This window comes from Elephas maximus, chromosome 4 (assembly GCF_024166365.1).
Source record: "Elephas maximus indicus isolate mEleMax1 chromosome 4, mEleMax1 primary haplotype, whole genome shotgun sequence".
Lineage (NCBI taxonomy): Eukaryota > Metazoa > Chordata > Mammalia > Proboscidea > Elephantidae > Elephas > Elephas maximus.
In genome coordinates this window covers 3841900-3979485 of record NC_064822.1, presented here as the reverse complement: position 1 = coordinate 3979485, position 137586 = coordinate 3841900, and positions in this window count along the sequence as shown.

The following is a 137586-nucleotide window of genomic DNA, read 5'->3' as shown; positions in this document are numbered from 1 at the left end:
GCAGGCAGAGGGAGAGAAACTTTCTTTCCTTCCTCTTTCCTGCCACGAATTCCTCATTTGCTCTTGCAAACGCAGGGCTTCTTCGGAAAAACTACGCCGCGGTGCAGGGATCCTTCCAGAGGAGCAACGACATAGTTTGAGCTGGAAGGGCTTGGCAGAGCAGCCGGGGAGAAAAGGCCTCTTGCTATTCTCTTTTCTTTCTGCCTGAATGCGGTCAATTCGCACTTGCCAAAGCAAGGTTTCCCAGCACAAACTACAAAGCAGCAGCTCTCTCCTGGCAGAGGAAGTGCCATGCAGTGTTGCCCTGGCGAGATAGTGTTGCTACAGTGAGGCCCAGGGAAAACACACTGCCTAGAGAAATCCTAGCAAAGCCCTGTGTTTCCCCACAGGAATGTATGTCACTTTCAGTTCTTTGCCAGCAACGGAGCTCAGAGGCAACGTCAGATTGTGTGTATCTCAGGGAGAGAAAGAACACTGTGACTTCCCCCGTTCCTCTGACGAAAGCGGTTAGAGGGAGAAAAGCGTCCTTTGCTTTCGCTTTCCCGCAATGAGCTCGGCAGATCTGCCCTTCGCGAAGGGCCGTTTTCCCCCGGAGAACTGCCTCGCCGCAGCCCGGTTCTGGAAGTGGAACGAGTATGCAGTGTTAGCGTTCCGCTATTGTGAAGGCTCGCTTTGGCCCAGGGCAAACGAAGCGCCGGGGGAAATCTTAGCAGAGCCCGGCGCCTTTCCACGGTTCAAAGCGTGGAACTGCAGACTCTTTTGCAAAGAAGAGAGCGCCCAGGCAACAGCAGCCCGCACGTTTCTCAGTGAAAGGGAGAACTCCCTGACTTCATCCGGTCCTCTGAGCAAAGCAGGCAGAGGGAGAGAAACTTTCTTTCCTTCCTCTTTCCTGCCACGAATTCCTCATTTGCTCTTGCAAACGCAGGGCTTCTTCGGAAAAACTACGCCGCGGTGCAGGGATCCTTCCAGAGGAGCAACGACATAGTTTGAGCTGGAAGGGCTTGGCAGAGCAGCCGGGGAGAAAAGGCCTCTTGCTATTCTCTTTTCTTTCTGCCTGAATGCGGTCAATTCGCACTTGCCAAAGCAAGGTTTCCCAGCACAAACTCCAAAGCAGCAGCTCTCTCCTGGCAGAGGAAGTGCCATGCAGTGTTGCCCTGGCGAGATAGTGTTGCTACAGTGAGGCCCAGGGAAAACACACTGCCTAGAGAAATCCTAGCAAAGCCCTGTGTTTCCCCACAGGAATGTATGTCACTTTCAGTTCTTTGCCAGCAACGGAGCTCAGAGGCAACGTCAGACTGTGTGTATCTCAGGGAGAGAAAGAACACTGTGACTTCCCCCGTTCCTCTGACGAAAGCGGTTAGAGGGAGAAAAGCGTCCTTTGCTTTCGCTTTCCCGCAATGAGCTCGGCAGATCTGCCCTTCGCGAAGGGCCGTTTTCCCCCGGAGAACTGCCTCGCCGTAGCCCGGTTCTGGAAGTGGAACGAGTATGCAGTGTTAGCGTTCCGCTATTGTGAAGGCTCGCTTTGGCCCAGGGCAAACGAAGCGCCGGGGGAAATCTTAGCAGAGCCCGGCGCCTTTCCACGGTTCAAAGCGTGGAACTGCAGACTCTTTTGCAAAGAAGAGAGCGCCAGGCAACAGCAGCCCGCACGTTTCTCAGTGAAAGGGAGAACTCCCTGACTTCATCCAGGCCTCTGAGCAAAGCAGGCAGAGGGAGAGAAACTTTCTTTCCTTCCTCTTTCCTGCCACGAATTCCTCATTTGCTCTTGCAAACGCAGGGCTTCTTCGGAAAAACTACGTCGCGGTGCAGGGATCCTTCCAGAGGAGCAACGACATAGTTTGAGCTGGAAGGGCTTGGCAGAGCAGCCGGGGAGAAAAGGCCTCTTGCTATTCTCTTTTCTTTCTGCCTGAATGCGGTCAATTCGCACTTGCCAAAGCAAGGTTTCCCAGCACAAACTACAAAGCAGCAGCTCTCTCCTGGCAGAGGAAGTGCCATGCAGTGTTGCCCTGGCGAGATAGTGTTGCTACAGTGAGGCCCAGGGAAAACACACTGCCTAGAGAAATCCTAGCAAAGCCCTGTGTTTCCCCACAGGAATGTATGTCACTTTCAGTTCTTTGCCAGCAACGGAGCTCAGAGGCAACGTCAGATTGTGTGTATCTCAGGGAGAGAAAGAACACTGTGACTTCCCCCGTTCCTCTGACGAAAGCGGTTAGAGGGAGAAAAGCGTCCTTTGCTTTCGCTTTCCCGCAGTGAGCTCGGCAGATCTGCCCTTCGCGAAGGGCCGTTTTCCCCCGGAGAACTGCCTCGCCGTAGCCCGGTTCTGGAAGTGGAACGAGTATGCAGTGTTAGCGTTCAGCTATTGTGAAGGCTCGCTTTGGCCCAGGGCAAACGAAGCGCCCGGGGGAAATCTTAGCAGAGCCCGGCGCCTTTCCACAGTTCAAAGCGTGGAACTGCAGACTCTTTTGCAAAGAAGAGAGCGCCCAGGCAACAGCAGCCCGCACGTTTCTCAGTGAAAGGGAGAACTCCCTGACTTCATCCGGTCCTCTGAGCAAAGCAGGCAGAGGGAGAGAAACTTTCTTTCCTTCCTCTTTCCTGCCACGAATTCCTCATTTGCTCTTGCAAACGCAGGGCTTCTTCGGAAAAACTACGCCGCGGTGCAGGGATCCTTCCAGAGGAGCAACGACATAGTTTGAGCTGGAAGGGCTTGGCAGAGCAGCCGGGGAGAAAAGGCCTCTTGCTATTCTCTTTTCTTTCTGCCTGAATGCGGTCAATTCGCACTTGCCAAAGCAAGGTTTCCCAGCACAAACTCCAAAGCAGCAGCTCTCTCCTGGCAGAGGAAGTGCCATGCAGTGTTGCCCTGGCGAGATCGTGTTGCTACAGTGAGGCCCAGGGAAAACACACTGCCTAGAGAAATCCTAGCAAAGCCCTGTGTTTCCCCACAGGAATGTATGTCACTTTCAGTTCTTTGCCAGCAACGGAGCTCAGAGGCAACGTCAGATTGTGTGTATCTCAGGGAGAGAAAGAACACTGTGACTTCCCCCGTTCCTCTGACGAAAGCGGTTAGAGGGAGAAAAGCGTCCTTTGCTTTCGCTTTCCCGCAGTGAGCTCGGCAGATCTGCCCTTCGCGAAGGGCCGTTTTCCCCCGGAGAACTGCCTCGCCGTAGCCCGGTTCTGGAAGTGGAACGAGTATGCAGTGTTAGCGTTCAGCTATTGTGAAGGCTCGCTTTGGCCCAGGGCAAACGAAGCGCCGGGGGAAATCTTAGCAGAGCCCGGCGCCTTTCCACGGTTCAAAGCGTGGAACTGCAGACTCTTTTGCAAAGAAGAGAGCGCCCAGGCAACAGCAGCCCGCACGTTTCTCAGTGAAAGGGAGAACTCCCTGACTTCATCCGGTCCTCTGAGCAAAGCAGGCAGAGGGAGAGAAACTTTCTTTCCTTCCTCTTTCCTGCCACGAATTCCTCATTTGCTCTTGCAAACGCAGGGCTTCTTCGGAAAAACTACGCCGCGGTGCAGGGATCCTTCCAGAGGAGCAACGACATAGTTTGAGCTGGAAGGGCTTGGCAGAGCAGCCGGGGAGAAAAGGCCTCTTGCTATTCTCTTTTCTTTCTGCCTGAATGCGGTCAATTCGCACTTGCCAAAGCAAGGTTTCCCAGCACAAACTACAAAGCAGCAGCTCTCTCCTGGCAGAGGAAGTGCCATGCAGTGTTGCCCTGGCGAGATAGTGTTGCTACAGTGAGGCCCAGGGAAAACACACTGCCTAGAGAAATCCTAGCAAAGCCCTGTGTTTCCCCACAGGAATGTATGTCACTTTCAGTTCTTTGCCAGCAACGGAGCTCAGAGGCAACGTCAGACTGTGTGTATCTCAGGGAGAGAAAGAACACTGTGACTTCCCCCGTTCCTCTGACGAAAGCGGTTAGAGGGAGAAAAGCGTCCTTTGCTTTCGCTTTCCCGCAATGAGCTCGGCAGATCTGCCCTTCGCGAAGGGCCGTTTTCCCCCGGAGAACTGCCTCGCCGTAGCCCGGTTCTGGAAGTGGAACGAGTATGCAGTGTTAGCGTTCAGCTATTGTGAAGGCTCGCTTTGGCCCAGGGCAAACGAAGCGCCGGGGGAAATCTTAGCAGAGCCCGGCGCCTTTCCACGGTTCAAAGCGTGGAACTGCAGACTCTTTTGCAAAGAAGAGAGCGCCCAGGCAACAGCAGCCCGCACGTTTCTCAGTGAAAGGGAGAACTCCCTGACTTCATCCAGGCCTCTGAGCAAAGCAGGCAGAGGGAGAGAAACTTTCTTTCCTTCCTCTTTCCTGCCACGAATTCCTCATTTGCTCTTGCAAACGCAGGGCTTCTTCGGAAAAACTACGCCGCGGTGCAGGGATCCTTCCAGAGGAGCAACGACATAGTTTGAGCTGGAAGGGCTTGGCAGAGCAGCCGGGGAGAAAAGGCCTCTTGCTATTCTCTTTTCTTTCTGCCTGAATGCGGTCAATTCGCACTTGCCAAAGCAAGGTTTCCCAGCACAAACTACAAAGCAGCAGCTCTCTCCTGGCAGAGGAAGTGCCATGCAGTGTTGCCCTGGCGAGATAGTGTTGCTACAGTGAGGCCCAGGGAAAACACACTGCCTAGAGAAATCCTAGCAAAGCCCTGTGTTTCCCCACAGGAATGTATGTCACTTTCAGTTCTTTGCCAGCAACGGAGCTCAGAGGCAACGTCAGACTGTGTGTATCTCAGGGAGAGAAAGAACACTGTGACTTCCCCCGTTCCTCTGACGAAAGCGGTTAGAGGGAGAAAAGCGTCCTTTGCTTTCGCTTTCCCGCAATGAGCTCGGCAGATCTGCCCTTCGCGAAGGGCCGTTTTCCCCCGGAGAACTGCCTCGCCGTAGCCCGGTTCTGGAAGTGGAACGAGTATGCAGTGTTAGCGTTCAGCTATTGTGAAGGCTCGCTTTGGCCCAGGGCAAACGAAGCGCCGGGGGAAATCTTAGCAGAGCCCGGCGCCTTTCCACGGTTCAAAGCGTGGAACTGCAGACTCTTTTGCAAAGAAGAGAGCGCCCAGGCAACAGCAGCCCGCACGTTTCTCAGTGAAAGGGAGAACTCCCTGACTTCATCCAGGCCTCTGAGCAAAGCAGGCAGAGGGAGAGAAACTTTCTTTCCTTCCTCTTTCCTGCCACGAATTCCTCATTTGCTCTTGCAAACGCAGGGCTTCTTCGGAAAAACTACGTCGCGGTGCAGGGATCCTTCCAGAGGAGCAACGACATAGTTTGAGCTGGAAGGGCTTGGCAGAGCAGCCGGGGAGAAAAGGCCTCTTGCTATTCTCTTTTCTTTCTGCCTGAATGCGGTCAATTCGCACTTGCCAAAGCAAGGTTTCCCAGCACAAACTACAAAGCAGCAGCTCTCTCCTGGCAGAGGAAGTGCCATGCAGTGTTGCCCTGGCGAGATAGTGTTGCTACAGTGAGGCCCAGGGAAAACACACTGCCTAGAGAAATCCTAGCAAAGCCCTGTGTTTCCCCACAGGAATGTATGTCACTTTCAGTTCTTTGCCAGCAACGGAGCTCAGAGGCAACGTCAGATTGTGTGTATCTCAGGGAGAGAAAGAACACTGTGACTTCCCCCGTTCCTCTGACGAAAGCGGTTAGAGGGAGAAAAGCGTCCTTTGCTTTCGCTTTCCCGCAATGAGCTCGGCAGATCTGCCCTTCGCGAAGGGCCGTTTTCCCCCGGAGAACTGCCTCGCCGTAGCCCGGTTCTGGAAGTGGAACGAGTATGCAGTGTTAGCGTTCCGCTATTGTGAAGGCTCGCTTTGGCCCAGGGCAAACGAAGCGCCGGGGGAAATCTTAGCAGAGCCCGGCGCCTTTCCACGGTTCAAAGCGTGGAACTGCAGACTCTTTTGCAAAGAAGAGAGCGCCCAGGCAACAGCAGCCCGCACGTTTCTCAGTGAAAGGGAGAACTCCCTGACTTCATCCGGTCCTCTGAGCAAAGCAGGCAGAGGGAGAGAAACTTTCTTTCCTTCCTCTTTCCTGCCACGAATTCCTCATTTGCTCTTGCAAACGCAGGGCTTCTTCGGAAAAACTACGCCGCGGTGCAGGGATCCTTCCAGAGGAGCAACGACATAGTTTGAGCTGGAAGGGCTTGGCAGAGCAGCCGGGGAGAAAAGGCCTCTTGCTATTCTCTTTTCTTTCTGCCTGAATGCGGTCAATTCGCACTTGCCAAAGCAAGGTTTCCCAGCACAAACTACAAAGCAGCAGCTCTCTCCTGGCGGAGGAAATCCCATGCAGTTCTGCCCTTGCGAGATAGTGCTGCTACAGTGAGGCCCAGGGAAAACACACTGCCTAGAGAAATCCTAGCAAAGCCCTGTGTTTCCCCACAGGAATGTATGTCACTTTCAGTTCTTTGCCAGCAACGGAGCTCAGAGGCAACGTCAGACTGTGTGTATCTCAGGGAGAGAAAGAACACTGTGACTTCCCCCGTTCCTCTGACGAAAGCGGTTAGAGGGAGAAAAGCGTCCTTTGCTTTCGCTTTCCCGCAATGAGCTCGGCAGATCTGCCCTTCGCGAAGGGCCGTTTTCCCCCGGAGAACTGCCTCGCCGTAGCCCGGTTCTGGAAGTGGAACGAGTATGCAGTGTTAGCGTTCAGCTATTGTGAAGGCTCGCTTTGGCCCAGGGCAAACGAAGCGCCGGGGGAAATCTTAGCAGAGCCCGGCGCCTTTCCACGGTTCAAAGCGTGGAACTGCAGACTCTTTTGCAAAGAAGAGAGCGCCCAGGCAACAGCAGCCCGCACGTTTCTCAGTGAAAGGGAGAACTCCCTGACTTCATCCAGGCCTCTGAGCAAAGCAGGCAGAGGGAGAGAAACTTTCTTTCCTTCCTCTTTCCTGCCACGAATTCCTCATTTGCTCTTGCAAACGCAGGGCTTCTTCGGAAAAACTACGTCGCGGTGCAGGGATCCTTCCAGAGGAGCAACGACATAGTTTGAGCTGGAAGGGCTTGGCAGAGCAGCCGGGGAGAAAAGGCCTCTTGCTATTCTCTTTTCTTTCTGCCTGAATGCGGTCAATTCGCACTTGCCAAAGCAAGGTTTCCCAGCACAAACTACAAAGCAGCAGCTCTCTCCTGGCAGAGGAAGTGCCATGCAGTGTTGCCCTGGCGAGATAGTGTTGCTACAGTGAGGCCCAGGGAAAACACACTGCCTAGAGAAATCCTAGCAAAGCCCTGTGTTTCCCCACAGGAATGTATGTCACTTTCAGTTCTTTGCCAGCAACGGAGCTCAGAGGCAACGTCAGATTGTGTGTATCTCAGGGAGAGAAAGAACACTGTGACTTCCCCCGTTCCTCTGACGAAAGCGGTTAGAGGGAGAAAAGCGTCCTTTGCTTTCGCTTTCCCGCAATGAGCTCGGCAGATCTGCCCTTCGCGAAGGGCCGTTTTCCCCCGGAGAACTGCCTCGCCGTAGCCCGGTTCTGGAAGTGGAACGAGTATGCAGTGTTAGCGTTCCGCTATTGTGAAGGCTCGCTTTGGCCCAGGGCAAACGAAGCGCCGGGGGAAATCTTAGCAGAGCCCGGCGCCTTTCCACGGTTCAAAGCGTGGAACTGCAGACTCTTTTGCAAAGAAGAGAGCGCCCAGGCAACAGCAGCCCGCACGTTTCTCAGTGAAAGGGAGAACTCCCTGACTTCATCCAGGCCTCTGAGCAAAGCAGGCAGAGGGAGAGAAACTTTCTTTCCTTCCTCTTTCCTGCCACGAATTCCTCATTTGCTCTTGCAAACGCAGGGCTTCTTCGGAAAAACTACGTCGCGGTGCAGGGATCCTTCCAGAGGAGCAACGACATAGTTTGAGCTGGAAGGGCTTGGCAGAGCAGCCGGGGAGAAAAGGCCTCTTGCTATTCTCTTTTCTTTCTGCCTGAATGCGGTCAATTCGCACTTGCCAAAGCAAGGTTTCCCAGCACAAACTACAAAGCAGCAGCTCTCTCCTGGCAGAGGAAGTGCCATGCAGTGTTGCCCTGGCGAGATAGTGTTGCTACAGTGAGGCCCAGGGAAAACACACTGCCTAGAGAAATCCTAGCAAAGCCCTGTGTTTCCCCACAGGAATGTATGTCACTTTCAGTTCTTTGCCAGCAACGGAGCTCAGAGGCAACGTCAGATTGTGTGTATCTCAGGGAGAGAAAGAACACTGTGACTTCCCCCGTTCCTCTGACGAAAGCGGTTAGAGGGAGAAAAGCGTCCTTTGCTTTCGCTTTCCCGCAGTGAGCTCGGCAGATCTGCCCTTCGCGAAGGGCCGTTTTCCCCCGGAGAACTGCCTCGCCGTAGCCCGGTTCTGGAAGTGGAACGAGTATGCAGTGTTAGCGTTCAGCTATTGTGAAGGCTCGCTTTGGCCCAGGGCAAACGAAGCGCCGGGGGAAATCTTAGCAGAGCCCGGCGCCTTTCCACGGTTCAAAGCGTGGAACTGCAGACTCTTTTGCAAAGAAGAGAGCGCCCAGGCAACAGCAGCCCGCACGTTTCTCAGTGAAAGGGAGAACTCCCTGACTTCATCCGGTCCTCTGAGCAAAGCAGGCAGAGGGAGAGAAACTTTCTTTCCTTCCTCTTTCCTGCCACGAATTCCTCATTTGCTCTTGCAAACGCAGGGCTTCTTCGGAAAAACTACGCCGCGGTGCAGGGATCCTTCCAGAGGAGCAACGACATAGTTTGAGCTGGAAGGGCTTGGCAGAGCAGCCGGGGAGAAAAGGCCTCTTGCTATTCTCTTTTCTTTCTGCCTGAATGCGGTCAATTCGCACTTGCCAAAGCAAGGTTTCCCAGCACAAACTACAAAGCAGCAGCTCTCTCCTGGCAGAGGAAGTGCCATGCAGTGTTGCCCTGGCGAGATAGTGTTGCTACAGTGAGGCCCAGGGAAAACACACTGCCTAGAGAAATCCTAGCAAAGCCCTGTGTTTCCCCACAGGAATGTATGTCACTTTCAGTTCTTTGCCAGCAACGGAGCTCAGAGGCAACGTCAGACTGTGTGTATCTCAGGGAGAGAAAGAACACTGTGACTTCCCCCGTTCCTCTGACGAAAGCGGTTAGAGGGAGAAAAGCGTCCTTTGCTTTCGCTTTCCCGCAATGAGCTCGGCAGATCTGCCCTTCGCGAAGGGCCGTTTTCCCCCGGAGAACTGCCTCGCCGTAGCCCGGTTCTGGAAGTGGAACGAGTATGCAGTGTTAGCGTTCAGCTATTGTGAAGGCTCGCTTTGGCCCAGGGCAAACGAAGCGCCGGGGGAAATCTTAGCAGAGCCCGGCGCCTTTCCACGGTTCAAAGCGTGGAACTGCAGACTCTTTTGCAAAGAAGAGAGCGCCCAGGCAACAGCAGCCCGCACGTTTCTCAGTGAAAGGGAGAACTCCCTGACTTCATCCAGGCCTCTGAGCAAAGCAGGCAGAGGGAGAGAAACTTTCTTTCCTTCCTCTTTCCTGCCACGAATTCCTCATTTGCTCTTGCAAACGCAGGGCTTCTTCGGAAAAACTACGTCGCGGTGCAGGGATCCTTCCAGAGGAGCAACGACATAGTTTGAGCTGGAAGGGCTTGGCAGAGCAGCCGGGGAGAAAAGGCCTCTTGCTATTCTCTTTTCTTTCTGCCTGAATGCGGTCAATTCGCACTTGCCAAAGCAAGGTTTCCCAGCACAAACTACAAAGCAGCAGCTCTCTCCTGGCAGAGGAAGTGCCATGCAGTGTTGCCCTGGCGAGATAGTGTTGCTACAGTGAGGCCCAGGGAAAACACACTGCCTAGAGAAATCCTAGCAAAGCCCTGTGTTTCCCCACAGGAATGTATGTCACTTTCAGTTCTTTGCCAGCAACGGAGCTCAGAGGCAACGTCAGATTGTGTGTATCTCAGGGAGAGAAAGAACACTGTGACTTCCCCCGTTCCTCTGACGAAAGCGGTTAGAGGGAGAAAAGCGTCCTTTGCTTTCGCTTTCCCGCAATGAGCTCGGCAGATCTGCCCTTCGCGAAGGGCCGTTTTCCCCCGGAGAACTGCCTCGCCGTAGCCCGGTTCTGGAAGTGGAACGAGTATGCAGTGTTAGCGTTCCGCTATTGTGAAGGCTCGCTTTGGCCCAGGGCAAACGAAGCGCCGGGGGAAATCTTAGCAGAGCCCGGCGCCTTTCCACGGTTCAAAGCGTGGAACTGCAGACTCTTTTGCAAAGAAGAGAGCGCCCAGGCAACAGCAGCCCGCACGTTTCTCAGTGAAAGGGAGAACTCCCTGACTTCATCCGGTCCTCTGAGCAAAGCAGGCAGAGGGAGAGAAACTTTCTTTCCTTCCTCTTTCCTGCCACGAATTCCTCATTTGCTCTTGCAAACGCAGGGCTTCTTCGGAAAAACTACGCCGCGGTGCAGGGATCCTTCCAGAGGAGCAACGACATAGTTTGAGCTGGAAGGGCTTGGCAGAGCAGCCGGGGAGAAAAGGCCTCTTGCTATTCTCTTTTCTTTCTGCCTGAATGCGGTCAATTCGCACTTGCCAAAGCAAGGTTTCCCAGCACAAACTACAAAGCAGCAGCTCTCTCCTGGCGGAGGAAATCCCATGCAGTTCTGCCCTTGCGAGATAGTGCTGCTACAGTGAGGCCCAGGGAAAACACACTGCCTAGAGAAATCCTAGCAAAGCCCTGTGTTTCCCCACAGGAATGTATGTCACTTTCAGTTCTTTGCCAGCAACGGAGCTCAGAGGCAACGTCAGACTGTGTGTATCTCAGGGAGAGAAAGAACACTGTGACTTCCCCCGTTCCTCTGACGAAAGCGGTTAGAGGGAGAAAAGCGTCCTTTGCTTTCGCTTTCCCGCAATGAGCTCGGCAGATCTGCCCTTCGCGAAGGGCCGTTTTCCCCCGGAGAACTGCCTCGCCGTAGCCCGGTTCTGGAAGTGGAACGAGTATGCAGTGTTAGCGTTCAGCTATTGTGAAGGCTCGCTTTGGCCCAGGGCAAACGAAGCGCCGGGGGAAATCTTAGCAGAGCCCGGCGCCTTTCCACAGTTCAAAGCGTGGAACTGCAGACTCTTTTGCAAAGAAGAGAGCGCCCAGGCAACAGCAGCCCGCACGTTTCTCAGTGAAAGGGAGAACTCCCTGACTTCATCCAGGCCTCTGAGCAAAGCAGGCAGAGGGAGAGAAACTTTCTTTCCTTCCTCTTTCCTGCCACGAATTCCTCATTTGCTCTTGCAAACGCAGGGCTTCTTCGGAAAAACTACGTCGCGGTGCAGGGATCCTTCCAGAGGAGCAACGACATAGTTTGAGCTGGAAGGGCTTGGCAGAGCAGCCGGGGAGAAAAGGCCTCTTGCTATTCTCTTTTCTTTCTGCCTGAATGCGGTCAATTCGCACTTGCCAAAGCAAGGTTTCCCAGCACAAACTACAAAGCAGCAGCTCTCTCCTGGCAGAGGAAGTGCCATGCAGTGTTGCCCTGGCGAGATAGTGTTGCTACAGTGAGGCCCAGGGAAAACACACTGCCTAGAGAAATCCTAGCAAAGCCCTGTGTTTCCCCACAGGAATGTATGTCACTTTCAGTTCTTTGCCAGCAACGGAGCTCAGAGGCAACGTCAGATTGTGTGTATCTCAGGGAGAGAAAGAACACTGTGACTTCCCCCGTTCCTCTGACGAAAGCGGTTAGAGGGAGAAAAGCGTCCTTTGCTTTCGCTTTCCCGCAATGAGCTCGGCAGATCTGCCCTTCGCGAAGGGCCGTTTTCCCCCGGAGAACTGCCTCGCCGTAGCCCGGTTCTGGAAGTGGAACGAGTATGCAGTGTTAGCGTTCCGCTATTGTGAAGGCTCGCTTTGGCCCAGGGCAAACGAAGCGCCGGGGGAAATCTTAGCAGAGCCCGGCGCCTTTCCACGGTTCAAAGCGTGGAACTGCAGACTCTTTTGCAAAGAAGAGAGCGCCCAGGCAACAGCAGCCCGCACGTTTCTCAGTGAAAGGGAGAACTCCCTGACTTCATCCAGGCCTCTGAGCAAAGCAGGCAGAGGGAGAGAAACTTTCTTTCCTTCCTCTTTCCTGCCACGAATTCCTCATTTGCTCTTGCAAACGCAGGGCTTCTTCGGAAAAACTACGTCGCGGTGCAGGGATCCTTCCAGAGGAGCAACGACATAGTTTGAGCTGGAAGGGCTTGGCAGAGCAGCCGGGGAGAAAAGGCCTCTTGCTATTCTCTTTTCTTTCTGCCTGAATGCGGTCAATTCGCACTTGCCAAAGCAAGGTTTCCCAGCACAAACTACAAAGCAGCAGCTCTCTCCTGGCAGAGGAAGTGCCATGCAGTGTTGCCCTGGCGAGATAGTGTTGCTACAGTGAGGCCCAGGGAAAACACACTGCCTAGAGAAATCCTAGCAAAGCCCTGTGTTTCCCCACAGGAATGTATGTCACTTTCAGTTCTTTGCCAGCAACGGAGCTCAGAGGCAACGTCAGATTGTGTGTATCTCAGGGAGAGAAAGAACACTGTGACTTCCCCCGTTCCTCTGACGAAAGCGGTTAGAGGGAGAAAAGCGTCCTTTGCTTTCGCTTTCCCGCAGTGAGCTCGGCAGATCTGCCCTTCGCGAAGGGCCGTTTTCCCCCGGAGAACTGCCTCGCCGTAGCCCGGTTCTGGAAGTGGAACGAGTATGCAGTGTTAGCGTTCAGCTATTGTGAAGGCTCGCTTTGGCCCAGGGCAAACGAAGCGCCGGGGGAAATCTTAGCAGAGCCCGGCGCCTTTCCACGGTTCAAAGCGTGGAACTGCAGACTCTTTTGCAAAGAAGAGAGCGCCCAGGCAACAGCAGCCCGCACGTTTCTCAGTGAAAGGGAGAACTCCCTGACTTCATCCGGTCCTCTGAGCAAAGCAGGCAGAGGGAGAGAAACTTTCTTTCCTTCCTCTTTCCTGCCACGAATTCCTCATTTGCTCTTGCAAACGCAGGGCTTCTTCGGAAAAACTACGCCGCGGTGCAGGGATCCTTCCAGAGGAGCAACGACATAGTTTGAGCTGGAAGGGCTTGGCAGAGCAGCCGGGGAGAAAAGGCCTCTTGCTATTCTCTTTTCTTTCTGCCTGAATGCGGTCAATTCGCACTTGCCAAAGCAAGGTTTCCCAGCACAAACTACAAAGCAGCAGCTCTCTCCTGGCAGAGGAAGTGCCATGCAGTGTTGCCCTGGCGAGATAGTGTTGCTACAGTGAGGCCCAGGGAAAACACACTGCCTAGAGAAATCCTAGCAAAGCCCTGTGTTTCCCCACAGGAATGTATGTCACTTTCAGTTCTTTGCCAGCAACGGAGCTCAGAGGCAACGTCAGACTGTGTGTATCTCAGGGAGAGAAAGAACACTGTGACTTCCCCCGTTCCTCTGACGAAAGCGGTTAGAGGGAGAAAAGCGTCCTTTGCTTTCGCTTTCCCGCAATGAGCTCGGCAGATCTGCCCTTCGCGAAGGGCCGTTTTCCCCCGGAGAACTGCCTCGCCGTAGCCCGGTTCTGGAAGTGGAACGAGTATGCAGTGTTAGCGTTCAGCTATTGTGAAGGCTCGCTTTGGCCCAGGGCAAACGAAGCGCCGGGGGAAATCTTAGCAGAGCCCGGCGCCTTTCCACGGTTCAAAGCGTGGAACTGCAGACTCTTTTGCAAAGAAGAGAGCGCCCAGGCAACAGCAGCCCGCACGTTTCTCAGTGAAAGGGAGAACTCCCTGACTTCATCCAGGCCTCTGAGCAAAGCAGGCAGAGGGAGAGAAACTTTCTTTCCTTCCTCTTTCCTGCCACGAATTCCTCATTTGCTCTTGCAAACGCAGGGCTTCTTCGGAAAAACTACGTCGCGGTGCAGGGATCCTTCCAGAGGAGCAACGACATAGTTTGAGCTGGAAGGGCTTGGCAGAGCAGCCGGGGAGAAAAGGCCTCTTGCTATTCTCTTTTCTTTCTGCCTGAATGCGGTCAATTCGCACTTGCCAAAGCAAGGTTTCCCAGCACAAACTCCAAAGCAGCAGCTCTCTCCTGGCAGAGGAAGTGCCATGCAGTGTTGCCCTGGCGAGATAGTGTTGCTACAGTGAGGCCCAGGGAAAACACACTGCCTAGAGAAATCCTAGCAAAGCCCTGTGTTTCCCCACAGGAATGTATGTCACTTTCAGTTCTTTGCCAGCAACGGAGCTCAGAGGCAACGTCAGATTGTGTGTATCTCAGGGAGAGAAAGAACACTGTGACTTCCCCCGTTCCTCTGACGAAAGCGGTTAGAGGGAGAAAAGCGTCCTTTGCTTTCGCTTTCCCGCAATGAGCTCGGCAGATCTGCCCTTCGCGAAGGGCCGTTTTCCCCCGGAGAACTGCCTCGCCGTAGCCCGGTTCTGGAAGTGGAACGAGTATGCAGTGTTAGCGTTCCGCTATTGTGAAGGCTCGCTTTGGCCCAGGGCAAACGAAGCGCCGGGGGAAATCTTAGCAGAGCCCGGCGCCTTTCCACGGTTCAAAGCGTGGAACTGCAGACTCTTTTGCAAAGAAGAGAGCGCCCAGGCAACAGCAGCCCGCACGTTTCTCAGTGAAAGGGAGAACTCCCTGACTTCATCCAGGCCTCTGAGCAAAGCAGGCAGAGGGAGAGAAACTTTCTTTCCTTCCTCTTTCCTGCCACGAATTCCTCATTTGCTCTTGCAAACGCAGGGCTTCTTCGGAAAAACTACGTCGCGGTGCAGGGATCCTTCCAGAGGAGCAACGACATAGTTTGAGCTGGAAGGGCTTGGCAGAGCAGCCGGGGAGAAAAGGCCTCTTGCTATTCTCTTTTCTTTCTGCGTGAATGCGGTCAATTCGCACTTGCCAAAGCAAGGTTTCCCAGCACAAACTACAAAGCAGCAGCTCTCTCCTGGCAGAGGAAGTGCCATGCAGTGTTGCCCTGGCGAGATCGTGTTGCTACAGTGAGGCCCAGGGAAAACACACTGCCTAGAGAAATCCTAGCAAAGCCCTGTGTTTCCCCACAGGAATGTATGTCACTTTCAGTTCTTTGCCAGCAACGGAGCTCAGAGGCAACGTCAGACTGTGTGTATCTCAGGGAGAGAAAGAACACTGTGACTTCCCCCGTTCCTCTGACGAAAGCGGTTAGAGGGAGAAAAGCGTCCTTTGCTTTCGCTTTCCCGCAGTGAGCTCGGCAGATCTGCCCTTCGCGAAGGGCCGTTTTCCCCCGGAGAACTGCCTCGCCGTAGCCCGGTTCTGGAAGTGGAACGAGTATGCAGTGTTAGCGTTCAGCTATTGTGAAGGCTCGCTTTGGCCCAGGGCAAACGAAGCGCCGGGGGAAATCTTAGCAGAGCCCGGCGCCTTTCCACAGTTCAAAGCGTGGAACTGCAGACTCTTTTGCAAAGAAGAGAGCGCCCAGGCAACAGCAGCCCGCACGTTTCTCAGTGAAAGGGAGAACTCCCTGACTTCATCCGGTCCTCTGAGCAAAGCAGGCAGAGGGAGAGAAACTTTCTTTCCTTCCTCTTTCCTGCCACGAATTCCTCATTTGCTCTTGCAAACGCAGGGCTTCTTCGGAAAAACTACGCCGCGGTGCAGGGATCCTTCCAGAGGAGCAACGACATAGTTTGAGCTGGAAGGGCTTGGCAGAGCAGCCGGGGAGAAAAGGCCTCTTGCTATTCTCTTTTCTTTCTGCCTGAATGCGGTCAATTCGCACTTGCCAAAGCAAGGTTTCCCAGCACAAACTACAAAGCAGCAGCTCTCTCCTGGCAGAGGAAGTGCCATGCAGTGTTGCCCTGGCGAGATAGTGTTGCTACAGTGAGGCCCAGGGAAAACACACTGCCTAGAGAAATCCTAGCAAAGCCCTGTGTTTCCCCACAGGAATGTATGTCACTTTCAGTTCTTTGCCAGCAACGGAGCTCAGAGGCAACGTCAGATTGTGTGTATCTCAGGGAGAGAAAGAACACTGTGACTTCCCCCGTTCCTCTGACGAAAGCGGTTAGAGGGAGAAAAGCGTCCTTTGCTTTCGCTTTCCCGCAATGAGCTCGGCAGATCTGCCCTTCGCGAAGGGCCGTTTTCCCCCGGAGAACTGCCTCGCCGTAGCCCGGTTCTGGAAGTGGAACGAGTATGCAGTGTTAGCGTTCCGCTATTGTGAAGGCTCGCTTTGGCCCAGGGCAAACGAAGCGCCGGGGGAAATCTTAGCAGAGCCCGGCGCCTTTCCACGGTTCAAAGCGTGGAACTGCAGACTCTTTTGCAAAGAAGAGAGCGCCCAGGCAACAGCAGCCCGCACGTTTCTCAGTGAAAGGGAGAACTCCCTGACTTCATCCGGTCCTCTGAGCAAAGCAGGCAGAGGGAGAGAAACTTTCTTTCCTTCCTCTTTCCTGCCACGAATTCCTCATTTGCTCTTGCAAACGCAGGGCTTCTTCGGAAAAACTACGCCGCGGTGCAGGGATCCTTCCAGAGGAGCAACGACATAGTTTGAGCTGGAAGGGCTTGGCAGAGCAGCCGGGGAGAAAAGGCCTCTTGCTATTCTCTTTTCTTTCTGCCTGAATGCGGTCAATTCGCACTTGCCAAAGCAAGGTTTCCCAGCACAAACTACAAAGCAGCAGCTCTCTCCTGGCGGAGGAAATCCCATGCAGTTCTGCCCTTGCGAGATAGTGCTGCTACAGTGAGGCCCAGGGAAAACACACTGCCTAGAGAAATCCTAGCAAAGCCCTGTGTTTCCCCACAGGAATGTATGTCACTTTCAGTTCTTTGCCAGCAACGGAGCTCAGAGGCAACGTCAGACTGTGTGTATCTCAGGGAGAGAAAGAACACTGTGACTTCCCCCGTTCCTCTGACGAAAGCGGTTAGAGGGAGAAAAGCGTCCTTTGCTTTCGCTTTCCCGCAATGAGCTCGGCAGATCTGCCCTTCGCGAAGGGCCGTTTTCCCCCGGAGAACTGCCTCGCCGTAGCCCGGTTCTGGAAGTGGAACGAGTATGCAGTGTTAGCGTTCAGCTATTGTGAAGGCTCGCTTTGGCCCAGGGCAAACGAAGCGCCGGGGGAAATCTTAGCAGAGCCCGGCGCCTTTCCACGGTTCAAAGCGTGGAACTGCAGACTCTTTTGCAAAGAAGAGAGCGCCCAGGCAACAGCAGCCCGCACGTTTCTCAGTGAAAGGGAGAACTCCCTGACTTCATCCAGGCCTCTGAGCAAAGCAGGCAGAGGGAGAGAAACTTTCTTTCCTTCCTCTTTCCTGCCACGAATTCCTCATTTGCTCTTGCAAACGCAGGGCTTCTTCGGAAAAACTACGTCGCGGTGCAGGGATCCTTCCAGAGGAGCAACGACATAGTTTGAGCTGGAAGGGCTTGGCAGAGCAGCCGGGGAGAAAAGGCCTCTTGCTATTCTCTTTTCTTTCTGCCTGAATGCGGTCAATTCGCACTTGCCAAAGCAAGGTTTCCCAGCACAAACTACAAAGCAGCAGCTCTCTCCTGGCAGAGGAAGTGCCATGCAGTGTTGCCCTGGCGAGATAGTGTTGCTACAGTGAGGCCCAGGGAAAACACACTGCCTAGAGAAATCCTAGCAAAGCCCTGTGTTTCCCCACAGGAATGTATGTCACTTTCAGTTCTTTGCCAGCAACGGAGCTCAGAGGCAACGTCAGATTGTGTGTATCTCAGGGAGAGAAAGAACACTGTGACTTCCCCCGTTCCTCTGACGAAAGCGGTTAGAGGGAGAAAAGCGTCCTTTGCTTTCGCTTTCCCGCAATGAGCTCGGCAGATCTGCCCTTCGCGAAGGGCCGTTTTCCCCCGGAGAACTGCCTCGCCGTAGCCCGGTTCTGGAAGTGGAACGAGTATGCAGTGTTAGCGTTCCGCTATTGTGAAGGCTCGCTTTGGCCCAGGGCAAACGAAGCGCCGGGGGAAATCTTAGCAGAGCCCGGCGCCTTTCCACGGTTCAAAGCGTGGAACTGCAGACTCTTTTGCAAAGAAGAGAGCGCCCAGGCAACAGCAGCCCGCACGTTTCTCAGTGAAAGGGAGAACTCCCTGACTTCATCCAGGCCTCTGAGCAAAGCAGGCAGAGGGAGAGAAACTTTCTTTCCTTCCTCTTTCCTGCCACGAATTCCTCATTTGCTCTTGCAAACGCAGGGCTTCTTCGGAAAAACTACGTCGCGGTGCAGGGATCCTTCCAGAGGAGCAACGACATAGTTTGAGCTGGAAGGGCTTGGCAGAGCAGCCGGGGAGAAAAGGCCTCTTGCTATTCTCTTTTCTTTCTGCCTGAATGCGGTCAATTCGCACTTGCCAAAGCAAGGTTTCCCAGCACAAACTACAAAGCAGCAGCTCTCTCCTGGCAGAGGAAGTGCCATGCAGTGTTGCCCTGGCGAGATAGTGTTGCTACAGTGAGGCCCAGGGAAAACACACTGCCTAGAGAAATCCTAGCAAAGCCCTGTGTTTCCCCACAGGAATGTATGTCACTTTCAGTTCTTTGCCAGCAACGGAGCTCAGAGGCAACGTCAGATTGTGTGTATCTCAGGGAGAGAAAGAACACTGTGACTTCCCCCGTTCCTCTGACGAAAGCGGTTAGAGGGAGAAAAGCGTCCTTTGCTTTCGCTTTCCCGCAGTGAGCTCGGCAGATCTGCCCTTCGCGAAGGGCCGTTTTCCCCGGAGAACTGCCTCGCCGTAGCCCGGTTCTGGAAGTGGAACGAGTATGCAGTGTTAGCGTTCAGCTATTGTGAAGGCTCGCTTTGGCCCAGGGCAAACGAAGCGCCGGGGGAAATCTTAGCAGAGCCCGGCGCCTTTCCACAGTTCAAAGCGTGGAACTGCAGACTCTTTTGCAAAGAAGAGAGCGCCCAGGCAACAGCAGCCCGCACGTTTCTCAGTGAAAGGGAGAACTCCCTGACTTCATCCGGTCCTCTGAGCAAAGCAGGCAGAGGGAGAGAAACTTTCTTTCCTTCCTCTTTCCTGCCACGAATTCCTCATTTGCTCTTGCAAACGCAGGGCTTCTTCGGAAAAACTACGCCGCGGTGCAGGGATCCTTCCAGAGGAGCAACGACATAGTTTGAGCTGGAAGGGCTTGGCAGAGCAGCCGGGGAGAAAAGGCCTCTTGCTATTCTCTTTTCTTTCTGCCTGAATGCGGTCAATTCGCACTTGCCAAAGCAAGGTTTCCCAGCACAAACTCCAAAGCAGCAGCTCTCTCCTGGCAGAGGAAGTGCCATGCAGTGTTGCCCTGGCGAGATCGTGTTGCTACAGTGAGGCCCAGGGAAAACACACTGCCTAGAGAAATCCTAGCAAAGCCCTGTGTTTCCCCACAGGAATGTATGTCACTTTCAGTTCTTTGCCAGCAACGGAGCTCAGAGGCAACGTCAGATTGTGTGTATCTCAGGGAGAGAAAGAACACTGTGACTTCCCCCGTTCCTCTGACGAAAGCGGTTAGAGGGAGAAAAGCGTCCTTTGCTTTCGCTTTCCCGCAGTGAGCTCGGCAGATCTGCCCTTCGCGAAGGGCCGTTTTCCCCCGGAGAACTGCCTCGCCGTAGCCCGGTTCTGGAAGTGGAACGAGTATGCAGTGTTAGCGTTCAGCTATTGTGAAGGCTCGCTTTGGCCCAGGGCAAACGAAGCGCCGGGGGAAATCTTAGCAGAGCCCGGCGCCTTTCCACGGTTCAAAGCGTGGAACTGCAGACTCTTTTGCAAAGAAGAGAGCGCCCAGGCAACAGCAGCCCGCACGTTTCTCAGTGAAAGGGAGAACTCCCTGACTTCATCCGGTCCTCTGAGCAAAGCAGGCAGAGGGAGAGAAACTTTCTTTCCTTCCTCTTTCCTGCCACGAATTCCTCATTTGCTCTTGCAAACGCAGGGCTTCTTCGGAAAAACTACGCCGCGGTGCAGGGATCCTTCCAGAGGAGCAACGACATAGTTTGAGCTGGAAGGGCTTGGCAGAGCAGCCGGGGAGAAAAGGCCTCTTGCTATTCTCTTTTCTTTCTGCCTGAATGCGGTCAATTCGCACTTGCCAAAGCAAGGTTTCCCAGCACAAACTACAAAGCAGCAGCTCTCTCCTGGCAGAGGAAGTGCCATGCAGTGTTGCCCTGGCGAGATAGTGTTGCTACAGTGAGGCCCAGGGAAAACACACTGCCTAGAGAAATCCTAGCAAAGCCCTGTGTTTCCCCACAGGAATGTATGTCACTTTCAGTTCTTTGCCAGCAACGGAGCTCAGAGGCAACGTCAGATTGTGTGTATCTCAGGGAGAGAAAGAACACTGTGACTTCCCCCGTTCCTCTGACGAAAGCGGTTAGAGGGAGAAAAGCGTCCTTTGCTTTCGCTTTCCCGCAGTGAGCTCGGCAGATCTGCCCTTCGCGAAGGGCCGTTTTCCCCCGGAGAACTGCCTCGCCGTAGCCCGGTTCTGGAAGTGGAACGAGTATGCAGTGTTAGCGTTCAGCTATTGTGAAGGCTCGCTTTGGCCCAGGGCAAACGAAGCGCCGGGGGAAATCTTAGCAGAGCCCGGCGCCTTTCCACAGTTCAAAGCGTGGAACTGCAGACTCTTTTGCAAAGAAGAGAGCGCCCAGGCAACAGCAGCCCGCACGTTTCTCAGTGAAAGGGAGAACTCCCTGACTTCATCCGGTCCTCTGAGCAAAGCAGGCAGAGGGAGAGAAACTTTCTTTCCTTCCTCTTTCCTGCCACGAATTCCTCATTTGCTCTTGCAAACGCAGGGCTTCTTCGGAAAAACTACGCCGCGGTGCAGGGATCCTTCCAGAGGAGCAACGACATAGTTTGAGCTGGAAGGGCTTGGCAGAGCAGCCGGGGAGAAAAGGCCTCTTGCTATTCTCTTTTCTTTCTGCCTGAATGCGGTCAATTCGCACTTGCCAAAGCAAGGTTTCCCAGCACAAACTCCAAAGCAGCAGCTCTCTCCTGGCAGAGGAAGTGCCATGCAGTGTTGCCCTGGCGAGATCGTGTTGCTACAGTGAGGCCCAGGGAAAACACACTGCCTAGAGAAATCCTAGCAAAGCCCTGTGTTTCCCCACAGGAATGTATGTCACTTTCAGTTCTTTGCCAGCAACGGAGCTCAGAGGCAACGTCAGATTGTGTGTATCTCAGGGAGAGAAAGAACACTGTGACTTCCCCCGTTCCTCTGACGAAAGCGGTTAGAGGGAGAAAAGCGTCCTTTGCTTTCGCTTTCCCGCAGTGAGCTCGGCAGATCTGCCCTTCGCGAAGGGCCGTTTTCCCCCGGAGAACTGCCTCGCCGTAGCCCGGTTCTGGAAGTGGAACGAGTATGCAGTGTTAGCGTTCAGCTATTGTGAAGGCTCGCTTTGGCCCAGGGCAAACGAAGCGCCGGGGGAAATCTTAGCAGAGCCCGGCGCCTTTCCACGGTTCAAAGCGTGGAACTGCAGACTCTTTTGCAAAGAAGAGAGCGCCCAGGCAACAGCAGCCCGCACGTTTCTCAGTGAAAGGGAGAACTCCCTGACTTCATCCGGTCCTCTGAGCAAAGCAGGCAGAGGGAGAGAAACTTTCTTTCCTTCCTCTTTCCTGCCACGAATTCCTCATTTGCTCTTGCAAACGCAGGGCTTCTTCGGAAAAACTACGCCGCGGTGCAGGGATCCTTCCAGAGGAGCAACGACATAGTTTGAGCTGGAAGGGCTTGGCAGAGCAGCCGGGGAGAAAAGGCCTCTTGCTATTCTCTTTTCTTTCTGCCTGAATGCGGTCAATTCGCACTTGCCAAAGCAAGGTTTCCCAGCACAAACTACAAAGCAGCAGCTCTCTCCTGGCAGAGGAAGTGCCATGCAGTGTTGCCCTGGCGAGATAGTGTTGCTACAGTGAGGCCCAGGGAAAACACACTGCCTAGAGAAATCCTAGCAAAGCCCTGTGTTTCCCCACAGGAATGTATGTCACTTTCAGTTCTTTGCCAGCAACGGAGCTCAGAGGCAACGTCAGACTGTGTGTATCTCAGGGAGAGAAAGAACACTGTGACTTCCCCCGTTCCTCTGACGAAAGCGGTTAGAGGGAGAAAAGCGTCCTTTGCTTTCGCTTTCCCGCAATGAGCTCGGCAGATCTGCCCTTCGCGAAGGGCCGTTTTCCCCCGGAGAACTGCCTCGCCGTAGCCCGGTTCTGGAAGTGGAACGAGTATGCAGTGTTAGCGTTCAGCTATTGTGAAGGCTCGCTTTGGCCCAGGGCAAACGAAGCGCCGGGGGAAATCTTAGCAGAGCCCGGCGCCTTTCCACGGTTCAAAGCGTGGAACTGCAGACTCTTTTGCAAAGAAGAGAGCGCCCAGGCAACAGCAGCCCGCACGTTTCTCAGTGAAAGGGAGAACTCCCTGACTTCATCCAGGCCTCTGAGCAAAGCAGGCAGAGGGAGAGAAACTTTCTTTCCTTCCTCTTTCCTGCCACGAATTCCTCATTTGCTCTTGCAAACGCAGGGCTTCTTCGGAAAAACTACGTCGCGGTGCAGGGATCCTTCCAGAGGAGCAACGACATAGTTTGAGCTGGAAGGGCTTGGCAGAGCAGCCGGGGAGAAAAGGCCTCTTGCTATTCTCTTTTCTTTCTGCCTGAATGCGGTCAATTCGCACTTGCCAAAGCAAGGTTTCCCAGCACAAACTACAAAGCAGCAGCTCTCTCCTGGCAGAGGAAGTGCCATGCAGTGTTGCCCTGGCGAGATAGTGTTGCTACAGTGAGGCCCAGGGAAAACACACTGCCTAGAGAAATCCTAGCAAAGCCCTGTGTTTCCCCACAGGAATGTATGTCACTTTCAGTTCTTTGCCAGCAACGGAGCTCAGAGGCAACGTCAGATTGTGTGTATCTCAGGGAGAGAAAGAACACTGTGACTTCCCCCGTTCCTCTGACGAAAGCGGTTAGAGGGAGAAAAGCGTCCTTTGCTTTCGCTTTCCCGCAATGAGCTCGGCAGATCTGCCCTTCGCGAAGGGCCGTTTTCCCCCGGAGAACTGCCTCGCCGTAGCCCGGTTCTGGAAGTGGAACGAGTATGCAGTGTTAGCGTTCCGCTATTGTGAAGGCTCGCTTTGGCCCAGGGCAAACGAAGCGCCGGGGGAAATCTTAGCAGAGCCCGGCGCCTTTCCACGGTTCAAAGCGTGGAACTGCAGACTCTTTTGCAAAGAAGAGAGCGCCCAGGCAACAGCAGCCCGCACGTTTCTCAGTGAAAGGGAGAACTCCCTGACTTCATCCGGTCCTCTGAGCAAAGCAGGCAGAGGGAGAGAAACTTTCTTTCCTTCCTCTTTCCTGCCACGAATTCCTCATTTGCTCTTGCAAACGCAGGGCTTCTTCGGAAAAACTACGCCGCGGTGCAGGGATCCTTCCAGAGGAGCAACGACATAGTTTGAGCTGGAAGGGCTTGGCAGAGCAGCCGGGGAGAAAAGGCCTCTTGCTATTCTCTTTTCTTTCTGCCTGAATGCGGTCAATTCGCACTTGCCAAAGCAAGGTTTCCCAGCACAAACTACAAAGCAGCAGCTCTCTCCTGGCGGAGGAAATCCCATGCAGTTCTGCCCTTGCGAGATAGTGCTGCTACAGTGAGGCCCAGGGAAAACACACTGCCTAGAGAAATCCTAGCAAAGCCCTGTGTTTCCCCACAGGAATGTATGTCACTTTCAGTTCTTTGCCAGCAACGGAGCTCAGAGGCAACGTCAGACTGTGTGTATCTCAGGGAGAGAAAGAACACTGTGACTTCCCCCGTTCCTCTGACGAAAGCGGTTAGAGGGAGAAAAGCGTCCTTTGCTTTCGCTTTCCCGCAATGAGCTCGGCAGATCTGCCCTTCGCGAAGGGCCGTTTTCCCCCGGAGAACTGCCTCGCCGTAGCCCGGTTCTGGAAGTGGAACGAGTATGCAGTGTTAGCGTTCAGCTATTGTGAAGGCTCGCTTTGGCCCAGGGCAAACGAAGCGCCGGGGGAAATCTTAGCAGAGCCCGGCGCCTTTCCACGGTTCAAAGCGTGGAACTGCAGACTCTTTTGCAAAGAAGAGAGCGCCCAGGCAACAGCAGCCCGCACGTTTCTCAGTGAAAGGGAGAACTCCCTGACTTCATCCAGGCCTCTGAGCAAAGCAGGCAGAGGGAGAGAAACTTTCTTTCCTTCCTCTTTCCTGCCACGAATTCCTCATTTGCTCTTGCAAACGCAGGGCTTCTTCGGAAAAACTACGTCGCGGTGCAGGGATCCTTCCAGAGGAGCAACGACATAGTTTGAGCTGGAAGGGCTTGGCAGAGCAGCCGGGGAGAAAAGGCCTCTTGCTATTCTCTTTTCTTTCTGCCTGAATGCGGTCAATTCGCACTTGCCAAAGCAAGGTTTCCCAGCACAAACTACAAAGCAGCAGCTCTCTCCTGGCAGAGGAAGTGCCATGCAGTGTTGCCCTGGCGAGATAGTGTTGCTACAGTGAGGCCCAGGGAAAACACACTGCCTAGAGAAATCCTAGCAAAGCCCTGTGTTTCCCCACAGGAATGTATGTCACTTTCAGTTCTTTGCCAGCAACGGAGCTCAGAGGCAACGTCAGATTGTGTGTATCTCAGGGAGAGAAAGAACACTGTGACTTCCCCCGTTCCTCTGACGAAAGCGGTTAGAGGGAGAAAAGCGTCCTTTGCTTTCGCTTTCCCGCAATGAGCTCGGCAGATCTGCCCTTCGCGAAGGGCCGTTTTCCCCCGGAGAACTGCCTCGCCGTAGCCCGGTTCTGGAAGTGGAACGAGTATGCAGTGTTAGCGTTCCGCTATTGTGAAGGCTCGCTTTGGCCCAGGGCAAACGAAGCGCCGGGGGAAATCTTAGCAGAGCCCGGCGCCTTTCCACGGTTCAAAGCGTGGAACTGCAGACTCTTTTGCAAAGAAGAGAGCGCCCAGGCAACAGCAGCCCGCACGTTTCTCAGTGAAAGGGAGAACTCCCTGACTTCATCCAGGCCTCTGAGCAAAGCAGGCAGAGGGAGAGAAACTTTCTTTCCTTCCTCTTTCCTGCCACGAATTCCTCATTTGCTCTTGCAAACGCAGGGCTTCTTCGGAAAAACTACGTCGCGGTGCAGGGATCCTTCCAGAGGAGCAACGACATAGTTTGAGCTGGAAGGGCTTGGCAGAGCAGCCGGGGAGAAAAGGCCTCTTGCTATTCTCTTTTCTTTCTGCCTGAATGCGGTCAATTCGCACTTGCCAAAGCAAGGTTTCCCAGCACAAACTACAAAGCAGCAGCTCTCTCCTGGCAGAGGAAGTGCCATGCAGTGTTGCCCTGGCGAGATAGTGTTGCTACAGTGAGGCCCAGGGAAAACACACTGCCTAGAGAAATCCTAGCAAAGCCCTGTGTTTCCCCACAGGAATGTATGTCACTTTCAGTTCTTTGCCAGCAACGGAGCTCAGAGGCAACGTCAGATTGTGTGTATCTCAGGGAGAGAAAGAACACTGTGACTTCCCCCGTTCCTCTGACGAAAGCGGTTAGAGGGAGAAAAGCGTCCTTTGCTTTCGCTTTCCCGCAGTGAGCTCGGCAGATCTGCCCTTCGCGAAGGGCCGTTTTCCCCCGGAGAACTGCCTCGCCGTAGCCCGGTTCTGGAAGTGGAACGAGTATGCAGTGTTAGCGTTCAGCTATTGTGAAGGCTCGCTTTGGCCCAGGGCAAACGAAGCGCCGGGGGAAATCTTAGCAGAGCCCGGCGCCTTTCCACAGTTCAAAGCGTGGAACTGCAGACTCTTTTGCAAAGAAGAGAGCGCCCAGGCAACAGCAGCCCGCACGTTTCTCAGTGAAAGGGAGAACTCCCTGACTTCATCCGGTCCTCTGAGCAAAGCAGGCAGAGGGAGAGAAACTTTCTTTCCTTCCTCTTTCCTGCCACGAATTCCTCATTTGCTCTTGCAAACGCAGGGCTTCTTCGGAAAAACTACGCCGCGGTGCAGGGATCCTTCCAGAGGAGCAACGACATAGTTTGAGCTGGAAGGGCTTGGCAGAGCAGCCGGGGAGAAAAGGCCTCTTGCTATTCTCTTTTCTTTCTGCCTGAATGCGGTCAATTCGCACTTGCCAAAGCAAGGTTTCCCAGCACAAACTCCAAAGCAGCAGCTCTCTCCTGGCAGAGGAAGTGCCATGCAGTGTTGCCCTGGCGAGATCGTGTTGCTACAGTGAGGCCCAGGGAAAACACACTGCCTAGAGAAATCCTAGCAAAGCCCTGTGTTTCCCCACAGGAATGTATGTCACTTTCAGTTCTTTGCCAGCAACGGAGCTCAGAGGCAACGTCAGATTGTGTGTATCTCAGGGAGAGAAAGAACACTGTGACTTCCCCCGTTCCTCTGACGAAAGCGGTTAGAGGGAGAAAAGCGTCCTTTGCTTTCGCTTTCCCGCAGTGAGCTCGGCAGATCTGCCCTTCGCGAAGGGCCGTTTTCCCCCGGAGAACTGCCTCGCCGTAGCCCGGTTCTGGAAGTGGAACGAGTATGCAGTGTTAGCGTTCAGCTATTGTGAAGGCTCGCTTTGGCCCAGGGCAAACGAAGCGCCGGGGGAAATCTTAGCAGAGCCCGGCGCCTTTCCACGGTTCAAAGCGTGGAACTGCAGACTCTTTTGCAAAGAAGAGAGCGCCCAGGCAACAGCAGCCCGCACGTTTCTCAGTGAAAGGGAGAACTCCCTGACTTCATCCGGTCCTCTGAGCAAAGCAGGCAGAGGGAGAGAAACTTTCTTTCCTTCCTCTTTCCTGCCACGAATTCCTCATTTGCTCTTGCAAACGCAGGGCTTCTTCGGAAAAACTACGCCGCGGTGCAGGGATCCTTCCAGAGGAGCAACGACATAGTTTGAGCTGGAAGGGCTTGGCAGAGCAGCCGGGGAGAAAAGGCCTCTTGCTATTCTCTTTTCTTTCTGCCTGAATGCGGTCAATTCGCACTTGCCAAAGCAAGGTTTCCCAGCACAAACTACAAAGCAGCAGCTCTCTCCTGGCAGAGGAAGTGCCATGCAGTGTTGCCCTGGCGAGATAGTGTTGCTACAGTGAGGCCCAGGGAAAACACACTGCCTAGAGAAATCCTAGCAAAGCCCTGTGTTTCCCCACAGGAATGTATGTCACTTTCAGTTCTTTGCCAGCAACGGAGCTCAGAGGCAACGTCAGACTGTGTGTATCTCAGGGAGAGAAAGAACACTGTGACTTCCCCCGTTCCTCTGACGAAAGCGGTTAGAGGGAGAAAAGCGTCCTTTGCTTTCGCTTTCCCGCAATGAGCTCGGCAGATCTGCCCTTCGCGAAGGGCCGTTTTCCCCCGGAGAACTGCCTCGCCGTAGCCCGGTTCTGGAAGTGGAACGAGTATGCAGTGTTAGCGTTCAGCTATTGTGAAGGCTCGCTTTGGCCCAGGGCAAACGAAGCGCCGGGGGAAATCTTAGCAGAGCCCGGCGCCTTTCCACGGTTCAAAGCGTGGAACTGCAGACTCTTTTGCAAAGAAGAGAGCGCCCAGGCAACAGCAGCCCGCACGTTTCTCAGTGAAAGGGAGAACTCCCTGACTTCATCCAGGCCTCTGAGCAAAGCAGGCAGAGGGAGAGAAACTTTCTTTCCTTCCTCTTTCCTGCCACGAATTCCTCATTTGCTCTTGCAAACGCAGGGCTTCTTCGGAAAAACTACGTCGCGGTGCAGGGATCCTTCCAGAGGAGCAACGACATAGTTTGAGCTGGAAGGGCTTGGCAGAGCAGCCGGGGAGAAAAGGCCTCTTGCTATTCTCTTTTCTTTCTGCCTGAATGCGGTCAATTCGCACTTGCCAAAGCAAGGTTTCCCAGCACAAACTACAAAGCAGCAGCTCTCTCCTGGCAGAGGAAGTGCCATGCAGTGTTGCCCTGGCGAGATAGTGTTGCTACAGTGAGGCCCAGGGAAAACACACTGCCTAGAGAAATCCTAGCAAAGCCCTGTGTTTCCCCACAGGAATGTATGTCACTTTCAGTTCTTTGCCAGCAACGGAGCTCAGAGGCAACGTCAGATTGTGTGTATCTCAGGGAGAGAAAGAACACTGTGACTTCCCCCGTTCCTCTGACGAAAGCGGTTAGAGGGAGAAAAGCGTCCTTTGCTTTCGCTTTCCCGCAATGAGCTCGGCAGATCTGCCCTTCGCGAAGGGCCGTTTTCCCCCGGAGAACTGCCTCGCCGTAGCCCGGTTCTGGAAGTGGAACGAGTATGCAGTGTTAGCGTTCCGCTATTGTGAAGGCTCGCTTTGGCCCAGGGCAAACGAAGCGCCGGGGGAAATCTTAGCAGAGCCCGGCGCCTTTCCACGGTTCAAAGCGTGGAACTGCAGACTCTTTTGCAAAGAAGAGAGCGCCCAGGCAACAGCAGCCCGCACGTTTCTCAGTGAAAGGGAGAACTCCCTGACTTCATCCAGGCCTCTGAGCAAAGCAGGCAGAGGGAGAGAAACTTTCTTTCCTTCCTCTTTCCTGCCACGAATTCCTCATTTGCTCTTGCAAACGCAGGGCTTCTTCGGAAAAACTACGTCGCGGTGCAGGGATCCTTCCAGAGGAGCAACGACATAGTTTGAGCTGGAAGGGCTTGGCAGAGCAGCCGGGGAGAAAAGGCCTCTTGCTATTCTCTTTTCTTTCTGCCTGAATGCGGTCAATTCGCACTTGCCAAAGCAAGGTTTCCCAGCACAAACTACAAAGCAGCAGCTCTCTCCTGGCAGAGGAAGTGCCATGCAGTGTTGCCCTGGCGAGATAGTGTTGCTACAGTGAGGCCCAGGGAAAACACACTGCCTAGAGAAATCCTAGCAAAGCCCTGTGTTTCCCCACAGGAATGTATGTCACTTTCAGTTCTTTGCCAGCAACGGAGCTCAGAGGCAACGTCAGATTGTGTGTATCTCAGGGAGAGAAAGAACACTGTGACTTCCCCCGTTCCTCTGACGAAAGCGGTTAGAGGGAGAAAAGCGTCCTTTGCTTTCGCTTTCCCGCAATGAGCTCGGCAGATCTGCCCTTCGCGAAGGGCCGTTTTCCCCCGGAGAACTGCCTCGCCGTAGCCCGGTTCTGGAAGTGGAACGAGTATGCAGTGTTAGCGTTCCGCTATTGTGAAGGCTCGCTTTGGCCCAGGGCAAACGAAGCGCCGGGGGAAATCTTAGCAGAGCCCGGCGCCTTTCCACGGTTCAAAGCGTGGAACTGCAGACTCTTTTGCAAAGAAGAGAGCGCCCAGGCAGCAGCAGGCCGCACCTTGCTCAGTGAAAGGGAGAACACCGTTACTTCATCCAGTCCTCTGAGCAAAGAAGGCAGAGGGAGAGAAACTTTCTCTCCTTCCTTTTTCCTGCAACGAATTCCTCCTTTGCTCTTGCAAATGCAGGGCTTCTTCTGAAAAACTACATCGCGGTGCAGGGATCCTTCCAGAGGAGCAACGACATAGTTTGAGCTGGAAGGGCTTGGCAGAGCAGCCGGGGAGAAAAGGCCTCTTGCTATTCTCTTTTCTTTCTGCCTGAATGCGGTCAATTCGCACTTGCCAAAGCAAGGTTTCCCAGCATAAACTACAAAGCAGCAGCTCTCTCCTGGCGGAGGAAATCCCATGCAGTTCTGCCCTTGCGAGATAGTGCTGCTACAGTGAGGCCCAGGGAAAACACACTGCCTAGAGAAATCCTAGCAAAGCCCTGTGTTTCCCCACAGGAATGTATGTCACTTTCAGTTCTTTGCCAGCAACGGAGCTCAGAGGCAACGTCAGATTGTGTGTATCTCAGGGAGAGAAAGAACACTGTGACTTCCCCCGTTCCTCTGACGAAAGCGGTTAGAGGGAGAAAAGCGTCCTTTGCTTTCGCTTTCCCGCAATGAGCTCGGCAGATCTGCCCTTCGCGAAGGGCCGTTTTCCCCCGGAGAACTGCCTCGCCGTAGCCCGGTTCTGGAAGTGGAACGAGTATGCAGTGTTAGCGTTCAGCTATTGTGAAGGCTCGCTTTGGCCCAGGGCAAACGAAGCGCCGGGGGAAATCTTAGCAGAGCCCGGCGCCTTTCCACGGTTCAAAGCGTGGAACTGCAGACTCTTTTGCAAAGAAGAGAGCGCCCAGGCAACAGCAGCCCGCACGTTTCTCAGTGAAAGGGAGAACTCCCTGACTTCATCCAGGCCTCTGAGCAAAGCAGGCAGAGGGAGAGAAACTTTCTTTCCTTCCTCTTTCCTGCCACGAATTCCTCATTTGCTCTTGCAAACGCAGGGCTTCTTCGGAAAAACTACGTCGCGGTGCAGGGATCCTTCCAGAGGAGCAACGACATAGTTTGAGCTGGAAGGGCTTGGCAGAGCAGCCGGGGAGAAAAGGCCTCTTGCTATTCTCTTTTCTTTCTGCCTGAATGCGGTCAATTCGCACTTGCCAAAGCAAGGTTTCCCAGCACAAACTACAAAGCAGCAGCTCTCTCCTGGCAGAGGAAGTGCCATGCAGTGTTGCCCTGGCGAGATAGTGTTGCTACAGTGAGGCCCAGGGAAAACACACTGCCTAGAGAAATCCTAGCAAAGCCCTGTGTTTCCCCACAGGAATGTATGTCACTTTCAGTTCTTTGCCAGCAACGGAGCTCAGAGGCAACGTCAGATTGTGTGTATCTCAGGGAGAGAAAGAACACTGTGACTTCCCCCGTTCCTCTGACGAAAGCGGTTAGAGGGAGAAAAGCGTCCTTTGCTTTCGCTTTCCCGCAATGAGCTCGGCAGATCTGCCCTTCGCGAAGGGCCGTTTTCCCCCGGAGAACTGCCTCGCCGTAGCCCGGTTCTGGAAGTGGAACGAGTATGCAGTGTTAGCGTTCCGCTATTGTGAAGGCTCGCTTTGGCCCAGGGCAAACGAAGCGCCGGGGGAAATCTTAGCAGAGCCCGGCGCCTTTCCACGGTTCAAAGCGTGGAACTGCAGACTCTTTTGCAAAGAAGAGAGCGCCCAGGCAACAGCAGCCCGCACGTTTCTCAGTGAAAGGGAGAACTCCCTGACTTCATCCAGGCCTCTGAGCAAAGCAGGCAGAGGGAGAGAAACTTTCTTTCCTTCCTCTTTCCTGCCACGAATTCCTCATTTGCTCTTGCAAACGCAGGGCTTCTTCGGAAAAACTACGTCGCGGTGCAGGGATCCTTCCAGAGGAGCAACGACATAGTTTGAGCTGGAAGGGCTTGGCAGAGCAGCCGGGGAGAAAAGGCCTCTTGCTATTCTCTTTTCTTTCTGCCTGAATGCGGTCAATTCGCACTTGCCAAAGCAAGGTTTCCCAGCACAAACTACAAAGCAGCAGCTCTCTCCTGGCAGAGGAAGTGCCATGCAGTGTTGCCCTGGCGAGATAGTGTTGCTACAGTGAGGCCCAGGGAAAACACACTGCCTAGAGAAATCCTAGCAAAGCCCTGTGTTTCCCCACAGGAATGTATGTCACTTTCAGTTCTTTGCCAGCAACGGAGCTCAGAGGCAACGTCAGATTGTGTGTATCTCAGGGAGAGAAAGAACACTGTGACTTCCCCCGTTCCTCTGACGAAAGCGGTTAGAGGGAGAAAAGCGTCCTTTGCTTTCGCTTTCCCGCAGTGAGCTCGGCAGATCTGCCCTTCGCGAAGGGCCGTTTTCCCCCGGAGAACTGCCTCGCCGTAGCCCGGTTCTGGAAGTGGAACGAGTATGCAGTGTTAGCGTTCAGCTATTGTGAAGGCTCGCTTTGGCCCAGGGCAAACGAAGCGCCGGGGGAAATCTTAGCAGAGCCCGGCGCCTTTCCACAGTTCAAAGCGTGGAACTGCAGACTCTTTTGCAAAGAAGAGAGCGCCCAGGCAACAGCAGCCCGCACGTTTCTCAGTGAAAGGGAGAACTCCCTGACTTCATCCGGTCCTCTGAGCAAAGCAGGCAGAGGGAGAGAAACTTTCTTTCCTTCCTCTTTCCTGCCACGAATTCCTCATTTGCTCTTGCAAACGCAGGGCTTCTTCGGAAAAACTACGCCGCGGTGCAGGGATCCTTCCAGAGGAGCAACGACATAGTTTGAGCTGGAAGGGCTTGGCAGAGCAGCCGGGGAGAAAAGGCCTCTTGCTATTCTCTTTTCTTTCTGCCTGAATGCGGTCAATTCGCACTTGCCAAAGCAAGGTTTCCCAGCACAAACTCCAAAGCAGCAGCTCTCTCCTGGCAGAGGAAGTGCCATGCAGTGTTGCCCTGGCGAGATCGTGTTGCTACAGTGAGGCCCAGGGAAAACACACTGCCTAGAGAAATCCTAGCAAAGCCCTGTGTTTCCCCACAGGAATGTATGTCACTTTCAGTTCTTTGCCAGCAACGGAGCTCAGAGGCAACGTCAGATTGTGTGTATCTCAGGGAGAGAAAGAACACTGTGACTTCCCCCGTTCCTCTGACGAAAGCGGTTAGAGGGAGAAAAGCGTCCTTTGCTTTCGCTTTCCCGCAGTGAGCTCGGCAGATCTGCCCTTCGCGAAGGGCCGTTTTCCCCCGGAGAACTGCCTCGCCGTAGCCCGGTTCTGGAAGTGGAACGAGTATGCAGTGTTAGCGTTCAGCTATTGTGAAGGCTCGCTTTGGCCCAGGGCAAACGAAGCGCCGGGGGAAATCTTAGCAGAGCCCGGCGCCTTTCCACGGTTCAAAGCGTGGAACTGCAGACTCTTTTGCAAAGAAGAGAGCGCCCAGGCAACAGCAGCCCGCACGTTTCTCAGTGAAAGGGAGAACTCCCTGACTTCATCCGGTCCTCTGAGCAAAGCAGGCAGAGGGAGAGAAACTTTCTTTCCTTCCTCTTTCCTGCCACGAATTCCTCATTTGCTCTTGCAAACGCAGGGCTTCTTCGGAAAAACTACGCCGCGGTGCAGGGATCCTTCCAGAGGAGCAACGACATAGTTTGAGCTGGAAGGGCTTGGCAGAGCAGCCGGGGAGAAAAGGCCTCTTGCTATTCTCTTTTCTTTCTGCCTGAATGCGGTCAATTCGCACTTGCCAAAGCAAGGTTTCCCAGCACAAACTACAAAGCAGCAGCTCTCTCCTGGCAGAGGAAGTGCCATGCAGTGTTGCCCTGGCGAGATAGTGTTGCTACAGTGAGGCCCAGGGAAAACACACTGCCTAGAGAAATCCTAGCAAAGCCCTGTGTTTCCCCACAGGAATGTATGTCACTTTCAGTTCTTTGCCAGCAACGGAGCTCAGAGGCAACGTCAGACTGTGTGTATCTCAGGGAGAGAAAGAACACTGTGACTTCCCCCGTTCCTCTGACGAAAGCGGTTAGAGGGAGAAAAGCGTCCTTTGCTTTCGCTTTCCCGCAATGAGCTCGGCAGATCTGCCCTTCGCGAAGGGCCGTTTTCCCCCGGAGAACTGCCTCGCCGTAGCCCGGTTCTGGAAGTGGAACGAGTATGCAGTGTTAGCGTTCCGCTATTGTGAAGGCTCGCTTTGGCCCAGGGCAAACGAAGCGCCGGGGGAAATCTTAGCAGAGCCCGGCGCCTTTCCACGGTTCAAAGCGTGGAACTGCAGACTCTTTTGCAAAGAAGAGAGCGCCCAGGCAACAGCAGGCCGCACCTTGCTCAGTGAAAGGGAGAACACCGTTACTTCATCCAGTCCTCTGAGCAAAGAAGGCAGAGGGAGAGAAACTTTCTCTCCTTCCTTTTTCCTGCAACGAATTCCTCCTTTGCTCTTGCAAATGCAGGGCTTCTTCTGAAAAACTACATCGCGGTGCAGGGATCCTTCCAGAGGAGCAACGACATAGTTTGAGCTGGAATGGCTTGGCAGAGCAGCCGGGGAGAAAAGGCCTCTTGCTATTCTCTTTTCTTTCTGCCTGAATGCGGTCAATTCGCACTTGCCAAAGCAAGGTTTCCCAGCACAAACTACAAAGCAGCAGCTCTCTCCTGGCGGAGGAAATCCCATGCAGTTCTGCCCTTGCGAGATAGTGCTGCTACAGTGAGGCCCAGGGAAAACACACTGCCTAGAGAAATCCTAGCAAAGCCCTGTGTTTCCCCACAGGAATGTATGTCACTTTCAGTTCTTTGCCAGCAACGGAGCTCAGAGGCAACGTCAGATTGTGTGTATCTCAGGGAGAGAAAGAACACTGTGACTTCCCCTGTTCCTCTGACGAAAGCGGTTAGAGGGAGAAAAGCGTCCTTTGCTTTCGCTTTCCCGCAATGAGCTCGGCAGATCTGCCCTTCGCGAAGGGCCGTTTTCCCCCGGAGAACTGCCTCGCCGTAGCCCGGTTCTGGAAGTGGAACGAGTATGCAGTGTTAGCGTTCAGCTATTGTGAAGGCTCGCTTTGGCCCAGGGCAAACGAAGCGCCGGGGGAAATCTTAGCAGAGCCCGGCGCCTTTCCACGGTTCAAAGCGTGGAACTGCAGACTCTTTTGCAAAGAAGAGAGCGCCCAGGCAACAGCAGCCCGCACGTTTCTCAGTGAAAGGGAGAACTCCCTGACTTCATCCAGGCCTCTGAGCAAAGCAGGCAGAGGGAGAGAAACTTTCTTTCCTTCCTCTTTCCTGCCACGAATTCCTCATTTGCTCTTGCAAACGCAGGGCTTCTTCGGAAAAACTACGTCGCTGTGCAGGGATCCTTCCAGAGGAGCAACGACATAGTTTGAGCTGGAAGGGCTTGGCAGAGCAGCCGGGGAGAAAAGGCCTCTTGCTATTCTCTTTTCTTTCTGCCTGAATGCGGTCAATTCGCACTTGCCAAAGCAAGGTTTCTCAGCACAAACTACAAAGCAGCAGCTCTCTCCTGGCAGAGGAAGTGCCATGCAGTGTTGCCCTGGCGAGATAGTGTTGCTACAGTGAGGCCCAGGGAAAACACACTGCCTAGAGAAATCCTAGCAAAGCCCTGTGTTTCCCCACAGGAATGTATGTCACTTTCAGTTCTTTGCCAGCAACGGAGCTCAGAGGCAACGTCAGATTGTGTGTATCTCAGGGAGAGAAAGAACACTGTGACTTCCCCCGTTCCTCTGACGAAAGCGGTTAGAGGGAGAAAAGCGTCCTTTGCTTTCGCTTTCCCGCAATGAGCTCGGCAGATCTGCCCTTCGCGAAGGGCCGTTTTCCCCCGGAGAACTGCCTCGCCGTAGCCCGGTTCTGGAAGTGGAACGAGTATGCAGTGTTAGCGTTCCGCTATTGTGAAGGCTCGCTTTGGCCCAGGGCAAACGAAGCGCCGGGGGAAATCTTAGCAGAGCCCGGCGCCTTTCCACGGTTCAAAGCGTGGAACTGCAGACTCTTTTGCAAAGAAGAGAGCGCCCAGGCAACAGCAGCCCGCACGTTTCTCAGTGAAAGGGAGAACTCCCTGACTTCATCCGGTCCTCTGAGCAAAGCAGGCAGAGGGAGAGAAACTTTCTTTCCTTCCTCTTTCCTGCCACGAATTCCTCATTTGCTCTTGCAAACGCAGGGCTTCTTCGGAAAAACTACGCCGCGGTGCAGGGATCCTTCCAGAGGAGCAACGACATAGTTTGAGCTGGAAGGGCTTGGCAGAGCAGCCGGGGAGAAAAGGCCTCTTGCTATTCTCTTTTCTTTCTGCCTGAATGCGGTCAATTCGCACTTGCCAAAGCAAGGTTTCCCAGCACAAACTACAAAGCAGCAGCTCTCTCCTGGCGGAGGAAATCCCATGCAGTTCTGCCCTTGCGAGATAGTGCTGCTACAGTGAGGCCCAGGGAAAACACACTGCCTAGAGAAATCCTAGCAAAGCCCTGTGTTTCCCCACAGGAATGTATGTCACTTTCAGTTCTTTGCCAGCAACGGAGCTCAGAGGCAACGTCAGACTGTGTGTATCTCAGGGAGAGAAAGAACACTGTGACTTCCCCCGTTCCTCTGACGAAAGCGGTTAGAGGGAGAAAAGCGTCCTTTGCTTTCGCTTTCCCGCAATGAGCTCGGCAGATCTGCCCTTCGCGAAGGGCCGTTTTCCCCCGGAGAACTGCCTCGCCGTAGCCCGGTTCTGGAAGTGGAACGAGTATGCAGTGTTAGCGTTCAGCTATTGTGAAGGCTCGCTTTGGCCCAGGGCAAACGAAGCGCCGGGGGAAATCTTAGCAGAGCCCGGCGCCTTTCCACGGTTCAAAGCGTGGAACTGCAGACTCTTTTGCAAAGAAGAGAGCGCCCAGGCAACAGCAGCCCGCACGTTTCTCAGTGAAAGGGAGAACTCCCTGACTTCATCCAGGCCTCTGAGCAAAGCAGGCAGAGGGAGAGAAACTTTCTTTCCTTCCTCTTTCCTGCCACGAATTCCTCATTTGCTCTTGCAAACGCAGGGCTTCTTCGGAAAAACTACGTCGCGGTGCAGGGATCCTTCCAGAGGAGCAACGACATAGTTTGAGCTGGAAGGGCTTGGCAGAGCAGCCGGGGAGAAAAGGCCTCTTGCTATTCTCTTTTCTTTCTGCCTGAATGCGGTCAATTCGCACTTGCCAAAGCAAGGTTTCCCAGCACAAACTACAAAGCAGCAGCTCTATCCTGGCAGAGGAAGTGCCATGCAGTGTTGCCCTGGCGAGATAGTGTTGCTACAGTGAGGCCCAGGGAAAACACACTGCCTAGAGAAATCCTAGCAAAGCCCTGTGTTTCCCCACAGGAATGTATGTCACTTTCAGTTCTTTGCCAGCAACGGAGCTCAGAGGCAACGTCAGATTGTGTGTATCTCAGGGAGAGAAAGAACACTGTGACTTCCCCCGTTCCTCTGACGAAAGCGGTTAGAGGGAGAAAAGCGTCCTTTGCTTTCGCTTTCCCGCAATGAGCTCGGCAGATCTGCCCTTCGCGAAGGGCCGTTTTCCCCCGGAGAACTGCCTCGCCGTAGCCCGGTTCTGGAAGTGGAACGAGTATGCAGTGTTAGCGTTCCGCTATTGTGAAGGCTCGCTTTGGCCCAGGGCAAACGAAGCGCCGGGGGAAATCTTAGCAGAGCCCGGCGCCTTTCCACGGTTCAAAGCGTGGAACTGCAGACTCTTTTGCAAAGAAGAGAGCGCCCAGGCAACAGCAGCCCGCACGTTTCTCAGTGAAAGGGAGAACTCCCTGACTTCATCCAGGCCTCTGAGCAAAGCAGGCAGAGGGAGAGAAACTTTCTTTCCTTCCTCTTTCCTGCCACGAATTCCTCATTTGCTCTTGCAAACGCAGGGCTTCTTCGGAAAAACTACGTCGCGGTGCAGGGATCCTTCCAGAGGAGCAACGACATAGTTTGAGCTGGAAGGGCTTGGCAGAGCAGCCGGGGAGAAAAGGCCTCTTGCTATTCTCTTTTCTTTCTGCGTGAATGCGGTCAATTCGCACTTGCCAAAGCAAGGTTTCCCAGCACAAACTACAAAGCAGCAGCTCTCTCCTGGCAGAGGAAGTGCCATGCAGTGTTGCCCTGGCGAGATCGTGTTGCTACAGTGAGGCCCAGGGAAAACACACTGCCTAGAGAAATCCTAGCAAAGCCCTGTGTTTCCCCACAGGAATGTATGTCACTTTCAGTTCTTTGCCAGCAACGGAGCTCAGAGGCAACGTCAGACTGTGTGTATCTCAGGGAGAGAAAGAACACTGTGACTTCCCCCGTTCCTCTGACGAAAGCGGTTAGAGGGAGAAAAGCGTCCTTTGCTTTCGCTTTCCCGCAGTGAGCTCGGCAGATCTGCCCTTCGCGAAGGGCCGTTTTCCCCCGGAGAACTGCCTCGCCGTAGCCCGGTTCTGGAAGTGGAACGAGTATGCAGTGTTAGCGTTCAGCTATTGTGAAGGCTCGCTTTGGCCCAGGGCAAACGAAGCGCCGGGGGAAATCTTAGCAGAGCCCGGCGCCTTTCCACAGTTCAAAGCGTGGAACTGCAGACTCTTTTGCAAAGAAGAGAGCGCCCAGGCAACAGCAGCCCGCACGTTTCTCAGTGAAAGGGAGAACTCCCTGACTTCATCCGGTCCTCTGAGCAAAGCAGGCAGAGGGAGAGAAACTTTCTTTCCTTCCTCTTTCCTGCCACGAATTCCTCATTTGCTCTTGCAAACGCAGGGCTTCTTCGGAAAAACTACGCCGCGGTGCAGGGATCCTTCCAGAGGAGCAACGACATAGTTTGAGCTGGAAGGGCTTGGCAGAGCAGCCGGGGAGAAAAGGCCTCTTGCTATTCTCTTTTCTTTCTGCCTGAATGCGGTCAATTCGCACTTGCCAAAGCAAGGTTTCCCAGCACAAACTACAAAGCAGCAGCTCTCTCCTGGCAGAGGAAGTGCCATGCAGTGTTGCCCTGGCGAGATAGTGTTGCTACAGTGAGGCCCAGGGAAAACACACTGCCTAGAGAAATCCTAGCAAAGCCCTGTGTTTCCCCACAGGAATGTATGTCACTTTCAGTTCTTTGCCAGCAACGGAGCTCAGAGGCAACGTCAGATTGTGTGTATCTCAGGGAGAGAAAGAACACTGTGACTTCCCCCGTTCCTCTGACGAAAGCGGTTAGAGGGAGAAAAGCGTCCTTTGCTTTCGCTTTCCCGCAATGAGCTCGGCAGATCTGCCCTTCGCGAAGGGCCGTTTTCCCCCGGAGAACTGCCTCGCCGTAGCCCGGTTCTGGAAGTGGAACGAGTATGCAGTGTTAGCGTTCCGCTATTGTGAAGGCTCGCTTTGGCCCAGGGCAAACGAAGCGCCGGGGGAAATCTTAGCAGAGCCCGGCGCCTTTCCACGGTTCAAAGCGTGGAACTGCAGACTCTTTTGCAAAGAAGAGAGCGCCCAGGCAACAGCAGGCCGCACCTTGCTCAGTGAAAGGGAGAACACCGTTACTTCATCCAGTCCTCTGAGCAAAGAAGGCAGAGGGAGAGAAACTTTCTCTCCTTCCTTTTTCCTGCAACGAATTCCTCCTTTGCTCTTGCAAATGCAGGGCTTCTTCTGAAAAACTACATCGCGGTGCAGGGATCCTTCCAGAGGAGCAACGACATAGTTTGAGCTGGAATGGCTTGGCAGAGCAGCCGGGGAGAAAAGGCCTCTTGCTATTCTCTTTTCTTTCTGCCTGAATGCGGTCAATTCGCACTTGCCAAAGCAAGGTTTCCCAGCACAAACTACAAAGCAGCAGCTCTCTCCTGGCGGAGGAAATCCCATGCAGTTCTGCCCTTGCGAGATAGTGCTGCTACAGTGAGGCCCAGGGAAAACACACTGCCTAGAGAAATCCTAGCAAAGCCCTGTGTTTCCCCACAGGAATGTATGTCACTTTCAGTTCTTTGCCAGCAACGGAGCTCAGAGGCAACGTCAGATTGTGTGTATCTCAGGGAGAGAAAGAACACTGTGACTTCCCCTGTTCCTCTGACGAAAGCGGTTAGAGGGAGAAAAGCGTCCTTTGCTTTCGCTTTCCCGCAATGAGCTCGGCAGATCTGCCCTTCGCGAAGGGCCGTTTTCCCCCGGAGAACTGCCTCGCCGTAGCCCGGTTCTGGAAGTGGAACGAGTATGCAGTGTTAGCGTTCAGCTATTGTGAAGGCTCGCTTTGGCCCAGGGCAAACGAAGCGCCGGGGGAAATCTTAGCAGAGCCCGGCGCCTTTCCACGGTTCAAAGCGTGGAACTGCAGACTCTTTTGCAAAGAAGAGAGCGCCCAGGCAACAGCAGCCCGCACGTTTCTCAGTGAAAGGGAGAACTCCCTGACTTCATCCAGGCCTCTGAGCAAAGCAGGCAGAGGGAGAGAAACTTTCTTTCCTTCCTCTTTCCTGCCACGAATTCCTCATTTGCTCTTGCAAACGCAGGGCTTCTTCGGAAAAACTACGTCGCTGTGCAGGGATCCTTCCAGAGGAGCAACGACATAGTTTGAGCTGGAAGGGCTTGGCAGAGCAGCCGGGGAGAAAAGGCCTCTTGCTATTCTCTTTTCTTTCTGCCTGAATGCGGTCAATTCGCACTTGCCAAAGCAAGGTTTCCCAGCACAAACTACAAAGCAGCAGCTCTCTCCTGGCAGAGGAAGTGCCATGCAGTGTTGCCCTGGCGAGATAGTGTTGCTACAGTGAGGCCCAGGGAAAACACACTGCCTAGAGAAATCCTAGCAAAGCCCTGTGTTTCCCCACAGGAATGTATGTCACTTTCAGTTCTTTGCCAGCAACGGAGCTCAGAGGCAACGTCAGATTGTGTGTATCTCAGGGAGAGAAAGAACACTGTGACTTCCCCCGTTCCTCTGACGAAAGCGGTTAGAGGGAGAAAAGCGTCCTTTGCTTTCGCTTTCCCGCAATGAGCTCGGCAGATCTGCCCTTCGCGAAGGGCCGTTTTCCCCCGGAGAACTGCCTCGCCGTAGCCCGGTTCTGGAAGTGGAACGAGTATGCAGTGTTAGCGTTCCGCTATTGTGAAGGCTCGCTTTGGCCCAGGGCAAACGAAGCGCCGGGGGAAATCTTAGCAGAGCCCGGCGCCTTTCCACGGTTCAAAGCGTGGAACTGCAGACTCTTTTGCAAAGAAGAGAGCGCCCAGGCAACAGCAGCCCGCACGTTTCTCAGTGAAAGGGAGAACTCCCTGACTTCATCCGGTCCTCTGAGCAAAGCAGGCAGAGGGAGAGAAACTTTCTTTCCTTCCTCTTTCCTGCCACGAATTCCTCATTTGCTCTTGCAAACGCAGGGCTTCTTCGGAAAAACTACGCCGCGGTGCAGGGATCCTTCCAGAGGAGCAACGACATAGTTTGAGCTGGAAGGGCTTGGCAGAGCAGCCGGGGAGAAAAGGCCTCTTGCTATTCTCTTTTCTTTCTGCCTGAATGCGGTCAATTCGCACTTGCCAAAGCAAGGTTTCCCAGCACAAACTACAAAGCAGCAGCTCTCTCCTGGCGGAGGAAATCCCATGCAGTTCTGCCCTTGCGAGATAGTGCTGCTACAGTGAGGCCCAGGGAAAACACACTGCCTAGAGAAATCCTAGCAAAGCCCTGTGTTTCCCCACAGGAATGTATGTCACTTTCAGTTCTTTGCCAGCAACGGAGCTCAGAGGCAACGTCAGACTGTGTGTATCTCAGGGAGAGAAAGAACACTGTGACTTCCCCCGTTCCTCTGACGAAAGCGGTTAGAGGGAGAAAAGCGTCCTTTGCTTTCGCTTTCCCGCAATGAGCTCGGCAGATCTGCCCTTCGCGAAGGGCCGTTTTCCCCCGGAGAACTGCCTCGCCGTAGCCCGGTTCTGGAAGTGGAACGAGTATGCAGTGTTAGCGTTCAGCTATTGTGAAGGCTCGCTTTGGCCCAGGGCAAACGAAGCGCCGGGGGAAATCTTAGCAGAGCCCGGCGCCTTTCCACGGTTCAAAGCGTGGAACTGCAGACTCTTTTGCAAAGAAGAGAGCGCCCAGGCAACAGCAGCCCGCACGTTTCTCAGTGAAAGGGAGAACTCCCTGACTTCATCCAGGCCTCTGAGCAAAGCAGGCAGAGGGAGAGAAACTTTCTTTCCTTCCTCTTTCCTGCCACGAATTCCTCATTTGCTCTTGCAAACGCAGGGCTTCTTCGGAAAAACTACGTCGCGGTGCAGGGATCCTTCCAGAGGAGCAACGACATAGTTTGAGCTGGAAGGGCTTGGCAGAGCAGCCGGGGAGAAAAGGCCTCTTGCTATTCTCTTTTCTTTCTGCCTGAATGCGGTCAATTCGCACTTGCCAAAGCAAGGTTTCCCAGCACAAACTACAAAGCAGCAGCTCTATCCTGGCAGAGGAAGTGCCATGCAGTGTTGCCCTGGCGAGATAGTGTTGCTACAGTGAGGCCCAGGGAAAACACACTGCCTAGAGAAATCCTAGCAAAGCCCTGTGTTTCCCCACAGGAATGTATGTCACTTTCAGTTCTTTGCCAGCAACGGAGCTCAGAGGCAACGTCAGATTGTGTGTATCTCAGGGAGAGAAAGAACACTGTGACTTCCCCCGTTCCTCTGACGAAAGCGGTTAGAGGGAGAAAAGCGTCCTTTGCTTTCGCTTTCCCGCAATGAGCTCGGCAGATCTGCCCTTCGCGAAGGGCCGTTTTCCCCCGGAGAACTGCCTCGCCGTAGCCCGGTTCTGGAAGTGGAACGAGTATGCAGTGTTAGCGTTCCGCTATTGTGAAGGCTCGCTTTGGCCCAGGGCAAACGAAGCGCCGGGGGAAATCTTAGCAGAGCCCGGCGCCTTTCCACGGTTCAAAGCGTGGAACTGCAGACTCTTTTGCAAAGAAGAGAGCGCCCAGGCAACAGCAGCCCGCACGTTTCTCAGTGAAAGGGAGAACTCCCTGACTTCATCCAGGCCTCTGAGCAAAGCAGGCAGAGGGAGAGAAACTTTCTTTCCTTCCTCTTTCCTGCCACGAATTCCTCATTTGCTCTTGCAAACGCAGGGCTTCTTCGGAAAAACTACGCCGCGGTGCAGGGATCCTTCCAGAGGAGCAACGACATAGTTTGAGCTGGAAGGGCTTGGCAGAGCAGCCGGGGAGAAAAGGCCTCTTGCTATTCTCTTTTCTTTCTGCCTGAATGCGGTCAATTCGCACTTGCCAAAGCAAGGTTTCCCAGCACAAACTACAAAGCAGCAGCTCTCTCCTGGCAGAGGAAGTGCCATGCAGTGTTGCCCTGGCGAGATAGTGTTGCTACAGTGAGGCCCAGGGAAAACACACTGCCTAGAGAAATCCTAGCAAAGCCCTGTGTTTCCCCACAGGAATGTATGTCACTTTCAGTTCTTTGCCAGCAACGGAGCTCAGAGGCAACGTCAGATTGTGTGTATCTCAGGGAGAGAAAGAACACTGTGACTTCCCCCGTTCCTCTGACGAAAGCGGTTAGAGGGAGAAAAGCGTCCTTTGCTTTCGCTTTCCCGCAGTGAGCTCGGCAGATCTGCCCTTCGCGAAGGGCCGTTTTCCCCCGGAGAACTGCCTCGCCGTAGCCCGGTTCTGGAAGTGGAACGAGTATGCAGTGTTAGCGTTCAGCTATTGTGAAGGCTCGCTTTGGCCCAGGGCAAACGAAGCGCCGGGGGAAATCTTAGCAGAGCCCGGCGCCTTTCCACAGTTCAAAGCGTGGAACTGCAGACTCTTTTGCAAAGAAGAGAGCGCCCAGGCAACAGCAGCCCGCACGTTTCTCAGTGAAAGGGAGAACTCCCTGACTTCATCCGGTCCTCTGAGCAAAGCAGGCAGAGGGAGAGAAACTTTCTTTCCTTCCTCTTTCCTGCCACGAATTCCTCATTTGCTCTTGCAAACGCAGGGCTTCTTCGGAAAAACTACGCCGCGGTGCAGGGATCCTTCCAGAGGAGCAACGACATAGTTTGAGCTGGAAGGGCTTGGCAGAGCAGCCGGGGAGAAAAGGCCTCTTGCTATTCTCTTTTCTTTCTGCCTGAATGCGGTCAATTCGCACTTGCCAAAGCAAGGTTTCCCAGCACAAACTCCAAAGCAGCAGCTCTCTCCTGGCAGAGGAAGTGCCATGCAGTGTTGCCCTGGCGAGATCGTGTTGCTACAGTGAGGCCCAGGGAAAACACACTGCCTAGAGAAATCCTAGCAAAGCCCTGTGTTTCCCCACAGGAATGTATGTCACTTTCAGTTCTTTGCCAGCAACGGAGCTCAGAGGCAACGTCAGATTGTGTGTATCTCAGGGAGAGAAAGAACACTGTGACTTCCCCCGTTCCTCTGACGAAAGCGGTTAGAGGGAGAAAAGCGTCCTTTGCTTTCGCTTTCCCGCAGTGAGCTCGGCAGATCTGCCCTTCGCGAAGGGCCGTTTTCCCCCGGAGAACTGCCTCGCCGTAGCCCGGTTCTGGAAGTGGAACGAGTATGCAGTGTTAGCGTTCCGCTATTGTGAAGGCTCGCTTTGGCCCAGGGCAAACGAAGCGCCGGGGGAAATCTTAGCAGAGCCCGGCGCCTTTCCACGGTTCAAAGCGTGGAACTGCAGACTCTTTTGCAAAGAAGAGAGCGCCCAGGCAACAGCAGCCCGCACGTTTCTCAGTGAAAGGGAGAACTCCCTGACTTCATCCGGTCCTCTGAGCAAAGCAGGCAGAGGGAGAGAAACTTTCTTTCCTTCCTCTTTCCTGCCACGAATTCCTCATTTGCTCTTGCAAACGCAGGGCTTCTTCGGAAAAACTACGCCGCGGTGCAGGGATCCTTCCAGAGGAGCAACGACATAGTTTGAGCTGGAAGGGCTTGGCAGAGCAGCCGGGGAGAAAAGGCCTCTTGCTATTCTCTTTTCTTTCTGCCTGAATGCGGTCAATTCGCACTTGCCAAAGCAAGGTTTCCCAGCACAAACTACAAAGCAGCAGCTCTCTCCTGGCGGAGGAAATCCCATGCAGTTCTGCCCTTGCGAGATAGTGCTGCTACAGTGAGGCCCAGGGAAAACACACTGCCTAGAGAAATCCTAGCAAAGCCCTGTGTTTCCCCACAGGAATGTATGTCACTTTCAGTTCTTTGCCAGCAACGGAGCTCAGAGGCAACGTCAGACTGTGTGTATCTCAGGGAGAGAAAGAACACTGTGACTTCCCCCGTTCCTCTGACGAAAGCGGTTAGAGGGAGAAAAGCGTCCTTTGCTTTCGCTTTCCCGCAATGAGCTCGGCAGATCTGCCCTTCGCGAAGGGCCGTTTTCCCCCGGAGAACTGCCTCGCCGTAGCCCGGTTCTGGAAGTGGAACGAGTATGCAGTGTTAGCGTTCAGCTATTGTGAAGGCTCGCTTTGGCCCAGGGCAAACGAAGCGCCGGGGGAAATCTTAGCAGAGCCCGGCGCCTTTCCACGGTTCAAAGCGTGGAACTGCAGACTCTTTTGCAAAGAAGAGAGCGCCCAGGCAACAGCAGCCCGCACGTTTCTCAGTGAAAGGGAGAACTCCCTGACTTCATCCAGGCCTCTGAGCAAAGCAGGCAGAGGGAGAGAAACTTTCTTTCCTTCCTCTTTCCTGCCACGAATTCCTCATTTGCTCTTGCAAACGCAGGGCTTCTTCGGAAAAACTACGTCGCGGTGCAGGGATCCTTCCAGAGGAGCAACGACATAGTTTGAGCTGGAAGGGCTTGGCAGAGCAGCCGGGGAGAAAAGGCCTCTTGCTATTCTCTTTTCTTTCTGCCTGAATGCGGTCAATTCGCACTTGCCAAAGCAAGGTTTCCCAGCACAAACTACAAAGCAGCAGCTCTATCCTGGCAGAGGAAGTGCCATGCAGTGTTGCCCTGGCGAGATAGTGTTGCTACAGTGAGGCCCAGGGAAAACACACTGCCTAGAGAAATCCTAGCAAAGCCCTGTGTTTCCCCACAGGAATGTATGTCACTTTCAGTTCTTTGCCAGCAACGGAGCTCAGAGGCAACGTCAGATTGTGTGTATCTCAGGGAGAGAAAGAACACTGTGACTTCCCCCGTTCCTCTGACGAAAGCGGTTAGAGGGAGAAAAGCGTCCTTTGCTTTCGCTTTCCCGCAATGAGCTCGGCAGATCTGCCCTTCGCGAAGGGCCGTTTTCCCCCGGAGAACTGCCTCGCCGTAGCCCGGTTCTGGAAGTGGAACGAGTATGCAGTGTTAGCGTTCCGCTATTGTGAAGGCTCGCTTTGGCCCAGGGCAAACGAAGCGCCGGGGGAAATCTTAGCAGAGCCCGGCGCCTTTCCACGGTTCAAAGCGTGGAACTGCAGACTCTTTTGCAAAGAAGAGAGCGCCCAGGCAACAGCAGCCCGCACGTTTCTCAGTGAAAGGGAGAACTCCCTGACTTCATCCAGGCCTCTGAGCAAAGCAGGCAGAGGGAGAGAAACTTTCTTTCCTTCCTCTTTCCTGCCACGAATTCCTCATTTGCTCTTGCAAACGCAGGGCTTCTTCGGAAAAACTACGCCGCGGTGCAGGGATCCTTCCAGAGGAGCAACGACATAGTTTGAGCTGGAAGGGCTTGGCAGAGCAGCCGGGGAGAAAAGGCCTCTTGCTATTCTCTTTTCTTTCTGCCTGAATGCGGTCAATTCGCACTTGCCAAAGCAAGGTTTCCCAGCACAAACTACAAAGCAGCAGCTCTCTCCTGGCAGAGGAAGTGCCATGCAGTGTTGCCCTGGCGAGATAGTGTTGCTACAGTGAGGCCCAGGGAAAACACACTGCCTAGAGAAATCCTAGCAAAGCCCTGTGTTTCCCCACAGGAATGTATGTCACTTTCAGTTCTTTGCCAGCAACGGAGCTCAGAGGCAACGTCAGATTGTGTGTATCTCAGGGAGAGAAAGAACACTGTGACTTCCCCCGTTCCTCTGACGAAAGCGGTTAGAGGGAGAAAAGCGTCCTTTGCTTTCGCTTTCCCGCAGTGAGCTCGGCAGATCTGCCCTTCGCGAAGGGCCGTTTTCCCCCGGAGAACTGCCTCGCCGTAGCCCGGTTCTGGAAGTGGAACGAGTATGCAGTGTTAGCGTTCAGCTATTGTGAAGGCTCGCTTTGGCCCAGGGCAAACGAAGCGCCGGGGGAAATCTTAGCAGAGCCCGGCGCCTTTCCACAGTTCAAAGCGTGGAACTGCAGACTCTTTTGCAAAGAAGAGAGCGCCCAGGCAACAGCAGCCCGCACGTTTCTCAGTGAAAGGGAGAACTCCCTGACTTCATCCGGTCCTCTGAGCAAAGCAGGCAGAGGGAGAGAAACTTTCTTTCCTTCCTCTTTCCTGCCACGAATTCCTCATTTGCTCTTGCAAACGCAGGGCTTCTTCGGAAAAACTACGCCGCGGTGCAGGGATCCTTCCAGAGGAGCAACGACATAGTTTGAGCTGGAAGGGCTTGGCAGAGCAGCCGGGGAGAAAAGGCCTCTTGCTATTCTCTTTTCTTTCTGCCTGAATGCGGTCAATTCGCACTTGCCAAAGCAAGGTTTCCCAGCACAAACTACAAAGCAGCAGCTCTCTCCTGGCGGAGGAAATCCCATGCAGTTCTGCCCTTGCGAGATAGTGCTGCTACAGTGAGGCCCAGGGAAAACACACTGCCTAGAGAAATCCTAGCAAAGCCCTGTGTTTCCCCACAGGAATGTATGTCACTTTCAGTTCTTTGCCAGCAACGGAGCTCAGAGGCAACGTCAGACTGTGTGTATCTCAGGGAGAGAAAGAACACTGTGACTTCCCCCGTTCCTCTGACGAAAGCGGTTAGAGGGAGAAAAGCGTCCTTTGCTTTCGCTTTCCCGCAATGAGCTCGGCAGATCTGCCCTTCGCGAAGGGCCGTTTTCCCCCGGAGAACTGCCTCGCCGTAGCCCGGTTCTGGAAGTGGAACGAGTATGCAGTGTTAGCGTTCAGCTATTGTGAAGGCTCGCTTTGGCCCAGGGCAAACGAAGCGCCGGGGGAAATCTTAGCAGAGCCCGGCGCCTTTCCACGGTTCAAAGCGTGGAACTGCAGACTCTTTTGCAAAGAAGAGAGCGCCCAGGCAACAGCAGCCCGCACGTTTCTCAGTGAAAGGGAGAACTCCCTGACTTCATCCAGGCCTCTGAGCAAAGCAGGCAGAGGGAGAGAAACTTTCTTTCCTTCCTCTTTCCTGCCACGAATTCCTCATTTGCTCTTGCAAACGCAGGGCTTCTTCGGAAAAACTACGTCGCGGTGCAGGGATCCTTCCAGAGGAGCAACGACATAGTTTGAGCTGGAAGGGCTTGGCAGAGCAGCCGGGGAGAAAAGGCCTCTTGCTATTCTCTTTTCTTTCTGCCTGAATGCGGTCAATTCGCACTTGCCAAAGCAAGGTTTCCCAGCACAAACTACAAAGCAGCAGCTCTATCCTGGCAGAGGAAGTGCCATGCAGTGTTGCCCTGGCGAGATAGTGTTGCTACAGTGAGGCCCAGGGAAAACACACTGCCTAGAGAAATCCTAGCAAAGCCCTGTGTTTCCCCACAGGAATGTATGTCACTTTCAGTTCTTTGCCAGCAACGGAGCTCAGAGGCAACGTCAGATTGTGTGTATCTCAGGGAGAGAAAGAACACTGTGACTTCCCCCGTTCCTCTGACGAAAGCGGTTAGAGGGAGAAAAGCGTCCTTTGCTTTCGCTTTCCCGCAATGAGCTCGGCAGATCTGCCCTTCGCGAAGGGCCGTTTTCCCCCGGAGAACTGCCTCGCCGTAGCCCGGTTCTGGAAGTGGAACGAGTATGCAGTGTTAGCGTTCCGCTATTGTGAAGGCTCGCTTTGGCCCAGGGCAAACGAAGCGCCGGGGGAAATCTTAGCAGAGCCCGGCGCCTTTCCACGGTTCAAAGCGTGGAACTGCAGACTCTTTTGCAAAGAAGAGAGCGCCCAGGCAACAGCAGCCCGCACGTTTCTCAGTGAAAGGGAGAACTCCCTGACTTCATCCAGGCCTCTGAGCAAAGCAGGCAGAGGGAGAGAAACTTTCTTTCCTTCCTCTTTCCTGCCACGAATTCCTCATTTGCTCTTGCAAACGCAGGGCTTCTTCGGAAAAACTACGCCGCGGTGCAGGGATCCTTCCAGAGGAGCAACGACATAGTTTGAGCTGGAAGGGCTTGGCAGAGCAGCCGGGGAGAAAAGGCCTCTTGCTATTCTCTTTTCTTTCTGCCTGAATGCGGTCAATTCGCACTTGCCAAAGCAAGGTTTCCCAGCACAAACTACAAAGCAGCAGCTCTCTCCTGGCAGAGGAAGTGCCATGCAGTGTTGCCCTGGCGAGATAGTGTTGCTACAGTGAGGCCCAGGGAAAACACACTGCCTAGAGAAATCCTAGCAAAGCCCTGTGTTTCCCCACAGGAATGTATGTCACTTTCAGTTCTTTGCCAGCAACGGAGCTCAGAGGCAACGTCAGATTGTGTGTATCTCAGGGAGAGAAAGAACACTGTGACTTCCCCCGTTCCTCTGACGAAAGCGGTTAGAGGGAGAAAAGCGTCCTTTGCTTTCGCTTTCCCGCAGTGAGCTCGGCAGATCTGCCCTTCGCGAAGGGCCGTTTTCCCCCGGAGAACTGCCTCGCCGTAGCCCGGTTCTGGAAGTGGAACGAGTATGCAGTGTTAGCGTTCAGCTATTGTGAAGGCTCGCTTTGGCCCAGGGCAAACGAAGCGCCGGGGGAAATCTTAGCAGAGCCCGGCGCCTTTCCACAGTTCAAAGCGTGGAACTGCAGACTCTTTTGCAAAGAAGAGAGCGCCCAGGCAACAGCAGCCCGCACGTTTCTCAGTGAAAGGGAGAACTCCCTGACTTCATCCGGTCCTCTGAGCAAAGCAGGCAGAGGGAGAGAAACTTTCTTTCCTTCCTCTTTCCTGCCACGAATTCCTCATTTGCTCTTGCAAACGCAGGGCTTCTTCGGAAAAACTACGCCGCGGTGCAGGGATCCTTCCAGAGGAGCAACGACATAGTTTGAGCTGGAAGGGCTTGGCAGAGCAGCCGGGGAGAAAAGGCCTCTTGCTATTCTCTTTTCTTTCTGCCTGAATGCGGTCAATTCGCACTTGCCAAAGCAAGGTTTCCCAGCACAAACTACAAAGCAGCAGCTCTCTCCTGGCGGAGGAAATCCCATGCAGTTCTGCCCTTGCGAGATAGTGCTGCTACAGTGAGGCCCAGGGAAAACACACTGCCTAGAGAAATCCTAGCAAAGCCCTGTGTTTCCCCACAGGAATGTATGTCACTTTCAGTTCTTTGCCAGCAACGGAGCTCAGAGGCAACGTCAGACTGTGTGTATCTCAGGGAGAGAAAGAACACTGTGACTTCCCCCGTTCCTCTGACGAAAGCGGTTAGAGGGAGAAAAGCGTCCTTTGCTTTCGCTTTCCCGCAATGAGCTCGGCAGATCTGCCCTTCGCGAAGGGCCGTTTTCCCCCGGAGAACTGCCTCGCCGTAGCCCGGTTCTGGAAGTGGAACGAGTATGCAGTGTTAGCGTTCAGCTATTGTGAAGGCTCGCTTTGGCCCAGGGCAAACGAAGCGCCGGGGGAAATCTTAGCAGAGCCCGGCGCCTTTCCACGGTTCAAAGCGTGGAACTGCAGACTCTTTTGCAAAGAAGAGAGCGCCCAGGCAACAGCAGCCCGCACGTTTCTCAGTGAAAGGGAGAACTCCCTGACTTCATCCAGGCCTCTGAGCAAAGCAGGCAGAGGGAGAGAAACTTTCTTTCCTTCCTCTTTCCTGCCACGAATTCCTCATTTGCTCTTGCAAACGCAGGGCTTCTTCGGAAAAACTACGTCGCGGTGCAGGGATCCTTCCAGAGGAGCAACGACATAGTTTGAGCTGGAAGGGCTTGGCAGAGCAGCCGGGGAGAAAAGGCCTCTTGCTATTCTCTTTTCTTTCTGCCTGAATGCGGTCAATTCGCACTTGCCAAAGCAAGGTTTCCCAGCACAAACTACAAAGCAGCAGCTCTATCCTGGCAGAGGAAGTGCCATGCAGTGTTGCCCTGGCGAGATAGTGTTGCTACAGTGAGGCCCAGGGAAAACACACTGCCTAGAGAAATCCTAGCAAAGCCCTGTGTTTCCCCACAGGAATGTATGTCACTTTCAGTTCTTTGCCAGCAACGGAGCTCAGAGGCAACGTCAGATTGTGTGTATCTCAGGGAGAGAAAGAACACTGTGACTTCCCCCGTTCCTCTGACGAAAGCGGTTAGAGGGAGAAAAGCGTCCTTTGCTTTCGCTTTCCCGCAATGAGCTCGGCAGATCTGCCCTTCGCGAAGGGCCGTTTTCCCCCGGAGAACTGCCTCGCCGTAGCCCGGTTCTGGAAGTGGAACGAGTATGCAGTGTTAGCGTTCCGCTATTGTGAAGGCTCGCTTTGGCCCAGGGCAAACGAAGCGCCGGGGGAAATCTTAGCAGAGCCCGGCGCCTTTCCACGGTTCAAAGCGTGGAACTGCAGACTCTTTTGCAAAGAAGAGAGCGCCCAGGCAACAGCAGCCCGCACGTTTCTCAGTGAAAGGGAGAACTCCCTGACTTCATCCAGGCCTCTGAGCAAAGCAGGCAGAGGGAGAGAAACTTTCTTTCCTTCCTCTTTCCTGCCACGAATTCCTCATTTGCTCTTGCAAACGCAGGGCTTCTTCGGAAAAACTACGCCGCGGTGCAGGGATCCTTCCAGAGGAGCAACGACATAGTTTGAGCTGGAAGGGCTTGGCAGAGCAGCCGGGGAGAAAAGGCCTCTTGCTATTCTCTTTTCTTTCTGCCTGAATGCGGTCAATTCGCACTTGCCAAAGCAAGGTTTCCCAGCACAAACTACAAAGCAGCAGCTCTCTCCTGGCAGAGGAAGTGCCATGCAGTGTTGCCCTGGCGAGATAGTGTTGCTACAGTGAGGCCCAGGGAAAACACACTGCCTAGAGAAATCCTAGCAAAGCCCTGTGTTTCCCCACAGGAATGTATGTCACTTTCAGTTCTTTGCCAGCAACGGAGCTCAGAGGCAACGTCAGATTGTGTGTATCTCAGGGAGAGAAAGAACACTGTGACTTCCCCCGTTCCTCTGACGAAAGCGGTTAGAGGGAGAAAAGCGTCCTTTGCTTTCGCTTTCCCGCAGTGAGCTCGGCAGATCTGCCCTTCGCGAAGGGCCGTTTTCCCCCGGAGAACTGCCTCGCCGTAGCCCGGTTCTGGAAGTGGAACGAGTATGCAGTGTTAGCGTTCAGCTATTGTGAAGGCTCGCTTTGGCCCAGGGCAAACGAAGCGCCGGGGGAAATCTTAGCAGAGCCCGGCGCCTTTCCACAGTTCAAAGCGTGGAACTGCAGACTCTTTTGCAAAGAAGAGAGCGCCCAGGCAACAGCAGCCCGCACGTTTCTCAGTGAAAGGGAGAACTCCCTGACTTCATCCGGTCCTCTGAGCAAAGCAGGCAGAGGGAGAGAAACTTTCTTTCCTTCCTCTTTCCTGCCACGAATTCCTCATTTGCTCTTGCAAACGCAGGGCTTCTTCGGAAAAACTACGCCGCGGTGCAGGGATCCTTCCAGAGGAGCAACGACATAGTTTGAGCTGGAAGGGCTTGGCAGAGCAGCCGGGGAGAAAAGGCCTCTTGCTATTCTCTTTTCTTTCTGCCTGAATGCGGTCAATTCGCACTTGCCAAAGCAAGGTTTCCCAGCACAAACTCCAAAGCAGCAGCTCTCTCCTGGCAGAGGAAGTGCCATGCAGTGTTGCCCTGGCGAGATCGTGTTGCTACAGTGAGGCCCAGGGAAAACACACTGCCTAGAGAAATCCTAGCAAAGCCCTGTGTTTCCCCACAGGAATGTATGTCACTTTCAGTTCTTTGCCAGCAACGGAGCTCAGAGGCAACGTCAGATTGTGTGTATCTCAGGGAGAGAAAGAACACTGTGACTTCCCCCGTTCCTCTGACGAAAGCGGTTAGAGGGAGAAAAGCGTCCTTTGCTTTCGCTTTCCCGCAGTGAGCTCGGCAGATCTGCCCTTCGCGAAGGGCCGTTTTCCCCCGGAGAACTGCCTCGCCGTAGCCCGGTTCTGGAAGTGGAACGAGTATGCAGTGTTAGCGTTCAGCTATTGTGAAGGCTCGCTTTGGCCCAGGGCAAACGAAGCGCCGGGGGAAATCTTAGCAGAGCCCGGCGCCTTTCCACGGTTCAAAGCGTGGAACTGCAGACTCTTTTGCAAAGAAGAGAGCGCCCAGGCAACAGCAGCCCGCACGTTTCTCAGTGAAAGGGAGAACTCCCTGACTTCATCCGGTCCTCTGAGCAAAGCAGGCAGAGGGAGAGAAACTTTCTTTCCTTCCTCTTTCCTGCCACGAATTCCTCATTTGCTCTTGCAAACGCAGGGCTTCTTCGGAAAAACTACGCCGCGGTGCAGGGATCCTTCCAGAGGAGCAACGACATAGTTTGAGCTGGAAGGGCTTGGCAGAGCAGCCGGGGAGAAAAGGCCTCTTGCTATTCTCTTTTCTTTCTGCCTGAATGCGGTCAATTCGCACTTGCCAAAGCAAGGTTTCCCAGCACAAACTCCAAAGCAGCAGCTCTCTCCTGGCAGAGGAAGTGCCATGCAGTGTTGCCCTGGCGAGATCGTGTTGCTACAGTGAGGCCCAGGGAAAACACACTGCCTAGAGAAATCCTAGCAAAGCCCTGTGTTTCCCCACAGGAATGTATGTCACTTTCAGTTCTTTGCCAGCAACGGAGCTCAGAGGCAACGTCAGACTGTGTGTATCTCAGGGAGAGAAAGAACACTGTGACTTCCCCCGTTCCTCTGACGAAAGCGGTTAGAGGGAGAAAAGCGTCCTTTGCTTTCGCTTTCCCGCAATGAGCTCGGCAGATCTGCCCTTCGCGAAGGGCCGTTTTCCCCCGGAGAACTGCCTCGCCGTAGCCCGGTTCTGGAAGTGGAACGAGTATGCAGTGTTAGCGTTCAGCTATTGTGAAGGCTCGCTTTGGCCCAGGGCAAACGAAGCGCCGGGGGAAATCTTAGCAGAGCCCGGCGCCTTTCCACGGTTCAAAGCGTGGAACTGCAGACTCTTTTGCAAAGAAGAGAGCGCCCAGGCAACAGCAGCCCGCACGTTTCTCAGTGAAAGGGAGAACTCCCTGACTTCATCCGGTCCTCTGAGCAAAGCAGGCAGAGGGAGAGAAACTTTCTTTCCTTCCTCTTTCCTGCCACGAATTCCTCATTTGCTCTTGCAAACGCAGGGCTTCTTCGGAAAAACTACGCCGCGGTGCAGGGATCCTTCCAGAGGAGCAACGACATAGTTTGAGCTGGAAGGGCTTGGCAGAGCAGCCGGGGAGAAAAGGCCTCTTGCTATTCTCTTTTCTTTCTGCCTGAATGCGGTCAATTCGCACTTGCCAAAGCAAGGTTTCCCAGCACAAACTACAAAGCAGCAGCTCTCTCCTGGCAGAGGAAGTGCCATGCAGTGTTGCCCTGGCGAGATAGTGTTGCTACAGTGAGGCCCAGGGAAAACACACTGCCTAGAGAAATCCTAGCAAAGCCCTGTGTTTCCCCACAGGAATGTATGTCACTTTCAGTTCTTTGCCAGCAACGGAGCTCAGAGGCAACGTCAGATTGTGTGTATCTCAGGGAGAGAAAGAACACTGTGACTTCCCCCGTTCCTCTGACGAAAGCGGTTAGAGGGAGAAAAGCGTCCTTTGCTTTCGCTTTCCCGCAGTGAGCTCGGCAGATCTGCCCTTCGCGAAGGGCCGTTTTCCCCCGGAGAACTGCCTCGCCGTAGCCCGGTTCTGGAAGTGGAACGAGTATGCAGTGTTAGCGTTCAGCTATTGTGAAGGCTCGCTTTGGCCCAGGGCAAACGAAGCGCCGGGGGAAATCTTAGCAGAGCCCGGCGCCTTTCCACAGTTCAAAGCGTGGAACTGCAGACTCTTTTGCAAAGAAGAGAGCGCCCAGGCAACAGCAGCCCGCACGTTTCTCAGTGAAAGGGAGAACTCCCTGACTTCATCCGGTCCTCTGAGCAAAGCAGGCAGAGGGAGAGAAACTTTCTTTCCTTCCTCTTTCCTGCCACGAATTCCTCATTTGCTCTTGCAAACGCAGGGCTTCTTCGGAAAAACTACGCCGCGGTGCAGGGATCCTTCCAGAGGAGCAACGACATAGTTTGAGCTGGAAGGGCTTGGCAGAGCAGCCGGGGAGAAAAGGCCTCTTGCTATTCTCTTTTCTTTCTGCCTGAATGCGGTCAATTCGCACTTGCCAAAGCAAGGTTTCCCAGCACAAACTCCAAAGCAGCAGCTCTCTCCTGGCAGAGGAAGTGCCATGCAGTGTTGCCCTGGCGAGATCGTGTTGCTACAGTGAGGCCCAGGGAAAACACACTGCCTAGAGAAATCCTAGCAAAGCCCTGTGTTTCCCCACAGGAATGTATGTCACTTTCAGTTCTTTGCCAGCAACGGAGCTCAGAGGCAACGTCAGATTGTGTGTATCTCAGGGAGAGAAAGAACACTGTGACTTCCCCCGTTCCTCTGACGAAAGCGGTTAGAGGGAGAAAAGCGTCCTTTGCTTTCGCTTTCCCGCAGTGAGCTCGGCAGATCTGCCCTTCGCGAAGGGCCGTTTTCCCCCGGAGAACTGCCTCGCCGTAGCCCGGTTCTGGAAGTGGAACGAGTATGCAGTGTTAGCGTTCAGCTATTGTGAAGGCTCGCTTTGGCCCAGGGCAAACGAAGCGCCGGGGGAAATCTTAGCAGAGCCCGGCGCCTTTCCACGGTTCAAAGCGTGGAACTGCAGACTCTTTTGCAAAGAAGAGAGCGCCCAGGCAACAGCAGCCCGCACGTTTCTCAGTGAAAGGGAGAACTCCCTGACTTCATCCGGTCCTCTGAGCAAAGCAGGCAGAGGGAGAGAAACTTTCTTTCCTTCCTCTTTCCTGCCACGAATTCCTCATTTGCTCTTGCAAACGCAGGGCTTCTTCGGAAAAACTACGCCGCGGTGCAGGGATCCTTCCAGAGGAGCAACGACATAGTTTGAGCTGGAAGGGCTTGGCAGAGCAGCCGGGGAGAAAAGGCCTCTTGCTATTCTCTTTTCTTTCTGCCTGAATGCGGTCAATTCGCACTTGCCAAAGCAAGGTTTCCCAGCACAAACTCCAAAGCAGCAGCTCTCTCCTGGCAGAGGAAGTGCCATGCAGTGTTGCCCTGGCGAGATCGTGTTGCTACAGTGAGGCCCAGGGAAAACACACTGCCTAGAGAAATCCTAGCAAAGCCCTGTGTTTCCCCACAGGAATGTATGTCACTTTCAGTTCTTTGCCAGCAACGGAGCTCAGAGGCAACGTCAGACTGTGTGTATCTCAGGGAGAGAAAGAACACTGTGACTTCCCCCGTTCCTCTGACGAAAGCGGTTAGAGGGAGAAAAGCGTCCTTTGCTTTCGCTTTCCCGCAATGAGCTCGGCAGATCTGCCCTTCGCGAAGGGCCGTTTTCCCCCGGAGAACTGCCTCGCCGTAGCCCGGTTCTGGAAGTGGAACGAGTATGCAGTGTTAGCGTTCAGCTATTGTGAAGGCTCGCTTTGGCCCAGGGCAAACGAAGCGCCGGGGGAAATCTTAGCAGAGCCCGGCGCCTTTCCACGGTTCAAAGCGTGGAACTGCAGACTCTTTTGCAAAGAAGAGAGCGCCCAGGCAACAGCAGCCCGCACGTTTCTCAGTGAAAGGGAGAACTCCCTGACTTCATCCGGTCCTCTGAGCAAAGCAGGCAGAGGGAGAGAAACTTTCTTTCCTTCCTCTTTCCTGCCACGAATTCCTCATTTGCTCTTGCAAACGCAGGGCTTCTTCGGAAAAACTACGCCGCGGTGCAGGGATCCTTCCAGAGGAGCAACGACATAGTTTGAGCTGGAAGGGCTTGGCAGAGCAGCCGGGGAGAAAAGGCCTCTTGCTATTCTCTTTTCTTTCTGCCTGAATGCGGTCAATTCGCACTTGCCAAAGCAAGGTTTCCCAGCACAAACTACAAAGCAGCAGCTCTCTCCTGGCAGAGGAAGTGCCATGCAGTGTTGCCCTGGCGAGATAGTGTTGCTACAGTGAGGCCCAGGGAAAACACACTGCCTAGAGAAATCCTAGCAAAGCCCTGTGTTTCCCCACAGGAATGTATGTCACTTTCAGTTCTTTGCCAGCAACGGAGCTCAGAGGCAACGTCAGACTGTGTGTATCTCAGGGAGAGAAAGAACACTGTGACTTCCCCCGTTCCTCTGACGAAAGCGGTTAGAGGGAGAAAAGCGTCCTTTGCTTTCGCTTTCCCGCAATGAGCTCGGCAGATCTGCCCTTCGCGAAGGGCCGTTTTCCCCCGGAGAACTGCCTCGCCGTAGCCCGGTTCTGGAAGTGGAACGAGTATGCAGTGTTAGCGTTCAGCTATTGTGAAGGCTCGCTTTGGCCCAGGGCAAACGAAGCGCCGGGGGAAATCTTAGCAGAGCCCGGCGCCTTTCCACGGTTCAAAGCGTGGAACTGCAGACTCTTTTGCAAAGAAGAGAGCGCCCAGGCAACAGCAGCCCGCACGTTTCTCAGTGAAAGGGAGAACTCCCTGACTTCATCCAGGCCTCTGAGCAAAGCAGGCAGAGGGAGAGAAACTTTCTTTCCTTCCTCTTTCCTGCCACGAATTCCTCATTTGCTCTTGCAAACGCAGGGCTTCTTCGGAAAAACTACGTCGCGGTGCAGGGATCCTTCCAGAGGAGCAACGACATAGTTTGAGCTGGAAGGGCTTGGCAGAGCAGCCGGGGAGAAAAGGCCTCTTGCTATTCTCTTTTCTTTCTGCCTGAATGCGGTCAATTCGCACTTGCCAAAGCAAGGTTTCCCAGCACAAACTACAAAGCAGCAGCTCTCTCCTGGCAGAGGAAGTGCCATGCAGTGTTGCCCTGGCGAGATAGTGTTGCTACAGTGAGGCCCAGGGAAAACACACTGCCTAGAGAAATCCTAGCAAAGCCCTGTGTTTCCCCACAGGAATGTATGTCACTTTCAGTTCTTTGCCAGCAACGGAGCTCAGAGGCAACGTCAGATTGTGTGTATCTCAGGGAGAGAAAGAACACTGTGACTTCCCCCGTTCCTCTGACGAAAGCGGTTAGAGGGAGAAAAGCGTCCTTTGCTTTCGCTTTCCCGCAATGAGCTCGGCAGATCTGCCCTTCGCGAAGGGCCGTTTTCCCCCGGAGAACTGCCTCGCCGTAGCCCGGTTCTGGAAGTGGAACGAGTATGCAGTGTTAGCGTTCCGCTATTGTGAAGGCTCGCTTTGGCCCAGGGCAAACGAAGCGCCGGGGGAAATCTTAGCAGAGCCCGGCGCCTTTCCACGGTTCAAAGCGTGGAACTGCAGACTCTTTTGCAAAGAAGAGAGCGCCCAGGCAACAGCAGCCCGCACGTTTCTCAGTGAAAGGGAGAACTCCCTGACTTCATCCAGGCCTCTGAGCAAAGCAGGCAGAGGGAGAGAAACTTTCTTTCCTTCCTCTTTCCTGCCACGAATTCCTCATTTGCTCTTGCAAACGCAGGGCTTCTTCGGAAAAACTACGTCGCGGTGCAGGGATCCTTCCAGAGGAGCAACGACATAGTTTGAGCTGGAAGGGCTTGGCAGAGCAGCCGGGGAGAAAAGGCCTCTTGCTATTCTCTTTTCTTTCTGCCTGAATGCGGTCAATTCGCACTTGCCAAAGCAAGGTTTCCCAGCACAAACTACAAAGCAGCAGCTCTCTCCTGGCAGAGGAAGTGCCATGCAGTGTTGCCCTGGCGAGATAGTGTTGCTACAGTGAGGCCCAGGGAAAACACACTGCCTAGAGAAATCCTAGCAAAGCCCTGTGTTTCCCCACAGGAATGTATGTCACTTTCAGTTCTTTGCCAGCAACGGAGCTCAGAGGCAACGTCAGATTGTGTGTATCTCAGGGAGAGAAAGAACACTGTGACTTCCCCCGTTCCTCTGACGAAAGCGGTTAGAGGGAGAAAAGCGTCCTTTGCTTTCGCTTTCCCGCAATGAGCTCGGCAGATCTGCCCTTCGCGAAGGGCCGTTTTCCCCCGGAGAACTGCCTCGCCGTAGCCCGGTTCTGGAAGTGGAACGAGTATGCAGTGTTAGCGTTCCGCTATTGTGAAGGCTCGCTTTGGCCCAGGGCAAACGAAGCGCCGGGGGAAATCTTAGCAGAGCCCGGCGCCTTTCCACGGTTCAAAGCGTGGAACTGCAGACTCTTTTGCAAAGAAGAGAGCGCCCAGGCAGCAGCAGGCCGCACCTTGCTCAGTGAAAGGGAGAACACCGTTACTTCATCCAGTCCTCTGAGCAAAGAAGGCAGAGGGAGAGAAACTTTCTCTCCTTCCTTTTTCCTGCAACGAATTCCTCCTTTGCTCTTGCAAATGCAGGGCTTCTTCTGAAAAACTACATCGCGGTGCAGGGATCCTTCCAGAGGAGCAACGACATAGTTTGAGCTGGAAGGGCTTGGCAGAGCAGCCGGGGAGAAAAGGCCTCTTGCTATTCTCTTTTCTTTCTGCCTGAATGCGGTCAATTCGCACTTGCCAAAGCAAGGTTTCCCAGCACAAACTACAAAGCAGCAGCTCTCTCCTGGCGGAGGAAATCCCATGCAGTTCTGCCCTTGCGAGATAGTGCTGCTACAGTGAGGCCCAGGGAAAACACACTGCCTAGAGAAATCCTAGCAAAGCCCTGTGTTTCCCCACAGGAATGTATGTCACTTTCAGTTCTTTGCCAGCAACGGAGCTCAGAGGCAACGTCAGATTGTGTGTATCTCAGGGAGAGAAAGAACACTGTGACTTCCCCCGTTCCTCTGACGAAAGCGGTTAGAGGGAGAAAAGCGTCCTTTGCTTTCGCTTTCCCGCAATGAGCTCGGCAGATCTGCCCTTCGCGAAGGGCCGTTTTCCCCCGGAGAACTGCCTCGCCGTAGCCCGGTTCTGGAAGTGGAACGAGTATGCAGTGTTAGCGTTCAGCTATTGTGAAGGCTCGCTTTGGCCCAGGGCAAACGAAGCGCCGGGGGAAATCTTAGCAGAGCCCGGCGCCTTTCCACGGTTCAAAGCGTGGAACTGCAGACTCTTTTGCAAAGAAGAGAGCGCCCAGGCAACAGCAGCCCGCACGTTTCTCAGTGAAAGGGAGAACTCCCTGACTTCATCCAGGCCTCTGAGCAAAGCAGGCAGAGGGAGAGAAACTTTCTTTCCTTCCTCTTTCCTGCCACGAATTCCTCATTTGCTCTTGCAAACGCAGGGCTTCTTCGGAAAAACTACGTCGCGGTGCAGGGATCCTTCCAGAGGAGCAACGACATAGTTTGAGCTGGAAGGGCTTGGCAGAGCAGCCGGGGAGAAAAGGCCTCTTGCTATTCTCTTTTCTTTCTGCCTGAATGCGGTCAATTCGCACTTGCCAAAGCAAGGTTTCCCAGCACAAACTACAAAGCAGCAGCTCTCTCCTGGCAGAGGAAGTGCCATGCAGTGTTGCCCTGGCGAGATAGTGTTGCTACAGTGAGGCCCAGGGAAAACACACTGCCTAGAGAAATCCTAGCAAAGCCCTGTGTTTCCCCACAGGAATGTATGTCACTTTCAGTTCTTTGCCAGCAACGGAGCTCAGAGGCAACGTCAGATTGTGTGTATCTCAGGGAGAGAAAGAACACTGTGACTTCCCCCGTTCCTCTGACGAAAGCGGTTAGAGGGAGAAAAGCGTCCTTTGCTTTCGCTTTCCCGCAATGAGCTCGGCAGATCTGCCCTTCGCGAAGGGCCGTTTTCCCCCGGAGAACTGCCTCGCCGTAGCCCGGTTCTGGAAGTGGAACGAGTATGCAGTGTTAGCGTTCAGCTATTGTGAAGGCTCGCTTTGGCCCAGGGCAAACGAAGCGCCGGGGGAAATCTTAGCAGAGCCCGGCGCCTTTCCACGGTTCAAAGCGTGGAACTGCAGACTCTTTTGCAAAGAAGAGAGCGCCCAGGCAACAGCAGCCCGCACGTTTCTCAGTGAAAGGGAGAACTCCCTGACTTCATCCAGGCCTCTGAGCAAAGCAGGCAGAGGGAGAGAAACTTTCTTTCCTTCCTCTTTCCTGCCACGAATTCCTCATTTGCTCTTGCAAACGCAGGGCTTCTTCGGAAAAACTACGTCGCGGTGCAGGGATCCTTCCAGAGGAGCAACGACATAGTTTGAGCTGGAAGGGCTTGGCAGAGCAGCCGGGGAGAAAAGGCCTCTTGCTATTCTCTTTTCTTTCTGCCTGAATGCGGTCAATTCGCACTTGCCAAAGCAAGGTTTCCCAGCACAAACTACAAAGCAGCAGCTCTCTCCTGGCAGAGGAAGTGCCATGCAGTGTTGCCCTGGCGAGATAGTGTTGCTACAGTGAGGCCCAGGGAAAACACACTGCCTAGAGAAATCCTAGCAAAGCCCTGTGTTTCCCCACAGGAATGTATGTCACTTTCAGTTCTTTGCCAGCAACGGAGCTCAGAGGCAACGTCAGATTGTGTGTATCTCAGGGAGAGAAAGAACACTGTGACTTCCCCCGTTCCTCTGACGAAAGCGGTTAGAGGGAGAAAAGCGTCCTTTGCTTTCGCTTTCCCGCAATGAGCTCGGCAGATCTGCCCTTCGCGAAGGGCCGTTTTCCCCCGGAGAACTGCCTCGCCGTAGCCCGGTTCTGGAAGTGGAACGAGTATGCAGTGTTAGCGTTCCGCTATTGTGAAGGCTCGCTTTGGCCCAGGGCAAACGAAGCGCCGGGGGAAATCTTAGCAGAGCCCGGCGCCTTTCCACGGTTCAAAGCGTGGAACTGCAGACTCTTTTGCAAAGAAGAGAGCGCCCAGGCAACAGCAGCCCGCACGTTTCTCAGTGAAAGGGAGAACTCCCTGACTTCATCCGGTCCTCTGAGCAAAGCAGGCAGAGGGAGAGAAACTTTCTTTCCTTCCTCTTTCCTGCCACGAATTCCTCATTTGCTCTTGCAAACGCAGGGCTTCTTCGGAAAAACTACGCCGCGGTGCAGGGATCCTTCCAGAGGAGCAACGACATAGTTTGAGCTGGAAGGGCTTGGCAGAGCAGCCGGGGAGAAAAGGCCTCTTGCTATTCTCTTTTCTTTCTGCCTGAATGCGGTCAATTCGCACTTGCCAAAGCAAGGTTTTCCAGCACAAACTCCAAAGCAGCAGCTCTCTCCTGGCAGAGGAAGTGCCATGCAGTGTTGCCCTGGCGAGATCGTGTTGCTACAGTGAGGCCCAGGGAAAACACACTGCCTAGAGAAATCCTAGCAAAGCCCTGTGTTTCCCCACAGGAATGTATGTCACTTTCAGTTCTTTGCCAGCAACGGAGCTCAGAGGCAACGTCAGATTGTGTGTATCTCAGGGAGAGAAAGAACACTGTGACTTCCCCCGTTCCTCTGACGAAAGCGGTTAGAGGGAGAAAAGCGTCCTTTGCTTTCGCTTTCCCGCAGTGAGCTCGGCAGATCTGCCCTTCGCGAAGGGCCGTTTTCCCCCGGAGAACTGCCTCGCCGTAGCCCGGTTCTGGAAGTGGAACGAGTATGCAGTGTTAGCGTTCAGCTATTGTGAAGGCTCGCTTTGGCCCAGGGCAAACGAAGCGCCGGGGGAAATCTTAGCAGAGCCCGGCGCCTTTCCACAGTTCAAAGCGTGGAACTGCAGACTCTTTTGCAAAGAAGAGAGCGCCCAGGCAACAGCAGCCCGCACGTTTCTCAGTGAAAGGGAGAACTCCCTGACTTCATCCGGTCCTCTGAGCAAAGCAGGCAGAGGGAGAGAAACTTTCTTTCCTTCCTCTTTCCTGCCACGAATTCCTCATTTGCTCTTGCAAACGCAGGGCTTCTTCGGAAAAACTACGCCGCGGTGCAGGGATCCTTCCAGAGGAGCAACGACATAGTTTGAGCTGGAAGGGCTTGGCAGAGCAGCCGGGGAGAAAAGGCCTCTTGCTATTCTCTTTTCTTTCTGCCTGAATGCGGTCAATTCGCACTTGCCAAAGCAAGGTTTCCCAGCACAAACTCCAAAGCAGCAGCTCTCTCCTGGCAGAGGAAGTGCCATGCAGTGTTGCCCTGGCGAGATCGTGTTGCTACAGTGAGGCCCAGGGAAAACACACTGCCTAGAGAAATCCTAGCAAAGCCCTGTGTTTCCCCACAGGAATGTATGTCACTTTCAGTTCTTTGCCAGCAACGGAGCTCAGAGGCAACGTCAGATTGTGTGTATCTCAGGGAGAGAAAGAACACTGTGACTTCCCCCGTTCCTCTGACGAAAGCGGTTAGAGGGAGAAAAGCGTCCTTTGCTTTCGCTTTCCCGCAGTGAGCTCGGCAGATCTGCCCTTCGCGAAGGGCCGTTTTCCCCCGGAGAACTGCCTCGCCGTAGCCCGGTTCTGGAAGTGGAACGAGTATGCAGTGTTAGCGTTCAGCTATTGTGAAGGCTCGCTTTGGCCCAGGGCAAACGAAGCGCCGGGGGAAATCTTAGCAGAGCCCGGCGCCTTTCCACGGTTCAAAGCGTGGAACTGCAGACTCTTTTGCAAAGAAGAGAGCGCCCAGGCAACAGCAGCCCGCACGTTTCTCAGTGAAAGGGAGAACTCCCTGACTTCATCCGGTCCTCTGAGCAAAGCAGGCAGAGGGAGAGAAACTTTCTTTCCTTCCTCTTTCCTGCCACGAATTCCTCATTTGCTCTTGCAAACGCAGGGCTTCTTCGGAAAAACTACGCCGCGGTGCAGGGATCCTTCCAGAGGAGCAACGACATAGTTTGAGCTGGAAGGGCTTGGCAGAGCAGCCGGGGAGAAAAGGCCTCTTGCTATTCTCTTTTCTTTCTGCCTGAATGCGGTCAATTCGCACTTGCCAAAGCAAGGTTTCCCAGCACAAACTACAAAGCAGCAGCTCTCTCCTGGCAGAGGAAGTGCCATGCAGTGTTGCCCTGGCGAGATAGTGTTGCTACAGTGAGGCCCAGGGAAAACACACTGCCTAGAGAAATCCTAGCAAAGCCCTGTGTTTCCCCACAGGAATGTATGTCACTTTCAGTTCTTTGCCAGCAACGGAGCTCAGAGGCAACGTCAGACTGTGTGTATCTCAGGGAGAGAAAGAACACTGTGACTTCCCCCGTTCCTCTGACGAAAGCGGTTAGAGGGAGAAAAGCGTCCTTTGCTTTCGCTTTCCCGCAATGAGCTCGGCAGATCTGCCCTTCGCGAAGGGCCGTTTTCCCCCGGAGAACTGCCTCGCCGTAGCCCGGTTCTGGAAGTGGAACGAGTATGCAGTGTTAGCGTTCAGCTATTGTGAAGGCTCGCTTTGGCCCAGGGCAAACGAAGCGCCGGGGGAAATCTTAGCAGAGCCCGGCGCCTTTCCACGGTTCAAAGCGTGGAACTGCAGACTCTTTTGCAAAGAAGAGAGCGCCCAGGCAACAGCAGCCCGCACGTTTCTCAGTGAAAGGGAGAACTCCCTGACTTCATCCAGGCCTCTGAGCAAAGCAGGCAGAGGGAGAGAAACTTTCTTTCCTTCCTCTTTCCTGCCACGAATTCCTCATTTGCTCTTGCAAACGCAGGGCTTCTTCGGAAAAACTACGTCGCGGTGCAGGGATCCTTCCAGAGGAGCAACGACATAGTTTGAGCTGGAAGGGCTTGGCAGAGCAGCCGGGGAGAAAAGGCCTCTTGCTATTCTCTTTTCTTTCTGCCTGAATGCGGTCAATTCGCACTTGCCAAAGCAAGGTTTCCCAGCACAAACTACAAAGCAGCAGCTCTCTCCTGGCAGAGGAAGTGCCATGCAGTGTTGCCCTGGCGAGATAGTGTTGCTACAGTGAGGCCCAGGGAAAACACACTGCCTAGAGAAATCCTAGCAAAGCCCTGTGTTTCCCCACAGGAATGTATGTCACTTTCAGTTCTTTGCCAGCAACGGAGCTCAGAGGCAACGTCAGATTGTGTGTATCTCAGGGAGAGAAAGAACACTGTGACTTCCCCCGTTCCTCTGACGAAAGCGGTTAGAGGGAGAAAAGCGTCCTTTGCTTTCGCTTTCCCGCAATGAGCTCGGCAGATCTGCCCTTCGCGAAGGGCCGTTTTCCCCCGGAGAACTGCCTCGCCGTAGCCCGGTTCTGGAAGTGGAACGAGTATGCAGTGTTAGCGTTCCGCTATTGTGAAGGCTCGCTTTGGCCCAGGGCAAACGAAGCGCCGGGGGAAATCTTAGCAGAGCCCGGCGCCTTTCCACGGTTCAAAGCGTGGAACTGCAGACTCTTTTGCAAAGAAGAGAGCGCCCAGGCAACAGCAGCCCGCACGTTTCTCAGTGAAAGGGAGAACTCCCTGACTTCATCCAGGCCTCTGAGCAAAGCAGGCAGAGGGAGAGAAACTTTCTTTCCTTCCTCTTTCCTGCCACGAATTCCTCATTTGCTCTTGCAAACGCAGGGCTTCTTCGGAAAAACTACGTCGCGGTGCAGGGATCCTTCCAGAGGAGCAACGACATAGTTTGAGCTGGAAGGGCTTGGCAGAGCAGCCGGGGAGAAAAGGCCTCTTGCTATTCTCTTTTCTTTCTGCCTGAATGCGGTCAATTCGCACTTGCCAAAGCAAGGTTTCCCAGCACAAACTACAAAGCAGCAGCTCTCTCCTGGCAGAGGAAGTGCCATGCAGTGTTGCCCTGGCGAGATAGTGTTGCTACAGTGAGGCCCAGGGAAAACACACTGCCTAGAGAAATCCTAGCAAAGCCCTGTGTTTCCCCACAGGAATGTATGTCACTTTCAGTTCTTTGCCAGCAACGGAGCTCAGAGGCAACGTCAGATTGTGTGTATCTCAGGGAGAGAAAGAACACTGTGACTTCCCCCGTTCCTCTGACGAAAGCGGTTAGAGGGAGAAAAGCGTCCTTTGCTTTCGCTTTCCCGCAATGAGCTCGGCAGATCTGCCCTTCGCGAAGGGCCGTTTTCCCCCGGAGAACTGCCTCGCCGTAGCCCGGTTCTGGAAGTGGAACGAGTATGCAGTGTTAGCGTTCCGCTATTGTGAAGGCTCGCTTTGGCCCAGGGCAAACGAAGCGCCGGGGGAAATCTTAGCAGAGCCCGGCGCCTTTCCACGGTTCAAAGCGTGGAACTGCAGACTCTTTTGCAAAGAAGAGAGCGCCCAGGCAGCAGCAGGCCGCACCTTGCTCAGTGAAAGGGAGAACACCGTTACTTCATCCAGTCCTCTGAGCAAAGAAGGCAGAGGGAGAGAAACTTTCTCTCCTTCCTTTTTCCTGCAACGAATTCCTCCTTTGCTCTTGCAAATGCAGGGCTTCTTCTGAAAAACTACATCGCGGTGCAGGGATCCTTCCAGAGGAGCAACGACATAGTTTGAGCTGGAAGGGCTTGGCAGAGCAGCCGGGGAGAAAAGGCCTCTTGCTATTCTCTTTTCTTTCTGCCTGAATGCGGTCAATTCGCACTTGCCAAAGCAAGGTTTCCCAGCACAAACTACAAAGCAGCAGCTCTCTCCTGGCGGAGGAAATCCCATGCAGTTCTGCCCTTGCGAGATAGTGCTGCTACAGTGAGGCCCAGGGAAAACACACTGCCTAGAGAAATCCTAGCAAAGCCCTGTGTTTCCCCACAGGAATGTATGTCACTTTCAGTTCTTTGCCAGCAACGGAGCTCAGAGGCAACGTCAGATTGTGTGTATCTCAGGGAGAGAAAGAACACTGTGACTTCCCCCGTTCCTCTGACGAAAGCGGTTAGAGGGAGAAAAGCGTCCTTTGCTTTCGCTTTCCCGCAATGAGCTCGGCAGATCTGCCCTTCGCGAAGGGCCGTTTTCCCCCGGAGAACTGCCTCGCCGTAGCCCGGTTCTGGAAGTGGAACGAGTATGCAGTGTTAGCGTTCAGCTATTGTGAAGGCTCGCTTTGGCCCAGGGCAAACGAAGCGCCGGGGGAAATCTTAGCAGAGCCCGGCGCCTTTCCACGGTTCAAAGCGTGGAACTGCAGACTCTTTTGCAAAGAAGAGAGCGCCCAGGCAACAGCAGCCCGCACGTTTCTCAGTGAAAGGGAGAACTCCCTGACTTCATCCAGGCCTCTGAGCAAAGCAGGCAGAGGGAGAGAAACTTTCTTTCCTTCCTCTTTCCTGCCACGAATTCCTCATTTGCTCTTGCAAACGCAGGGCTTCTTCGGAAAAACTACGTCGCGGTGCAGGGATCCTTCCAGAGGAGCAACGACATAGTTTGAGCTGGAAGGGCTTGGCAGAGCAGCCGGGGAGAAAAGGCCTCTTGCTATTCTCTTTTCTTTCTGCCTGAATGCGGTCAATTCGCACTTGCCAAAGCAAGGTTTCCCAGCACAAACTACAAAGCAGCAGCTCTCTCCTGGCAGAGGAAGTGCCATGCAGTGTTGCCCTGGCGAGATAGTGTTGCTACAGTGAGGCCCAGGGAAAACACACTGCCTAGAGAAATCCTAGCAAAGCCCTGTGTTTCCCCACAGGAATGTATGTCACTTTCAGTTCTTTGCCAGCAACGGAGCTCAGAGGCAACGTCAGATTGTGTGTATCTCAGGGAGAGAAAGAACACTGTGACTTCCCCCGTTCCTCTGACGAAAGCGGTTAGAGGGAGAAAAGCGTCCTTTGCTTTCGCTTTCCCGCAATGAGCTCGGCAGATCTGCCCTTCGCGAAGGGCCGTTTTCCCCCGGAGAACTGCCTCGCCGTAGCCCGGTTCTGGAAGTGGAACGAGTATGCAGTGTTAGCGTTCAGCTATTGTGAAGGCTCGCTTTGGCCCAGGGCAAACGAAGCGCCGGGGGAAATCTTAGCAGAGCCCGGCGCCTTTCCACGGTTCAAAGCGTGGAACTGCAGACTCTTTTGCAAAGAAGAGAGCGCCCAGGCAACAGCAGCCCGCACGTTTCTCAGTGAAAGGGAGAACTCCCTGACTTCATCCAGGCCTCTGAGCAAAGCAGGCAGAGGGAGAGAAACTTTCTTTCCTTCCTCTTTCCTGCCACGAATTCCTCATTTGCTCTTGCAAACGCAGGGCTTCTTCGGAAAAACTACGTCGCGGTGCAGGGATCCTTCCAGAGGAGCAACGACATAGTTTGAGCTGGAAGGGCTTGGCAGAGCAGCCGGGGAGAAAAGGCCTCTTGCTATTCTCTTTTCTTTCTGCCTGAATGCGGTCAATTCGCACTTGCCAAAGCAAGGTTTCCCAGCACAAACTACAAAGCAGCAGCTCTCTCCTGGCAGAGGAAGTGCCATGCAGTGTTGCCCTGGCGAGATAGTGTTGCTACAGTGAGGCCCAGGGAAAACACACTGCCTAGAGAAATCCTAGCAAAGCCCTGTGTTTCCCCACAGGAATGTATGTCACTTTCAGTTCTTTGCCAGCAACGGAGCTCAGAGGCAACGTCAGATTGTGTGTATCTCAGGGAGAGAAAGAACACTGTGACTTCCCCCGTTCCTCTGACGAAAGCGGTTAGAGGGAGAAAAGCGTCCTTTGCTTTCGCTTTCCCGCAATGAGCTCGGCAGATCTGCCCTTCGCGAAGGGCCGTTTTCCCCCGGAGAACTGCCTCGCCGTAGCCCGGTTCTGGAAGTGGAACGAGTATGCAGTGTTAGCGTTCCGCTATTGTGAAGGCTCGCTTTGGCCCAGGGCAAACGAAGCGCCGGGGGAAATCTTAGCAGAGCCCGGCGCCTTTCCACGGTTCAAAGCGTGGAACTGCAGACTCTTTTGCAAAGAAGAGAGCGCCCAGGCAACAGCAGCCCGCACGTTTCTCAGTGAAAGGGAGAACTCCCTGACTTCATCCGGTCCTCTGAGCAAAGCAGGCAGAGGGAGAGAAACTTTCTTTCCTTCCTCTTTCCTGCCACGAATTCCTCATTTGCTCTTGCAAACGCAGGGCTTCTTCGGAAAAACTACGCCGCGGTGCAGGGATCCTTCCAGAGGAGCAACGACATAGTTTGAGCTGGAAGGGCTTGGCAGAGCAGCCGGGGAGAAAAGGCCTCTTGCTATTCTCTTTTCTTTCTGCCTGAATGCGGTCAATTCGCACTTGCCAAAGCAAGGTTTTCCAGCACAAACTCCAAAGCAGCAGCTCTCTCCTGGCAGAGGAAGTGCCATGCAGTGTTGCCCTGGCGAGATCGTGTTGCTACAGTGAGGCCCAGGGAAAACACACTGCCTAGAGAAATCCTAGCAAAGCCCTGTGTTTCCCCACAGGAATGTATGTCACTTTCAGTTCTTTGCCAGCAACGGAGCTCAGAGGCAACGTCAGATTGTGTGTATCTCAGGGAGAGAAAGAACACTGTGACTTCCCCCGTTCCTCTGACGAAAGCGGTTAGAGGGAGAAAAGCGTCCTTTGCTTTCGCTTTCCCGCAGTGAGCTCGGCAGATCTGCCCTTCGCGAAGGGCCGTTTTCCCCCGGAGAACTGCCTCGCCGTAGCCCGGTTCTGGAAGTGGAACGAGTATGCAGTGTTAGCGTTCAGCTATTGTGAAGGCTCGCTTTGGCCCAGGGCAAACGAAGCGCCGGGGGAAATCTTAGCAGAGCCCGGCGCCTTTCCACAGTTCAAAGCGTGGAACTGCAGACTCTTTTGCAAAGAAGAGAGCGCCCAGGCAACAGCAGCCCGCACGTTTCTCAGTGAAAGGGAGAACTCCCTGACTTCATCCGGTCCTCTGAGCAAAGCAGGCAGAGGGAGAGAAACTTTCTTTCCTTCCTCTTTCCTGCCACGAATTCCTCATTTGCTCTTGCAAACGCAGGGCTTCTTCGGAAAAACTACGCCGCGGTGCAGGGATCCTTCCAGAGGAGCAACGACATAGTTTGAGCTGGAAGGGCTTGGCAGAGCAGCCGGGGAGAAAAGGCCTCTTGCTATTCTCTTTTCTTTCTGCCTGAATGCGGTCAATTCGCACTTGCCAAAGCAAGGTTTCCCAGCACAAACTCCAAAGCAGCAGCTCTCTCCTGGCAGAGGAAGTGCCATGCAGTGTTGCCCTGGCGAGATCGTGTTGCTACAGTGAGGCCCAGGGAAAACACACTGCCTAGAGAAATCCTAGCAAAGCCCTGTGTTTCCCCACAGGAATGTATGTCACTTTCAGTTCTTTGCCAGCAACGGAGCTCAGAGGCAACGTCAGATTGTGTGTATCTCAGGGAGAGAAAGAACACTGTGACTTCCCCCGTTCCTCTGACGAAAGCGGTTAGAGGGAGAAAAGCGTCCTTTGCTTTCGCTTTCCCGCAGTGAGCTCGGCAGATCTGCCCTTCGCGAAGGGCCGTTTTCCCCCGGAGAACTGCCTCGCCGTAGCCCGGTTCTGGAAGTGGAACGAGTATGCAGTGTTAGCGTTCAGCTATTGTGAAGGCTCGCTTTGGCCCAGGGCAAACGAAGCGCCGGGGGAAATCTTAGCAGAGCCCGGCGCCTTTCCACGGTTCAAAGCGTGGAACTGCAGACTCTTTTGCAAAGAAGAGAGCGCCCAGGCAACAGCAGCCCGCACGTTTCTCAGTGAAAGGGAGAACTCCCTGACTTCATCCGGTCCTCTGAGCAAAGCAGGCAGAGGGAGAGAAACTTTCTTTCCTTCCTCTTTCCTGCCACGAATTCCTCATTTGCTCTTGCAAACGCAGGGCTTCTTCGGAAAAACTACGCCGCGGTGCAGGGATCCTTCCAGAGGAGCAACGACATAGTTTGAGCTGGAAGGGCTTGGCAGAGCAGCCGGGGAGAAAAGGCCTCTTGCTATTCTCTTTTCTTTCTGCCTGAATGCGGTCAATTCGCACTTGCCAAAGCAAGGTTTCCCAGCACAAACTACAAAGCAGCAGCTCTCTCCTGGCAGAGGAAGTGCCATGCAGTGTTGCCCTGGCGAGATAGTGTTGCTACAGTGAGGCCCAGGGAAAACACACTGCCTAGAGAAATCCTAGCAAAGCCCTGTGTTTCCCCACAGGAATGTATGTCACTTTCAGTTCTTTGCCAGCAACGGAGCTCAGAGGCAACGTCAGACTGTGTGTATCTCAGGGAGAGAAAGAACACTGTGACTTCCCCCGTTCCTCTGACGAAAGCGGTTAGAGGGAGAAAAGCGTCCTTTGCTTTCGCTTTCCCGCAATGAGCTCGGCAGATCTGCCCTTCGCGAAGGGCCGTTTTCCCCCGGAGAACTGCCTCGCCGTAGCCCGGTTCTGGAAGTGGAACGAGTATGCAGTGTTAGCGTTCAGCTATTGTGAAGGCTCGCTTTGGCCCAGGGCAAACGAAGCGCCGGGGGAAATCTTAGCAGAGCCCGGCGCCTTTCCACGGTTCAAAGCGTGGAACTGCAGACTCTTTTGCAAAGAAGAGAGCGCCCAGGCAACAGCAGCCCGCACGTTTCTCAGTGAAAGGGAGAACTCCCTGACTTCATCCAGGCCTCTGAGCAAAGCAGGCAGAGGGAGAGAAACTTTCTTTCCTTCCTCTTTCCTGCCACGAATTCCTCATTTGCTCTTGCAAACGCAGGGCTTCTTCGGAAAAACTACGTCGCGGTGCAGGGATCCTTCCAGAGGAGCAACGACATAGTTTGAGCTGGAAGGGCTTGGCAGAGCAGCCGGGGAGAAAAGGCCTCTTGCTATTCTCTTTTCTTTCTGCCTGAATGCGGTCAATTCGCACTTGCCAAAGCAAGGTTTCCCAGCACAAACTACAAAGCAGCAGCTCTCTCCTGGCAGAGGAAGTGCCATGCAGTGTTGCCCTGGCGAGATAGTGTTGCTACAGTGAGGCCCAGGGAAAACACACTGCCTAGAGAAATCCTAGCAAAGCCCTGTGTTTCCCCACAGGAATGTATGTCACTTTCAGTTCTTTGCCAGCAACGGAGCTCAGAGGCAACGTCAGATTGTGTGTATCTCAGGGAGAGAAAGAACACTGTGACTTCCCCCGTTCCTCTGACGAAAGCGGTTAGAGGGAGAAAAGCGTCCTTTGCTTTCGCTTTCCCGCAATGAGCTCGGCAGATCTGCCCTTCGCGAAGGGCCGTTTTCCCCCGGAGAACTGCCTCGCCGTAGCCCGGTTCTGGAAGTGGAACGAGTATGCAGTGTTAGCGTTCCGCTATTGTGAAGGCTCGCTTTGGCCCAGGGCAAACGAAGCGCCGGGGGAAATCTTAGCAGAGCCCGGCGCCTTTCCACGGTTCAAAGCGTGGAACTGCAGACTCTTTTGCAAAGAAGAGAGCGCCCAGGCAACAGCAGCCCGCACGTTTCTCAGTGAAAGGGAGAACTCCCTGACTTCATCCAGGCCTCTGAGCAAAGCAGGCAGAGGGAGAGAAACTTTCTTTCCTTCCTCTTTCCTGCCACGAATTCCTCATTTGCTCTTGCAAACGCAGGGCTTCTTCGGAAAAACTACGTCGCGGTGCAGGGATCCTTCCAGAGGAGCAACGACATAGTTTGAGCTGGAAGGGCTTGGCAGAGCAGCCGGGGAGAAAAGGCCTCTTGCTATTCTCTTTTCTTTCTGCGTGAATGCGGTCAATTCGCACTTGCCAAAGCAAGGTTTCCCAGCACAAACTACAAAGCAGCAGCTCTCTCCTGGCAGAGGAAGTGCCATGCAGTGTTGCCCTGGCGAGATCGTGTTGCTACAGTGAGGCCCAGGGAAAACACACTGCCTAGAGAAATCCTAGCAAAGCCCTGTGTTTCCCCACAGGAATGTATGTCACTTTCAGTTCTTTGCCAGCAACGGAGCTCAGAGGCAACGTCAGACTGTGTGTATCTCAGGGAGAGAAAGAACACTGTGACTTCCCCCGTTCCTCTGACGAAAGCGGTTAGAGGGAGAAAAGCGTCCTTTGCTTTCGCTTTCCCGCAGTGAGCTCGGCAGATCTGCCCTTCGCGAAGGGCCGTTTTCCCCCGGAGAACTGCCTCGCCGTAGCCCGGTTCTGGAAGTGGAACGAGTATGCAGTGTTAGCGTTCAGCTATTGTGAAGGCTCGCTTTGGCCCAGGGCAAACGAAGCGCCGGGGGAAATCTTAGCAGAGCCCGGCGCCTTTCCACAGTTCAAAGCGTGGAACTGCAGACTCTTTTGCAAAGAAGAGAGCGCCCAGGCAACAGCAGCCCGCACGTTTCTCAGTGAAAGGGAGAACTCCCTGACTTCATCCGGTCCTCTGAGCAAAGCAGGCAGAGGGAGAGAAACTTTCTTTCCTTCCTCTTTCCTGCCACGAATTCCTCATTTGCTCTTGCAAACGCAGGGCTTCTTCGGAAAAACTACGCCGCGGTGCAGGGATCCTTCCAGAGGAGCAACGACATAGTTTGAGCTGGAAGGGCTTGGCAGAGCAGCCGGGGAGAAAAGGCCTCTTGCTATTCTCTTTTCTTTCTGCCTGAATGCGGTCAATTCGCACTTGCCAAAGCAAGGTTTCCCAGCACAAACTACAAAGCAGCAGCTCTCTCCTGGCAGAGGAAGTGCCATGCAGTGTTGCCCTGGCGAGATAGTGTTGCTACAGTGAGGCCCAGGGAAAACACACTGCCTAGAGAAATCCTAGCAAAGCCCTGTGTTTCCCCACAGGAATGTATGTCACTTTCAGTTCTTTGCCAGCAACGGAGCTCAGAGGCAACGTCAGATTGTGTGTATCTCAGGGAGAGAAAGAACACTGTGACTTCCCCCGTTCCTCTGACGAAAGCGGTTAGAGGGAGAAAAGCGTCCTTTGCTTTCGCTTTCCCGCAATGAGCTCGGCAGATCTGCCCTTCGCGAAGGGCCGTTTTCCCCCGGAGAACTGCCTCGCCGTAGCCCGGTTCTGGAAGTGGAACGAGTATGCAGTGTTAGCGTTCCGCTATTGTGAAGGCTCGCTTTGGCCCAGGGCAAACGAAGCGCCGGGGGAAATCTTAGCAGAGCCCGGCGCCTTTCCACGGTTCAAAGCGTGGAACTGCAGACTCTTTTGCAAAGAAGAGAGCGCCCAGGCAACAGCAGCCCGCACGTTTCTCAGTGAAAGGGAGAACTCCCTGACTTCATCCGGTCCTCTGAGCAAAGCAGGCAGAGGGAGAGAAACTTTCTTTCCTTCCTCTTTCCTGCCACGAATTCCTCATTTGCTCTTGCAAACGCAGGGCTTCTTCGGAAAAACTACGCCGCGGTGCAGGGATCCTTCCAGAGGAGCAACGACATAGTTTGAGCTGGAAGGGCTTGGCAGAGCAGCCGGGGAGAAAAGGCCTCTTGCTATTCTCTTTTCTTTCTGCCTGAATGCGGTCAATTCGCACTTGCCAAAGCAAGGTTTCCCAGCACAAACTACAAAGCAGCAGCTCTCTCCTGGCGGAGGAAATCCCATGCAGTTCTGCCCTTGCGAGATAGTGCTGCTACAGTGAGGCCCAGGGAAAACACACTGCCTAGAGAAATCCTAGCAAAGCCCTGTGTTTCCCCACAGGAATGTATGTCACTTTCAGTTCTTTGCCAGCAACGGAGCTCAGAGGCAACGTCAGACTGTGTGTATCTCAGGGAGAGAAAGAACACTGTGACTTCCCCCGTTCCTCTGACGAAAGCGGTTAGAGGGAGAAAAGCGTCCTTTGCTTTCGCTTTCCCGCAATGAGCTCGGCAGATCTGCCCTTCGCGAAGGGCCGTTTTCCCCCGGAGAACTGCCTCGCCGTAGCCCGGTTCTGGAAGTGGAACGAGTATGCAGTGTTAGCGTTCAGCTATTGTGAAGGCTCGCTTTGGCCCAGGGCAAACGAAGCGCCGGGGGAAATCTTAGCAGAGCCCGGCGCCTTTCCACGGTTCAAAGCGTGGAACTGCAGACTCTTTTGCAAAGAAGAGAGCGCCCAGGCAACAGCAGCCCGCACGTTTCTCAGTGAAAGGGAGAACTCCCTGACTTCATCCAGGCCTCTGAGCAAAGCAGGCAGAGGGAGAGAAACTTTCTTTCCTTCCTCTTTCCTGCCACGAATTCCTCATTTGCTCTTGCAAACGCAGGGCTTCTTCGGAAAAACTACGTCGCGGTGCAGGGATCCTTCCAGAGGAGCAACGACATAGTTTGAGCTGGAAGGGCTTGGCAGAGCAGCCGGGGAGAAAAGGCCTCTTGCTATTCTCTTTTCTTTCTGCCTGAATGCGGTCAATTCGCACTTGCCAAAGCAAGGTTTCCCAGCACAAACTACAAAGCAGCAGCTCTCTCCTGGCAGAGGAAGTGCCATGCAGTGTTGCCCTGGCGAGATCGTGTTGCTACAGTGAGGCCCAGGGAAAACACACTGCCTAGAGAAATCCTAGCAAAGCCCTGTGTTTCCCCACAGGAATGTATGTCACTTTCAGTTCTTTGCCAGCAACGGAGCTCAGAGGCAACGTCAGACTGTGTGTATCTCAGGGAGAGAAAGAACACTGTGACTTCCCCCGTTCCTCTGACGAAAGCGGTTAGAGGGAGAAAAGCGTCCTTTGCTTTCGCTTTCCCGCAGTGAGCTCGGCAGATCTGCCCTTCGCGAAGGGCCGTTTTCCCCCGGAGAACTGCCTCGCCGTAGCCCGGTTCTGGAAGTGGAACGAGTATGCAGTGTTAGCGTTCAGCTATTGTGAAGGCTCGCTTTGGCCCAGGGCAAACGAAGCGCCGGGGGAAATCTTAGCAGAGCCCGGCGCCTTTCCACAGTTCAAAGCGTGGAACTGCAGACTCTTTTGCAAAGAAGAGAGCGCCCAGGCAACAGCAGCCCGCACGTTTCTCAGTGAAAGGGAGAACTCCCTGACTTCATCCGGTCCTCTGAGCAAAGCAGGCAGAGGGAGAGAAACTTTCTTTCCTTCCTCTTTCCTGCCACGAATTCCTCATTTGCTCTTGCAAACGCAGGGCTTCTTCGGAAAAACTACGCCGCGGTGCAGGGATCCTTCCAGAGGAGCAACGACATAGTTTGAGCTGGAAGGGCTTGGCAGAGCAGCCGGGGAGAAAAGGCCTCTTGCTATTCTCTTTTCTTTCTGCCTGAATGCGGTCAATTCGCACTTGCCAAAGCAAGGTTTCCCAGCACAAACTACAAAGCAGCAGCTCTCTCCTGGCAGAGGAAGTGCCATGCAGTGTTGCCCTGGCGAGATAGTGTTGCTACAGTGAGGCCCAGGGAAAACACACTGCCTAGAGAAATCCTAGCAAAGCCCTGTGTTTCCCCACAGGAATGTATGTCACTTTCAGTTCTTTGCCAGCAACGGAGCTCAGAGGCAACGTCAGATTGTGTGTATCTCAGGGAGAGAAAGAACACTGTGACTTCCCCCGTTCCTCTGACGAAAGCGGTTAGAGGGAGAAAAGCGTCCTTTGCTTTCGCTTTCCCGCAATGAGCTCGGCAGATCTGCCCTTCGCGAAGGGCCGTTTTCCCCCGGAGAACTGCCTCGCCGTAGCCCGGTTCTGGAAGTGGAACGAGTATGCAGTGTTAGCGTTCCGCTATTGTGAAGGCTCGCTTTGGCCCAGGGCAAACGAAGCGCCGGGGGAAATCTTAGCAGAGCCCGGCGCCTTTCCACGGTTCAAAGCGTGGAACTGCAGACTCTTTTGCAAAGAAGAGAGCGCCCAGGCAACAGCAGCCCGCACGTTTCTCAGTGAAAGGGAGAACTCCCTGACTTCATCCGGTCCTCTGAGCAAAGCAGGCAGAGGGAGAGAAACTTTCTTTCCTTCCTCTTTCCTGCCACGAATTCCTCATTTGCTCTTGCAAACGCAGGGCTTCTTCGGAAAAACTACGCCGCGGTGCAGGGATCCTTCCAGAGGAGCAACGACATAGTTTGAGCTGGAAGGGCTTGGCAGAGCAGCCGGGGAGAAAAGGCCTCTTGCTATTCTCTTTTCTTTCTGCCTGAATGCGGTCAATTCGCACTTGCCAAAGCAAGGTTTCCCAGCACAAACTACAAAGCAGCAGCTCTCTCCTGGCGGAGGAAATCCCATGCAGTTCTGCCCTTGCGAGATAGTGCTGCTACAGTGAGGCCCAGGGAAAACACACTGCCTAGAGAAATCCTAGCAAAGCCCTGTGTTTCCCCACAGGAATGTATGTCACTTTCAGTTCTTTGCCAGCAACGGAGCTCAGAGGCAACGTCAGACTGTGTGTATCTCAGGGAGAGAAAGAACACTGTGACTTCCCCCGTTCCTCTGACGAAAGCGGTTAGAGGGAGAAAAGCGTCCTTTGCTTTCGCTTTCCCGCAATGAGCTCGGCAGATCTGCCCTTCGCGAAGGGCCGTTTTCCCCCGGAGAACTGCCTCGCCGTAGCCCGGTTCTGGAAGTGGAACGAGTATGCAGTGTTAGCGTTCAGCTATTGTGAAGGCTCGCTTTGGCCCAGGGCAAACGAAGCGCCGGGGGAAATCTTAGCAGAGCCCGGCGCCTTTCCACGGTTCAAAGCGTGGAACTGCAGACTCTTTTGCAAAGAAGAGAGCGCCCAGGCAACAGCAGCCCGCACGTTTCTCAGTGAAAGGGAGAACTCCCTGACTTCATCCAGGCCTCTGAGCAAAGCAGGCAGAGGGAGAGAAACTTTCTTTCCTTCCTCTTTCCTGCCACGAATTCCTCATTTGCTCTTGCAAACGCAGGGCTTCTTCGGAAAAACTACGTCGCGGTGCAGGGATCCTTCCAGAGGAGCAACGACATAGTTTGAGCTGGAAGGGCTTGGCAGAGCAGCCGGGGAGAAAAGGCCTCTTGCTATTCTCTTTTCTTTCTGCCTGAATGCGGTCAATTCGCACTTGCCAAAGCAAGGTTTCCCAGCACAAACTACAAAGCAGCAGCTCTCTCCTGGCAGAGGAAGTGCCATGCAGTGTTGCCCTGGCGAGATAGTGTTGCTACAGTGAGGCCCAGGGAAAACACACTGCCTAGAGAAATCCTAGCAAAGCCCTGTGTTTCCCCACAGGAATGTATGTCACTTTCAGTTCTTTGCCAGCAACGGAGCTCAGAGGCAACGTCAGATTGTGTGTATCTCAGGGAGAGAAAGAACACTGTGACTTCCCCCGTTCCTCTGACGAAAGCGGTTAGAGGGAGAAAAGCGTCCTTTGCTTTCGCTTTCCCGCAATGAGCTCGGCAGATCTGCCCTTCGCGAAGGGCCGTTTTCCCCCGGAGAACTGCCTCGCCGTAGCCCGGTTCTGGAAGTGGAACGAGTATGCAGTGTTAGCGTTCCGCTATTGTGAAGGCTCGCTTTGGCCCAGGGCAAACGAAGCGCCGGGGGAAATCTTAGCAGAGCCCGGCGCCTTTCCACGGTTCAAAGCGTGGAACTGCAGACTCTTTTGCAAAGAAGAGAGCGCCCAGGCAACAGCAGCCCGCACGTTTCTCAGTGAAAGGGAGAACTCCCTGACTTCATCCAGGCCTCTGAGCAAAGCAGGCAGAGGGAGAGAAACTTTCTTTCCTTCCTCTTTCCTGCCACGAATTCCTCATTTGCTCTTGCAAACGCAGGGCTTCTTCGGAAAAACTACGTCGCGGTGCAGGGATCCTTCCAGAGGAGCAACGACATAGTTTGAGCTGGAAGGGCTTGGCAGAGCAGCCGGGGAGAAAAGGCCTCTTGCTATTCTCTTTTCTTTCTGCCTGAATGCGGTCAATTCGCACTTGCCAAAGCAAGGTTTCCCAGCACAAACTACAAAGCAGCAGCTCTCTCCTGGCAGAGGAAGTGCCATGCAGTGTTGCCCTGGCGAGATAGTGTTGCTACAGTGAGGCCCAGGGAAAACACACTGCCTAGAGAAATCCTAGCAAAGCCCTGTGTTTCCCCACAGGAATGTATGTCACTTTCAGTTCTTTGCCAGCAACGGAGCTCAGAGGCAACGTCAGATTGTGTGTATCTCAGGGAGAGAAAGAACACTGTGACTTCCCCCGTTCCTCTGACGAAAGCGGTTAGAGGGAGAAAAGCGTCCTTTGCTTTCGCTTTCCCGCAGTGAGCTCGGCAGATCTGCCCTTCGCGAAGGGCCGTTTTCCCCGGAGAACTGCCTCGCCGTAGCCCGGTTCTGGAAGTGGAACGAGTATGCAGTGTTAGCGTTCAGCTATTGTGAAGGCTCGCTTTGGCCCAGGGCAAACGAAGCGCCGGGGGAAATCTTAGCAGAGCCCGGCGCCTTTCCACAGTTCAAAGCGTGGAACTGCAGACTCTTTTGCAAAGAAGAGAGCGCCCAGGCAACAGCAGCCCGCACGTTTCTCAGTGAAAGGGAGAACTCCCTGACTTCATCCGGTCCTCTGAGCAAAGCAGGCAGAGGGAGAGAAACTTTCTTTCCTTCCTCTTTCCTGCCACGAATTCCTCATTTGCTCTTGCAAACGCAGGGCTTCTTCGGAAAAACTACGCCGCGGTGCAGGGATCCTTCCAGAGGAGCAACGACATAGTTTGAGCTGGAAGGGCTTGGCAGAGCAGCCGGGGAGAAAAGGCCTCTTGCTATTCTCTTTTCTTTCTGCCTGAATGCGGTCAATTCGCACTTGCCAAAGCAAGGTTTCCCAGCACAAACTCCAAAGCAGCAGCTCTCTCCTGGCAGAGGAAGTGCCATGCAGTGTTGCCCTGGCGAGATCGTGTTGCTACAGTGAGGCCCAGGGAAAACACACTGCCTAGAGAAATCCTAGCAAAGCCCTGTGTTTCCCCACAGGAATGTATGTCACTTTCAGTTCTTTGCCAGCAACGGAGCTCAGAGGCAACGTCAGATTGTGTGTATCTCAGGGAGAGAAAGAACACTGTGACTTCCCCCGTTCCTCTGACGAAAGCGGTTAGAGGGAGAAAAGCGTCCTTTGCTTTCGCTTTCCCGCAGTGAGCTCGGCAGATCTGCCCTTCGCGAAGGGCCGTTTTCCCCCGGAGAACTGCCTCGCCGTAGCCCGGTTCTGGAAGTGGAACGAGTATGCAGTGTTAGCGTTCAGCTATTGTGAAGGCTCGCTTTGGCCCAGGGCAAACGAAGCGCCGGGGGAAATCTTAGCAGAGCCCGGCGCCTTTCCACGGTTCAAAGCGTGGAACTGCAGACTCTTTTGCAAAGAAGAGAGCGCCCAGGCAACAGCAGCCCGCACGTTTCTCAGTGAAAGGGAGAACTCCCTGACTTCATCCGGTCCTCTGAGCAAAGCAGGCAGAGGGAGAGAAACTTTCTTTCCTTCCTCTTTCCTGCCACGAATTCCTCATTTGCTCTTGCAAACGCAGGGCTTCTTCGGAAAAACTACGCCGCGGTGCAGGGATCCTTCCAGAGGAGCAACGACATAGTTTGAGCTGGAAGGGCTTGGCAGAGCAGCCGGGGAGAAAAGGCCTCTTGCTATTCTCTTTTCTTTCTGCCTGAATGCGGTCAATTCGCACTTGCCAAAGCAAGGTTTCCCAGCACAAACTACAAAGCAGCAGCTCTCTCCTGGCAGAGGAAGTGCCATGCAGTGTTGCCCTGGCGAGATAGTGTTGCTACAGTGAGGCCCAGGGAAAACACACTGCCTAGAGAAATCCTAGCAAAGCCCTGTGTTTCCCCACAGGAATGTATGTCACTTTCAGTTCTTTGCCAGCAACGGAGCTCAGAGGCAACGTCAGACTGTGTGTATCTCAGGGAGAGAAAGAACACTGTGACTTCCCCCGTTCCTCTGACGAAAGCGGTTAGAGGGAGAAAAGCGTCCTTTGCTTTCGCTTTCCCGCAATGAGCTCGGCAGATCTGCCCTTCGCGAAGGGCCGTTTTCCCCCGGAGAACTGCCTCGCCGTAGCCCGGTTCTGGAAGTGGAACGAGTATGCAGTGTTAGCGTTCAGCTATTGTGAAGGCTCGCTTTGGCCCAGGGCAAACGAAGCGCCGGGGGAAATCTTAGCAGAGCCCGGCGCCTTTCCACGGTTCAAAGCGTGGAACTGCAGACTCTTTTGCAAAGAAGAGAGCGCCCAGGCAACAGCAGCCCGCACGTTTCTCAGTGAAAGGGAGAACTCCCTGACTTCATCCAGGCCTCTGAGCAAAGCAGGCAGAGGGAGAGAAACTTTCTTTCCTTCCTCTTTCCTGCCACGAATTCCTCATTTGCTCTTGCAAACGCAGGGCTTCTTCGGAAAAACTACGTCGCGGTGCAGGGATCCTTCCAGAGGAGCAACGACATAGTTTGAGCTGGAAGGGCTTGGCAGAGCAGCCGGGGAGAAAAGGCCTCTTGCTATTCTCTTTTCTTTCTGCCTGAATGCGGTCAATTCGCACTTGCCAAAGCAAGGTTTCCCAGCACAAACTACAAAGCAGCAGCTCTCTCCTGGCAGAGGAAGTGCCATGCAGTGTTGCCCTGGCGAGATAGTGTTGCTACAGTGAGGCCCAGGGAAAACACACTGCCTAGAGAAATCCTAGCAAAGCCCTGTGTTTCCCCACAGGAATGTATGTCACTTTCAGTTCTTTGCCAGCAACGGAGCTCAGAGGCAACGTCAGATTGTGTGTATCTCAGGGAGAGAAAGAACACTGTGACTTCCCCCGTTCCTCTGACGAAAGCGGTTAGAGGGAGAAAAGCGTCCTTTGCTTTCGCTTTCCCGCAATGAGCTCGGCAGATCTGCCCTTCGCGAAGGGCCGTTTTCCCCCGGAGAACTGCCTCGCCGTAGCCCGGTTCTGGAAGTGGAACGAGTATGCAGTGTTAGCGTTCCGCTATTGTGAAGGCTCGCTTTGGCCCAGGGCAAACGAAGCGCCGGGGGAAATCTTAGCAGAGCCCGGCGCCTTTCCACGGTTCAAAGCGTGGAACTGCAGACTCTTTTGCAAAGAAGAGAGCGCCCAGGCAACAGCAGCCCGCACGTTTCTCAGTGAAAGGGAGAACTCCCTGACTTCATCCGGTCCTCTGAGCAAAGCAGGCAGAGGGAGAGAAACTTTCTTTCCTTCCTCTTTCCTGCCACGAATTCCTCATTTGCTCTTGCAAACGCAGGGCTTCTTCGGAAAAACTACGCCGCGGTGCAGGGATCCTTCCAGAGGAGCAACGACATAGTTTGAGCTGGAAGGGCTTGGCAGAGCAGCCGGGGAGAAAAGGCCTCTTGCTATTCTCTTTTCTTTCTGCCTGAATGCGGTCAATTCGCACTTGCCAAAGCAAGGTTTCCCAGCACAAACTACAAAGCAGCAGCTCTCTCCTGGCGGAGGAAATCCCATGCAGTTCTGCCCTTGCGAGATAGTGCTGCTACAGTGAGGCCCAGGGAAAACACACTGCCTAGAGAAATCCTAGCAAAGCCCTGTGTTTCCCCACAGGAATGTATGTCACTTTCAGTTCTTTGCCAGCAACGGAGCTCAGAGGCAACGTCAGACTGTGTGTATCTCAGGGAGAGAAAGAACACTGTGACTTCCCCCGTTCCTCTGACGAAAGCGGTTAGAGGGAGAAAAGCGTCCTTTGCTTTCGCTTTCCCGCAATGAGCTCGGCAGATCTGCCCTTCGCGAAGGGCCGTTTTCCCCCGGAGAACTGCCTCGCCGTAGCCCGGTTCTGGAAGTGGAACGAGTATGCAGTGTTAGCGTTCAGCTATTGTGAAGGCTCGCTTTGGCCCAGGGCAAACGAAGCGCCGGGGGAAATCTTAGCAGAGCCCGGCGCCTTTCCACGGTTCAAAGCGTGGAACTGCAGACTCTTTTGCAAAGAAGAGAGCGCCCAGGCAACAGCAGCCCGCACGTTTCTCAGTGAAAGGGAGAACTCCCTGACTTCATCCAGGCCTCTGAGCAAAGCAGGCAGAGGGAGAGAAACTTTCTTTCCTTCCTCTTTCCTGCCACGAATTCCTCATTTGCTCTTGCAAACGCAGGGCTTCTTCGGAAAAACTACGTCGCGGTGCAGGGATCCTTCCAGAGGAGCAACGACATAGTTTGAGCTGGAAGGGCTTGGCAGAGCAGCCGGGGAGAAAAGGCCTCTTGCTATTCTCTTTTCTTTCTGCCTGAATGCGGTCAATTCGCACTTGCCAAAGCAAGGTTTCCCAGCACAAACTACAAAGCAGCAGCTCTCTCCTGGCAGAGGAAGTGCCATGCAGTGTTGCCCTGGCGAGATAGTGTTGCTACAGTGAGGCCCAGGGAAAACACACTGCCTAGAGAAATCCTAGCAAAGCCCTGTGTTTCCCCACAGGAATGTATGTCACTTTCAGTTCTTTGCCAGCAACGGAGCTCAGAGGCAACGTCAGATTGTGTGTATCTCAGGGAGAGAAAGAACACTGTGACTTCCCCCGTTCCTCTGACGAAAGCGGTTAGAGGGAGAAAAGCGTCCTTTGCTTTCGCTTTCCCGCAATGAGCTCGGCAGATCTGCCCTTCGCGAAGGGCCGTTTTCCCCCGGAGAACTGCCTCGCCGTAGCCCGGTTCTGGAAGTGGAACGAGTATGCAGTGTTAGCGTTCCGCTATTGTGAAGGCTCGCTTTGGCCCAGGGCAAACGAAGCGCCGGGGGAAATCTTAGCAGAGCCCGGCGCCTTTCCACGGTTCAAAGCGTGGAACTGCAGACTCTTTTGCAAAGAAGAGAGCGCCCAGGCAACAGCAGCCCGCACGTTTCTCAGTGAAAGGGAGAACTCCCTGACTTCATCCAGGCCTCTGAGCAAAGCAGGCAGAGGGAGAGAAACTTTCTTTCCTTCCTCTTTCCTGCCACGAATTCCTCATTTGCTCTTGCAAACGCAGGGCTTCTTCGGAAAAACTACGTCGCGGTGCAGGGATCCTTCCAGAGGAGCAACGACATAGTTTGAGCTGGAAGGGCTTGGCAGAGCAGCCGGGGAGAAAAGGCCTCTTGCTATTCTCTTTTCTTTCTGCCTGAATGCGGTCAATTCGCACTTGCCAAAGCAAGGTTTCCCAGCACAAACTACAAAGCAGCAGCTCTCTCCTGGCAGAGGAAGTGCCATGCAGTGTTGCCCTGGCGAGATAGTGTTGCTACAGTGAGGCCCAGGGAAAACACACTGCCTAGAGAAATCCTAGCAAAGCCCTGTGTTTCCCCACAGGAATGTATGTCACTTTCAGTTCTTTGCCAGCAACGGAGCTCAGAGGCAACGTCAGATTGTGTGTATCTCAGGGAGAGAAAGAACACTGTGACTTCCCCCGTTCCTCTGACGAAAGCGGTTAGAGGGAGAAAAGCGTCCTTTGCTTTCGCTTTCCCGCAGTGAGCTCGGCAGATCTGCCCTTCGCGAAGGGCCGTTTTCCCCGGAGAACTGCCTCGCCGTAGCCCGGTTCTGGAAGTGGAACGAGTATGCAGTGTTAGCGTTCAGCTATTGTGAAGGCTCGCTTTGGCCCAGGGCAAACGAAGCGCCGGGGGAAATCTTAGCAGAGCCCGGCGCCTTTCCACAGTTCAAAGCGTGGAACTGCAGACTCTTTTGCAAAGAAGAGAGCGCCCAGGCAACAGCAGCCCGCACGTTTCTCAGTGAAAGGGAGAACTCCCTGACTTCATCCGGTCCTCTGAGCAAAGCAGGCAGAGGGAGAGAAACTTTCTTTCCTTCCTCTTTCCTGCCACGAATTCCTCATTTGCTCTTGCAAACGCAGGGCTTCTTCGGAAAAACTACGCCGCGGTGCAGGGATCCTTCCAGAGGAGCAACGACATAGTTTGAGCTGGAAGGGCTTGGCAGAGCAGCCGGGGAGAAAAGGCCTCTTGCTATTCTCTTTTCTTTCTGCCTGAATGCGGTCAATTCGCACTTGCCAAAGCAAGGTTTCCCAGCACAAACTCCAAAGCAGCAGCTCTCTCCTGGCAGAGGAAGTGCCATGCAGTGTTGCCCTGGCGAGATCGTGTTGCTACAGTGAGGCCCAGGGAAAACACACTGCCTAGAGAAATCCTAGCAAAGCCCTGTGTTTCCCCACAGGAATGTATGTCACTTTCAGTTCTTTGCCAGCAACGGAGCTCAGAGGCAACGTCAGATTGTGTGTATCTCAGGGAGAGAAAGAACACTGTGACTTCCCCCGTTCCTCTGACGAAAGCGGTTAGAGGGAGAAAAGCGTCCTTTGCTTTCGCTTTCCCGCAGTGAGCTCGGCAGATCTGCCCTTCGCGAAGGGCCGTTTTCCCCCGGAGAACTGCCTCGCCGTAGCCCGGTTCTGGAAGTGGAACGAGTATGCAGTGTTAGCGTTCAGCTATTGTGAAGGCTCGCTTTGGCCCAGGGCAAACGAAGCGCCGGGGGAAATCTTAGCAGAGCCCGGCGCCTTTCCACGGTTCAAAGCGTGGAACTGCAGACTCTTTTGCAAAGAAGAGAGCGCCCAGGCAACAGCAGCCCGCACGTTTCTCAGTGAAAGGGAGAACTCCCTGACTTCATCCGGTCCTCTGAGCAAAGCAGGCAGAGGGAGAGAAACTTTCTTTCCTTCCTCTTTCCTGCCACGAATTCCTCATTTGCTCTTGCAAACGCAGGGCTTCTTCGGAAAAACTACGCCGCGGTGCAGGGATCCTTCCAGAGGAGCAACGACATAGTTTGAGCTGGAAGGGCTTGGCAGAGCAGCCGGGGAGAAAAGGCCTCTTGCTATTCTCTTTTCTTTCTGCCTGAATGCGGTCAATTCGCACTTGCCAAAGCAAGGTTTCCCAGCACAAACTACAAAGCAGCAGCTCTCTCCTGGCAGAGGAAGTGCCATGCAGTGTTGCCCTGGCGAGATAGTGTTGCTACAGTGAGGCCCAGGGAAAACACACTGCCTAGAGAAATCCTAGCAAAGCCCTGTGTTTCCCCACAGGAATGTATGTCACTTTCAGTTCTTTGCCAGCAACGGAGCTCAGAGGCAACGTCAGACTGTGTGTATCTCAGGGAGAGAAAGAACACTGTGACTTCCCCCGTTCCTCTGACGAAAGCGGTTAGAGGGAGAAAAGCGTCCTTTGCTTTCGCTTTCCCGCAATGAGCTCGGCAGATCTGCCCTTCGCGAAGGGCCGTTTTCCCCCGGAGAACTGCCTCGCCGTAGCCCGGTTCTGGAAGTGGAACGAGTATGCAGTGTTAGCGTTCAGCTATTGTGAAGGCTCGCTTTGGCCCAGGGCAAACGAAGCGCCGGGGGAAATCTTAGCAGAGCCCGGCGCCTTTCCACGGTTCAAAGCGTGGAACTGCAGACTCTTTTGCAAAGAAGAGAGCGCCCAGGCAACAGCAGCCCGCACGTTTCTCAGTGAAAGGGAGAACTCCCTGACTTCATCCAGGCCTCTGAGCAAAGCAGGCAGAGGGAGAGAAACTTTCTTTCCTTCCTCTTTCCTGCCACGAATTCCTCATTTGCTCTTGCAAACGCAGGGCTTCTTCGGAAAAACTACGTCGCGGTGCAGGGATCCTTCCAGAGGAGCAACGACATAGTTTGAGCTGGAAGGGCTTGGCAGAGCAGCCGGGGAGAAAAGGCCTCTTGCTATTCTCTTTTCTTTCTGCCTGAATGCGGTCAATTCGCACTTGCCAAAGCAAGGTTTCCCAGCACAAACTACAAAGCAGCAGCTCTCTCCTGGCAGAGGAAGTGCCATGCAGTGTTGCCCTGGCGAGATAGTGTTGCTACAGTGAGGCCCAGGGAAAACACACTGCCTAGAGAAATCCTAGCAAAGCCCTGTGTTTCCCCACAGGAATGTATGTCACTTTCAGTTCTTTGCCAGCAACGGAGCTCAGAGGCAACGTCAGATTGTGTGTATCTCAGGGAGAGAAAGAACACTGTGACTTCCCCCGTTCCTCTGACGAAAGCGGTTAGAGGGAGAAAAGCGTCCTTTGCTTTCGCTTTCCCGCAATGAGCTCGGCAGATCTGCCCTTCGCGAAGGGCCGTTTTCCCCCGGAGAACTGCCTCGCCGTAGCCCGGTTCTGGAAGTGGAACGAGTATGCAGTGTTAGCGTTCCGCTATTGTGAAGGCTCGCTTTGGCCCAGGGCAAACGAAGCGCCGGGGGAAATCTTAGCAGAGCCCGGCGCCTTTCCACGGTTCAAAGCGTGGAACTGCAGACTCTTTTGCAAAGAAGAGAGCGCCCAGGCAACAGCAGCCCGCACGTTTCTCAGTGAAAGGGAGAACTCCCTGACTTCATCCGGTCCTCTGAGCAAAGCAGGCAGAGGGAGAGAAACTTTCTTTCCTTCCTCTTTCCTGCCACGAATTCCTCATTTGCTCTTGCAAACGCAGGGCTTCTTCGGAAAAACTACGCCGCGGTGCAGGGATCCTTCCAGAGGAGCAACGACATAGTTTGAGCTGGAAGGGCTTGGCAGAGCAGCCGGGGAGAAAAGGCCTCTTGCTATTCTCTTTTCTTTCTGCCTGAATGCGGTCAATTCGCACTTGCCAAAGCAAGGTTTCCCAGCACAAACTACAAAGCAGCAGCTCTCTCCTGGCGGAGGAAATCCCATGCAGTTCTGCCCTTGCGAGATAGTGCTGCTACAGTGAGGCCCAGGGAAAACACACTGCCTAGAGAAATCCTAGCAAAGCCCTGTGTTTCCCCACAGGAATGTATGTCACTTTCAGTTCTTTGCCAGCAACGGAGCTCAGAGGCAACGTCAGACTGTGTGTATCTCAGGGAGAGAAAGAACACTGTGACTTCCCCCGTTCCTCTGACGAAAGCGGTTAGAGGGAGAAAAGCGTCCTTTGCTTTCGCTTTCCCGCAATGAGCTCGGCAGATCTGCCCTTCGCGAAGGGCCGTTTTCCCCCGGAGAACTGCCTCGCCGTAGCCCGGTTCTGGAAGTGGAACGAGTATGCAGTGTTAGCGTTCAGCTATTGTGAAGGCTCGCTTTGGCCCAGGGCAAACGAAGCGCCGGGGGAAATCTTAGCAGAGCCCGGCGCCTTTCCACGGTTCAAAGCGTGGAACTGCAGACTCTTTTGCAAAGAAGAGAGCGCCCAGGCAACAGCAGCCCGCACGTTTCTCAGTGAAAGGGAGAACTCCCTGACTTCATCCAGGCCTCTGAGCAAAGCAGGCAGAGGGAGAGAAACTTTCTTTCCTTCCTCTTTCCTGCCACGAATTCCTCATTTGCTCTTGCAAACGCAGGGCTTCTTCGGAAAAACTACGTCGCGGTGCAGGGATCCTTCCAGAGGAGCAACGACATAGTTTGAGCTGGAAGGGCTTGGCAGAGCAGCCGGGGAGAAAAGGCCTCTTGCTATTCTCTTTTCTTTCTGCCTGAATGCGGTCAATTCGCACTTGCCAAAGCAAGGTTTCCCAGCACAAACTACAAAGCAGCAGCTCTCTCCTGGCAGAGGAAGTGCCATGCAGTGTTGCCCTGGCGAGATAGTGTTGCTACAGTGAGGCCCAGGGAAAACACACTGCCTAGAGAAATCCTAGCAAAGCCCTGTGTTTCCCCACAGGAATGTATGTCACTTTCAGTTCTTTGCCAGCAACGGAGCTCAGAGGCAACGTCAGATTGTGTGTATCTCAGGGAGAGAAAGAACACTGTGACTTCCCCCGTTCCTCTGACGAAAGCGGTTAGAGGGAGAAAAGCGTCCTTTGCTTTCGCTTTCCCGCAATGAGCTCGGCAGATCTGCCCTTCGCGAAGGGCCGTTTTCCCCCGGAGAACTGCCTCGCCGTAGCCCGGTTCTGGAAGTGGAACGAGTATGCAGTGTTAGCGTTCCGCTATTGTGAAGGCTCGCTTTGGCCCAGGGCAAACGAAGCGCCGGGGGAAATCTTAGCAGAGCCCGGCGCCTTTCCACGGTTCAAAGCGTGGAACTGCAGACTCTTTTGCAAAGAAGAGAGCGCCCAGGCAACAGCAGCCCGCACGTTTCTCAGTGAAAGGGAGAACTCCCTGACTTCATCCGGTCCTCTGAGCAAAGCAGGCAGAGGGAGAGAAACTTTCTTTCCTTCCTCTTTCCTGCCACGAATTCCTCATTTGCTCTTGCAAACGCAGGGCTTCTTCGGAAAAACTACGCCGCGGTGCAGGGATCCTTCCAGAGGAGCAACGACATAGTTTGAGCTGGAAGGGCTTGGCAGAGCAGCCGGGGAGAAAAGGCCTCTTGCTATTCTCTTTTCTTTCTGCCTGAATGCGGTCAATTCGCACTTGCCAAAGCAAGGTTTCCCAGCACAAACTACAAAGCAGCAGCTCTCTCCTGGCGGAGGAAATCCCATGCAGTTCTGCCCTTGCGAGATAGTGCTGCTACAGTGAGGCCCAGGGAAAACACACTGCCTAGAGAAATCCTAGCAAAGCCCTGTGTTTCCCCACAGGAATGTATGTCACTTTCAGTTCTTTGCCAGCAACGGAGCTCAGAGGCAACGTCAGACTGTGTGTATCTCAGGGAGAGAAAGAACACTGTGACTTCCCCCGTTCCTCTGACGAAAGCGGTTAGAGGGAGAAAAGCGTCCTTTGCTTTCGCTTTCCCGCAATGAGCTCGGCAGATCTGCCCTTCGCGAAGGGCCGTTTTCCCCCGGAGAACTGCCTCGCCGTAGCCCGGTTCTGGAAGTGGAACGAGTATGCAGTGTTAGCGTTCAGCTATTGTGAAGGCTCGCTTTGGCCCAGGGCAAACGAAGCGCCGGGGGAAATCTTAGCAGAGCCCGGCGCCTTTCCACGGTTCAAAGCGTGGAACTGCAGACTCTTTTGCAAAGAAGAGAGCGCCCAGGCAACAGCAGCCCGCACGTTTCTCAGTGAAAGGGAGAACTCCCTGACTTCATCCAGGCCTCTGAGCAAAGCAGGCAGAGGGAGAGAAACTTTCTTTCCTTCCTCTTTCCTGCCACGAATTCCTCATTTGCTCTTGCAAACGCAGGGCTTCTTCGGAAAAACTACGTCGCGGTGCAGGGATCCTTCCAGAGGAGCAACGACATAGTTTGAGCTGGAAGGGCTTGGCAGAGCAGCCGGGGAGAAAAGGCCTCTTGCTATTCTCTTTTCTTTCTGCCTGAATGCGGTCAATTCGCACTTGCCAAAGCAAGGTTTCCCAGCACAAACTACAAAGCAGCAGCTCTCTCCTGGCAGAGGAAGTGCCATGCAGTGTTGCCCTGGCGAGATAGTGTTGCTACAGTGAGGCCCAGGGAAAACACACTGCCTAGAGAAATCCTAGCAAAGCCCTGTGTTTCCCCACAGGAATGTATGTCACTTTCAGTTCTTTGCCAGCAACGGAGCTCAGAGGCAACGTCAGATTGTGTGTATCTCAGGGAGAGAAAGAACACTGTGACTTCCCCCGTTCCTCTGACGAAAGCGGTTAGAGGGAGAAAAGCGTCCTTTGCTTTCGCTTTCCCGCAATGAGCTCGGCAGATCTGCCCTTCGCGAAGGGCCGTTTTCCCCCGGAGAACTGCCTCGCCGTAGCCCGGTTCTGGAAGTGGAACGAGTATGCAGTGTTAGCGTTCCGCTATTGTGAAGGCTCGCTTTGGCCCAGGGCAAACGAAGCGCCGGGGGAAATCTTAGCAGAGCCCGGCGCCTTTCCACGGTTCAAAGCGTGGAACTGCAGACTCTTTTGCAAAGAAGAGAGCGCCCAGGCAACAGCAGCCCGCACGTTTCTCAGTGAAAGGGAGAACTCCCTGACTTCATCCAGGCCTCTGAGCAAAGCAGGCAGAGGGAGAGAAACTTTCTTTCCTTCCTCTTTCCTGCCACGAATTCCTCATTTGCTCTTGCAAACGCAGGGCTTCTTCGGAAAAACTACGTCGCGGTGCAGGGATCCTTCCAGAGGAGCAACGACATAGTTTGAGCTGGAAGGGCTTGGCAGAGCAGCCGGGGAGAAAAGGCCTCTTGCTATTCTCTTTTCTTTCTGCCTGAATGCGGTCAATTCGCACTTGCCAAAGCAAGGTTTCCCAGCACAAACTACAAAGCAGCAGCTCTCTCCTGGCAGAGGAAGTGCCATGCAGTGTTGCCCTGGCGAGATAGTGTTGCTACAGTGAGGCCCAGGGAAAACACACTGCCTAGAGAAATCCTAGCAAAGCCCTGTGTTTCCCCACAGGAATGTATGTCACTTTCAGTTCTTTGCCAGCAACGGAGCTCAGAGGCAACGTCAGATTGTGTGTATCTCAGGGAGAGAAAGAACACTGTGACTTCCCCCGTTCCTCTGACGAAAGCGGTTAGAGGGAGAAAAGCGTCCTTTGCTTTCGCTTTCCCGCAGTGAGCTCGGCAGATCTGCCCTTCGCGAAGGGCCGTTTTCCCCCGGAGAACTGCCTCGCCGTAGCCCGGTTCTGGAAGTGGAACGAGTATGCAGTGTTAGCGTTCAGCTATTGTGAAGGCTCGCTTTGGCCCAGGGCAAACGAAGCGCCGGGGGAAATCTTAGCAGAGCCCGGCGCCTTTCCACAGTTCAAAGCGTGGAACTGCAGACTCTTTTGCAAAGAAGAGAGCGCCCAGGCAACAGCAGCCCGCACGTTTCTCAGTGAAAGGGAGAACTCCCTGACTTCATCCGGTCCTCTGAGCAAAGCAGGCAGAGGGAGAGAAACTTTCTTTCCTTCCTCTTTCCTGCCACGAATTCCTCATTTGCTCTTGCAAACGCAGGGCTTCTTCGGAAAAACTACGCCGCGGTGCAGGGATCCTTCCAGAGGAGCAACGACATAGTTTGAGCTGGAAGGGCTTGGCAGAGCAGCCGGGGAGAAAAGGCCTCTTGCTATTCTCTTTTCTTTCTGCCTGAATGCGGTCAATTCGCACTTGCCAAAGCAAGGTTTCCCAGCACAAACTCCAAAGCAGCAGCTCTCTCCTGGCAGAGGAAGTGCCATGCAGTGTTGCCCTGGCGAGATCGTGTTGCTACAGTGAGGCCCAGGGAAAACACACTGCCTAGAGAAATCCTAGCAAAGCCCTGTGTTTCCCCACAGGAATGTATGTCACTTTCAGTTCTTTGCCAGCAACGGAGCTCAGAGGCAACGTCAGATTGTGTGTATCTCAGGGAGAGAAAGAACACTGTGACTTCCCCCGTTCCTCTGACGAAAGCGGTTAGAGGGAGAAAAGCGTCCTTTGCTTTCGCTTTCCCGCAGTGAGCTCGGCAGATCTGCCCTTCGCGAAGGGCCGTTTTCCCCCGGAGAACTGCCTCGCCGTAGCCCGGTTCTGGAAGTGGAACGAGTATGCAGTGTTAGCGTTCAGCTATTGTGAAGGCTCGCTTTGGCCCAGGGCAAACGAAGCGCCGGGGGAAATCTTAGCAGAGCCCGGCGCCTTTCCACGGTTCAAAGCGTGGAACTGCAGACTCTTTTGCAAAGAAGAGAGCGCCCAGGCAACAGCAGCCCGCACGTTTCTCAGTGAAAGGGAGAACTCCCTGACTTCATCCGGTCCTCTGAGCAAAGCAGGCAGAGGGAGAGAAACTTTCTTTCCTTCCTCTTTCCTGCCACGAATTCCTCATTTGCTCTTGCAAACGCAGGGCTTCTTCGGAAAAACTACGCCGCGGTGCAGGGATCCTTCCAGAGGAGCAACGACATAGTTTGAGCTGGAAGGGCTTGGCAGAGCAGCCGGGGAGAAAAGGCCTCTTGCTATTCTCTTTTCTTTCTGCCTGAATGCGGTCAATTCGCACTTGCCAAAGCAAGGTTTCCCAGCACAAACTACAAAGCAGCAGCTCTCTCCTGGCAGAGGAAGTGCCATGCAGTGTTGCCCTGGCGAGATAGTGTTGCTACAGTGAGGCCCAGGGAAAACACACTGCCTAGAGAAATCCTAGCAAAGCCCTGTGTTTCCCCACAGGAATGTATGTCACTTTCAGTTCTTTGCCAGCAACGGAGCTCAGAGGCAACGTCAGACTGTGTGTATCTCAGGGAGAGAAAGAACACTGTGACTTCCCCCGTTCCTCTGACGAAAGCGGTTAGAGGGAGAAAAGCGTCCTTTGCTTTCGCTTTCCCGCAATGAGCTCGGCAGATCTGCCCTTCGCGAAGGGCCGTTTTCCCCCGGAGAACTGCCTCGCCGTAGCCCGGTTCTGGAAGTGGAACGAGTATGCAGTGTTAGCGTTCAGCTATTGTGAAGGCTCGCTTTGGCCCAGGGCAAACGAAGCGCCGGGGGAAATCTTAGCAGAGCCCGGCGCCTTTCCACGGTTCAAAGCGTGGAACTGCAGACTCTTTTGCAAAGAAGAGAGCGCCCAGGCAACAGCAGCCCGCACGTTTCTCAGTGAAAGGGAGAACTCCCTGACTTCATCCAGGCCTCTGAGCAAAGCAGGCAGAGGGAGAGAAACTTTCTTTCCTTCCTCTTTCCTGCCACGAATTCCTCATTTGCTCTTGCAAACGCAGGGCTTCTTCGGAAAAACTACGTCGCGGTGCAGGGATCCTTCCAGAGGAGCAACGACATAGTTTGAGCTGGAAGGGCTTGGCAGAGCAGCCGGGGAGAAAAGGCCTCTTGCTATTCTCTTTTCTTTCTGCCTGAATGCGGTCAATTCGCACTTGCCAAAGCAAGGTTTCCCAGCACAAACTACAAAGCAGCAGCTCTCTCCTGGCAGAGGAAGTGCCATGCAGTGTTGCCCTGGCGAGATAGTGTTGCTACAGTGAGGCCCAGGGAAAACACACTGCCTAGAGAAATCCTAGCAAAGCCCTGTGTTTCCCCACAGGAATGTATGTCACTTTCAGTTCTTTGCCAGCAACGGAGCTCAGAGGCAACGTCAGATTGTGTGTATCTCAGGGAGAGAAAGAACACTGTGACTTCCCCCGTTCCTCTGACGAAAGCGGTTAGAGGGAGAAAAGCGTCCTTTGCTTTCGCTTTCCCGCAATGAGCTCGGCAGATCTGCCCTTCGCGAAGGGCCGTTTTCCCCCGGAGAACTGCCTCGCCGTAGCCCGGTTCTGGAAGTGGAACGAGTATGCAGTGTTAGCGTTCCGCTATTGTGAAGGCTCGCTTTGGCCCAGGGCAAACGAAGCGCCGGGGGAAATCTTAGCAGAGCCCGGCGCCTTTCCACGGTTCAAAGCGTGGAACTGCAGACTCTTTTGCAAAGAAGAGAGCGCCCAGGCAACAGCAGCCCGCACGTTTCTCAGTGAAAGGGAGAACTCCCTGACTTCATCCAGGCCTCTGAGCAAAGCAGGCAGAGGGAGAGAAACTTTCTTTCCTTCCTCTTTCCTGCCACGAATTCCTCATTTGCTCTTGCAAACGCAGGGCTTCTTCGGAAAAACTACGTCGCGGTGCAGGGATCCTTCCAGAGGAGCAACGACATAGTTTGAGCTGGAAGGGCTTGGCAGAGCAGCCGGGGAGAAAAGGCCTCTTGCTATTCTCTTTTCTTTCTGCCTGAATGCGGTCAATTCGCACTTGCCAAAGCAAGGTTTCCCAGCACAAACTACAAAGCAGCAGCTCTCTCCTGGCAGAGGAAGTGCCATGCAGTGTTGCCCTGGCGAGATAGTGTTGCTACAGTGAGGCCCAGGGAAAACACACTGCCTAGAGAAATCCTAGCAAAGCCCTGTGTTTCCCCACAGGAATGTATGTCACTTTCAGTTCTTTGCCAGCAACGGAGCTCAGAGGCAACGTCAGATTGTGTGTATCTCAGGGAGAGAAAGAACACTGTGACTTCCCCCGTTCCTCTGACGAAAGCGGTTAGAGGGAGAAAAGCGTCCTTTGCTTTCGCTTTCCCGCAATGAGCTCGGCAGATCTGCCCTTCGCGAAGGGCCGTTTTCCCCCGGAGAACTGCCTCGCCGTAGCCCGGTTCTGGAAGTGGAACGAGTATGCAGTGTTAGCGTTCCGCTATTGTGAAGGCTCGCTTTGGCCCAGGGCAAACGAAGCGCCGGGGGAAATCTTAGCAGAGCCCGGCGCCTTTCCACGGTTCAAAGCGTGGAACTGCAGACTCTTTTGCAAAGAAGAGAGCGCCCAGGCAGCAGCAGGCCGCACCTTGCTCAGTGAAAGGGAGAACACCGTTACTTCATCCAGTCCTCTGAGCAAAGAAGGCAGAGGGAGAGAAACTTTCTCTCCTTCCTTTTTCCTGCAACGAATTCCTCCTTTGCTCTTGCAAATGCAGGGCTTCTTCTGAAAAACTACATCGCGGTGCAGGGATCCTTCCAGAGGAGCAACGACATAGTTTGAGCTGGAAGGGCTTGGCAGAGCAGCCGGGGAGAAAAGGCCTCTTGCTATTCTCTTTTCTTTCTGCCTGAATGCGGTCAATTCGCACTTGCCAAAGCAAGGTTTCCCAGCATAAACTACAAAGCAGCAGCTCTCTCCTGGCGGAGGAAATCCCATGCAGTTCTGCCCTTGCGAGATAGTGCTGCTACAGTGAGGCCCAGGGAAAACACACTGCCTAGAGAAATCCTAGCAAAGCCCTGTGTTTCCCCACAGGAATGTATGTCACTTTCAGTTCTTTGCCAGCAACGGAGCTCAGAGGCAACGTCAGATTGTGTGTATCTCAGGGAGAGAAAGAACACTGTGACTTCCCCCGTTCCTCTGACGAAAGCGGTTAGAGGGAGAAAAGCGTCCTTTGCTTTCGCTTTCCCGCAATGAGCTCGGCAGATCTGCCCTTCGCGAAGGGCCGTTTTCCCCCGGAGAACTGCCTCGCCGTAGCCCGGTTCTGGAAGTGGAACGAGTATGCAGTGTTAGCGTTCAGCTATTGTGAAGGCTCGCTTTGGCCCAGGGCAAACGAAGCGCCGGGGGAAATCTTAGCAGAGCCCGGCGCCTTTCCACGGTTCAAAGCGTGGAACTGCAGACTCTTTTGCAAAGAAGAGAGCGCCCAGGCAACAGCAGCCCGCACGTTTCTCAGTGAAAGGGAGAACTCCCTGACTTCATCCAGGCCTCTGAGCAAAGCAGGCAGAGGGAGAGAAACTTTCTTTCCTTCCTCTTTCCTGCCACGAATTCCTCATTTGCTCTTGCAAACGCAGGGCTTCTTCGGAAAAACTACGTCGCGGTGCAGGGATCCTTCCAGAGGAGCAACGACATAGTTTGAGCTGGAAGGGCTTGGCAGAGCAGCCGGGGAGAAAAGGCCTCTTGCTATTCTCTTTTCTTTCTGCCTGAATGCGGTCAATTCGCACTTGCCAAAGCAAGGTTTCCCAGCACAAACTACAAAGCAGCAGCTCTCTCCTGGCAGAGGAAGTGCCATGCAGTGTTGCCCTGGCGAGATAGTGTTGCTACAGTGAGGCCCAGGGAAAACACACTGCCTAGAGAAATCCTAGCAAAGCCCTGTGTTTCCCCACAGGAATGTATGTCACTTTCAGTTCTTTGCCAGCAACGGAGCTCAGAGGCAACGTCAGATTGTGTGTATCTCAGGGAGAGAAAGAACACTGTGACTTCCCCCGTTCCTCTGACGAAAGCGGTTAGAGGGAGAAAAGCGTCCTTTGCTTTCGCTTTCCCGCAATGAGCTCGGCAGATCTGCCCTTCGCGAAGGGCCGTTTTCCCCCGGAGAACTGCCTCGCCGTAGCCCGGTTCTGGAAGTGGAACGAGTATGCAGTGTTAGCGTTCCGCTATTGTGAAGGCTCGCTTTGGCCCAGGGCAAACGAAGCGCCGGGGGAAATCTTAGCAGAGCCCGGCGCCTTTCCACGGTTCAAAGCGTGGAACTGCAGACTCTTTTGCAAAGAAGAGAGCGCCCAGGCAACAGCAGCCCGCACGTTTCTCAGTGAAAGGGAGAACTCCCTGACTTCATCCAGGCCTCTGAGCAAAGCAGGCAGAGGGAGAGAAACTTTCTTTCCTTCCTCTTTCCTGCCACGAATTCCTCATTTGCTCTTGCAAACGCAGGGCTTCTTCGGAAAAACTACGTCGCGGTGCAGGGATCCTTCCAGAGGAGCAACGACATAGTTTGAGCTGGAAGGGCTTGGCAGAGCAGCCGGGGAGAAAAGGCCTCTTGCTATTCTCTTTTCTTTCTGCCTGAATGCGGTCAATTCGCACTTGCCAAAGCAAGGTTTCCCAGCACAAACTACAAAGCAGCAGCTCTCTCCTGGCAGAGGAAGTGCCATGCAGTGTTGCCCTGGCGAGATAGTGTTGCTACAGTGAGGCCCAGGGAAAACACACTGCCTAGAGAAATCCTAGCAAAGCCCTGTGTTTCCCCACAGGAATGTATGTCACTTTCAGTTCTTTGCCAGCAACGGAGCTCAGAGGCAACGTCAGATTGTGTGTATCTCAGGGAGAGAAAGAACACTGTGACTTCCCCCGTTCCTCTGACGAAAGCGGTTAGAGGGAGAAAAGCGTCCTTTGCTTTCGCTTTCCCGCAGTGAGCTCGGCAGATCTGCCCTTCGCGAAGGGCCGTTTTCCCCCGGAGAACTGCCTCGCCGTAGCCCGGTTCTGGAAGTGGAACGAGTATGCAGTGTTAGCGTTCAGCTATTGTGAAGGCTCGCTTTGGCCCAGGGCAAACGAAGCGCCGGGGGAAATCTTAGCAGAGCCCGGCGCCTTTCCACAGTTCAAAGCGTGGAACTGCAGACTCTTTTGCAAAGAAGAGAGCGCCCAGGCAACAGCAGCCCGCACGTTTCTCAGTGAAAGGGAGAACTCCCTGACTTCATCCGGTCCTCTGAGCAAAGCAGGCAGAGGGAGAGAAACTTTCTTTCCTTCCTCTTTCCTGCCACGAATTCCTCATTTGCTCTTGCAAACGCAGGGCTTCTTCGGAAAAACTACGCCGCGGTGCAGGGATCCTTCCAGAGGAGCAACGACATAGTTTGAGCTGGAAGGGCTTGGCAGAGCAGCCGGGGAGAAAAGGCCTCTTGCTATTCTCTTTTCTTTCTGCCTGAATGCGGTCAATTCGCACTTGCCAAAGCAAGGTTTCCCAGCACAAACTCCAAAGCAGCAGCTCTCTCCTGGCAGAGGAAGTGCCATGCAGTGTTGCCCTGGCGAGATCGTGTTGCTACAGTGAGGCCCAGGGAAAACACACTGCCTAGAGAAATCCTAGCAAAGCCCTGTGTTTCCCCACAGGAATGTATGTCACTTTCAGTTCTTTGCCAGCAACGGAGCTCAGAGGCAACGTCAGATTGTGTGTATCTCAGGGAGAGAAAGAACACTGTGACTTCCCCCGTTCCTCTGACGAAAGCGGTTAGAGGGAGAAAAGCGTCCTTTGCTTTCGCTTTCCCGCAGTGAGCTCGGCAGATCTGCCCTTCGCGAAGGGCCGTTTTCCCCCGGAGAACTGCCTCGCCGTAGCCCGGTTCTGGAAGTGGAACGAGTATGCAGTGTTAGCGTTCAGCTATTGTGAAGGCTCGCTTTGGCCCAGGGCAAACGAAGCGCCGGGGGAAATCTTAGCAGAGCCCGGCGCCTTTCCACGGTTCAAAGCGTGGAACTGCAGACTCTTTTGCAAAGAAGAGAGCGCCCAGGCAACAGCAGCCCGCACGTTTCTCAGTGAAAGGGAGAACTCCCTGACTTCATCCGGTCCTCTGAGCAAAGCAGGCAGAGGGAGAGAAACTTTCTTTCCTTCCTCTTTCCTGCCACGAATTCCTCATTTGCTCTTGCAAACGCAGGGCTTCTTCGGAAAAACTACGCCGCGGTGCAGGGATCCTTCCAGAGGAGCAACGACATAGTTTGAGCTGGAAGGGCTTGGCAGAGCAGCCGGGGAGAAAAGGCCTCTTGCTATTCTCTTTTCTTTCTGCCTGAATGCGGTCAATTCGCACTTGCCAAAGCAAGGTTTCCCAGCACAAACTACAAAGCAGCAGCTCTCTCCTGGCAGAGGAAGTGCCATGCAGTGTTGCCCTGGCGAGATAGTGTTGCTACAGTGAGGCCCAGGGAAAACACACTGCCTAGAGAAATCCTAGCAAAGCCCTGTGTTTCCCCACAGGAATGTATGTCACTTTCAGTTCTTTGCCAGCAACGGAGCTCAGAGGCAACGTCAGACTGTGTGTATCTCAGGGAGAGAAAGAACACTGTGACTTCCCCCGTTCCTCTGACGAAAGCGGTTAGAGGGAGAAAAGCGTCCTTTGCTTTCGCTTTCCCGCAATGAGCTCGGCAGATCTGCCCTTCGCGAAGGGCCGTTTTCCCCCGGAGAACTGCCTCGCCGTAGCCCGGTTCTGGAAGTGGAACGAGTATGCAGTGTTAGCGTTCAGCTATTGTGAAGGCTCGCTTTGGCCCAGGGCAAACGAAGCGCCGGGGGAAATCTTAGCAGAGCCCGGCGCCTTTCCACGGTTCAAAGCGTGGAACTGCAGACTCTTTTGCAAAGAAGAGAGCGCCCAGGCAACAGCAGCCCGCACGTTTCTCAGTGAAAGGGAGAACTCCCTGACTTCATCCAGGCCTCTGAGCAAAGCAGGCAGAGGGAGAGAAACTTTCTTTCCTTCCTCTTTCCTGCCACGAATTCCTCATTTGCTCTTGCAAACGCAGGGCTTCTTCGGAAAAACTACGTCGCGGTGCAGGGATCCTTCCAGAGGAGCAACGACATAGTTTGAGCTGGAAGGGCTTGGCAGAGCAGCCGGGGAGAAAAGGCCTCTTGCTATTCTCTTTTCTTTCTGCCTGAATGCGGTCAATTCGCACTTGCCAAAGCAAGGTTTCCCAGCACAAACTACAAAGCAGCAGCTCTCTCCTGGCAGAGGAAGTGCCATGCAGTGTTGCCCTGGCGAGATAGTGTTGCTACAGTGAGGCCCAGGGAAAACACACTGCCTAGAGAAATCCTAGCAAAGCCCTGTGTTTCCCCACAGGAATGTATGTCACTTTCAGTTCTTTGCCAGCAACGGAGCTCAGAGGCAACGTCAGATTGTGTGTATCTCAGGGAGAGAAAGAACACTGTGACTTCCCCCGTTCCTCTGACGAAAGCGGTTAGAGGGAGAAAAGCGTCCTTTGCTTTCGCTTTCCCGCAATGAGCTCGGCAGATCTGCCCTTCGCGAAGGGCCGTTTTCCCCCGGAGAACTGCCTCGCCGTAGCCCGGTTCTGGAAGTGGAACGAGTATGCAGTGTTAGCGTTCCGCTATTGTGAAGGCTCGCTTTGGCCCAGGGCAAACGAAGCGCCGGGGGAAATCTTAGCAGAGCCCGGCGCCTTTCCACGGTTCAAAGCGTGGAACTGCAGACTCTTTTGCAAAGAAGAGAGCGCCCAGGCAACAGCAGCCCGCACGTTTCTCAGTGAAAGGGAGAACTCCCTGACTTCATCCAGGCCTCTGAGCAAAGCAGGCAGAGGGAGAGAAACTTTCTTTCCTTCCTCTTTCCTGCCACGAATTCCTCATTTGCTCTTGCAAACGCAGGGCTTCTTCGGAAAAACTACGTCGCGGTGCAGGGATCCTTCCAGAGGAGCAACGACATAGTTTGAGCTGGAAGGGCTTGGCAGAGCAGCCGGGGAGAAAAGGCCTCTTGCTATTCTCTTTTCTTTCTGCCTGAATGCGGTCAATTCGCACTTGCCAAAGCAAGGTTTCCCAGCACAAACTACAAAGCAGCAGCTCTCTCCTGGCAGAGGAAGTGCCATGCAGTGTTGCCCTGGCGAGATAGTGTTGCTACAGTGAGGCCCAGGGAAAACACACTGCCTAGAGAAATCCTAGCAAAGCCCTGTGTTTCCCCACAGGAATGTATGTCACTTTCAGTTCTTTGCCAGCAACGGAGCTCAGAGGCAACGTCAGACTGTGTGTATCTCAGGGAGAGAAAGAACACTGTGACTTCCCCCGTTCCTCTGACGAAAGCGGTTAGAGGGAGAAAAGCGTCCTTTGCTTTCGCTTTCCCGCAATGAGCTCGGCAGATCTGCCCTTCGCGAAGGGCCGTTTTCCCCCGGAGAACTGCCTCGCCGTAGCCCGGTTCTGGAAGTGGAACGAGTATGCAGTGTTAGCGTTCCGCTATTGTGAAGGCTCGCTTTGGCCCAGGGCAAACGAAGCGCCGGGGGAAATCTTAGCAGAGCCCGGCGCCTTTCCACGGTTCAAAGCGTGGAACTGCAGACTCTTTTGCAAAGAAGAGAGCGCCCAGGCAGCAGCAGGCCGCACCTTGCTCAGTGAAAGGGAGAACACCGTTACTTCATCCAGTCCTCTGAGCAAAGAAGGCAGAGGGAGAGAAACTTTCTCTCCTTCCTTTTTCCTGCAACGAATTCCTCCTTTGCTCTTGCAAATGCAGGGCTTCTTCTGAAAAACTACATCGCGGTGCAGGGATCCTTCCAGAGGAGCAACGACATAGTTTGAGCTGGAAGGGCTTGGCAGAGCAGCCGGGGAGAAAAGGCCTCTTGCTATTCTCTTTTCTTTCTGCCTGAATGCGGTCAATTCGCACTTGCCAAAGCAAGGTTTCCCAGCACAAACTACAAAGCAGCAGCTCTCTCCTGGCGGAGGAAATCCCATGCAGTTCTGCCCTTGCGAGATAGTGCTGCTACAGTGAGGCCCAGGGAAAACACACTGCCTAGAGAAATCCTAGCAAAGCCCTGTGTTTCCCCACAGGAATGTATGTCACTTTCAGTTCTTTGCCAGCAACGGAGCTCAGAGGCAACGTCAGATTGTGTGTATCTCAGGGAGAGAAAGAACACTGTGACTTCCCCCGTTCCTCTGACGAAAGCGGTTAGAGGGAGAAAAGCGTCCTTTGCTTTCGCTTTCCCGCAATGAGCTCGGCAGATCTGCCCTTCGCGAAGGGCCGTTTTCCCCCGGAGAACTGCCTCGCCGTAGCCCGGTTCTGGAAGTGGAACGAGTATGCAGTGTTAGCGTTCAGCTATTGTGAAGGCTCGCTTTGGCCCAGGGCAAACGAAGCGCCGGGGGAAATCTTAGCAGAGCCCGGCGCCTTTCCACGGTTCAAAGCGTGGAACTGCAGACTCTTTTGCAAAGAAGAGAGCGCCCAGGCAACAGCAGCCCGCACGTTTCTCAGTGAAAGGGAGAACTCCCTGACTTCATCCAGGCCTCTGAGCAAAGCAGGCAGAGGGAGAGAAACTTTCTTTCCTTCCTCTTTCCTGCCACGAATTCCTCATTTGCTCTTGCAAACGCAGGGCTTCTTCGGAAAAACTACGTCGCGGTGCAGGGATCCTTCCAGAGGAGCAACGACATAGTTTGAGCTGGAAGGGCTTGGCAGAGCAGCCGGGGAGAAAAGGCCTCTTGCTATTCTCTTTTCTTTCTGCCTGAATGCGGTCAATTCGCACTTGCCAAAGCAAGGTTTCCCAGCACAAACTACAAAGCAGCAGCTCTCTCCTGGCAGAGGAAGTGCCATGCAGTGTTGCCCTGGCGAGATAGTGTTGCTACAGTGAGGCCCAGGGAAAACACACTGCCTAGAGAAATCCTAGCAAAGCCCTGTGTTTCCCCACAGGAATGTATGTCACTTTCAGTTCTTTGCCAGCAACGGAGCTCAGAGGCAACGTCAGATTGTGTGTATCTCAGGGAGAGAAAGAACACTGTGACTTCCCCCGTTCCTCTGACGAAAGCGGTTAGAGGGAGAAAAGCGTCCTTTGCTTTCGCTTTCCCGCAATGAGCTCGGCAGATCTGCCCTTCGCGAAGGGCCGTTTTCCCCCGGAGAACTGCCTCGCCGTAGCCCGGTTCTGGAAGTGGAACGAGTATGCAGTGTTAGCGTTCCGCTATTGTGAAGGCTCGCTTTGGCCCAGGGCAAACGAAGCGCCGGGGGAAATCTTAGCAGAGCCCGGCGCCTTTCCACGGTTCAAAGCGTGGAACTGCAGACTCTTTTGCAAAGAAGAGAGCGCCCAGGCAACAGCAGCCCGCACGTTTCTCAGTGAAAGGGAGAACTCCCTGACTTCATCCGGTCCTCTGAGCAAAGCAGGCAGAGGGAGAGAAACTTTCTTTCCTTCCTCTTTCCTGCCACGAATTCCTCATTTGCTCTTGCAAACGCAGGGCTTCTTCGGAAAAACTACGCCGCGGTGCAGGGATCCTTCCAGAGGAGCAACGACATAGTTTGAGCTGGAAGGGCTTGGCAGAGCAGCCGGGGAGAAAAGGCCTCTTGCTATTCTCTTTTCTTTCTGCCTGAATGCGGTCAATTCGCACTTGCCAAAGCAAGGTTTCCCAGCACAAACTCCAAAGCAGCAGCTCTCTCCTGGCAGAGGAAGTGCCATGCAGTGTTGCCCTGGCGAGATCGTGTTGCTACAGTGAGGCCCAGGGAAAACACACTGCCTAGAGAAATCCTAGCAAAGCCCTGTGTTTCCCCACAGGAATGTATGTCACTTTCAGTTCTTTGCCAGCAACGGAGCTCAGAGGCAACGTCAGATTGTGTGTATCTCAGGGAGAGAAAGAACACTGTGACTTCCCCCGTTCCTCTGACGAAAGCGGTTAGAGGGAGAAAAGCGTCCTTTGCTTTCGCTTTCCCGCAGTGAGCTCGGCAGATCTGCCCTTCGCGAAGGGCCGTTTTCCCCCGGAGAACTGCCTCGCCGTAGCCCGGTTCTGGAAGTGGAACGAGTATGCAGTGTTAGCGTTCCGCTATTGTGAAGGCTCGCTTTGGCCCAGGGCAAACGAAGCGCCGGGGGAAATCTTAGCAGAGCCCGGCGCCTTTCCACGGTTCAAAGCGTGGAACTGCAGACTCTTTTGCAAAGAAGAGAGCGCCCAGGCAACAGCAGCCCGCACGTTTCTCAGTGAAAGGGAGAACTCCCTGACTTCATCCGGTCCTCTGAGCAAAGCAGGCAGAGGGAGAGAAACTTTCTTTCCTTCCTCTTTCCTGCCACGAATTCCTCATTTGCTCTTGCAAACGCAGGGCTTCTTCGGAAAAACTACGCCGCGGTGCAGGGATCCTTCCAGAGGAGCAACGACATAGTTTGAGCTGGAAGGGCTTGGCAGAGCAGCCGGGGAGAAAAGGCCTCTTGCTATTCTCTTTTCTTTCTGCCTGAATGCGGTCAATTCGCACTTGCCAAAGCAAGGTTTCCCAGCACAAACTACAAAGCAGCAGCTCTCTCCTGGCAGAGGAAGTGCCATGCAGTGTTGCCCTGGCGAGATAGTGTTGCTACAGTGAGGCCCAGGGAAAACACACTGCCTAGAGAAATCCTAGCAAAGCCCTGTGTTTCCCCACAGGAATGTATGTCACTTTCAGTTCTTTGCCAGCAACGGAGCTCAGAGGCAACGTCAGACTGTGTGTATCTCAGGGAGAGAAAGAACACTGTGACTTCCCCCGTTCCTCTGACGAAAGCGGTTAGAGGGAGAAAAGCGTCCTTTGCTTTCGCTTTCCCGCAATGAGCTCGGCAGATCTGCCCTTCGCGAAGGGCCGTTTTCCCCCGGAGAACTGCCTCGCCGTAGCCCGGTTCTGGAAGTGGAACGAGTATGCAGTGTTAGCGTTCAGCTATTGTGAAGGCTCGCTTTGGCCCAGGGCAAACGAAGCGCCGGGGGAAATCTTAGCAGAGCCCGGCGCCTTTCCACGGTTCAAAGCGTGGAACTGCAGACTCTTTTGCAAAGAAGAGAGCGCCCAGGCAACAGCAGCCCGCACGTTTCTCAGTGAAAGGGAGAACTCCCTGACTTCATCCAGGCCTCTGAGCAAAGCAGGCAGAGGGAGAGAAACTTTCTTTCCTTCCTCTTTCCTGCCACGAATTCCTCATTTGCTCTTGCAAACGCAGGGCTTCTTCGGAAAAACTACGTCGCGGTGCAGGGATCCTTCCAGAGGAGCAACGACATAGTTTGAGCTGGAAGGGCTTGGCAGAGCAGCCGGGGAGAAAAGGCCTCTTGCTATTCTCTTTTCTTTCTGCCTGAATGCGGTCAATTCGCACTTGCCAAAGCAAGGTTTCCCAGCACAAACTACAAAGCAGCAGCTCTCTCCTGGCAGAGGAAGTGCCATGCAGTGTTGCCCTGGCGAGATAGTGTTGCTACAGTGAGGCCCAGGGAAAACACACTGCCTAGAGAAATCCTAGCAAAGCCCTGTGTTTCCCCACAGGAATGTATGTCACTTTCAGTTCTTTGCCAGCAACGGAGCTCAGAGGCAACGTCAGATTGTGTGTATCTCAGGGAGAGAAAGAACACTGTGACTTCCCCCGTTCCTCTGACGAAAGCGGTTAGAGGGAGAAAAGCGTCCTTTGCTTTCGCTTTCCCGCAATGAGCTCGGCAGATCTGCCCTTCGCGAAGGGCCGTTTTCCCCCGGAGAACTGCCTCGCCGTAGCCCGGTTCTGGAAGTGGAACGAGTATGCAGTGTTAGCGTTCCGCTATTGTGAAGGCTCGCTTTGGCCCAGGGCAAACGAAGCGCCGGGGGAAATCTTAGCAGAGCCCGGCGCCTTTCCACGGTTCAAAGCGTGGAACTGCAGACTCTTTTGCAAAGAAGAGAGCGCCCAGGCAACAGCAGCCCGCACGTTTCTCAGTGAAAGGGAGAACTCCCTGACTTCATCCAGGCCTCTGAGCAAAGCAGGCAGAGGGAGAGAAACTTTCTTTCCTTCCTCTTTCCTGCCACGAATTCCTCATTTGCTCTTGCAAACGCAGGGCTTCTTCGGAAAAACTACGTCGCGGTGCAGGGATCCTTCCAGAGGAGCAACGACATAGTTTGAGCTGGAAGGGCTTGGCAGAGCAGCCGGGGAGAAAAGGCCTCTTGCTATTCTCTTTTCTTTCTGCCTGAATGCGGTCAATTCGCACTTGCCAAAGCAAGGTTTCCCAGCACAAACTACAAAGCAGCAGCTCTCTCCTGGCAGAGGAAGTGCCATGCAGTGTTGCCCTGGCGAGATAGTGTTGCTACAGTGAGGCCCAGGGAAAACACACTGCCTAGAGAAATCCTAGCAAAGCCCTGTGTTTCCCCACAGGAATGTATGTCACTTTCAGTTCTTTGCCAGCAACGGAGCTCAGAGGCAACGTCAGATTGTGTGTATCTCAGGGAGAGAAAGAACACTGTGACTTCCCCCGTTCCTCTGACGAAAGCGGTTAGAGGGAGAAAAGCGTCCTTTGCTTTCGCTTTCCCGCAATGAGCTCGGCAGATCTGCCCTTCGCGAAGGGCCGTTTTCCCCCGGAGAACTGCCTCGCCGTAGCCCGGTTCTGGAAGTGGAACGAGTATGCAGTGTTAGCGTTCCGCTATTGTGAAGGCTCGCTTTGGCCCAGGGCAAACGAAGCGCCGGGGGAAATCTTAGCAGAGCCCGGCGCCTTTCCACGGTTCAAAGCGTGGAACTGCAGACTCTTTTGCAAAGAAGAGAGCGCCCAGGCAGCAGCAGGCCGCACCTTGCTCAGTGAAAGGGAGAACACCGTTACTTCATCCAGTCCTCTGAGCAAAGAAGGCAGAGGGAGAGAAACTTTCTCTCCTTCCTTTTTCCTGCAACGAATTCCTCCTTTGCTCTTGCAAATGCAGGGCTTCTTCTGAAAAACTACATCGCGGTGCAGGGATCCTTCCAGAGGAGCAACGACATAGTTTGAGCTGGAAGGGCTTGGCAGAGCAGCCGGGGAGAAAAGGCCTCTTGCTATTCTCTTTTCTTTCTGCCTGAATGCGGTCAATTCGCACTTGCCAAAGCAAGGTTTCCCAGCACAAACTACAAAGCAGCAGCTCTCTCCTGGCGGAGGAAATCCCATGCAGTTCTGCCCTTGCGAGATAGTGCTGCTACAGTGAGGCCCAGGGAAAACACACTGCCTAGAGAAATCCTAGCAAAGCCCTGTGTTTCCCCACAGGAATGTATGTCACTTTCAGTTCTTTGCCAGCAACGGAGCTCAGAGGCAACGTCAGATTGTGTGTATCTCAGGGAGAGAAAGAACACTGTGACTTCCCCCGTTCCTCTGACGAAAGCGGTTAGAGGGAGAAAAGCGTCCTTTGCTTTCGCTTTCCCGCAATGAGCTCGGCAGATCTGCCCTTCGCGAAGGGCCGTTTTCCCCCGGAGAACTGCCTCGCCGTAGCCCGGTTCTGGAAGTGGAACGAGTATGCAGTGTTAGCGTTCCGCTATTGTGAAGGCTCGCTTTGGCCCAGGGCAAACGAAGCGCCGGGGGAAATCTTAGCAGAGCCCGGCGCCTTTCCACGGTTCAAAGCGTGGAACTGCAGACTCTTTTGCAAAGAAGAGAGCGCCCAGGCAACAGCAGCCCGCACGTTTCTCAGTGAAAGGGAGAACTCCCTGACTTCATCCGGTCCTCTGAGCAAAGCAGGCAGAGGGAGAGAAACTTTCTTTCCTTCCTCTTTCCTGCCACGAATTCCTCATTTGCTCTTGCAAACGCAGGGCTTCTTCGGAAAAACTACGCCGCGGTGCAGGGATCCTTCCAGAGGAGCAACGACATAGTTTGAGCTGGAAGGGCTTGGCAGAGCAGCCGGGGAGAAAAGGCCTCTTGCTATTCTCTTTTCTTTCTGCCTGAATGCGGTCAATTCGCACTTGCCAAAGCAAGGTTTCCCAGCACAAACTACAAAGCAGCAGCTCTCTCCTGGCGGAGGAAATCCCATGCAGTTCTGCCCTTGCGAGATAGTGCTGCTACAGTGAGGCCCAGGGAAAACACACTGCCTAGAGAAATCCGAGCAAAGCCCTGTGTTTCCCCACAGGAATGTATGTCACTTTCAGTTCTTTGCCAGCAACGGAGCTCAGAGGCAACGTCAGATTGTGTGTATCTCAGGGAGAGAAAGAACACTGTGACTTCCCCTGTTCCTCTGACGAAAGCGGTTAGAGGGAGAAAAGCGTCCTTTGCTTTCGCTTTCCCGCAATGAGCTCGGCAGATCTGCCCTTCGCGAAGGGCCGTTTTCCCCCGGAGAACTGCCTCGCCGTAGCCCGGTTCTGGAAGTGGAACGAGTATGCAGTGTTAGCGTTCAGCTATTGTGAAGGCTCGCTTTGGCCCAGGGCAAACGAAGCGCCGGGGGAAATCTTAGCAGAGCCCGGCGCCTTTCCACGGTTCAAAGCGTGGAACTGCAGACTCTTTTGCAAAGAAGAGAGCACCCAGGCAACAGCAGCCCGCACGTTTCTCAGTGAAAGGGAGAACTCCCTGACTTCATCCAGGCCTCTGAGCAAAGCAGGCAGAGGGAGAGAAACTTTCTTTCCTTCCTCTTTCCTGCCACGAATTCCTCATTTGCTCTTGCAAACGCAGGGCTTCTTCGGAAAAACTACGTCGCGGTGCAGGGATCCTTCCAGAGGAGCAACGACATAGTTTGAGCTGGAAGGGCTTGGCAGAGCAGCCGGGGAGAAAAGGCCTCTTGCTATTCTCTTTTCTTTCTGCCTGAATGCGGTCAATTCGCACTTGCCAAAGCAAGGTTTCCCAGCACAAACTCCAAAGCAGCAGCTCTCTCCTGGCAGAGGAAGTGCCATGCAGTGTTGCCCTGGCGAGATAGTGTTGCTACAGTGAGGCCCAGGGAAAACACACTGCCTAGAGAAATCCTAGCAAAGCCCTGTGTTTCCCCACAGGAATGTATGTCACTTTCAGTTCTTTGCCAGCAACGGAGCTCAGAGGCAACGTCAGATTGTGTGTATCTCAGGGAGAGAAAGAACACTGTGACTTCCCCCGTTCCTCTGACGAAAGCGGTTAGAGGGAGAAAAGCGTCCTTTGCTTTCGCTTTCCCGCAATGAGCTCGGCAGATCTGCCCTTCGCGAAGGGCCGTTTTCCCCCGGAGAACTGCCTCGCCGTAGCCCGGTTCTGGAAGTGGAACGAGTATGCAGTGTTAGCGTTCCGCTATTGTGAAGGCTCGCTTTGGCCCAGGGCAAACGAAGCGCCGGGGGAAATCTTAGCAGAGCCCGGCGCCTTTCCACGGTTCAAAGCGTGGAACTGCAGACTCTTTTGCAAAGAAGAGAGCGCCCAGGCAACAGCAGCCCGCACGTTTCTCAGTGAAAGGGAGAACTCCCTGACTTCATCCGGTCCTCTGAGCAAAGCAGGCAGAGGGAGAGAAACTTTCTTTCCTTCCTCTTTCCTGCCACGAATTCCTCATTTGCTCTTGCAAACGCAGGGCTTCTTCGGAAAAACTACGCCGCGGTGCAGGGATCCTTCCAGAGGAGCAACGACATAGTTTGAGCTGGAAGGGCTTGGCAGAGCAGCCGGGGAGAAAAGGCCTCTTGCTATTCTCTTTTCTTTCTGCCTGAATGCGGTCAATTCGCACTTGCCAAAGCAAGGTTTCCCAGCACAAACTACAAAGCAGCAGCTCTCTCCTGGCGGAGGAAATCCCATGCAGTTCTGCCCTTGCGAGATAGTGCTGCTACAGTGAGGCCCAGGGAAAACACACTGCCTAGAGAAATCCGAGCAAAGCCCTGTGTTTCCCCACAGGAATGTATGTCACTTTCAGTTCTTTGCCAGCAACGGAGCTCAGAGGCAACGTCAGATTGTGTGTATCTCAGGGAGAGAAAGAACACTGTGACTTCCCCTGTTCCTCTGACGAAAGCGGTTAGAGGGAGAAAAGCGTCCTTTGCTTTCGCTTTCCCGCAATGAGCTCGGCAGATCTGCCCTTCGCGAAGGGCCGTTTTCCCCCGGAGAACTGCCTCGCCGTAGCCCGGTTCTGGAAGTGGAACGAGTATGCAGTGTTAGCGTTCCGCTATTGTGAAGGCTCGCTTTGGCCCAGGGCAAACGAAGCGCCGGGGGAAATCTTAGCAGAGCCCGGCGCCTTTCCACGGTTCAAAGCGTGGAACTGCAGACTCTTTTGCAAAGAAGAGAGCGCCCAGGCAACAGCAGCCCGCACGTTTCTCAGTGAAAGGGAGAACTCCCTGACTTCATCCAGGCCTCTGAGCAAAGCAGGCAGAGGGAGAGAAACTTTCTTTCCTTCCTCTTTCCTGCCACGAATTCCTCATTTGCTCTTGCAAACGCAGGGCTTCTTCGGAAAAACTACGTCGCGGTGCAGGGATCCTTCCAGAGGAGCAACGACATAGTTTGAGCTGGAAGGGCTTGGCAGAGCAGCCGGGGAGAAAAGGCCTCTTGCTATTCTCTTTTCTTTCTGCCTGAATGCGGTCAATTCGCACTTGCCAAAGCAAGGTTTCCCAGCACAAACTACAAAGCAGCAGCTCTCTCCTGGCAGAGGAAGTGCCATGCAGTGTTGCCCTGGCGAGATAGTGTTGCTACAGTGAGGCCCAGGGAAAACACACTGCCTAGAGAAATCCTAGCAAAGCCCTGTGTTTCCCCACAGGAATGTATGTCACTTTCAGTTCTTTGCCAGCAACGGAGCTCAGAGGCAACGTCAGATTGTGTGTATCTCAGGGAGAGAAAGAACACTGTGACTTCCCCCGTTCCTCTGACGAAAGCGGTTAGAGGGAGAAAAGCGTCCTTTGCTTTCGCTTTCCCGCAATGAGCTCGGCAGATCTGCCCTTCGCGAAGGGCCGTTTTCCCCCGGAGAACTGCCTCGCCGTAGCCCGGTTCTGGAAGTGGAACGAGTATGCAGTGTTAGCGTTCCGCTATTGTGAAGGCTCGCTTTGGCCCAGGGCAAACGAAGCGCCGGGGGAAATCTTAGCAGAGCCCGGCGCCTTTCCACGGTTCAAAGCGTGGAACTGCAGACTCTTTTGCAAAGAAGAGAGCGCCCAGGCAACAGCAGCCCGCACGTTTCTCAGTGAAAGGGAGAACTCCCTGACTTCATCCGGTCCTCTGAGCAAAGCAGGCAGAGGGAGAGAAACTTTCTTTCCTTCCTCTTTCCTGCCACGAATTCCTCATTTGCTCTTGCAAACGCAGGGCTTCTTCGGAAAAACTACGCCGCGGTGCAGGGATCCTTCCAGAGGAGCAACGACATAGTTTGAGCTGGAAGGGCTTGGCAGAGCAGCCGGGGAGAAAAGGCCTCTTGCTATTCTCTTTTCTTTCTGCCTGAATGCGGTCAATTCGCACTTGCCAAAGCAAGGTTTTCCAGCACAAACTCCAAAGCAGCAGCTCTCTCCTGGCAGAGGAAGTGCCATGCAGTGTTGCCCTGGCGAGATCGTGTTGCTACAGTGAGGCCCAGGGAAAACACACTGCCTAGAGAAATCCTAGCAAAGCCCTGTGTTTCCCCACAGGAATGTATGTCACTTTCAGTTCTTTGCCAGCAACGGAGCTCAGAGGCAACGTCAGATTGTGTGTATCTCAGGGAGAGAAAGAACACTGTGACTTCCCCCGTTCCTCTGACGAAAGCGGTTAGAGGGAGAAAAGCGTCCTTTGCTTTCGCTTTCCCGCAGTGAGCTCGGCAGATCTGCCCTTCGCGAAGGGCCGTTTTCCCCCGGAGAACTGCCTCGCCGTAGCCCGGTTCTGGAAGTGGAACGAGTATGCAGTGTTAGCGTTCCGCTATTGTGAAGGCTCGCTTTGGCCCAGGGCAAACGAAGCGCCGGGGGAAATCTTAGCAGAGCCCGGCGCCTTTCCACGGTTCAAAGCGTGGAACTGCAGACTCTTTTGCAAAGAAGAGAGCGCCCAGGCAACAGCAGCCCGCACGTTTCTCAGTGAAAGGGAGAACTCCCTGACTTCATCCGGTCCTCTGAGCAAAGCAGGCAGAGGGAGAGAAACTTTCTTTCCTTCCTCTTTCCTGCCACGAATTCCTCATTTGCTCTTGCAAACGCAGGGCTTCTTCGGAAAAACTACGTCGCGGTGCAGGGATCCTTCCAGAGGAGCAACGACATAGTTTGAGCTGGAAGGGCTTGGCAGAGCAGCCGGGGAGAAAAGGCCTCTTGCTATTCTCTTTTCTTTCTGCCTGAATGCGGTCAATTCGCACTTGCCAAAGCAAGGTTTCCCAGCACAAACTACAAAGCAGCAGCTCTCTCCTGGCGGAGGAAATCCCATGCAGTTCTGCCCTGGCGAGATAGTGCTGCTACAGTGAGGCCCTGGGAAAACACACTGCCTAGAGAAATCCTAGCAAAGCCCTGTGTTTCCCCACAGGAATGTATGTCACTTTCAGTTCTTTGCCAGCAACGGAGCTCAGAGGCAACGTCAGATTGTGTGTATCTCAGGGAGAGAAAGAACACTGTGACTTCCCCCGTTCCTCTGACGAAAGCGGTTAGAGGGAGAAAAGCGTCCTTTGCTTTCGCTTTCCCGCAATGAGCTCGGCAGATCTGCCCTTCGCGAAGGGCCGTTTTCCCCCGGAGAACTGCCTCGCCGTAGCCCGGTTCTGGAAGTGGAACGAGTATGCAGTGTTAGCGTTCAGCTATTGTGAAGGCTCGCTTTGGCCCAGGGCAAACGAAGCGCCGGGGGAAATCTTAGCAGAGCCCGGCGCCTTTCCACGGTTCAAAGCGTGGAACTGCAGACTCTTTTGCAAAGAAGAGAGCGCCCAGGCAACAGCAGCCCGCACGTTTCTCAGTGAAAGGGAGAACTCCCTGACTTCATCCAGGCCTCTGAGCAAAGCAGGCAGAGGGAGAGAAACTTTCCTTCCTCTTTCCTGCCACGAATTCCTCATTTGCTCTTGCAAACGCAGGGCTTCTTCGGAAAAACTACGTCGCGGTGCAGGGATCCTTCCAGAGGAGCAACGACATAGTTTGAGCTGGAAGGGCTTGGCAGAGCAGCCGGGGAGAAAAGGCCTCTTGCTATTCTCTTTTCTTTCTGCCTGAATGCGGTCAATTCGCACTTGCCAAAGCAAGGTTTCCCAGCACAAACTACAAAGCAGCAGCTCTCTCCTGGCAGAGGAAGTGCCATGCAGTGTTGCCCTGGCGAGATAGTGTTGCTACAGTGAGGCCCAGGGAAAACACACTGCCTAGAGAAATCCTAGCAAAGCCCTGTGTTTCCCCACAGGAATGTATGTCACTTTCAGTTCTTTGCCAGCAACGGAGCTCAGAGGCAACGTCAGATTGTGTGTATCTCAGGGAGAGAAAGAACACTGTGACTTCCCCCGTTCCTCTGACGAAAGCGGTTAGAGGGAGAAAAGCGTCCTTTGCTTTCGCTTTCCCGCAATGAGCTCGGCAGATCTGCCCTTCGCGAAGGGCCGTTTTCCCCCGGAGAACTGCCTCGCCGTAGCCCGGTTCTGGAAGTGGAACGAGTATGCAGTGTTAGCGTTCCGCTATTGTGAAGGCTCGCTTTGGCCCAGGGCAAACGAAGCGCCGGGGGAAATCTTAGCAGAGCCCGGCGCCTTTCCACGGTTCAAAGCGTGGAACTGCAGACTCTTTTGCAAAGAAGAGAGCGCCCAGGCAACAGCAGCCCGCACGTTTCTCAGTGAAAGGGAGAACTCCCTGACTTCATCCGGTCCTCTGAGCAAAGCAGGCAGAGGGAGAGAAACTTTCTTTCCTTCCTCTTTCCTGCCACGAATTCCTCATTTGCTCTTGCAAACGCAGGGCTTCTTCGGAAAAACTACGCCGCGGTGCAGGGATCCTTCCAGAGGAGCAACGACATAGTTTGAGCTGGAAGGGCTTGGCAGAGCAGCCGGGGAGAAAAGGCCTCTTGCTATTCTCTTTTCTTTCTGCCTGAATGCGGTCAATTCGCACTTGCCAAAGCAAGGTTTTCCAGCACAAACTCCAAAGCAGCAGCTCTCTCCTGGCAGAGGAAGTGCCATGCAGTGTTGCCCTGGCGAGATCGTGTTGCTACAGTGAGGCCCAGGGAAAACACACTGCCTAGAGAAATCCTAGCAAAGCCCTGTGTTTCCCCACAGGAATGTATGTCACTTTCAGTTCTTTGCCAGCAACGGAGCTCAGAGGCAACGTCAGATTGTGTGTATCTCAGGGAGAGAAAGAACACTGTGACTTCCCCCGTTCCTCTGACGAAAGCGGTTAGAGGGAGAAAAGCGTCCTTTGCTTTCGCTTTCCCGCAGTGAGCTCGGCAGATCTGCCCTTCGCGAAGGGCCGTTTTCCCCCGGAGAACTGCCTCGCCGTAGCCCGGTTCTGGAAGTGGAACGAGTATGCAGTGTTAGCGTTCAGCTATTGTGAAGGCTCGCTTTGGCCCAGGGCAAACGAAGCGCCGGGGGAAATCTTAGCAGAGCCCGGCGCCTTTCCACAGTTCAAAGCGTGGAACTGCAGACTCTTTTGCAAAGAAGAGAGCGCCCAGGCAACAGCAGCCCGCACGTTTCTCAGTGAAAGGGAGAACTCCCTGACTTCATCCGGTCCTCTGAGCAAAGCAGGCAGAGGGAGAGAAACTTTCTTTCCTTCCTCTTTCCTGCCACGAATTCCTCATTTGCTCTTGCAAACGCAGGGCTTCTTCGGAAAAACTACGCCGCGGTGCAGGGATCCTTCCAGAGGAGCAACGACATAGTTTGAGCTGGAAGGGCTTGGCAGAGCAGCCGGGGAGAAAAGGCCTCTTGCTATTCTCTTTTCTTTCTGCCTGAATGCGGTCAATTCGCACTTGCCAAAGCAAGGTTTCCCAGCACAAACTCCAAAGCAGCAGCTCTCTCCTGGCAGAGGAAGTGCCATGCAGTGTTGCCCTGGCGAGATCGTGTTGCTACAGTGAGGCCCAGGGAAAACACACTGCCTAGAGAAATCCTAGCAAAGCCCTGTGTTTCCCCACAGGAATGTATGTCACTTTCAGTTCTTTGCCAGCAACGGAGCTCAGAGGCAACGTCAGATTGTGTGTATCTCAGGGAGAGAAAGAACACTGTGACTTCCCCCGTTCCTCTGACGAAAGCGGTTAGAGGGAGAAAAGCGTCCTTTGCTTTCGCTTTCCCGCAGTGAGCTCGGCAGATCTGCCCTTCGCGAAGGGCCGTTTTCCCCCGGAGAACTGCCTCGCCTTAGCCCGGTTCTGGAAGTGGAACGAGTATGCAGTGTTAGCGTTCAGCTATTGTGAAGGCTCGCTTTGGCCCAGGGCAAACGAAGCGCCGGGGGAAATCTTAGCAGAGCCCGGCGCCTTTCCACGGTTCAAAGCGTGGAACTGCAGACTCTTTTGCAAAGAAGAGAGCGCCCAGGCAACAGCAGCCCGCACGTTTCTCAGTGAAAGGGAGAACTCCCTGACTTCATCCGGTCCTCTGAGCAAAGCAGGCAGAGGGAGAGAAACTTTCTTTCCTTCCTCTTTCCTGCCACGAATTCCTCATTTGCTCTTGCAAACGCAGGGCTTCTTCGGAAAAACTACGCCGCGGTGCAGGGATCCTTCCAGAGGAGCAACGACATAGTTTGAGCTGGAAGGGCTTGGCAGAGCAGCCGGGGAGAAAAGGCCTCTTGCTATTCTCTTTTCTTTCTGCCTGAATGCGGTCAATTCGCACTTGCCAAAGCAAGGTTTCCCAGCACAAACTACAAAGCAGCAGCTCTCTCCTGGCAGAGGAAGTGCCATGCAGTGTTGCCCTGGCGAGATAGTGTTGCTACAGTGAGGCCCAGGGAAAACACACTGCCTAGAGAAATCCTAGCAAAGCCCTGTGTTTCCCCACAGGAATGTATGTCACTTTCAGTTCTTTGCCAGCAACGGAGCTCAGAGGCAACGTCAGACTGTGTGTATCTCAGGGAGAGAAAGAACACTGTGACTTCCCCCGTTCCTCTGACGAAAGCGGTTAGAGGGAGAAAAGCGTCCTTTGCTTTCGCTTTCCCGCAATGAGCTCGGCAGATCTGCCCTTCGCGAAGGGCCGTTTTCCCCCGGAGAACTGCCTCGCCGTAGCCCGGTTCTGGAAGTGGAACGAGTATGCAGTGTTAGCGTTCAGCTATTGTGAAGGCTCGCTTTGGCCCAGGGCAAACGAAGCGCCGGGGGAAATCTTAGCAGAGCCCGGCGCCTTTCCACGGTTCAAAGCGTGGAACTGCAGACTCTTTTGCAAAGAAGAGAGCGCCCAGGCAACAGCAGCCCGCACGTTTCTCAGTGAAAGGGAGAACTCCCTGACTTCATCCAGGCCTCTGAGCAAAGCAGGCAGAGGGAGAGAAACTTTCCTTCCTCTTTCCTGCCACGAATTCCTCATTTGCTCTTGCAAACGCAGGGCTTCTTCGGAAAAACTACGTCGCGGTGCAGGGATCCTTCCAGAGGAGCAACGACATAGTTTGAGCTGGAAGGGCTTGGCAGAGCAGCCGGGGAGAAAAGGCCTCTTGCTATTCTCTTTTCTTTCTGCCTGAATGCGGTCAATTCGCACTTGCCAAAGCAAGGTTTCCCAGCACAAACTACAAAGCAGCAGCTCTCTCCTGGCAGAGGAAGTGCCATGCAGTGTTGCCCTGGCGAGATAGTGTTGCTACAGTGAGGCCCAGGGAAAACACACTGCCTAGAGAAATCCTAGCAAAGCCCTGTGTTTCCCCACAGGAATGTATGTCACTTTCAGTTCTTTGCCAGCAACGGAGCTCAGAGGCAACGTCAGATTGTGTGTATCTCAGGGAGAGAAAGAACACTGTGACTTCCCCCGTTCCTCTGACGAAAGCGGTTAGAGGGAGAAAAGCGTCCTTTGCTTTCGCTTTCCCGCAATGAGCTCGGCAGATCTGCCCTTCGCGAAGGGCCGTTTTCCCCCGGAGAACTGCCTCGCCGTAGCCCGGTTCTGGAAGTGGAACGAGTATGCAGTGTTAGCGTTCCGCTATTGTGAAGGCTCGCTTTGGCCCAGGGCAAACGAAGCGCCGGGGGAAATCTTAGCAGAGCCCGGCGCCTTTCCACGGTTCAAAGCGTGGAACTGCAGACTCTTTTGCAAAGAAGAGAGCGCCCAGGCAACAGCAGCCCGCACGTTTCTCAGTGAAAGGGAGAACTCCCTGACTTCATCCGGTCCTCTGAGCAAAGCAGGCAGAGGGAGAGAAACTTTCTTTCCTTCCTCTTTCCTGCCACGAATTCCTCATTTGCTCTTGCAAACGCAGGGCTTCTTCGGAAAAACTACGCCGCGGTGCAGGGATCCTTCCAGAGGAGCAACGACATAGTTTGAGCTGGAAGGGCTTGGCAGAGCAGCCGGGGAGAAAAGGCCTCTTGCTATTCTCTTTTCTTTCTGCCTGAATGCGGTCAATTCGCACTTGCCAAAGCAAGGTTTTCCAGCACAAACTCCAAAGCAGCAGCTCTCTCCTGGCAGAGGAAGTGCCATGCAGTGTTGCCCTGGCGAGATCGTGTTGCTACAGTGAGGCCCAGGGAAAACACACTGCCTAGAGAAATCCTAGCAAAGCCCTGTGTTTCCCCACAGGAATGTATGTCACTTTCAGTTCTTTGCCAGCAACGGAGCTCAGAGGCAACGTCAGATTGTGTGTATCTCAGGGAGAGAAAGAACACTGTGACTTCCCCTGTTCCTCTGACGAAAGCGGTTAGAGGGAGAAAAGCGTCCTTTGCTTTCGCTTTCCCGCAATGAGCTCGGCAGATCTGCCCTTCGCGAAGGGCCGTTTTCCCCCGGAGAACTGCCTCGCCGTAGCCCGGTTCTGGAAGTGGAACGAGTATGCAGTGTTAGCGTTCAGCTATTGTGAAGGCTCGCTTTGGCCCAGGGCAAACGAAGCGCCGGGGGAAATCTTAGCAGAGCCCGGCGCCTTTCCACGGTTCAAAGCGTGGAACTGCAGACTCTTTTGCAAAGAAGAGAGCGCCCAGGCAACAGCAGCCCGCACGTTTCTCAGTGAAAGGGAGAACTCCCTGACTTCATCCGGTCCTCTGAGCAAAGCAGGCAGAGGGAGAGAAACTTTCTTTCCTTCCTCTTTCCTGCCACGAATTCCTCATTTGCTCTTGCAAACGCAGGGCTTCTTCGGAAAAACTACGCCGCGGTGCAGGGATCCTTCCAGAGGAGCAACGACATAGTTTGAGCTGGAAGGGCTTGGCAGAGCAGCCGGGGAGAAAAGGCCTCTTGCTATTCTCTTTTCTTTCTGCCTGAATGCGGTCAATTCGCACTTGCCAAAGCAAGGTTTCCCAGCACAAACTCCAAAGCAGCAGCTCTCTCCTGGCAGAGGAAGTGCCATGCAGTGTTGCCCTGGCGAGATCGTGTTGCTACAGTGAGGCCCAGGGAAAACACACTGCCTAGAGAAATCCTAGCAAAGCCCTGTGTTTCCCCACAGGAATGTATGTCACTTTCAGTTCTTTGCCAGCAACGGAGCTCAGAGGCAACGTCAGATTGTGTGTATCTCAGGGAGAGAAAGAACACTGTGACTTCCCCCGTTCCTCTGACGAAAGCGGTTAGAGGGAGAAAAGCGTCCTTTGCTTTCGCTTTCCCGCAGTGAGCTCGGCAGATCTGCCCTTCGCGAAGGGCCGTTTTCCCCCGGAGAACTGCCTCGCCTTAGCCCGGTTCTGGAAGTGGAACGAGTATGCAGTGTTAGCGTTCAGCTATTGTGAAGGCTCGCTTTGGCCCAGGGCAAACGAAGCGCCGGGGGAAATCTTAGCAGAGCCCGGCGCCTTTCCACGGTTCAAAGCGTGGAACTGCAGACTCTTTTGCAAAGAAGAGAGCGCCCAGGCAACAGCAGCCCGCACGTTTCTCAGTGAAAGGGAGAACTCCCTGACTTCATCCGGTCCTCTGAGCAAAGCAGGCAGAGGGAGAGAAACTTTCTTTCCTTCCTCTTTCCTGCCACGAATTCCTCATTTGCTCTTGCAAACGCAGGGCTTCTTCGGAAAAACTACGCCGCGGTGCAGGGATCCTTCCAGAGGAGCAACGACATAGTTTGAGCTGGAAGGGCTTGGCAGAGCAGCCGGGGAGAAAAGGCCTCTTGCTATTCTCTTTTCTTTCTGCCTGAATGCGGTCAATTCGCACTTGCCAAAGCAAGGTTTCCCAGCACAAACTACAAAGCAGCAGCTCTCTCCTGGCAGAGGAAGTGCCATGCAGTGTTGCCCTGGCGAGATAGTGTTGCTACAGTGAGGCCCAGGGAAAACACACTGCCTAGAGAAATCCTAGCAAAGCCCTGTGTTTCCCCACAGGAATGTATGTCACTTTCAGTTCTTTGCCAGCAACGGAGCTCAGAGGCAACGTCAGACTGTGTGTATCTCAGGGAGAGAAAGAACACTGTGACTTCCCCCGTTCCTCTGACGAAAGCGGTTAGAGGGAGAAAAGCGTCCTTTGCTTTCGCTTTCCCGCAATGAGCTCGGCAGATCTGCCCTTCGCGAAGGGCCGTTTTCCCCCGGAGAACTGCCTCGCCGTAGCCCGGTTCTGGAAGTGGAACGAGTATGCAGTGTTAGCGTTCAGCTATTGTGAAGGCTCGCTTTGGCCCAGGGCAAACGAAGCGCCGGGGGAAATCTTAGCAGAGCCCGGCGCCTTTCCACGGTTCAAAGCGTGGAACTGCAGACTCTTTTGCAAAGAAGAGAGCGCCCAGGCAACAGCAGCCCGCACGTTTCTCAGTGAAAGGGAGAACTCCCTGACTTCATCCAGGCCTCTGAGCAAAGCAGGCAGAGGGAGAGAAACTTTCCTTCCTCTTTCCTGCCACGAATTCCTCATTTGCTCTTGCAAACGCAGGGCTTCTTCGGAAAAACTACGTCGCGGTGCAGGGATCCTTCCAGAGGAGCAACGACATAGTTTGAGCTGGAAGGGCTTGGCAGAGCAGCCGGGGAGAAAAGGCCTCTTGCTATTCTCTTTTCTTTCTGCCTGAATGCGGTCAATTCGCACTTGCCAAAGCAAGGTTTCCCAGCACAAACTACAAAGCAGCAGCTCTCTCCTGGCAGAGGAAGTGCCATGCAGTGTTGCCCTGGCGAGATAGTGTTGCTACAGTGAGGCCCAGGGAAAACACACTGCCTAGAGAAATCCTAGCAAAGCCCTGTGTTTCCCCACAGGAATGTATGTCACTTTCAGTTCTTTGCCAGCAACGGAGCTCAGAGGCAACGTCAGATTGTGTGTATCTCAGGGAGAGAAAGAACACTGTGACTTCCCCCGTTCCTCTGACGAAAGCGGTTAGAGGGAGAAAAGCGTCCTTTGCTTTCGCTTTCCCGCAATGAGCTCGGCAGATCTGCCCTTCGCGAAGGGCCGTTTTCCCCCGGAGAACTGCCTCGCCGTAGCCCGGTTCTGGAAGTGGAACGAGTATGCAGTGTTAGCGTTCCGCTATTGTGAAGGCTCGCTTTGGCCCAGGGCAAACGAAGCGCCGGGGGAAATCTTAGCAGAGCCCGGCGCCTTTCCACGGTTCAAAGCGTGGAACTGCAGACTCTTTTGCAAAGAAGAGAGCGCCCAGGCAACAGCAGCCCGCACGTTTCTCAGTGAAAGGGAGAACTCCCTGACTTCATCCGGTCCTCTGAGCAAAGCAGGCAGAGGGAGAGAAACTTTCTTTCCTTCCTCTTTCCTGCCACGAATTCCTCATTTGCTCTTGCAAACGCAGGGCTTCTTCGGAAAAACTACGCCGCGGTGCAGGGATCCTTCCAGAGGAGCAACGACATAGTTTGAGCTGGAAGGGCTTGGCAGAGCAGCCGGGGAGAAAAGGCCTCTTGCTATTCTCTTTTCTTTCTGCCTGAATGCGGTCAATTCGCACTTGCCAAAGCAAGGTTTTCCAGCACAAACTCCAAAGCAGCAGCTCTCTCCTGGCAGAGGAAGTGCCATGCAGTGTTGCCCTGGCGAGATCGTGTTGCTACAGTGAGGCCCAGGGAAAACACACTGCCTAGAGAAATCCTAGCAAAGCCCTGTGTTTCCCCACAGGAATGTATGTCACTTTCAGTTCTTTGCCAGCAACGGAGCTCAGAGGCAACGTCAGATTGTGTGTATCTCAGGGAGAGAAAGAACACTGTGACTTCCCCTGTTCCTCTGACGAAAGCGGTTAGAGGGAGAAAAGCGTCCTTTGCTTTCGCTTTCCCGCAATGAGCTCGGCAGATCTGCCCTTCGCGAAGGGCCGTTTTCCCCCGGAGAACTGCCTCGCCGTAGCCCGGTTCTGGAAGTGGAACGAGTATGCAGTGTTAGCGTTCAGCTATTGTGAAGGCTCGCTTTGGCCCAGGGCAAACGAAGCGCCGGGGGAAATCTTAGCAGAGCCCGGCGCCTTTCCACGGTTCAAAGCGTGGAACTGCAGACTCTTTTGCAAAGAAGAGAGCGCCCAGGCAACAGCAGCCCGCACGTTTCTCAGTGAAAGGGAGAACTCCCTGACTTCATCCGGTCCTCTGAGCAAAGCAGGCAGAGGGAGAGAAACTTTCTTTCCTTCCTCTTTCCTGCCACGAATTCCTCATTTGCTCTTGCAAACGCAGGGCTTCTTCGGAAAAACTACGTCGCGGTGCAGGGATCCTTCCAGAGGAGCAACGACATAGTTTGAGCTGGAAGGGCTTGGCAGAGCAGCCGGGGAGAAAAGGCCTCTTGCTATTCTCTTTTCTTTCTGCCTGAATGCGGTCAATTCGCACTTGCCAAAGCAAGGTTTTCCAGCACAAACTCCAAAGCAGCAGCTCTCTCCTGGCAGAGGAAGTGCCATGCAGTGTTGCCCTGGCGAGATCGTGTTGCTACAGTGAGGCCCAGGGAAAACACACTGCCTAGAGAAATCCTAGCAAAGCCCTGTGTTTCCCCACAGGAATGTATGTCACTTTCAGTTCTTTGCCAGCAACGGAGCTCAGAGGCAACGTCAGATTGTGTGTATCTCAGGGAGAGAAAGAACACTGTGACTTCCCCCGTTCCTCTGACGAAAGCGGTTAGAGGGAGAAAAGCGTCCTTTGCTTTCGCTTTCCCGCAGTGAGCTCGGCAGATCTGCCCTTCGCGAAGGGCCGTTTTCCCCCGGAGAACTGCCTCGCCGTAGCCCGGTTCTGGAAGTGGAACGAGTATGCAGTGTTAGCGTTCCGCTATTGTGAAGGCTCGCTTTGGCCCAGGGCAAACGAAGCGCCGGGGGAAATCTTAGCAGAGCCCGGCGCCTTTCCACGGTTCAAAGCGTGGAACTGCAGACTCTTTTGCAAAGAAGAGAGCGCCCAGGCAACAGCAGCCCGCACGTTTCTCAGTGAAAGGGAGAACTCCCTGACTTCATCCGGTCCTCTGAGCAAAGCAGGCAGAGGGAGAGAAACTTTCTTTCCTTCCTCTTTCCTGCCACGAATTCCTCATTTGCTCTTGCAAACGCAGGGCTTCTTCGGAAAAACTACGTCGCGGTGCAGGGATCCTTCCAGAGGAGCAACGACATAGTTTGAGCTGGAAGGGCTTGGCAGAGCAGCCGGGGAGAAAAGGCCTCTTGCTATTCTCTTTTCTTTCTGCCTGAATGCGGTCAATTCGCACTTGCCAAAGCAAGGTTTCCCAGCACAAACTACAAAGCAGCAGCTCTCTCCTGGCGGAGGAAATCCCATGCAGTTCTGCCCTGGCGAGATAGTGCTGCTACAGTGAGGCCCTGGGAAAACACACTGCCTAGAGAAATCCTAGCAAAGCCCTGTGTTTCCCCACAGGAATGTATGTCACTTTCAGTTCTTTGCCAGCAACGGAGCTCAGAGGCAACGTCAGATTGTGTGTATCTCAGGGAGAGAAAGAACACTGTGACTTCCCCCGTTCCTCTGACGAAAGCGGTTAGAGGGAGAAAAGCGTCCTTTGCTTTCGCTTTCCCGCAATGAGCTCGGCAGATCTGCCCTTCGCGAAGGGCCGTTTTCCCCCGGAGAACTGCCTCGCCGTAGCCCGGTTCTGGAAGTGGAACGAGTATGCAGTGTTAGCGTTCAGCTATTGTGAAGGCTCGCTTTGGCCCAGGGCAAACGAAGCGCCGGGGGAAATCTTAGCAGAGCCCGGCGCCTTTCCACGGTTCAAAGCGTGGAACTGCAGACTCTTTTGCAAAGAAGAGAGCGCCCAGGCAACAGCAGCCCGCACGTTTCTCAGTGAAAGGGAGAACTCCCTGACTTCATCCAGGCCTCTGAGCAAAGCAGGCAGAGGGAGAGAAACTTTCCTTCCTCTTTCCTGCCACGAATTCCTCATTTGCTCTTGCAAACGCAGGGCTTCTTCGGAAAAACTACGTCGCGGTGCAGGGATCCTTCCAGAGGAGCAACGACATAGTTTGAGCTGGAAGGGCTTGGCAGAGCAGCCGGGGAGAAAAGGCCTCTTGCTATTCTCTTTTCTTTCTGCCTGAATGCGGTCAATTCGCACTTGCCAAAGCAAGGTTTCCCAGCACAAACTACAAAGCAGCAGCTCTCTCCTGGCAGAGGAAGTGCCATGCAGTGTTGCCCTGGCGAGATAGTGTTGCTACAGTGAGGCCCAGGGAAAACACACTGCCTAGAGAAATCCTAGCAAAGCCCTGTGTTTCCCCACAGGAATGTATGTCACTTTCAGTTCTTTGCCAGCAACGGAGCTCAGAGGCAACGTCAGATTGTGTGTATCTCAGGGAGAGAAAGAACACTGTGACTTCCCCCGTTCCTCTGACGAAAGCGGTTAGAGGGAGAAAAGCGTCCTTTGCTTTCGCTTTCCCGCAATGAGCTCGGCAGATCTGCCCTTCGCGAAGGGCCGTTTTCCCCCGGAGAACTGCCTCGCCGTAGCCCGGTTCTGGAAGTGGAACGAGTATGCAGTGTTAGCGTTCCGCTATTGTGAAGGCTCGCTTTGGCCCAGGGCAAACGAAGCGCCGGGGGAAATCTTAGCAGAGCCCGGCGCCTTTCCACGGTTCAAAGCGTGGAACTGCAGACTCTTTTGCAAAGAAGAGAGCGCCCAGGCAACAGCAGCCCGCACGTTTCTCAGTGAAAGGGAGAACTCCCTGACTTCATCCGGTCCTCTGAGCAAAGCAGGCAGAGGGAGAGAAACTTTCTTTCCTTCCTCTTTCCTGCCACGAATTCCTCATTTGCTCTTGCAAACGCAGGGCTTCTTCGGAAAAACTACGCCGCGGTGCAGGGATCCTTCCAGAGGAGCAACGACATAGTTTGAGCTGGAAGGGCTTGGCAGAGCAGCCGGGGAGAAAAGGCCTCTTGCTATTCTCTTTTCTTTCTGCCTGAATGCGGTCAATTCGCACTTGCCAAAGCAAGGTTTTCCAGCACAAACTCCAAAGCAGCAGCTCTCTCCTGGCAGAGGAAGTGCCATGCAGTGTTGCCCTGGCGAGATCGTGTTGCTACAGTGAGGCCCAGGGAAAACACACTGCCTAGAGAAATCCTAGCAAAGCCCTGTGTTTCCCCACAGGAATGTATGTCACTTTCAGTTCTTTGCCAGCAACGGAGCTCAGAGGCAACGTCAGATTGTGTGTATCTCAGGGAGAGAAAGAACACTGTGACTTCCCCTGTTCCTCTGACGAAAGCGGTTAGAGGGAGAAAAGCGTCCTTTGCTTTCGCTTTCCCGCAATGAGCTCGGCAGATCTGCCCTTCGCGAAGGGCCGTTTTCCCCCGGAGAACTGCCTCGCCGTAGCCCGGTTCTGGAAGTGGAACGAGTATGCAGTGTTAGCGTTCAGCTATTGTGAAGGCTCGCTTTGGCCCAGGGCAAACGAAGCGCCGGGGGAAATCTTAGCAGAGCCCGGCGCCTTTCCACGGTTCAAAGCGTGGAACTGCAGACTCTTTTGCAAAGAAGAGAGCGCCCAGGCAACAGCAGCCCGCACGTTTCTCAGTGAAAGGGAGAACTCCCTGACTTCATCCGGTCCTCTGAGCAAAGCAGGCAGAGGGAGAGAAACTTTCTTTCCTTCCTCTTTCCTGCCACGAATTCCTCATTTGCTCTTGCAAACGCAGGGCTTCTTCGGAAAAACTACGCCGCGGTGCAGGGATCCTTCCAGAGGAGCAACGACATAGTTTGAGCTGGAAGGGCTTGGCAGAGCAGCCGGGGAGAAAAGGCCTCTTGCTATTCTCTTTTCTTTCTGCCTGAATGCGGTCAATTCGCGCTTGCCAAAGCAAGGTTTCCCAGCACAAACTACAAAGCAGCAGCTCTCTCCTGGCGGAGGAAATCCCATGCAGTTCTGCCCTTGCGAGATAGTGCTGCTACAGTGAGGCCCAGGGAAAACACACTGCCTAGAGAAATCCTAGCAAAGCCCTGTGTTTCCCCACAGGAATGTATGTCACTTTCAGTTCTTTGCCAGCAACGGAGCTCAGAGGCAACGTCAGATTGTGTGTATCTCAGGGAGAGAAAGAACACTGTGACTTCCCCCGTTCCTCTGACGAAAGCGGTTAGAGGGAGAAAAGCGTCCTTTGCTTTCGCTTTCCCGCAATGAGCTCGGCAGATCTGCCCTTCGCGAAGGGCCGTTTTCCCCCGGAGAACTGCCTCGCCGTAGCCCGGTTCTGGAAGTGGAACGAGTATGCAGTGTTAGCGTTCAGCTATTGTGAAGGCTCGCTTTGGCCCAGGGCAAACGAAGCGCCGGGGGAAATCTTAGCAGAGCCCGGCGCCTTTCCACGGTTCAAAGCGTGGAACTGCAGACTCTTTTGCAAAGAAGAGAGCGCCCAGGCAACAGCAGCCCGCACGTTTCTCAGTGAAAGGGAGAACTCCCTGACTTCATCCAGGCCTCTGAGCAAAGCAGGCAGAGGGAGAGAAACTTTCTTTCCTTCCTCTTTCCTGCCACGAATTCCTCATTTGCTCTTGCAAACGCAGGGCTTCTTCGGAAAAACTACGTCGCGGTGCAGGGATCCTTCCAGAGGAGCAACGACATAGTTTGAGCTGGAAGGGCTTGGCAGAGCAGCCGGGGAGAAAAGGCCTCTTGCTATTCTCTTTTCTTTCTGCCTGAATGCGGTCAATTCGCACTTGCCAAAGCAAGGTTTCCCAGCACAAACTACAAAGCAGCAGCTCTCTCCTGGCAGAGGAAGTGCCATGCAGTGTTGCCCTGGCGAGATAGTGTTGCTACAGTGAGGCCCAGGGAAAACACACTGCCTAGAGAAATCCTAGCAAAGCCCTGTGTTTCCCCACAGGAATGTATGTCACTTTCAGTTCTTTGCCAGCAACGGAGCTCAGAGGCAACGTCAGATTGTGTGTATCTCAGGGAGAGAAAGAACACTGTGACTTCCCCCGTTCCTCTGACGAAAGCGGTTAGAGGGAGAAAAGCGTCCTTTGCTTTCGCTTTCCCGCAATGAGCTCGGCAGATCTGCCCTTCGCGAAGGGCCGTTTTCCCCCGGAGAACTGCCTCGCCGTAGCCCGGTTCTGGAAGTGGAACGAGTATGCAGTGTTAGCGTTCCGCTATTGTGAAGGCTCGCTTTGGCCCAGGGCAAACGAAGCGCCGGGGGAAATCTTAGCAGAGCCCGGCGCCTTTCCACGGTTCAAAGCGTGGAACTGCAGACTCTTTTGCAAAGAAGAGAGCGCCCAGGCAACAGCAGCCCGCACGTTTCTCAGTGAAAGGGAGAACTCCCTGACTTCATCCGGTCCTCTGAGCAAAGCAGGCAGAGGGAGAGAAACTTTCTTTCCTTCCTCTTTCCTGCCACGAATTCCTCATTTGCTCTTGCAAACGCAGGGCTTCTTCGGAAAAACTACGCCGCGGTGCAGGGATCCTTCCAGAGGAGCAACGACATAGTTTGAGCTGGAAGGGCTTGGCAGAGCAGCCGGGGAGAAAAGGCCTCTTGCTATTCTCTTTTCTTTCTGCCTGAATGCGGTCAATTCGCACTTGCCAAAGCAAGGTTTCCCAGCACAAACTACAAAGCAGCAGCTCTCTCCTGGCGGAGGAAATCCCATGCAGTTCTGCCCTTGCGAGATAGTGCTGCTACAGTGAGGCCCAGGGAAAACACACTGCCTAGAGAAATCCGAGCAAAGCCCTGTGTTTCCCCACAGGAATGTATGTCACTTTCAGTTCTTTGCCAGCAACGGAGCTCAGAGGCAACGTCAGATTGTGTGTATCTCAGGGAGAGAAAGAACACTGTGACTTCCCCTGTTCCTCTGACGAAAGCGGTTAGAGGGAGAAAAGCGTCCTTTGCTTTCGCTTTCCCGCAATGAGCTCGGCAGATCTGCCCTTCGCGAAGGGCCGTTTTCCCCCGGAGAACTGCCTCGCCGTAGCCCGGTTCTGGAAGTGGAACGAGTATGCAGTGTTAGCGTTCCGCTATTGTGAAGGCTCGCTTTGGCCCAGGGCAAACGAAGCGCCGGGGGAAATCTTAGCAGAGCCCGGCGCCTTTCCACGGTTCAAAGCGTGGAACTGCAGACTCTTTTGCAAAGAAGAGAGCGCCCAGGCAACAGCAGCCCGCACGTTTCTCAGTGAAAGGGAGAACTCCCTGACTTCATCCAGGCCTCTGAGCAAAGCAGGCAGAGGGAGAGAAACTTTCTTTCCTTCCTCTTTCCTGCCACGAATTCCTCATTTGCTCTTGCAAACGCAGGGCTTCTTCGGAAAAACTACGTCGCGGTGCAGGGATCCTTCCAGAGGAGCAACGACATAGTTTGAGCTGGAAGGGCTTGGCAGAGCAGCCGGGGAGAAAAGGCCTCTTGCTATTCTCTTTTCTTTCTGCCTGAATGCGGTCAATTCGCACTTGCCAAAGCAAGGTTTCCCAGCACAAACTACAAAGCAGCAGCTCTCTCCTGGCAGAGGAAGTGCCATGCAGTGTTGCCCTGGCGAGATAGTGTTGCTACAGTGAGGCCCAGGGAAAACACACTGCCTAGAGAAATCCTAGCAAAGCCCTGTGTTTCCCCACAGGAATGTATGTCACTTTCAGTTCTTTGCCAGCAACGGAGCTCAGAGGCAACGTCAGATTGTGTGTATCTCAGGGAGAGAAAGAACACTGTGACTTCCCCCGTTCCTCTGACGAAAGCGGTTAGAGGGAGAAAAGCGTCCTTTGCTTTCGCTTTCCCGCAATGAGCTCGGCAGATCTGCCCTTCGCGAAGGGCCGTTTTCCCCCGGAGAACTGCCTCGCCGTAGCCCGGTTCTGGAAGTGGAACGAGTATGCAGTGTTAGCGTTCCGCTATTGTGAAGGCTCGCTTTGGCCCAGGGCAAACGAAGCGCCGGGGGAAATCTTAGCAGAGCCCGGCGCCTTTCCACGGTTCAAAGCGTGGAACTGCAGACTCTTTTGCAAAGAAGAGAGCGCCCAGGCAACAGCAGCCCGCACGTTTCTCAGTGAAAGGGAGAACTCCCTGACTTCATCCGGTCCTCTGAGCAAAGCAGGCAGAGGGAGAGAAACTTTCTTTCCTTCCTCTTTCCTGCCACGAATTCCTCATTTGCTCTTGCAAACGCAGGGCTTCTTCGGAAAAACTACGCCGCGGTGCAGGGATCCTTCCAGAGGAGCAACGACATAGTTTGAGCTGGAAGGGCTTGGCAGAGCAGCCGGGGAGAAAAGGCCTCTTGCTATTCTCTTTTCTTTCTGCCTGAATGCGGTCAATTCGCACTTGCCAAAGCAAGGTTTTCCAGCACAAACTCCAAAGCAGCAGCTCTCTCCTGGCAGAGGAAGTGCCATGCAGTGTTGCCCTGGCGAGATCGTGTTGCTACAGTGAGGCCCAGGGAAAACACACTGCCTAGAGAAATCCTAGCAAAGCCCTGTGTTTCCCCACAGGAATGTATGTCACTTTCAGTTCTTTGCCAGCAACGGAGCTCAGAGGCAACGTCAGATTGTGTGTATCTCAGGGAGAGAAAGAACACTGTGACTTCCCCCGTTCCTCTGACGAAAGCGGTTAGAGGGAGAAAAGCGTCCTTTGCTTTCGCTTTCCCGCAGTGAGCTCGGCAGATCTGCCCTTCGCGAAGGGCCGTTTTCCCCCGGAGAACTGCCTCGCCGTAGCCCGGTTCTGGAAGTGGAACGAGTATGCAGTGTTAGCGTTCCGCTATTGTGAAGGCTCGCTTTGGCCCAGGGCAAACGAAGCGCCGGGGGAAATCTTAGCAGAGCCCGGCGCCTTTCCACGGTTCAAAGCGTGGAACTGCAGACTCTTTTGCAAAGAAGAGAGCGCCCAGGCAACAGCAGCCCGCACGTTTCTCAGTGAAAGGGAGAACTCCCTGACTTCATCCGGTCCTCTGAGCAAAGCAGGCAGAGGGAGAGAAACTTTCTTTCCTTCCTCTTTCCTGCCACGAATTCCTCATTTGCTCTTGCAAACGCAGGGCTTCTTCGGAAAAACTACGTCGCGGTGCAGGGATCCTTCCAGAGGAGCAACGACATAGTTTGAGCTGGAAGGGCTTGGCAGAGCAGCCGGGGAGAAAAGGCCTCTTGCTATTCTCTTTTCTTTCTGCCTGAATGCGGTCAATTCGCACTTGCCAAAGCAAGGTTTCCCAGCACAAACTACAAAGCAGCAGCTCTCTCCTGGCGGAGGAAATCCCATGCAGTTCTGCCCTGGCGAGATAGTGCTGCTACAGTGAGGCCCTGGGAAAACACACTGCCTAGAGAAATCCTAGCAAAGCCCTGTGTTTCCCCACAGGAATGTATGTCACTTTCAGTTCTTTGCCAGCAACGGAGCTCAGAGGCAACGTCAGATTGTGTGTATCTCAGGGAGAGAAAGAACACTGTGACTTCCCCCGTTCCTCTGACGAAAGCGGTTAGAGGGAGAAAAGCGTCCTTTGCTTTCGCTTTCCCGCAATGAGCTCGGCAGATCTGCCCTTCGCGAAGGGCCGTTTTCCCCCGGAGAACTGCCTCGCCGTAGCCCGGTTCTGGAAGTGGAACGAGTATGCAGTGTTAGCGTTCAGCTATTGTGAAGGCTCGCTTTGGCCCAGGGCAAACGAAGCGCCGGGGGAAATCTTAGCAGAGCCCGGCGCCTTTCCACGGTTCAAAGCGTGGAACTGCAGACTCTTTTGCAAAGAAGAGAGCGCCCAGGCAACAGCAGCCCGCACGTTTCTCAGTGAAAGGGAGAACTCCCTGACTTCATCCAGGCCTCTGAGCAAAGCAGGCAGAGGGAGAGAAACTTTCCTTCCTCTTTCCTGCCACGAATTCCTCATTTGCTCTTGCAAACGCAGGGCTTCTTCGGAAAAACTACGTCGCGGTGCAGGGATCCTTCCAGAGGAGCAACGACATAGTTTGAGCTGGAAGGGCTTGGCAGAGCAGCCGGGGAGAAAAGGCCTCTTGCTATTCTCTTTTCTTTCTGCCTGAATGCGGTCAATTCGCACTTGCCAAAGCAAGGTTTCCCAGCACAAACTACAAAGCAGCAGCTCTCTCCTGGCAGAGGAAGTGCCATGCAGTGTTGCCCTGGCGAGATAGTGTTGCTACAGTGAGGCCCAGGGAAAACACACTGCCTAGAGAAATCCTAGCAAAGCCCTGTGTTTCCCCACAGGAATGTATGTCACTTTCAGTTCTTTGCCAGCAACGGAGCTCAGAGGCAACGTCAGATTGTGTGTATCTCAGGGAGAGAAAGAACACTGTGACTTCCCCCGTTCCTCTGACGAAAGCGGTTAGAGGGAGAAAAGCGTCCTTTGCTTTCGCTTTCCCGCAATGAGCTCGGCAGATCTGCCCTTCGCGAAGGGCCGTTTTCCCCCGGAGAACTGCCTCGCCGTAGCCCGGTTCTGGAAGTGGAACGAGTATGCAGTGTTAGCGTTCCGCTATTGTGAAGGCTCGCTTTGGCCCAGGGCAAACGAAGCGCCGGGGGAAATCTTAGCAGAGCCCGGCGCCTTTCCACGGTTCAAAGCGTGGAACTGCAGACTCTTTTGCAAAGAAGAGAGCGCCCAGGCAACAGCAGCCCGCACGTTTCTCAGTGAAAGGGAGAACTCCCTGACTTCATCCGGTCCTCTGAGCAAAGCAGGCAGAGGGAGAGAAACTTTCTTTCCTTCCTCTTTCCTGCCACGAATTCCTCATTTGCTCTTGCAAACGCAGGGCTTCTTCGGAAAAACTACGCCGCGGTGCAGGGATCCTTCCAGAGGAGCAACGACATAGTTTGAGCTGGAAGGGCTTGGCAGAGCAGCCGGGGAGAAAAGGCCTCTTGCTATTCTCTTTTCTTTCTGCCTGAATGCGGTCAATTCGCACTTGCCAAAGCAAGGTTTTCCAGCACAAACTCCAAAGCAGCAGCTCTCTCCTGGCAGAGGAAGTGCCATGCAGTGTTGCCCTGGCGAGATCGTGTTGCTACAGTGAGGCCCAGGGAAAACACACTGCCTAGAGAAATCCTAGCAAAGCCCTGTGTTTCCCCACAGGAATGTATGTCACTTTCAGTTCTTTGCCAGCAACGGAGCTCAGAGGCAACGTCAGATTGTGTGTATCTCAGGGAGAGAAAGAACACTGTGACTTCCCCCGTTCCTCTGACGAAAGCGGTTAGAGGGAGAAAAGCGTCCTTTGCTTTCGCTTTCCCGCAGTGAGCTCGGCAGATCTGCCCTTCGCGAAGGGCCGTTTTCCCCCGGAGAACTGCCTCGCCGTAGCCCGGTTCTGGAAGTGGAACGAGTATGCAGTGTTAGCGTTCAGCTATTGTGAAGGCTCGCTTTGGCCCAGGGCAAACGAAGCGCCGGGGGAAATCTTAGCAGAGCCCGGCGCCTTTCCACAGTTCAAAGCGTGGAACTGCAGACTCTTTTGCAAAGAAGAGAGCGCCCAGGCAACAGCAGCCCGCACGTTTCTCAGTGAAAGGGAGAACTCCCTGACTTCATCCGGTCCTCTGAGCAAAGCAGGCAGAGGGAGAGAAACTTTCTTTCCTTCCTCTTTCCTGCCACGAATTCCTCATTTGCTCTTGCAAACGCAGGGCTTCTTCGGAAAAACTACGCCGCGGTGCAGGGATCCTTCCAGAGGAGCAACGACATAGTTTGAGCTGGAAGGGCTTGGCAGAGCAGCCGGGGAGAAAAGGCCTCTTGCTATTCTCTTTTCTTTCTGCCTGAATGCGGTCAATTCGCACTTGCCAAAGCAAGGTTTCCCAGCACAAACTCCAAAGCAGCAGCTCTCTCCTGGCAGAGGAAGTGCCATGCAGTGTTGCCCTGGCGAGATCGTGTTGCTACAGTGAGGCCCAGGGAAAACACACTGCCTAGAGAAATCCTAGCAAAGCCCTGTGTTTCCCCACAGGAATGTATGTCACTTTCAGTTCTTTGCCAGCAACGGAGCTCAGAGGCAACGTCAGATTGTGTGTATCTCAGGGAGAGAAAGAACACTGTGACTTCCCCCGTTCCTCTGACGAAAGCGGTTAGAGGGAGAAAAGCGTCCTTTGCTTTCGCTTTCCCGCAGTGAGCTCGGCAGATCTGCCCTTCGCGAAGGGCCGTTTTCCCCCGGAGAACTGCCTCGCCTTAGCCCGGTTCTGGAAGTGGAACGAGTATGCAGTGTTAGCGTTCAGCTATTGTGAAGGCTCGCTTTGGCCCAGGGCAAACGAAGCGCCGGGGGAAATCTTAGCAGAGCCCGGCGCCTTTCCACGGTTCAAAGCGTGGAACTGCAGACTCTTTTGCAAAGAAGAGAGCGCCCAGGCAACAGCAGCCCGCACGTTTCTCAGTGAAAGGGAGAACTCCCTGACTTCATCCGGTCCTCTGAGCAAAGCAGGCAGAGGGAGAGAAACTTTCTTTCCTTCCTCTTTCCTGCCACGAATTCCTCATTTGCTCTTGCAAACGCAGGGCTTCTTCGGAAAAACTACGCCGCGGTGCAGGGATCCTTCCAGAGGAGCAACGACATAGTTTGAGCTGGAAGGGCTTGGCAGAGCAGCCGGGGAGAAAAGGCCTCTTGCTATTCTCTTTTCTTTCTGCCTGAATGCGGTCAATTCGCACTTGCCAAAGCAAGGTTTCCCAGCACAAACTACAAAGCAGCAGCTCTCTCCTGGCAGAGGAAGTGCCATGCAGTGTTGCCCTGGCGAGATAGTGTTGCTACAGTGAGGCCCAGGGAAAACACACTGCCTAGAGAAATCCTAGCAAAGCCCTGTGTTTCCCCACAGGAATGTATGTCACTTTCAGTTCTTTGCCAGCAACGGAGCTCAGAGGCAACGTCAGACTGTGTGTATCTCAGGGAGAGAAAGAACACTGTGACTTCCCCCGTTCCTCTGACGAAAGCGGTTAGAGGGAGAAAAGCGTCCTTTGCTTTCGCTTTCCCGCAATGAGCTCGGCAGATCTGCCCTTCGCGAAGGGCCGTTTTCCCCCGGAGAACTGCCTCGCCGTAGCCCGGTTCTGGAAGTGGAACGAGTATGCAGTGTTAGCGTTCAGCTATTGTGAAGGCTCGCTTTGGCCCAGGGCAAACGAAGCGCCGGGGGAAATCTTAGCAGAGCCCGGCGCCTTTCCACGGTTCAAAGCGTGGAACTGCAGACTCTTTTGCAAAGAAGAGAGCGCCCAGGCAACAGCAGCCCGCACGTTTCTCAGTGAAAGGGAGAACTCCCTGACTTCATCCAGGCCTCTGAGCAAAGCAGGCAGAGGGAGAGAAACTTTCCTTCCTCTTTCCTGCCACGAATTCCTCATTTGCTCTTGCAAACGCAGGGCTTCTTCGGAAAAACTACGTCGCGGTGCAGGGATCCTTCCAGAGGAGCAACGACATAGTTTGAGCTGGAAGGGCTTGGCAGAGCAGCCGGGGAGAAAAGGCCTCTTGCTATTCTCTTTTCTTTCTGCCTGAATGCGGTCAATTCGCACTTGCCAAAGCAAGGTTTCCCAGCACAAACTACAAAGCAGCAGCTCTCTCCTGGCAGAGGAAGTGCCATGCAGTGTTGCCCTGGCGAGATAGTGTTGCTACAGTGAGGCCCAGGGAAAACACACTGCCTAGAGAAATCCTAGCAAAGCCCTGTGTTTCCCCACAGGAATGTATGTCACTTTCAGTTCTTTGCCAGCAACGGAGCTCAGAGGCAACGTCAGATTGTGTGTATCTCAGGGAGAGAAAGAACACTGTGACTTCCCCCGTTCCTCTGACGAAAGCGGTTAGAGGGAGAAAAGCGTCCTTTGCTTTCGCTTTCCCGCAATGAGCTCGGCAGATCTGCCCTTCGCGAAGGGCCGTTTTCCCCCGGAGAACTGCCTCGCCGTAGCCCGGTTCTGGAAGTGGAACGAGTATGCAGTGTTAGCGTTCCGCTATTGTGAAGGCTCGCTTTGGCCCAGGGCAAACGAAGCGCCGGGGGAAATCTTAGCAGAGCCCGGCGCCTTTCCACGGTTCAAAGCGTGGAACTGCAGACTCTTTTGCAAAGAAGAGAGCGCCCAGGCAACAGCAGCCCGCACGTTTCTCAGTGAAAGGGAGAACTCCCTGACTTCATCCGGTCCTCTGAGCAAAGCAGGCAGAGGGAGAGAAACTTTCTTTCCTTCCTCTTTCCTGCCACGAATTCCTCATTTGCTCTTGCAAACGCAGGGCTTCTTCGGAAAAACTACGCCGCGGTGCAGGGATCCTTCCAGAGGAGCAACGACATAGTTTGAGCTGGAAGGGCTTGGCAGAGCAGCCGGGGAGAAAAGGCCTCTTGCTATTCTCTTTTCTTTCTGCCTGAATGCGGTCAATTCGCACTTGCCAAAGCAAGGTTTTCCAGCACAAACTCCAAAGCAGCAGCTCTCTCCTGGCAGAGGAAGTGCCATGCAGTGTTGCCCTGGCGAGATCGTGTTGCTACAGTGAGGCCCAGGGAAAACACACTGCCTAGAGAAATCCTAGCAAAGCCCTGTGTTTCCCCACAGGAATGTATGTCACTTTCAGTTCTTTGCCAGCAACGGAGCTCAGAGGCAACGTCAGATTGTGTGTATCTCAGGGAGAGAAAGAACACTGTGACTTCCCCTGTTCCTCTGACGAAAGCGGTTAGAGGGAGAAAAGCGTCCTTTGCTTTCGCTTTCCCGCAATGAGCTCGGCAGATCTGCCCTTCGCGAAGGGCCGTTTTCCCCCGGAGAACTGCCTCGCCGTAGCCCGGTTCTGGAAGTGGAACGAGTATGCAGTGTTAGCGTTCAGCTATTGTGAAGGCTCGCTTTGGCCCAGGGCAAACGAAGCGCCGGGGGAAATCTTAGCAGAGCCCGGCGCCTTTCCACGGTTCAAAGCGTGGAACTGCAGACTCTTTTGCAAAGAAGAGAGCGCCCAGGCAACAGCAGCCCGCACGTTTCTCAGTGAAAGGGAGAACTCCCTGACTTCATCCGGTCCTCTGAGCAAAGCAGGCAGAGGGAGAGAAACTTTCTTTCCTTCCTCTTTCCTGCCACGAATTCCTCATTTGCTCTTGCAAACGCAGGGCTTCTTCGGAAAAACTACGTCGCGGTGCAGGGATCCTTCCAGAGGAGCAACGACATAGTTTGAGCTGGAAGGGCTTGGCAGAGCAGCCGGGGAGAAAAGGCCTCTTGCTATTCTCTTTTCTTTCTGCCTGAATGCGGTCAATTCGCACTTGCCAAAGCAAGGTTTCCCAGCACAAACTACAAAGCAGCAGCTCTCTCCTGGCAGAGGAAGTGCCATGCAGTGTTGCCCTGGCGAGATCGTGTTGCTACAGTGAGGCCCAGGGAAAACACACTGCCTAGAGAAATCCTAGCAAAGCCCTGTGTTTCCCCACAGGAATGTATGTCACTTTCAGTTCTTTGCCAGCAACGGAGCTCAGAGGCAACGTCAGATTGTGTGTATCTCAGGGAGAGAAAGAACACTGTGACTTCCCCCGTTCCTCTGACGAAAGCGGTTAGAGGGAGAAAAGCGTCCTTTGCTTTCGCTTTCCCGCAGTGAGCTCGGCAGATCTGCCCTTCGCGAAGGGCCGTTTTCCCCCGGAGAACTGCCTCGCCGTAGCCCGGTTCTGGAAGTGGAACGAGTATGCAGTGTTAGCGTTCCGCTATTGTGAAGGCTCGCTTTGGCCCAGGGCAAACGAAGCGCCGGGGGAAATCTTAGCAGAGCCCGGCGCCTTTCCACGGTTCAAAGCGTGGAACTGCAGACTCTTTTGCAAAGAAGAGAGCGCCCAGGCAACAGCAGCCCGCACGTTTCTCAGTGAAAGGGAGAACTCCCTGACTTCATCCGGTCCTCTGAGCAAAGCAGGCAGAGGGAGAGAAACTTTCTTTCCTTCCTCTTTCCTGCCACGAATTCCTCATTTGCTCTTGCAAACGCAGGGCTTCTTCGGAAAAACTACGTCGCGGTGCAGGGATCCTTCCAGAGGAGCAACGACATAGTTTGAGCTGGAAGGGCTTGGCAGAGCAGCCGGGGAGAAAAGGCCTCTTGCTATTCTCTTTTCTTTCTGCCTGAATGCGGTCAATTCGCACTTGCCAAAGCAAGGTTTCCCAGCACAAACTACAAAGCAGCAGCTCTCTCCTGGCGGAGGAAATCCCATGCAGTTCTGCCCTGGCGAGATAGTGCTGCTACAGTGAGGCCCTGGGAAAACACACTGCCTAGAGAAATCCTAGCAAAGCCCTGTGTTTCCCCACAGGAATGTATGTCACTTTCAGTTCTTTGCCAGCAACGGAGCTCAGAGGCAACGTCAGATTGTGTGTATCTCAGGGAGAGAAAGAACACTGTGACTTCCCCCGTTCCTCTGACGAAAGCGGTTAGAGGGAGAAAAGCGTCCTTTGCTTTCGCTTTCCCGCAATGAGCTCGGCAGATCTGCCCTTCGCGAAGGGCCGTTTTCCCCCGGAGAACTGCCTCGCCGTAGCCCGGTTCTGGAAGTGGAACGAGTATGCAGTGTTAGCGTTCAGCTATTGTGAAGGCTCGCTTTGGCCCAGGGCAAACGAAGCGCCGGGGGAAATCTTAGCAGAGCCCGGCGCCTTTCCACGGTTCAAAGCGTGGAACTGCAGACTCTTTTGCAAAGAAGAGAGCGCCCAGGCAACAGCAGCCCGCACGTTTCTCAGTGAAAGGGAGAACTCCCTGACTTCATCCAGGCCTCTGAGCAAAGCAGGCAGAGGGAGAGAAACTTTCCTTCCTCTTTCCTGCCACGAATTCCTCATTTGCTCTTGCAAACGCAGGGCTTCTTCGGAAAAACTACGTCGCGGTGCAGGGATCCTTCCAGAGGAGCAACGACATAGTTTGAGCTGGAAGGGCTTGGCAGAGCAGCCGGGGAGAAAAGGCCTCTTGCTATTCTCTTTTCTTTCTGCCTGAATGCGGTCAATTCGCACTTGCCAAAGCAAGGTTTCCCAGCACAAACTACAAAGCAGCAGCTCTCTCCTGGCAGAGGAAGTGCCATGCAGTGTTGCCCTGGCGAGATAGTGTTGCTACAGTGAGGCCCAGGGAAAACACACTGCCTAGAGAAATCCTAGCAAAGCCCTGTGTTTCCCCACAGGAATGTATGTCACTTTCAGTTCTTTGCCAGCAACGGAGCTCAGAGGCAACGTCAGATTGTGTGTATCTCAGGGAGAGAAAGAACACTGTGACTTCCCCCGTTCCTCTGACGAAAGCGGTTAGAGGGAGAAAAGCGTCCTTTGCTTTCGCTTTCCCGCAATGAGCTCGGCAGATCTGCCCTTCGCGAAGGGCCGTTTTCCCCCGGAGAACTGCCTCGCCGTAGCCCGGTTCTGGAAGTGGAACGAGTATGCAGTGTTAGCGTTCCGCTATTGTGAAGGCTCGCTTTGGCCCAGGGCAAACGAAGCGCCGGGGGAAATCTTAGCAGAGCCCGGCGCCTTTCCACGGTTCAAAGCGTGGAACTGCAGACTCTTTTGCAAAGAAGAGAGCGCCCAGGCAACAGCAGCCCGCACGTTTCTCAGTGAAAGGGAGAACTCCCTGACTTCATCCGGTCCTCTGAGCAAAGCAGGCAGAGGGAGAGAAACTTTCTTTCCTTCCTCTTTCCTGCCACGAATTCCTCATTTGCTCTTGCAAACGCAGGGCTTCTTCGGAAAAACTACGCCGCGGTGCAGGGATCCTTCCAGAGGAGCAACGACATAGTTTGAGCTGGAAGGGCTTGGCAGAGCAGCCGGGGAGAAAAGGCCTCTTGCTATTCTCTTTTCTTTCTGCCTGAATGCGGTCAATTCGCACTTGCCAAAGCAAGGTTTTCCAGCACAAACTCCAAAGCAGCAGCTCTCTCCTGGCAGAGGAAGTGCCATGCAGTGTTGCCCTGGCGAGATCGTGTTGCTACAGTGAGGCCCAGGGAAAACACACTGCCTAGAGAAATCCTAGCAAAGCCCTGTGTTTCCCCACAGGAATGTATGTCACTTTCAGTTCTTTGCCAGCAACGGAGCTCAGAGGCAACGTCAGATTGTGTGTATCTCAGGGAGAGAAAGAACACTGTGACTTCCCCTGTTCCTCTGACGAAAGCGGTTAGAGGGAGAAAAGCGTCCTTTGCTTTCGCTTTCCCGCAATGAGCTCGGCAGATCTGCCCTTCGCGAAGGGCCGTTTTCCCCCGGAGAACTGCCTCGCCGTAGCCCGGTTCTGGAAGTGGAACGAGTATGCAGTGTTAGCGTTCAGCTATTGTGAAGGCTCGCTTTGGCCCAGGGCAAACGAAGCGCCGGGGGAAATCTTAGCAGAGCCCGGCGCCTTTCCACGGTTCAAAGCGTGGAACTGCAGACTCTTTTGCAAAGAAGAGAGCGCCCAGGCAACAGCAGCCCGCACGTTTCTCAGTGAAAGGGAGAACTCCCTGACTTCATCCGGTCCTCTGAGCAAAGCAGGCAGAGGGAGAGAAACTTTCTTTCCTTCCTCTTTCCTGCCACGAATTCCTCATTTGCTCTTGCAAACGCAGGGCTTCTTCGGAAAAACTACGTCGCGGTGCAGGGATCCTTCCAGAGGAGCAACGACATAGTTTGAGCTGGAAGGGCTTGGCAGAGCAGCCGGGGAGAAAAGGCCTCTTGCTATTCTCTTTTCTTTCTGCCTGAATGCGGTCAATTCGCACTTGCCAAAGCAAGGTTTTCCAGCACAAACTCCAAAGCAGCAGCTCTCTCCTGGCAGAGGAAGTGCCATGCAGTGTTGCCCTGGCGAGATCGTGTTGCTACAGTGAGGCCCAGGGAAAACACACTGCCTAGAGAAATCCTAGCAAAGCCCTGTGTTTCCCCACAGGAATGTATGTCACTTTCAGTTCTTTGCCAGCAACGGAGCTCAGAGGCAACGTCAGATTGTGTGTATCTCAGGGAGAGAAAGAACACTGTGACTTCCCCCGTTCCTCTGACGAAAGCGGTTAGAGGGAGAAAAGCGTCCTTTGCTTTCGCTTTCCCGCAGTGAGCTCGGCAGATCTGCCCTTCGCGAAGGGCCGTTTTCCCCCGGAGAACTGCCTCGCCGTAGCCCGGTTCTGGAAGTGGAACGAGTATGCAGTGTTAGCGTTCCGCTATTGTGAAGGCTCGCTTTGGCCCAGGGCAAACGAAGCGCCGGGGGAAATCTTAGCAGAGCCCGGCGCCTTTCCACGGTTCAAAGCGTGGAACTGCAGACTCTTTTGCAAAGAAGAGAGCGCCCAGGCAACAGCAGCCCGCACGTTTCTCAGTGAAAGGGAGAACTCCCTGACTTCATCCGGTCCTCTGAGCAAAGCAGGCAGAGGGAGAGAAACTTTCTTTCCTTCCTCTTTCCTGCCACGAATTCCTCATTTGCTCTTGCAAACGCAGGGCTTCTTCGGAAAAACTACGTCGCGGTGCAGGGATCCTTCCAGAGGAGCAACGACATAGTTTGAGCTGGAAGGGCTTGGCAGAGCAGCCGGGGAGAAAAGGCCTCTTGCTATTCTCTTTTCTTTCTGCCTGAATGCGGTCAATTCGCACTTGCCAAAGCAAGGTTTCCCAGCACAAACTACAAAGCAGCAGCTCTCTCCTGGCGGAGGAAATCCCATGCAGTTCTGCCCTGGCGAGATAGTGCTGCTACAGTGAGGCCCTGGGAAAACACACTGCCTAGAGAAATCCTAGCAAAGCCCTGTGTTTCCCCACAGGAATGTATGTCACTTTCAGTTCTTTGCCAGCAACGGAGCTCAGAGGCAACGTCAGATTGTGTGTATCTCAGGGAGAGAAAGAACACTGTGACTTCCCCCGTTCCTCTGACGAAAGCGGTTAGAGGGAGAAAAGCGTCCTTTGCTTTCGCTTTCCCGCAATGAGCTCGGCAGATCTGCCCTTCGCGAAGGGCCGTTTTCCCCCGGAGAACTGCCTCGCCGTAGCCCGGTTCTGGAAGTGGAACGAGTATGCAGTGTTAGCGTTCAGCTATTGTGAAGGCTCGCTTTGGCCCAGGGCAAACGAAGCGCCGGGGGAAATCTTAGCAGAGCCCGGCGCCTTTCCACGGTTCAAAGCGTGGAACTGCAGACTCTTTTGCAAAGAAGAGAGCGCCCAGGCAACAGCAGCCCGCACGTTTCTCAGTGAAAGGGAGAACTCCCTGACTTCATCCAGGCCTCTGAGCAAAGCAGGCAGAGGGAGAGAAACTTTCCTTCCTCTTTCCTGCCACGAATTCCTCATTTGCTCTTGCAAACGCAGGGCTTCTTCGGAAAAACTACGTCGCGGTGCAGGGATCCTTCCAGAGGAGCAACGACATAGTTTGAGCTGGAAGGGCTTGGCAGAGCAGCCGGGGAGAAAAGGCCTCTTGCTATTCTCTTTTCTTTCTGCCTGAATGCGGTCAATTCGCACTTGCCAAAGCAAGGTTTCCCAGCACAAACTACAAAGCAGCAGCTCTCTCCTGGCAGAGGAAGTGCCATGCAGTGTTGCCCTGGCGAGATAGTGTTGCTACAGTGAGGCCCAGGGAAAACACACTGCCTAGAGAAATCCTAGCAAAGCCCTGTGTTTCCCCACAGGAATGTATGTCACTTTCAGTTCTTTGCCAGCAACGGAGCTCAGAGGCAACGTCAGATTGTGTGTATCTCAGGGAGAGAAAGAACACTGTGACTTCCCCCGTTCCTCTGACGAAAGCGGTTAGAGGGAGAAAAGCGTCCTTTGCTTTCGCTTTCCCGCAATGAGCTCGGCAGATCTGCCCTTCGCGAAGGGCCGTTTTCCCCCGGAGAACTGCCTCGCCGTAGCCCGGTTCTGGAAGTGGAACGAGTATGCAGTGTTAGCGTTCCGCTATTGTGAAGGCTCGCTTTGGCCCAGGGCAAACGAAGCGCCGGGGGAAATCTTAGCAGAGCCCGGCGCCTTTCCACGGTTCAAAGCGTGGAACTGCAGACTCTTTTGCAAAGAAGA